General features: G+C 39.0%; 6 protein-coding genes and 1 long non-coding RNA gene across 18 annotated transcripts in view; 3 read left to right on the plus strand and 4 right to left on the minus strand.

Moving 5' to 3' along the window:
• Positions 1-10,983, minus strand: part of SLC40A1 (solute carrier family 40 member 1) — a 17,199-nt gene extending 6,216 nt beyond the window's left edge. Inside the window, exons 1-6 of one of the 3 annotated variants that reach the window (XM_030017519.1) lie at positions 10,707-10,983; positions 10,348-10,415; positions 5,731-5,890; positions 4,764-4,879; positions 4,313-4,439; positions 811-1,053 (exon numbers count right to left, since the gene is read on the minus strand). In XM_030017519.1, coding sequence (XP_029873379.1) covers positions 811-1,053; positions 4,313-4,439; positions 4,764-4,879; positions 5,731-5,890; positions 10,348-10,415; positions 10,707-10,752 — 760 coding nt within the window. In that variant the 5' untranslated portion in view covers positions 10,753-10,983. Of the gene's footprint in view, positions 1-810; positions 1,054-4,312; positions 4,440-4,763; positions 4,880-5,730; positions 5,891-6,994; positions 7,017-10,347; positions 10,416-10,638; positions 10,678-10,706 lie in introns of those variants that run through there. The other 2 variants (XM_030017520.1, XM_041124385.1) reach the window with 2 other exon arrangements.
• A 27,820-nt stretch (positions 10,984-38,803) lies between these two features.
• Positions 38,804-41,342, minus strand: LOC115343041. Of its 2 annotated transcripts, none has more exons than XR_003923989.2 (3): positions 41,002-41,342; positions 39,825-39,950; positions 38,804-39,105 (listed from the first exon to the last, which is right to left on the minus strand). It is a non-coding gene; the product is annotated as an uncharacterized LOC115343041 (long non-coding RNA). The 2 variants fall into 2 exon arrangements; XR_003923988.2 differs by having other exon boundaries at positions 40,659-41,342.
• A 162-nt stretch (positions 41,343-41,504) lies between these two features.
• ASDURF (ASNSD1 upstream open reading frame) lies at positions 41,505-44,962 on the plus strand. The gene is made up of 4 exons (XM_030019100.2): positions 41,505-41,620; positions 43,157-43,210; positions 43,756-43,831; positions 44,761-44,962. The coding sequence occupies exons 1-4, from the start codon at positions 41,546-41,548 to the stop codon at positions 44,829-44,831; spliced, it is 276 nt and encodes a 91-aa protein (XP_029874960.1). The 5' UTR covers positions 41,505-41,545; the 3' UTR covers positions 44,832-44,962.
• On the plus strand, positions 44,854-50,779 carry ASNSD1 (asparagine synthetase domain containing 1). Its single transcript, XM_041124027.1, has 3 exons — positions 44,854-46,335; positions 47,985-48,166; positions 50,450-50,779. Exons 1-3 carry the CDS (start codon positions 44,854-44,856, stop codon positions 50,709-50,711), a joined length of 1,926 nt encoding a protein of 641 aa, XP_040979961.1. The 3' UTR covers positions 50,712-50,779.
• Positions 50,780-58,572: 7,793 nt separating this feature from the next.
• OSGEPL1 (O-sialoglycoprotein endopeptidase like 1) lies at positions 58,573-63,806 on the minus strand. Of its 3 annotated transcripts, XM_030019093.2 has the most exons (8): positions 63,743-63,806; positions 62,913-63,162; positions 61,887-62,274; positions 61,135-61,339; positions 60,903-61,051; positions 60,261-60,391; positions 60,043-60,114; positions 58,573-58,912 (listed from the first exon to the last, which is right to left on the minus strand). In XM_030019093.2, the coding sequence occupies exons 2-8, from the start codon at positions 63,122-63,124 to the stop codon at positions 58,801-58,803; spliced, it is 1,269 nt and encodes a 422-aa protein (XP_029874953.1). In that variant the 5' UTR covers positions 63,125-63,162; positions 63,743-63,806; the 3' UTR covers positions 58,573-58,800. The 3 variants fall into 3 exon arrangements, with proteins under 3 accessions (XP_029874953.1, XP_029874952.1, XP_029874955.1); XM_030019092.1 differs by lacking the exon at positions 63,743-63,806 and having other exon boundaries at positions 62,913-63,607; XM_030019095.2 differs by lacking the exon at positions 63,743-63,806 and having other exon boundaries at positions 61,887-62,269; positions 62,913-63,606.
• A 518-nt stretch (positions 63,807-64,324) lies between these two features.
• ORMDL1 (ORMDL sphingolipid biosynthesis regulator 1) lies at positions 64,325-71,649 on the minus strand. Of its 4 annotated transcripts, none has more exons than XM_030019097.2 (5): positions 71,535-71,649; positions 70,275-70,427; positions 69,789-69,969; positions 67,232-67,383; positions 64,325-65,737 (listed from the first exon to the last, which is right to left on the minus strand). In XM_030019097.2, the coding sequence occupies exons 3-5, from the start codon at positions 69,960-69,962 to the stop codon at positions 65,602-65,604; spliced, it is 462 nt and encodes a 153-aa protein (XP_029874957.1). In that variant the 5' UTR covers positions 69,963-69,969; positions 70,275-70,427; positions 71,535-71,649; the 3' UTR covers positions 64,325-65,601. The 4 variants fall into 4 exon arrangements, with proteins under 4 accessions (XP_029874957.1, XP_029874956.1, XP_029874959.1 ...); XM_030019096.2 differs by having other exon boundaries at positions 69,789-69,982; XM_030019099.2 differs by having other exon boundaries at positions 70,275-70,430; positions 71,535-71,648.
• PMS1 (PMS1 homolog 1, mismatch repair system component) lies at positions 71,556-119,939 on the plus strand. Of its 4 annotated transcripts, none has more exons than XM_030019088.2 (13): positions 71,556-71,615; positions 74,855-75,008; positions 79,806-79,988; positions 82,060-82,162; positions 83,830-83,993; positions 94,016-94,132; positions 97,909-98,031; positions 100,096-100,239; positions 101,596-102,491; positions 107,690-108,145; positions 108,685-108,815; positions 116,639-116,799; positions 119,513-119,939. In XM_030019088.2, the coding sequence occupies exons 2-13, from the start codon at positions 74,877-74,879 to the stop codon at positions 119,702-119,704; spliced, it is 2,802 nt and encodes a 933-aa protein (XP_029874948.1). In that variant the 5' UTR covers positions 71,556-71,615; positions 74,855-74,876; the 3' UTR covers positions 119,705-119,939. The 4 variants fall into 4 exon arrangements, with proteins under 4 accessions (XP_029874948.1, XP_040979960.1, XP_029874949.1 ...); XM_030019089.2 differs by lacking the exon at positions 71,556-71,615 and adding an exon at positions 71,706-71,784; XM_041124026.1 differs by lacking the exons at positions 71,556-71,615; positions 108,685-108,815; positions 116,639-116,799; positions 119,513-119,939 and adding an exon at positions 71,704-71,784 and having other exon boundaries at positions 101,596-101,877; positions 107,690-107,953.
• Positions 119,940-121,896: the final 1,957 nt, after the last annotated feature.

The following is a 121,896-nucleotide window of genomic DNA, read 5'->3' on the forward strand; positions in this document are numbered from 1 at the left end:
ACAACATGTTGTAGTTGGGAGCCCATAGCTGAGCTTTCAGTAGTATTCACATACTGCTACCTTAAAAGTGGGAAAATGTTTGTTTTGTATTCCAGTATCTGACATTTCAAATACCTCATTACAAAAAGTCTGTTTCTGAACAATTTTAATTTCTGGTATTAAGACTACCTAAAGTAATGTTTTCAGTAAGTAGTAAAGTAATCAATTTTAAGGTTGCATATAGTCATAGCCATCTACACTGCAAATTCCAGTTCTTCAGCTTGGCCAAGGAAGCAGAGTAGAGGGTCAAAGTAGATTTTTTTTCTCCACTATTTCCTGCAGCATGTGGAACTCATTGAAGCATGCCAGACTAGAAATACTACCACCTATTTTACAACCTCCTGAAAGCCTGTTAGTACTATGAGTAAGTAGACATGAATTAGCAAGAAGGAGTCCTACACAGGCTGTTTTGCTTGTAGACACTACAGAGCAAAGGGCTTTGTCAGCTTATTAGCTATGGTATAGATGGACATGAGCATTCCTCTTGATCAGCCCTAATAACAGGGCAGACTTACTCTAAAGGATTAATTAAGAGGAGATAATTCATTCTTTGGCTGCATTTTATGGGATTCCTCAAATAGCTGCACAAAGTATTGTTACTTAGATTACAGTCTCTGGTATCTATATCCAAAACCTGAAACCTCCAAGCTATGAGTATAAAGCTATATAGCCTCAAAGCAGTGTCTGTAGAAGACAACAGTCAACACTTCAGTTTGACTGATACAGTGAATATACTGTGAATTTGAACAGTTACTTCTGTGTTTTCAGTACCTTTCTTTACATTCAGCTGTTTCAGTTCCGATTCCTCAACTTTTGCACATTTGAGAGCCAGAGTAGGGGTTTTCTGATAAACCTTCCAGAGCAGCAGATATTCCACACACATCGACATCAGGTTCCAGCCAGAAATGAATCCACAGCCAATCATCGGGGAGCCAAATGTCATTATCTGACCAACTGCCATTGGGGCCAAGATATTGGTCAACTGATCAATTCTTCTTATTGTGGCATTCATATCTGTCAGAAATTATTTGATAATATGAAATAATTGCTGAACACTTACAGTGAAATATTCACTAACATAATTGAGGATTGCACACGTATACACATCAAGCTAAGAAGTCTTGCTCCAACTGTAACTGGTTCCAGCAGGAGCAGGAGTTAGACTGCTAACCAGAGGCACCTTTAGAGTGTCCCAATGTTTAAGTCTACTGCAACGAACTAAAGCGTTTGTAAGCCAAATCCTACTCCTGCCAGTTTTCCCTGCACGAGGTCTTCTAGGTTTAGCATGCTGGGTTTACAGTGGAAGTGTACTCCTGCAGGTAAAACTGTTAGTCATGAGATCAGATTACCCTTACATCCTAGTGACATTATGGACTCCTAAGCATATCTCTGTAACATTCAAACCTAGCATGCACAACTCCAGACATTAATAGGAATCTCATATGGTAGAATTCTTTCCTGTAGAGGTAATTTTAGCATCTACTATCTCCCAATGCTGGACCAGGTATTTCTTGATCTCCTCCATTTACTTATAATAACTGGTGACCACAGTAGCCACTGCGATAGCAGCAGACATTTGAAATGGCTTTAAATTTCCTTATTGAGTCACACTGGTTGATGGCATTCTGAGAATGTAGGCATTCTCAGAACTTACCGAGCAAAGTCCTCACTCCTCTCTGTTCCACACTCTGATGTATATGGTGGAAACAAGCAGCCCATTCTTAGCATGAATGCATCTTCCATTTACTGGTAGGGGATGTCTCACCCTCCCCATCTTAACTGCTTTAGTGTCATTACACCCACTGGGCTCCTGTAAGTTTCCAATTAATGGTGCCATTATTCCACCCCTAAAAGCTGCTAGATGCTCAATGGTTTTGCACATCAGGGCTTCATGCTGCTTAGAAGTACATCCCAAACCCATTTCAGAGTCCTCTTATGAAATCAGAGCATTTGAAGGGCAAGTGAAACTGTATACCAGTATGAAGCTGCTTTTCTGAATCTGTAGAGAATTACTCCTTGCCATTCAAAGAAATGTTTAGGTTATTCTAATCAGAATTCAAAGTGAATTAAATGTTAATTATTTGACTGAGGGTTAACTGAGTAAGTTACATACTTGCATAATATTTGTCTTTGGAAATTCCCAGAACTAAGCTTTGGTTTTTGAGTTATTTGAGGAAGGCTAATATTTCCACTCAGGAAAGGTACAAAGTAAAAGTGAATGGAAAAATTAAACCAAGGACAATGAAGAAGGGGAAGCCAAGGCAATTTTTTACTTCCCTATTCCACTAACTTACTTAACTAAGGCTCCTCTCTGAGGAAAGGTAAGAGTGCAGAGATGGACAACAGTATTTGCTGCAAAGTCAGTGCTGGCATGTAGTTTTTTAAATTAAGGAATTTCAACAGTCTCCAAGATACATTATGATTAAACACATAGCAACCCTATTCAGCCTGAAAGAGATCCTTTAGACAGATCTGTTGAACTAAGGTGCTTAGTTCTGTGGGGTTTTTTGTTTTTAAATTAAGTTGCAAGAGAATTTAGAGTAACCTCTTCCCTGATTTTTCAGTACAGCATTATACAGAAGTGGTCATACAATTCTGTCTGAGATCATGAAGCAGTACAGAGGCAGGACTGCCTCCCATGCAGCAGTTCTCGGCAGGTGTGGTCTGTACCTTATCTCATGTGTAGTTAAGTAGTACAGGGATTGGGGAGATGATTTGCTGAATAAGATCTGCCGCAAGAAGAAAGGTTAACGAGAAACATTCAAACTTTAAGGCTTTTACGGATAGATGGTATTTTTCTCCTTGTGATTCACACGCAGAAAGAAAGTTAACCTGTACTGCTGCTCTACAAAAGGCATGACCTAAAAAGGCACTGCAAGGTCAAAATAAAAGACTATGGTGGAAAATGAAAATGGAAAATGAAAGCAAAACACTTTTCATCCCTGTAATTAAGAACTAGCCTCTGCTGGATGAGATGGGGAAGTAAGATTCCTTCACTGGAGATAATCATCAAGAATAAATCTGCAACACAGGATTCAAATCCCTACAAGCACTCCGACATGTAAACTGAACTTTATGGGCAATTTAGGCAGCTTCATATAAAATTAAGAGTCCAGAAGCTGAAATGCTGCTTAGGCCTGGAGGTATCTAAATTCCACAAGTGTCAGACTTAAAACTTTAGTCCCAGAGTTACTTTAGTGAGCTATAAATGTCTTGGCAATGTTAAGCTGCTCTGTGCCTTGTTTGCACTTCAGTATCAGTTCCTCTATCTGGGACGGCTTAAGTCTCCTTAGAGGGTTGATTCAGAGCCCATATAGCCTGCCCAAGTTCATCGCAAAAAATGCTGCTTGCCACACTGTCCGTTACAATCGGAGCAGCAGCATAGCCAAAGATCAATCATACGTCCCTTGGTGTGAATGGCCTTGTGGCTAGGAGTAGCCCCCAGCAAAGGAGAGTCAGGTTCAATGCATCCTTGGGGAGGATTCCAAACAATCTCCCACATCCAAGTAGTGTCATGACTACCAAGCTGCAGTAGAATTTGAATGGGAACTCATTCTCTCTCCTAATAACGCCATGCCACTGGGCAAGAAAGGGGGAAAAAGGAAAAATATTTACCAGGCAAAAAAGAAGGTTAAGTCTGTAGTCTAATATCAAAGGTACAAAATGTCAAAAGAATACAGAGTTTCCAGTTCCAACTCTAGAAAAGTGTTCACAGCTCTGAGTTAGACATCTAATGCTAGAAAAGTGCAACATTTCAAATGTATCTGCATGCACAGCATTTCCTATTGGCAATTTCCTGATCCACCTACTTTACTGTTCTGGACTTCATTCTCATGTACCTCTTTCTTTGATCCCTATGTGAGGAGCCCAGTTACGCAACAGTTTTCTGTTTCATTCCAGGGACCTAAAAATAAAGTATTGCAACACTTGGCCTGGAAGTTAAATAGCTTTTCTATTAAACACTGGTTATTTGATTTAAGAGTGTGGTGTATGTTTATTTTGTTCAGCAAGAATAAAGTTTTCCTGACAAAGCTGCAGTAGGACTAAAAGGAGGACAAAACAAGTTTAGGGATGCCTAACTGAATTGTAATTACACAATCTCAGTGAGTGTAGTCCAGAGCAGGGAAGAGGAATGTGAAGGTTACCCTTTTTACCTGCTGTTTTCTCATAATATCTGGAACTCAAAGACATGCTGACCTCTGTAAAACTCTAGTCTAAAAATCAAGCTTGGAAAGTAAGACATTTAAGGTATTAAAAAGGCAACATATTTCACCTGCCAGTTTGCTTCTGTCTTCCCCTGCAACCACAACAATCCAGTCCCTCTGAATTGTGATCGCTGTGGCAGTGCTGGCCAAATTGGCAATATTTGCTATAGTGATAACCAGGATATAGCACATCGTCTAGAGAAATGGGGGGAAAGAGTTAAAAGGTGAGAAAATTGATGAAGGGAGATCTCCACTCCTACCCTGTACAACAAGACACTTTTACATTTGAATCCATACATTTTAGTGTTATTGTTCAGACAAAACTAGACTAAGTCTACTTTACAATTCCTGACAGAAAACAATCACCTCTGTTTACCCAGCTAGCTCAAAGTTTCATTTGCCAGTTTTAGCTCCCAGGAATGTCTAAACAGACTAGAGAGAAAAATAAAAATTCAGTCTCCCATGCTCCCCAAAGTTTCTTTTTAAGTTAATTCCTTATTAACAAGTTCAAGCACTCACAAGAAGCCATCCATGATATAAGGTCAAAAGCTGTGTCTTAAACAAGAAGATAATCATCAGGATAATACCACACAGGATGACAGATGCATTCTGTACAACCAAGGATGTCTGGGCCACTGTTTCAAATCAAAACAGAGAGCAACAGTTAAGAACATAAGAGTGAGCTAAGTATAAGCTTAAGGAGGTTCTAATTAAGGAACACACACAGATTCTTTAAATATTTTTATTTTTCTATTCTGCCCCCAAAATATAAGTGGTAAAACTATACTTCATATTAGATTTTGAATCTTCCATTGTCTTAAAGAAACAAATTAATGTCTGATGTAACTTCACAGATATTAACAATTTAGAGTCCAAGTAGGTCTTTTCTCAATCAAAACCCAAACTGTACCTGTTTAAATGCTGACATTATTTTTAAAGCGGTAAAAACAAAATTTAGCTTGAGTCTCTAAAATTCACCTTCAGCATACCATGGAAGTGATGTTATTCTGTAAACTCTTGGAAAGTAAATCTGTGTACAAAGAACTTGATGCCATGTTATTTATAAACAGACTAGAGCATACATATTTAAAATATGTATAATGCAAACGCAGTGAGTGTTTACACTTAAGTGGAAGATGTTTGGATCCAGAGACAACACAATAAATAATGCAAGTGTATGTTAGTATTCGACTGTAAAGAACATGGTCTATAGTCCTTCAAGTTATGTGCTTTTTACCTTTTGCATTTCTGCACATCATACAGGTTTAGCCTGAGTAGTGGACATATTGTGACATAAAACTGTTTTCCTCCTGTCTTTGACACTATCTCTGTATAATCATTACCACTCTGAAACACTACCCTTTCTTAAAAAAAACTGAGCAAGCCCCATTCTTGTATTTGACTTGAGGAGTTAACTCTATCAGCTTTATCTTTTTACATTAATTTGATGCATCCTTAAGTAAATAACCTGCTCTAGGCATCTAACCTTTGAGCCTGGAGTTCTTGTCCACCCAGTCTCCAATAATGGCTCCCAGGAGAAGAACTGATCCCGCCACAACCAGTCCATACACTGCAGTCAGGAGTAAGCTGTTTCCATAAAGTTCAACCAGGAATACAGACACAGCAAAATGCCACATACGATCTCCCTTTAAGAGTAACAGAGAGTATATACACAACATTACTATTTGCACTTTGCAAGCACACAAGTTGACTATTTCACTAACGCCTCAACAAAAGACAGTATTAACATAAAAGTTTGTTACACATGCAGGGAGGGGGTGTGGGGTGTGTGTGTTTGGTTTTTTGTTGTGGCTTGGTTTGGGTTTTTTTAAATTTTGGGGTTGGTGTTTTTTGATGACTACATCCTGTCATCATCAATTTTCTCCCAGTATCACCAAGATCATCTGTCCAAATCAAGCACAGCATTACAGCTTGTAGTACGACATCAAAAATCCCAGATATTTTCTATTATAATATTACAGGACAAAGTCTGTTACCAGCCACATCCAACAAGCCTCAGAAAGCTTACACAGATTCTCCAGCACAGATCAAGTATTAGCAACAGATTTATTGACTACCGATACTATTTAAATAACTTTAAGACAGCAGTTTGCTCTTAGACAATCAAAGCTTAAATGCTGCTTTAAAACACAAGAGCCAGTCAAGCCAAAGCAAGTCATGATACAATTCAGGATAGACGGGTAGATGATGGGTAAATCAAGGAACCTGGTGTCCTGAATGTTAACTCAAGTTGCTGAAGTCAATGGACTTAAGCATTGGCATATTAGCAAGAGGTAGAATATCAGAGCTCGTTTAACCTATTGTGAACTCATTGCTAGTTCAACCTATTTAGCCAGTTGCTAGTTTAACCTAGTGCTTAGAATACAAAATTTTCATGTTCTGATACCACTTACTACAGGTAAAAAAAAGCCCAAAATGCTAAACATGTCCAAGTAAAGTAATTTTCATATTATTCAAAGCATTTTTAGGTTTGCTGCCAAACAGACCTGTGGCTTGCTAATGAATCCATCGAGGTTTTATGTTGTCATATGATGGGAGTTCACATTTCACTTTATTTCTAAACATATTGCAAAGAAATGCACTACAGAAAATGCTTTATGCAATCAATAACAAAGCAGATGAATAGAAATAACTCATACTACTATAGGGCATGCAGTTTGTTTAATAAGGGTCCCTAATATTAGTCTTTTATAAACCAAACATGAAACCATTTTCTTCTGCTGCCTTACCTTAAATAAGCAATTGTTATGTCATACACTGAATAGCACACACGTCTAAGGGCCTCAAATATTCTGAAGGGCTGGGGGAGGTATAACATAAAAGCACTTTTGAAAAGCAAAGTCTGCCAAATCTAACATACCATAACACAGCAATCAAGAGATACAAAAAAAGCATGCTATTTGGAGGGTCAAAATAATTGCAAAGTTTGATCAAAGTCTCCAATGTAGTATAGATGCACAAAAAAGAATTCGCCTTCTAATGTTATTGAAGTTCTCTGAAGGAGATTTCTTCAAACACTATAACGTTTAAACATTCATGTTTGTTTCCTTAACCATAGGCAGAAAAAAAAAAATTGCATCCCAATCATGTGGGAAGACAAATTTCACTTGTTCAAGGAAAAGCTCTGGGTATTTTCTATGTTTAACTAAAACCAATGAAAAAAAAATGCAAACACAAGCATGATCAGCTTAGACGTGCCCTCTCATATCTAATAAACCAGTTTTCACTCTCCAGAGACACCTAAAGTCTCCTGTAAAATATGTTCCACTTTCATTCCATGGTTAGTAGAAGTACATAGAAAGTATTCTAGAAATGAAAACACGGGGATATAATTTCCCAAGTCGAGCATTCACTTAAACTTAATATGACCTGAGTTACCTCTTTACTGCATTTCACTTAAAATGCATCCAGGTGGATTAACTGTGTTTTGATTATCCTGGGTAACTGTTTATTAAGCTAGAAAAATAATCAAAAGAGTACTTTCACATTAAAGCTTCATAACAGAGGTTTGTTGGTTTTTTTCCTTTATGCAGAGATGTTTCAGTTACTGAATCCTGACACGATGAAAAAGGCATTTTAAATAAAAAATGGAAGTATGTGAAAGTCTGTGCTAGCCACTACTGTCAGAGCAAAAAACCTGATCTCACTTGAAACTGACAGGAAGATTCCTTTGACTCCAGTGCGATCATCCATTTAAGGAGCCTGTGAACTCTGTTCAACCTTATCCAACACATTTACCCAGAGATTTTGATCAGGCCAAGCCACACAGATAATTTTGGGGGTAACTAAAGCTGTTCCAACCTGGAAGCATGAGTTTCTTTCAGGAATTAAAACCCATTATGAGCAAGCAAAGATAAATTAGTATCACAGAAGAACAGTATTAGTGAATTACAGAGGTTTGAAGCAGATATGTAATTTCAAGCTAAGATCTACTGAAATTTAAACAGTAAATATTGCCTTCAGAAACGGGCAAAGCCTTGATCGTAGATATTTAATCCCACTTTAAAACATCTCAAAGTGTGGATACTTCAACACTTTCAAGTAAATAACTACAGCCATTTAGCCTCACCATCTTTTTAAAGATGGTTCTTGCTCTTCTGTCATTATGATTAGCCTTATAACCATCTCAGACTGAATGCATACAATCCCATCTCAGAACTGAAGCCAGTAAGTCAAGCAGTAGCCAGGCTACTACCTACTGACAGGCGTCCTGAGGTCTGAGTGGCACAGATAAGGCTGGGAAGCTGCAACTGACCTCCTGGCAAGCATTAGGCCTGGCACCAACAAAGCAAACCCAGTTTCATTCTGCTCTTTCTTGACTGCCAAGCGATAGACAGCAATGAATTAAAAACATAAAGGCAATAGCATAAGGTCTGAGGCTCCAGTTCAGCAGTGCAGTCCTGCCTCTTAAGATCACTGAGGCCAAGCACACACTCACGACGTTTTACTGAACAAGAGCCTAAGACATAGTCTAGACTTTGTTCAAATCTGAACATTTGTGGAGATGTGACACATTTAATCATTTACAGCTTCTCTCTGTATTTGGGAATGGCTTAGTAGCACAGAGACCAAATTTGCGGTCTCAATTACAGCAAAACCACATTTCTATCAGGTTTTGTATTGCAGACATAGCCATTTTAGAACAAAGATGATTTATTACTTTGAGTTCTGAAGACTAAGGTGCTTGTTTATTGTTCCTGCTAGCAAAAAACATTTAGACTACAGGAACACTAAAGCTTAGGAGATATAAAAGGTGCAGTCCTGCACCCAGTTCTGTCAAAATAAGCTGTATTTCTGTTGCATCAGCAGGTTTGGTTGGGGTTTTTTTTGAGTCAAGATTTTCGGCACAAAAGAAAACACACTGGAACAAGGAGTATACTATTAATATTGCTAAACAGCTCAACAGACACCTTGCAGTCTAATGGTTGTTACGGTGTGCGACGTTGCTTTCAAACTCTGCTTTGTCACCTTTACTCACATACCCTGAGAGCAGTCCCACTGCTGAGTTTTGAAACACTCGTCAGAGAGGAGTAAGCAGGGTTTGCCAAATTGCCAGTTAGGCACTTTGTGGGTATTACTGACAAAAACTGTTGCAGGTAACAACCCTGGCCTCTGAAAAGCAGTGAACCAAATGGAAGCATCACCACTGAGCTCCTTCGATAATATCAATAATTGCTAAAATATTGCACTTGTTTAAACAAGCGTTTGGTACCACTCCAAGCCTTCTCCCATTAACAGAAACGTCAGTATGACCTCCCAGGTTAGTGAAAGCGAAGAGCTACCAAAGTTAGCATGTAACGTTGTAACTGTATATCGGCCACTTGTTCACTGCTATACAAAGCACACATTAAACCGGTCCAAAATCCAGGACTAAAGACAAAACAGGGAATATTAGGGAGGAAACTTTCCACTTCTTTTTGAATCAAACCAAATGGAAGGAGTCTTAAGACTGTATTATAAGTCACATATATTCTTGATTTTATTATATGGATTAGAACAAGATTGTCTATTTTTAGTGCATATTTTAAGATTTTTTTAGTATGCTTCAAGCGAGTAAAAACTGGTATAGTAAGTTATGTCAGTACAGAAGGAAAGCATTTCAGAAGGCAAACATTTTGACAGAAAACAAGACACCTCCTGACACTCAACAGGTTTGCTAATGAGTGGCAGTAAAGGGTCCATTCTAAACATTGAGTATATCCCATTAGTAAGTATACAAGTCCTTCAAATACGTGTTGCAACGGACCGTCTTCCATTCTATTATGGACTATGTTTCATTTCTTTTGCTCAGAACTTACTCTATAAGGAGCCTCACCGGTTCTGTAGTTACTTAAACAGGTACAGAACCAGGCCCTCAGGAAATTGAGTACTGCACTACTCCGCAGTACTGAAAACTGAACCTACTGCAACATACCACGTAAAGATTACGAAGACTCTTAGCAGCGAGGTGCTGTAACGAAACCTCTGTCTTCGTGGTGGCGTGCCATTTTGTGAAGATTTTGGGGGAAGTACCGACAACGCGCAGGCAAGTCGCAGCTAGGTTAACAAAATCCTACTTCTACCAGGCCAGTATCTTACTTACCCAAGTGGACAGCGCGTGTCCAAGATAAAGAAGAAACTTTGCCGACATAAAATAGGCAACCACAGATCCTAAACGAGAGATAAGAAACAAAAGCTAAAGGAGGCTCGGGCGCACCCACCGCGTTTCGGCACACGGCGGGTACTACCGGCTGCCCTGGAGGAACCCAACACCGCTTCCAGAGCGAAGCCGCCACCGGGACACGCCGCCTCCCGGGGCGGCGGCTACCGCGCCGGAGCCCGCCGGCCTCGGCGGGGCCTCTCTCGCGCGCCCCTCGCCCCCCGCCCCGCTCACCCGCGCCCGCTCCGCGCCCGGCAACCGAGCGAGAGGCGCCCCGGCCGCCTCCGCCGCCGCGCACTGACCGCAGCCCCGCCGCCGCTCGCCCGCCGGCTCCGCTCCCCGCGCCATGCCGGCCCGCTCAGCCGCCGCCAGAGCCCGGTGCCGAGAGGAGGCGGGGGGACGCGCGGCTTCGCTCCGTGTTGCCTTCCCCGACTTAGCTAGCACTGTAGCTGAAGTCGGAAAGCCTTAGCCTTATGCGGCCGCGGGCGGCCGGGGACGCTCCGCCGCGGAGGGGGGCCGAGCGCCCTGCGACGCCCGGCTCGCTCTGCGGGGCCGCTGCTGCCGGAGGCGCGGAGGCGTCGGGCTGGGGGCCGCGCCGCGCACCGCCCTTTGTAGGCGGCCGCGGGCACCGCCCGCCCGGCCCGGCCCGGCCCGCCCCCGGGGCGGCCCCCGGCCCGCCCCCGCCCGTGCCCGGCCGGCCGGGAGCAGGGGCCCGCGGGGCAGAGCCGCCGCGCAGCCCCGGGGGCGGCGGGGGGCCGGCCTGCCCGCGGTCGGGTGCTGGGCCCCCAGCAGCCGCGAGAGCCGCTGAAAAAGCGTCAGGACGCGCTTTCGGTGCTGCGGGCCACCAGTGTTCTTCCTTGGGTTTGGGTCTTCTTTGTCGCCCTTTTGTTTTCCGACGGTTTAAAAAATGCGAAGTTCCCGCATGTTCAAATGCATCCAGAAGCTGGGCTTGCGAGATAAGCACCGCAAGGCTGTGGCTGAAACGCCTGCAAATGACGGTGCTTCCGACTCATGGCTTTCAGAAAAAAACAAACCAAGGTACCAAATTTTGAGCTGTTCAGCTGAAAGAGCCTTCTGTTGTAATGGAGGCGGTGCAGAACTCAGCCATTTGATGCTGGCTCAGGCTGTCTGCTTCACATCAAGTATCCCAGTTCTGACCGTAAATACTTATTTTACACCCCGTGTGACCTACTTTTGGTGTTGACCACCAGCAAAACCTGCATTTTTACAGAACTTGAAAAACGATCAAAATGTACAATAGCGTCAGTTTTTTAAGGATCCTATGAAAATAATCAAGAAGTATCTGTCCTTGCGCTTCAGAAAACAAATTATTGCTCTCGGCTGCCAGAGCTGAGAGGGTTTTTTCATTGCGTAATACTGCAAAGTTCCCTCCTACATGTGTAAAATTGCTTTTGGTTTGGGTTCCCCCCCCCCCCCCCCAAGTATATAGGCCATCCCAGAAGTAAATGCCTGACGTAATAGACCAATAATCTGGTCTGGTTTTGCCACTCCTGTGATCTTGTTCAAAGTATTTCTTGTATTAATTAGATGACTTTCTATGCATGAATCACGGTTTATCCTTTCCATAAAGGGAACTATACTTTGGGAAAAAATAATACAGAAATAAAAATTCATATAAACATAGGAAGCCTAAAATTACTATTTTAATGGGATTGGTTATCCTAGGTGACTTCAGTGTTTCTTCTTACGGTATGTTCCTTAGAAAATGCACAAAATCTTCTCTCAGACTCGCAGCAAAAGTAGAGGAAATTTTCCTGATGGCTTATCTTATAAAGCCTTAATGCTTAAACTCTATTCTTTACTAACAGATAAAAGGAGAATTATTTTTCCTAAAATGTAACATTTTAATATTATTAGCCCATATTAAATATATAACCTACAGTGTATCAAAATCCACTGACACTTAGTTGGTTTTAAGTCTATTAACTGTCAGCACTTGCACCTTTACTGACATTTTCGGTGTATTCCGTGAGCAGATGCACTGAATGAACTCAGGTTTCTTCTGAAGTAAGGCCCTGACTGGTGGCTAAGTTACTCCTATCTTAGGCAGTAAGGCAACACACAATCTCGAGGAGCACTGTGAGAGGCCCGGAGTGGTCCATACAGGCCAACACATTTGACTTGCATCTCTTCCAGCCCTGTCCCTGGTGGCACTTCTGGCCACTGCTACAGTTTGGTTACTGGACTAGATGGATCTGGGGTCTGATCTAGTCTGTCAGGTACCATACCATAACACAGCAGCAGCAGAACTGGATCCTAAAGAGATTTACTCTCCCTATAGTAACACTAGGAACGCTTACCAGAAAAGCACAGCTGTTGAGACCTTTTTTTGTTACTAGAGAACAATTTGGATGAATTAGAATTTAAATAATCATTTGTGATTGAATGCTTGCTGTACTTTATACAAGTGCATTGGATTATACAGGTGAAATCCTCATTTTTGTTATTTTTTCCTACTGGGTAATGAATCTTTTTTGTGATATTTAAGGCATGAGAAAAGGCCAAGAGAACATACCTACCATCCTTTGAAATTTAAAAAGCAATGGTTCCTATATCTCTCTGGGATTTCTCATACGAAGGATGTCCATTATGTACACAGTGAATTCAATGTGTCTATGAAATACTGAATGTATTGGATGTCAGTGAAGGATTGTATCGTATACAACCTAGAGCTGATCTGCACACAATAAAGTCAGCCTGTCCGTAGTGCACAATGTATGATGCATAAAGCAAATAAACCACGCAGTTCATACACTGTAGGTCACGCATGTCCCAGACATACCAGAGTCACTGCACATGTGATACAGGGTACCTACTACCAATAAGTACAGTAGGTATCATCCAGAATTTGTTATATCTGAAGCAGTAACAGCACCTTTTCTACCAAGTTGCCTGCCAAATGTCCAGACGTCCTGGACATAGAGCTAAAAGGCCATAGCTGATTGATCAAGCATTTGTCTGCTTCCAAAAACAGTGGAGTTGGCAGCTAGGGGAAATCCATAGCTTTCCTCCTGAACTTGCCACCACTTTGCTGCATGATCTTGCCCCAGATGCTTATTAAAGTAAGTCTGTGCTCAAGGTTTCTTTCCCTCTCAAACAGGGAATAACAGAACATTCCTTACAAGACCAATGTTAAACCTATCACAGTAGCTTCAGCACTTTGATTTTTACATCTAAGATGCTGCTAAAAAAGTCCCAAATATTAATACTGCACTAAATCCAAATTTTATTAGATTGCTTAGTGAAGCCCTTGTGACTATTTTTAAAGATGCAGCCCTTGTTTCAGGTTGGCTGGCTCACCGGAGTCTTTTCACCACAATATTTACAGATTTCTGATGCATTTAGGGAGGTGTTTAATAGCTGGAAGCTGTATGAGAGGAGTTACCAGTTTTACTCGGTATGGACTCGACTCAGCAGTCTTACAGCAGTAATTTACATAATGGGACAGCATACCAGCTGTGGATTTGAGCCCAGGTCTGACTAATTGTCACTGGCAGAGTGGAAGTGGAGAAAAAAGGTGGGATTTTGGAGACACCAGATACTTCTTTTGTCTGAACACAGGTGCCAAAAGATGTCTTTAGATTCAGAAAATCTGCTTCCATATTGATGTTTAGGTTTGCAAATAACAGCTTCTGAGTTTTCAGAGGTAATAGTTTCAATAGGATTTGCATCTTCCTTTACAACAAGGGCAACCAGTATGTGCAGAAGCCCTGGATTATGTTAGCAAGTGTTGACCAAAACAGTAAGACAACCTTGCTATGCAGATAACCCTGGCTTTCCACCACTCTTTGGAATACACATGTTTGTGGGCAGCCCTATAGCCTCTTCTATCACGAGGCCAGCCTTAGCCTCCTACTTAATAACTTGACGTTTCCTGTTCTTACCTACATCTCTGCTTTTCCTATGGGAAGGCTTAATCATTTCTTTTATTACTACTTTTCCAGATTTATTAGATAGCACAATTTATCTTTGTTTTGTTTCTTTTTTCATGTGAGGAAAACCCTTTCAGAATTTATATTTACTGCTATTGTAGCTGTCACAAAGGCATTTTATTCTCAATGGAAATCTCTTTAATTCTTTACAGCCCATCACTGGAGATGCACAGGAATTAACAAGACATACATTTACATCATAGTCTTCCTAGCCAAAGTTTTTCAGTGGATAAATTCCTTATGCTTTATTAAAAATATATGACTAATGTCATCTCTCTAGTTACTATTTGAGTGAAGAAATGTAACTACTGGATTAATTTTTAGAATTTTTAAGTTTCAGATTAAAATATAAAAATAATTTCATTCAAAAGGCAGAAACATTCTTCAAAATGTTTCTAATGAGACAGCTGTCGAACTCAGAAAAGTTATAGTATATTTAACCTGTCTGGCAACAACAGCAACAATTCAACTACAAGATGTAAACAACTGAAAATGTTTTAATTATTGGTAAGTGCATAACTACGATGCCAAGAATACTCAAAGATACACTTCCAGGAAAGACATGTCTTGAAAAATAAGAGAGGATATATTTTGGCTTTAAACAACTGCCCACATCAGTGGCAGCTTCTTTAAGCACCATGCTTGTAATAGAGCTGCTGAATCTAAAGCAATAGCAATTTTACAAAATAATACCCGCAAATGTCATCATGGTTTAACCAAAGAGGCGTGAATAATAGTGACAGACGTCATGTAAGCTCAGATCTTACACTGAGCTGAGAGGTTTCATGAAGTTTAATTATCATGATGTTACCATTCTTCATTAAGACACCCCTCTTGGTGTGCGAAGTGTTTTTTACTCATTTAGCTTACACAAGGCCTAGCGAAACTAGAAATAATATATATATAATCTGTGTCTTTTGAAAGATGAAGCACAGAAGCCTTTACTGAACTGACCCCTGCTATGACTTAGGCATGGAAATCTGTGGCTCTGTTGCTCATAATCCTACACATTCAACTATCAGAACTACCGTCTCTGTATCAGCTGACACTCGGAGTTCAGAGTTTGCAATGCACTTGCACAGGGAAACAGGCAGAGATGGGGCAGAGAAAAGTCTCCCAGGTTTTTTAGCATTCCTGCTTCCTTTCAAAAGAGATGCTTTTTACTCCAAAACTGTTCATGTCACTTACATGTAAGTAATTTGAATATCTATACCTACTAATCCTCATTAAGTAAACATCTACTCCCTCCCACTTTCTCTAACATCCATAGTGTGACGCTCCTATTGGATTTGTTTCTCTCAGACTTCAAAGTGACAGCTCCTGTCTCAGGGCTAGATGACAGACTGCAGTCATTTTAACCTGAAACAATCATTTTCATGACCAGAACTAGACTCCTGTGATAAACTTGTGGGAAAACCATCCAGAAGCTCTAGCAAATTCAGAATTCAGAGGTTTATCTGGAGAGGCTAGAATTATCTAGCTTACACAAAACTCCAGCTCAGGGGGCTGAACCAGCTCTGTGCTTACATGACCAAACTAAGATGTCTGTAATTGAAAAGTAGTAGCCTAACTAGTGAGCAAAACAACTTGCTTAAAGTCCTACGTTATGTGTGACAACTTGTTTCAGTAAGAGACTCCTTTTGTCCAATCTTTCTCAGACATAAGAAAACCGAAAACATAAATAAGGAAAGCATCTTGTACCAAATGAGAAAAAAGTAATTAAAAGAAAGGAAAACACATCTACTAGGAACAACTGGATGTTTCACACCCAAATGTCAACAGTAGCATTTCTGCAGACTCCCTATATTATCCTGAACGTTCATTCTCAAGAGTGGGAATTAGGGACTTGAATTGGAACACTGTGTTGAGGAAGAGACTGAAATGAGTCTGGAGGGTAAGAAAACACCCTATCTGCAATTTAAGCTCATTTTGTTTGTTTTTTTCATTAGAACTTACTGCCGTTTGTCTCCTACAGAGTGTCATTGTTCTGTTATTAAACAATACAACAATGATGAATAAACAGTATTTTGTTTCCTGTCTGTATTTTAGTATGCAGTATGAAAACATTAGGATTTGTTATTTTTCCCACAGCCATCTAATACCTATGAATTTTGCCTTTATTTCTTAATTCAGTGTTCAGGAATTTTGATACATACAATAAAATCAAATGTGAAAGCAAGTCAGACAGTATTTGTATCCCTTAAAAAAGAAACCCTATTACATCCAGAAGGCACTCTTCTCTTGAACTACTCCTGTTGAAGATTATGGTTGACCTCTTTCAGACAGACAGATTTTGACATCCCTGTTTACCTTTCTGCAATATTTTATTCTATGCCAAGAAAATACTTAAAACCACATTTTTAACTTCAGGCACATGCTTAGTTTCCATTGATTTCAATTAAATTAAAAAAATAATTCCTAGACTTGAGACAATGTTGAAAGACTTCTTGGAATAGAAATGAACCAAGGAATAAAAGCTTCTTTTGACTTGCCATTAGTTTGAACTGAACAATCTGTAGTATCAGTGATCCCACAGCAGGAAAAGGGAAATCCCTTATAACAGCTTCAGTTGCACTATCAATTTCTGTTTCTGTTCTGTCTCCCAGAACAGTCTTTATAAAAATATGTTTGTCTTTGCGGACCAAAATTCACTTATGTTCAAATTAGCCACAACTTTAAAGTAACTTTTTGGAAGGCAAAGCATAAAGTACAAGAATGAAATAAGTATATGTCAGTGAATAAAATCATCAATTTGAACCATTCTGCAGTTACACAAATAACATCCACCTCAACAGCCATCAATTTTGTAGGCATCAATTTTGCAGGTGAATGAATATGCGTGGAACCCTTCACCCATATACAGCACTCTATGTATGTGAACAGGGCTCTGCATTGGGGCATGAGACTTAGCCAAATAAATCTTTAGCAAAACCTGCATAGATGATTCTGGCATGCATTTATAAGAAAAGCCTCGTACTACCATCTAACTGTACTTGATGTTAGACAGTGATTAACTAAGTTGCCATATCTTATTAAGAATTATTAAGCCAGTCTTTTCCCCTTTTGCAATATCATTAATATAATCCTTTGGTGTTAGCGCTGTATTGATTATTCATAATAACCCATCTAGTAATTAGCCATCATTCTGCAATTACTTAGCTTTCAATTCTCATAAATTCTAGCCTTAGCTTTGAAAGAGTAGTTTACCCATCAGACTCGACTTGATACCTTCTTGTCACTGATAGTATATGACTTCACTAACACTAGTAAACACCAACTAACTATTGTTTCAGTCAGGTAAAGCTGTTCCCATAGAACACTGTCCATTTCTTAAAAGGTGTTTAGCATTAATAAGCAACTGAAAAATTAAAAAGAAAACCTGAAAATGTAAGTTTGCTCTAAAATTTATTTTATAGTGGCTCTAGCAAGAACATTCATATTAATATTGTTATGTTAATTTTCTAATTTATCTGAAGTGAAAGTTAAGGTAATACCAAGGGAAGCACTCCCTCTCTGCTCCATTAATGACACCCGTGGCCTGAATCATATTACAGAGATACTGCCAGGGAGACCCCCCCCAATATCCAAAATGGTATGTGGAATCTCTTGGCACCAGTATATTTATGTAGCTGTGCTCAGGGTCAAGATACAAACCCCTCTGCCTCAGAATGTTTTTCAGAGATAGTCTTTGGCCACAACGGTGGTCTTAGCCCTCAGTTTCAGCTTTGTGCAAGCACTTCTCTATCAGAGCTGAAAATGTGGCTTACAGTATTTGCAGAGCTCTTTTTTTTCAATATCTTAAGCACAAATCTACTCATTAGCTTAAATCAAGCTAACAAGAAAATGCAAGTATGACCGATAGCTTGCTGTTATCTTGCTATAATACTTCTCCACCCTATTATTATGGCTAGCACTCCCAAATGGATGGAATGACCTGTTATCCTAACCCAGATAGCTGGCTAAAGTACAATTTTTCATGGAACAATTATGCTCAGTGGCCTAAATTGTGATACATTTAAATAATTAGGGAAATCAAGTCTCAATATAAGTGCCCATTGAAAATCTGAGAAACAAGTGTGGTCAACATTTCAACAAAAAGTTCATCAGAAGCAAATGGAAAGTCTTATATCTGGGATGGAATAACTCTATTCAACAGTACAGGCTGGGGGACAACTATATAAGAAGCGGCTTTGAAGAAATGGATCAGGGAGGCCTGGTGAACAACAAGTTGAACATGAATCAGTTGGACATGAAGCAGTGTGTCCTTGCAGCAAAGAAGGCCAACTGCATCCTGGGTTGTTTTAACAAGAGTGTAGTCAGAAGGCCCAGGGAATTGATTCTTTCCCCCATTTGGCACCTGTGAGACTGCATCTGGAGTACTGTGACCAGTTTTTGATTCTTCTGGACAAGAAAGACATTGACGTATTGGAGTCAGTTCAGCAAAGGGCCACCAAGATGGTCAGGGGCTGCAGCACACTGCATAAGAGGAGAGCCTGACAGAGAAGGCTCAGGGCACATCTTAATACTGTCAGGGGATACAGAGAAGATGGAGCCAGACTCTTCTTAGGTGCACAGTAATAGGACGAGAGGCAACAGACACAAGTTCGAACATAAGAAATTCCAATAGCTACAATAATTTTTTTTTTTTTTTTTTTACCACCACAGAGGTGGTCAAATACTACAATAGATTACCCAGAAAGGCTGGGAAATTCCCATCCTGGGGGTGTCCAATACACAACTGGACAAGTCCCTGAGTAACACGTTCTGGGACCTACTTTGAACAGGGTGTTGGACTAGACCTCCAGAGGTCACTTCCAACCTAAATGATTCTATGATCATGGAAACTTTATCACCGTCAGCACTCAATTTCACAAGCTGCAGGCTGTGGACCTCTCTTTTGGGGGCACTGTAAATAAACCCCATTACAGATCCACCAAGTAGAATCAGCGTATGTGAAGAAGAAATGGTCAAAAAGTGATCCTGTTTCTTTGAAAAGGCAATGTTGATTTGAATTTGGGGAAGGGTTGTACATAACTAGATATTACCAGAAGAACTGCTCTTGAAAAATAAGTCTGTATTCAATGCTCATGAGTAAATTCAATTTAAATTAAGGTTAAATTAATACAATAAACACAATCAGATCTTTAAGATTCTGCACATCAGGAGATCAAACATTAATAAATTAAGGGAACAGATATGGAAAGTTAGCAACATCATGGGGGTCCTGGTCATATGAAGCCTGGCATGTGAGTCAAATGTGAGTTAGCAAGAATCCTTTCCTGCCATATAAGTGTCAGGAAAAAGAGCAAATATTTTCAAACAACTTCAAACAACTCTGAGAAGAAAAGATTTAACAAAGTCTGTATATTACTGGTACTGCAAAGAACAGCTGTATATTAACTATATTCTTAAACTACACTGCATGGGTTTGTGCATGGAAAAAGTAAAACAATGGCAAGATGAATGGATTTCAAATTGTTTCTTAATACAGTATATTGATTTTTTTTTTTCTGACCTCAATTGGGGCTGAGGCAGGGCTCTTGCTTCACTGCAAGAGAGATTGACTTAAGTTGCTTTTCAAGGTAAATTTCAAGTAAGTCGTCTTTTAAATCTATGGGCTGCTCACTAATTATGTCTTCAGTCCTATAAAAACACATAATTGCCCATTACTGTATTCAGTAGAAATAGTCAAGTATTCATTATGCACGTGCTTCCAAGTGTTTTCAGCATGAGAGTCCATGCCAAAGTCAATTAAGTATAGGGCTCAAAAATGGTTGGGAAATTATATAGGATAAACAGGCAGAGGATGTTTCTTAAGTGAAGGTGTAATTCTGGATGTCAGACATGGTCAGAAGCATTGTTGTGATGTATTTAACCTTGCGAACAAACAGAAGAGTTGTTGTAACATATAATTATTAAAGAAAACATTGACACAATTAAACCTCTAACTAATGTCCATTTACACAATATTCACATCCATCCTGAGGAGCACAGGTTTTTCATTTGTGAATTCCTTTCTTCTGTAGTCTTTCTGTTTTGACCACATTCTTACTGTCAGCAATCGATTTCATACCTCCCGTTGCAAAACAAGTATTTTGTTTATGCTGTTGTGCATAACAACTTTCAAAATGGTGATTAATTTAGCTGAAAACTGCAGACTGACTACATGCTACATAGGGTCAAAATAAGCCACCTAAACAGAGCCATCTAGTTGGAGAGACCCCTGTATATCTGAAACACCCAAACAGCAAATACAACATAGGTCCCCTAAGAGACCTGTGCTCTTCTGGTGTACTAACTGGGTGGCAGACAGGATACTCTATGTCATCTCAGGTTATAATAGATGTCTAAATTTAGAAAAACAGATCAAACTTTTACTCTCTAAAAACCTTACTGAGTCTGCTGGAGACATGCTAAATCTTTAGGACAGTATGTGTTTATGTATGTAATCCTCAGAGTACTTCGCCAATATTTCTACACTGAGACTCAGCAGTACTTCTGTACTAGGTATTACAGCTACACTGTGGAAGAAATGAGGTCCAGGGAGATTGAGGGCCACATTCAGTTTTCCCAAATTCTACTTCAGTCCTTGTGTCCAGCATTTTCCACTAGAAAAGCCTACAGCCAACCAATCAAAACACTATCACTTAGTTGCAATTTGGATGGCGTGAGTTTGGCCTTACGTAACTTCCTCCAGGATGATTGCTGGGGGCCATGAGAACCCTTGGATAGAGTCTTAACGGGGAACTTATCCTGACTGATTTTTAGAAGGCAGTCTGAAAGGAGAAAATGAGGGCTCTACAATACATGAGCTTGTGCTGTTGTAGTGAATAGCAGGTTGTAGTAGTAACTGAAGGAGGTACTCTCTAGGAAGGTGAGAATCATTCCAAATCGTCTGGGGGAACATGCCTGTCTTCACAATTATTATTCCTTAGATAATTAAACACATGGAAATTGGCTGTGGGAATCACTGTTTGGAATAAAATGGTTCAGTTCTTTAACATTTTGTATAGGTGCCTAGACTTGGAGATTTAAAGGAAGCCATCAACAGAAGTATTTCATTAACTAATTCAAGACATGCGATTCATTCTTGTGATTCAGCTTTGTTAGGTACAGCCATTTAATTAGTAAAATTACATAATTATGCTCTGATTTATCAAATTAACAAATGCAAGATGCATTCAATTCAAGGTTTATCACTTTCTCTAAAATGCACAGGCCAAAGACAGGACATAAAGGGACAAGACAGCTGGACAAGTAGGAAAGGATGGGGGAAGAAAGAAAATTCAAGACTGTACCTGCCAGTGTGGACACAATCTGATCACCAGTGGGGCCGGTGGGAAGTAGAAGGCAAATGGGAAGAAAGCAAAGGAAACAAAAAAATGAGGCTTTGGCACACAGGAAGACAGGACTGAGATAGAGACTTAATCCAGCGACTGACCAACAGGCTGGGTGCCAGGCACTTCTGGATTCTGATCTTAGATTAATTGCTGACTCACCATGTGGCCGTGAACAAATGACTCCACCTTGTATGTTTCAGTTTCTCATAAGCAGGGTGATATTTATCTACTAGTCGCATGGAATGTTGTAAAGATAATTAATAAATGTTTGGAAAGTACTTTGAAGATGAAAGGCCAAATTCACAGTAATGGCTAGGAGGGCATCGAACTGACTTGCTCATTCCTTTTCAGCAAAACCAGTCTATACTTACAGAAACCATGCAAAAAAATATGCCAGCATGGATTTGTTACTGCTGTCTACTCTCTCCTCTACCTATTTTCACCTATGATTACACTCTATATTTAGCTAATGTTTGATCCAAGCAAATCATATGTGTACAACTATTTATCAGCTAAAGTTAATCACGTGCCCACCTGATTTGTCAGATTAGATTCCAAGACTAAATGGTGTGTAGAGGGCTATCTTTTATCATGTATCTACAGAAGCATCTGATAAACACTTTTTCAAATACAAATAATAATAGCTGCTAAGTTATAAAAAAGTGACAAATACATTTAGCATTGGTCATCAGCTTTCTTAAGTTGGGACCATTTTTAAGGTCTATTTTTGTTCCTTAGCATCAAAGTACACTGTTGATGGCGGGTGTTCATTAGAATTTTATATTATTAAAATATATTTTAAAAAATCACCACAAACTATAGGATACATTTATTATTTCATCTAATGTCAAAAGCCTACTACATCTTAGGCAGCTTTGTGTTTATTTGGTCACAATCACACCAGAAGCAGACTAGTATTCTGGGCTGGTAAAATTCTGGTTACTTACTTTCCCTAATGACTTCTCTACTGAAGGCTGAGCTCTTTCAGGAAGGCAAAACAGTCTTAGCTGTTAGGCCATTAGTGTCTCATGGGTGCCAAAATTCAACTGTAATTTCTATCCAACTTAATATGCCTGTCCTTTCCATAAGTCTATTTAAAGTTTTGCATGTCAGGCTTTATATATGCAACTATCTATGAAATCACAACTTAACCTAATTTGGTAATGTTGAGTAACAGAAGAAAGCTCAGTTGAGAAAGTTCACTAGCCATCCCTAAATGAAGTTTATTCGTAAACTATTCAAACAAATTATTTAACAAATATTTTTGAACTATATATTTAGTTTGCTGCCAATTAAAATTTGCTGTGTTTGGGTCAGATACTGCCACTGACTTAAATAAATTATGACCTAATACAGCAATAGAAAAGACTGCTATTCAGTGTGAATTAGTACATGAAATACCAGACATGCCATAATAATCAAGTGATTAGTCCACTTCTGCTTCTCCTGTACCTCATCAGTGAGTAAACCTTTTTTTCCATCTAAGGAGAACAAAAAATCCTGCTGAAAGACCGAAATATTGTTAAACGCTGAGACAAAATTTGCTTTTATGGCCTAATACATTTTTAGTTTTGGGCAACGAAGTGAAAAATAATTTATCGTCTCTGCAAGGTAGGAAGCACGAGTGTGTCCTTTATTTGTCAAACAAAAAGAAAACTGGGTTGTCCAGCCCATTTTCAAGTGGGAACACAATCAAACACACACATAGCTTTTGTAAAAAAAGACAGCAAGTTGTAATTATTTAGCAAGCAAAATAACAGCTAGTTTAAAAACAAACACAGGCTGTATCTCCAAACCATAGCACACGATCACTAGTTTTCAAGAACACCACGTATAACATCACTTGAGAAGTTGCAAAAAGTGACATTACATCTAAATATTCACATCTGAATATGAAAGAAAAACAACAATATTTTTGTGGCTTGAGTGGCTTAACTGAAAATTGGACAGAACCACTGATAATTCACTGGTTGCTTTCTCCCTACTGAAACCAAAATGAAATGATATAGCCACTTGCTAATCAGTAATCTTGGATTCATCCTGTTTCGGGCTTTGTCACTGATACAGGGTGCACCTATACTGCAGTCTCTAATACCAATCTAGTTATGGCAGCACTGAGTTGAGCAGAAGCTACACAGTCTGTCTAGGAAATGGGGCACGTGCTCAGTTAGTTAGTCCATGTCAAGCTTCATGCTGCATACCTACTGGTACTGATACTGAACTAATACCGCACACGCTATTAACTCCAGGAAAAACATACCAATAGTGTGTCATATTTTCCTTTATGCTTTATCAGCAGCTTGATAGCTGTAGAGTGACAATCCACTGGTCCAAGTCTATTTTTGGTTCTATCACAGGTCTTTTGTGTATTCCTAAACAAGTGCACATTTTCTTTCAGTTTCCTGTGCTATAGAGAGAGAGAGAGATTTTCTAAAGTCTTCTAAAATTTGTGGATGAATAGTGTCCTGCACAGTAAATTCAGAGTGCTGTCATATACAGTCATGTCTAGTTTTATATCTGTAGATGAGGATTATTTTATGTGTTATCATTAACGGGTCACTAAGAGGTTAAATTCATGAATGTCGGTCAAGATTTCTAGAAACCTGAAAACGGAGGCAGTATTCAAAGAATATTATTATTAGTTTCACCACATGCATATTACATAAAGCTTAACTCTACCGAGAGGCCAGGGAGCAGGAGACAGGGAACAGTGATGTTATTGTGCCCAGAGTGATATTAGAACAATGACCATTATAAGCTGATGATACTTTATCAACTGAACAGAACAATGGCCAAGGCTTAGCACCCAGTACTAAATTAGTCATGACATTATAAATCAGAGAGATCATAAAAATGAGGTCAGTTCTCTGGGCTAATTGTGTTTGGCTATTTGGTGAGCATTGTTTGCATAGAAAAAACATGTAGTTCAGTTCTCAGATCTACTGTACTAAAAAATGAGAAACTCAAAAGGCCTAAAACTCAGCTGAAGCTCCTCCCCCAGTGGTACCAGTCAGGTTGATTTGTGGCAGGATGCTAAGCACTTTTAAAAATCCCAGTGGAAAGTGTGCAGTTTGCAGGATTCACGTGTCATGATTTGTGCTTTGGGAGGAAAGTCACACTGTTAACACCTAAAATGTATGTTTACACACTGTCCACAGTACTGGGTGCTCCTCAGGAAACAAAGCAGTTGGACAAAGCTAAGTATTGGGGCTACCACTATGTTTTTCCTCACCTACTTGATTACTATATATATGTATATATTATACTAGATGTTTGGGTAATTCGACCACCATTTCATATATATATATATATAAATATAGCTAACAGCACTGGACTTGTCACACTGAAAACTATTGACCAGCTAATATCCAGTGTGCCTAACCTTACTATAGTTCTCCCAAGGAAAGAAGATCCTTACGTAGTCAGTGAAGAGGTGCTGAAGTTCAGATAGATATCACCTTCCTTGAAAGTCTTCAGAGCCCTCTCACCACTGCATGTCTTCCCAATGTGTTAACCATGTGCCTTCTGATGTGAAACAGGTTTTTGGTGACCAATCTGCACAAGAATTGTGGGATAAAGTACAGCTGTTACAGCTGTGACTGTGCAGCATAAAGCAAAGAATGTAGCTGCAGGAGCAAAGAATGCTTGTCTGTTGAACAGAGGGACACCAGGGGAAGCGGAATTAGTAGAAGTATAATCTGAAATGCAAGATGTGATTAATTTATTTTAGGTGTTAGAGAAAACATGTGAATTACAGAATGGCTGGAGCAAAAGGATGAAAGTGGCTTAACTGGCCAGGTCAAAAAGTTTATTCTATCGCAAACAGTGTAATAAAAGCATGAAAGGTAGGAAAACAGGTTAATTGATCACATACAGTACTATTATCAACATGAAAGAGGTAAGGAAATTAACTTCAGTAGTTGAGCACACTAAAGAAAATAAGACTTCCTGCAAATATAATAAATATGGTGCACACTGTCCTTGTCCTCTCCTCTCTCCAGTGTAACTTCATGGAAGTTAAACAGAAATTCCATTGCAGCCATGGGAACAACTGATCAGTAAAATCTTTGTACTGGAGTCTGGTGCAGATCAGTGTATATGGGAAATGGGTTTTAGGTAGCATTCTACACCAATGCAGGTCATTTAACAGAAGCAGAAGTGAGCAGCTTCACTGGAAAGAAGGGCAATCAATTAAAGGAAGATGTTGCAGGTAAATATCAAACCAGATTGTGGCAGGTTTTATGGGACTTGTGAGATGCTAGACACCTTCAAGCTTTTCTTGATCTCAAAGATTTGAATAATAGGACAATTCAGGTTGGAAAGGACCTCAGAAGGTCTCTTGTCTAATCTGCTCCAAGCAAGGTCAGCTATGAGATCAGGTTACTCAAAGCCTTATCCAATCCGGTCTTGAAAACCTCCAGGGTTGGAGACTGCAAAACTTCTCCGGACAACCTGTTCCACTGCTTCCCTGTCCTCATCTGCATCTTCTTTTATCTCATCTGAGAAATTAATTAATGCTTCCAGTTGCCAACTATCTCCTGTATCTGTTCCGGCTTCATCCGCATTGATATTGGCACGCTGGAATTGCTTTTATTCTGCTAAGGAGGTATAACTAGCTTAATTTTTTTTTTTCTACAGAGTTCATACAGTATGAGCTGTGGCAATGTGACGAGAATAAAATACATGGGAGATGATGCTGTGCTATAAACTTCAGAAAAACCACCTTTGTTCAGGGGATTGTAAAGCATTAGCAGATGGCACTGCCATGTAGAATCATAGAATCATTTAGGTTGGAAAAGACCTTTGAGATCATCGAGTCCAACCATCATCCATGCCCACTAAACCATGTTATGGAGTACCCCGTCTACTCGCTTTTTGAATACCTCCAGCGATGGTGACTCAACCACTTCCCTGGGCAGCCTGTTCCAATGTCTGACAACCCTCTCAGTAAAGAAATTTTTCCTAATATCCAATCTAAATCTCCCTTGCCGCAACTTGAGGCCATTTCCTCTCGTCCTATCTCCAGCCACCTGACAGAAGAGACCAGCACCCACCTCACTACAACCCCCCTTCAGGTAGTCGCAGAGACTGATAAAGTCTCCCTGCAGCCTCCTTTCCTCCAGGCTAAACAGCCTCAGCTCCCTCAGCCGCTCCTCATAAGACTTGTGCTCCAGGCCCCTCACCAACTTGGTTGCCCTTCTCTGGACACGCTCCAGCACCTCAATGTCTTTCCTGTAGCGAGGGGCCCAAAACTGAACACGGTACTCGAGGTGCGGCCTCACCAGTGCCAAATACAGGGGAACAACCACCTCCCTGCTCCTGCTGGCGACGCTATTTCTGATGCAGGCCAGGATGCCCTTGGCCTTCTTGGCCACACTGCCGGCTCATATTCAGCCGGCTGTCAACCAGCACCCCCAGGTCCTTCTCTGCCGGGCAGCTTTCCAGCCACTCTTCCCCAAGCCTGCAGCACTGCATGGGGTTGTTGTGACCCAAGTGCAGGACCCGGCACTTGGCCTTGTTGAACTTCACACAATTGGCCTCGGCCCATCGATCCAGGCTGTCCAGATCTCTCTGTAGAGCCTCCCTACCCTCAAGCAGATCGACCCTCCCTCCCAACTTGGTGTTGTCTGCAAACTTGCTGAGGGTGCGCTCAATCCCCTTGTCCAAATCATTGATAAAGATATTAAACAGAACCAGGCCCAACACCGAGCCCTGGGGAACACCACTAGTGACCCGTTGCCAAGTGGATTTAACCCCATTCACCACAGTTATGAACAGTCTCACGGTATATTTAAATTCTGTAGGCTAAAAGGCTCTAGTATAGTGATTTTAGGAGCTCCCATCCGACTTCAGTGCAAGCTGAAAACATTCTCACTGTCATCAGAACATGGACTTCAGTCCCTAGGGATGTTTTATGAAAGAAGTGAAGCAGCTGTGCAAGCATTCCTGCCAAAATAATCAGCAAACCAGTAACTAACAGTAACTAGAGTAAGTGGCTGTATATTTTGCACCCTGAGAACCGCAGGCAAAGTGAGAGCAACAGCTGCGGAAGAAGTAGTTGGGGAAATAGAAAAGGACAGCAAGATACTCCATGATACAGATTTTTATTTATTCTGAGGTATGCATGTGTGCCTTCTGAGACAGGGGCCAGGATGCTCACCACCTCAGAGAATTAGCACTCAGCAATGTTGTTCACGTCCCAGACAAAGCAATGATAAATGTTCTTCCCACACCTATGCACAGAGGTGTGGCACTCTGGTCTTTCATCAAATCTCTATTTGCAGGAAAACAGCTTGCTAGATAAAGCTACTGCATAGTAAGAGCCTTTCATAATGCACACTCTAAACCTGCCTAGGTTACCCAGGAAATTTCCTACAATTAATAATCCTTCGTGTTTGAAGATGGCTTTTTTGGATAAATCTGTAGAGACTGCAATGTGCTCAAGGGCAGAATATTGGCCCAATTACACCACACTCCCTCCTCAGACAAAATGCAAAATTTTCAGTCAGGATGTTGCAGCTGTTCCACCACTGTGCACAGTGATATCACGCAATAATTCAGGCCAGGAAACGGAAATTACTTCATAGTAATGCAGAGCTGGTGATGATTTTTAAAAATTCTCAGAGGTGAAGTTTTATTTCACAATAAAACGTCAAGAAAATAAATACATGAAGCAATGGCACCAAAGTCAAGCAGGAAGCCTGCTTAATAACTTTCAAATATGAAGGACTAAAAGTACAGTCTAACATAAAATTACAGTAACACATGGAACAAGTAAAAATATCCTCAGCCTACTTACCTCAACTGCTGAGTTTACAAAAAATATTTAGCCTGCTAGTGGATCATACAGAAGCTGCTCCATAGTCAGCAAGAACTACTTGATCCAAGCATGCACCACACTCTGATGAGAAATAAACTACTAAGAATTAAATAATGAAATGCTGCTAAATAATTTTTCTATGCATGAGGTCAGTACTATTTGAAAACAAGTGCCATCTATTCTGCTAATCAGAAATTGACAGACACATTTAAAACCTTGCAAAAAGACCTATTTACTATCTACAGCTATATTATAAAGTCTTACTTTTAAAGATGAACTAGTTACAAAATTATTAAAAATGAATCATATTAATGCCTAAGCAGAATTCCCTTTTGTTGTATCTCTCAGTAAAAACTGTAGCAAATGCTTCAGTGGACAAACAAAAAAACCATTCTAATGCTAAAGTGCAAATAACTTCAGTGAATCCAGTTATTTGTAATTAATTATGCTAATTAGCATAGTAAAAACCTCAAAATTGAAGATGATAACCAAAGGCTAGCATTGCCAACTGCCTATCTTCCCGTACAAGAAGACAACTCAGACTATACTGGCATTTGTGAAATTGTTTTATTACTTAACAGCTAGCAGCAGTTAGGTACAGCACAAGATACTGTGCCATTTTGTTGTTGTTGTTGACTTCTTAAAAGGAACATTTGATACTGGAGCATAAGATCTATTGCATTCATCTAAGTGTCTGACATTCCGGCCTTGCTCTGACCAACAGCCAGTACTACAGAGCAGATTTCAGTAGATGTGCAATTCACTGTTGCATTTGCACAAACTAGTGCAGAAGGATACTTAAGGGCTTAAACCAATTCCTTTCTGACACCCACTTATATACTGAAGCATGAGATTTGGTTCTCCTTGTTCTACTGTACCCTATGACAAAATATATCATCAATGGTTATAAAATTAGTCTATTAAAAAAAAACAAATCAGCATTTTAAACTAGGAATTTCTGTGGCATTACATTTCACCCACCAACTGGGTGCAACATGAATATTTTCAGTTCTAAATATATTACAATGCCACCACCCATCCTTGCTTTTCTGTTATAAAACTAAAGAGACAACAATCCCTACTATTTGGATGTCTCATTCAACCATTTTTCCAGTTCTAACCAATACAATTGTAAATAAATTCTCTCACATGTCAACCATATAGTACCTGTGAAGTGTTAGATCAGAAAGATAATTAACGTCAACACTGTTAGCAATCATCTTGCTAATCATCTAGCAAGTATTTCCTCATTGTTGTTCTGTGTAGGGCCAGACATGTAGGCAGAATAGATGGCGCAACCTGTCATTAGAAGCTCTGCTGGGAAGAGGCTGAATACTGCAAACCTTCTCCTCCCCCACTCCCCCAAATCACTTCCCTATCTACATGTTAGAACAGAAAATCTTTACCATCAATATCCTCAGCTTTGTCTTCAGCATCAGAATATGAGACACACTCACAACTTTGCAATGGCTAGAAACTGAATTGTCCAGTAACTAGAGTCAAATCTTCATCTGCCACGTGCATGAGGTAGCCATGTGTTCTGCCTTGTCAAACAAAAATACCTTCAGTTTTGAAAATCTAAAAGCAGCTTGAATAAGACTGAATATAGTATCAAGATAATAGATTGAGGTATATATTGAATACTGAGTATGTTTATCACGATAAATACTAAGACCTTCTGCATGGTTTTGGAATGGAGTAGTGCCTGAAAGAAAATAGCAAACTGCAGTGATCTTAGATGTATATTTAGGTCTGATTCATTACATGTGACATGGAAGCTGCCACCTTTGCTGTTCCATTTCCACTAGTGTTTTAATTCACCTGAGTTTAGGCTTTAATGACTTCTGTAAACTTGAAAAAAATATTAGTTGGGTTATTCATGATGATTTAAAAATCCTTTTCAAAACAGGATCTGGCAAACTCAGAGGTCATCAAGCCTAAGAGAAAATTTATCAGTAGGCAATGTAGATCAAAAGTGGAGTAAGAACAGCATCTATTAAGGTATAAAACTAATTAAAATTCTTCCTGTTCTCCTTAAGTGTTTTGGGGGTTTTTTTGTTTGTTTGGGGTTTTTTTAAGTGTTTAGTATCACCTAACTTCCTTCTTTAACTTCTAATTAATTGTTAAATATTTCAAACAATGTTGGTCCACTAAAAATCCAGAGTCTTTTCGTGAGTAACTTCTAGATTCTTCATCCTGGGAACAACTATTCTTGTCACTTAGGGCTTCATCCTGAAATGAGTTTATGCTCTAGGATAAGTCTGACCTTGTCACCTACACAGAGCACCAATTATTCCCATATATTCCACTACCTATACAATGTTTTCCAAATAGTTTACTGTAGTTTTGCTTTTTATACATAACATATCAACAGAATCTAATCAAGTCCAAACTTAATTCTGAAACTAGCATAGGTTTCAACACAAGAGCTTGCTGAAACCTGTGGGCACTTTTCTACAGATTCCTAGTGATTTATACCTGGACCTAACTGAAAAGTCACAAAAATCTAGAACTATTTAAGCAGGGAAGCTTTTATACAAACCAAATCAGCAGCTGCATTGCATCATCATCTCTGCTTTGCCACCTAAAGAGTCTCCTAATCTCTTCTTAGTGTATAATTTTAATACACAGTTCTCAACTTCCAAACTCTTTTCTCTAAGATGATTCAGCCCTTGCCAATTTTTTCACATTATTCTTGTTTGATTTTCACTAACAATTTCTTAAACTTTTCTGTCTACACTTCCAATATTTTATCTCTGCTTCACTCTTTCCTAGGAATGACACTAACTTGGAAATTATTTTTCTTTAGACTTTAACTACAAACTCCAACACCATACATATGTATGAAACAGAATTCTACAATATAAAGAAATGCTACTAACAATAATTAGAATATCTAGGATGATTATTATCTAATACAGTATACTTATGTGCATATATATAAACTTGTATTTCTGTACTCACACACAAACTTGCACACACTTAAATTTATACGAATGAGACATGAAGTTCCATTAAAGCTAACGGAAATCCTCCAGCAACAAGACTTCCAAGACTGTGTTGCTTATATTCCCTACAGAAAGAATGCAGTGACTCAAATAGTTCTTTACCAGCTAAGTGTTGCTCATCTGTCTTTGTAATCAACAGTCATTCGATTCAAATTACCTACAAGAGGAAGGCAGCAGAATTTGGCTTTGCGGACTACTATTCATTTAAACAAGTAAGATGCAGATTACATGTCCAAGTTATTATATAATAAGATGATCATGTCTTTTATTACAGTTAAAAATATCAAATACGATTGCAAACTAAAAAGAAATCCATTTTCCAATTATTACTCAGAACAACAAATGCTTTTTATTCCCCAATATCATGTATGAACAAAATTTTTCAATTTTTCAGTCATACAAATATGTATTTTGTTCTCCAAGGTGTTAGCTCTTTTATTAAAAAAATAAAGGTAGAGGAAGCATACAGTCTGCAGGAGTCTATTCTAGTGCATGACTGAAAATAAGCATGGCAAGTCTCCTGGCAACACTTTGTGTAAAGACACAGTAAACAAATAAGTGTAAGTTACATGCACAGTAACTGAATGCTAGAGCCTTCATTTCTTATAAAAAAATATTTTGAATGGTTCTATGTACTGTTAAGGAGCTGTTGCACCCATTTCAGTAGTAGACAATCCATGAGGACTTATTTAACAGAGGATTAAAAGTCAATTAAATACTTCAGATAAAAAGTAAAATGCAAAAAAAGAAAGAGTAATAATAATCTTCCTCTGATTTTTTAAAAATATCATTACCTCCTTCTACTTAATGTAATTTTTAATTAGATATCTTAATGTAATTTCTGCAGTAGCTGTTTAACTAATAGAGTAGATCTGATAGTTCCAAGGGCTAGCTACAAGGCCTTTTCAGCAGGTTATTTGCCAAACCTGTCCATTCTGCTTTAATTCTGCTGAATACTTAACAGTTGTGACAAACTTATCACTTAAACTCTGCTCACCAATAAGCCAGGCACAGCCTGTGACACTACTGTTCAGGGGCTTGGGTGTCTTTTTTCCCAACTGGGACAGATACCTCAAAAGTCCTTGCAGTCCAACTGTCAACATCTTAACCATACTCCTTATGCCTAAGGATTGCTTTAAACTTTGAATTGCCTTTTGAGTTTTGAACACTGTTCCTAAGAGGATTTTGACCACACTTACAGACTACAAAACATGAAGTCTGAACAATTCTTCAAGAGGAAGTAGCACAGTCTTGTGCATTCTACACAGCAATAAACGAAGGACTAAATCGTAATGCTGACATTGACATGAACAGTGAGAATGGGGCAGATCAATTTACCACACTCTCCTATTTAAACTATGTTATGCAGAAATTAAAATAGTCTCCAGCAGCCATTTTGGGGATAATTACTTACCACTTACTACTTTCTGCATACTATATAAACACGCATTATTACTGCAATATAACTTCGTTTGCAGATTGTTACTGAAAGAAAATGTGGCTTGCTTTTCCTTTATACCATGCACTTATGCTAGAAAACTGTAGTTCTCCTAGTGTAATAAGCTAAAAGAAGCAAAGAAACTTTTATTCCTTAAAAATTCCTCCCAAATCCTTAGCTGTCCACCTGTAACAACTGAGAAACAAGTTCCCAAGAGATTTTGTTACACACCGTGTTTGCTTTCTCTACTCTGAGAAAGTACACACCCAACTTCTCCTTGATCAGCAAACGGTAGGAGATAAATCCATCTCATCTTGTTAAAGGTGGCAGCATGATTTCAAAAGACAAAAGAACTTCTGCCACATAGATCACGTTTTTTAGTGCAATCAGCATTTGAAACAATTTCTTTTTTCTTGTTTATACTTCTTTGCATGTTCTTTCCTGGGTTTCATTTATCAAATAGAGATGGAGACAGCCTATAGAGCTAGATGGACCTTTGACCTGAGTCCCTGCAGCCACTTGTGTATTATCTTATGTTCTAACCTACTTTTCTTTTTGCCCACAGAGCGCCATGTATCAGAAGTAGCAGTATTTTCATCATACCAATTTGATCCTGTAATTCAGATGTAAGTATACTGACATACTTTTATGACTGAGGTAACTTTATTGACTATTTTTGGTTCATTACAAGGAAGAGCCATATCCATATAACATACACATAGTCCACACTAGAAAAATCTACCACATTCCTCAAATACCTATTTTCAGCTTCCATATCATGGCCTGAAATTCATTATCTCCCTGATAATAATTTTTCAACATTTCATTGAGGATGGAAACCAGCTGAGAAGGCTAAGATACAAATCAAGTGAAAAACAGTTTCCAGTTTTCCCTTCTTTTGATAGAACTTTCATCCTTTTGGACTGGAATAATTCTAGAAATTTATGTTCCTTCATCACAATTCATTGTCATGCCTCTTTTTTTGTTCTGGTCCGGAGAGAATCAAATGTAGTCACATCTTGTTCCCGTTGCTTGCAATTCTACCAAGCAAGGGTAGCTCCATAATTTAGTTTCATATGCTACTACTGCTAGGCCGCTCTAAATTTTCCTCCTTGTTGCCTATGTAAACTGATACTGACATTACTGTCACCTGCAACCTATTGAGACCGTAAGCAAAATTTGGCAAAGGTTACTTATGCTAAATGCAGTATTCTTATTTCTGACTTCCACTGCTATCCAAGGTCACTGCTTCTGAGTATGTCTGTTAAGTTACACTGATACCCTCATATTCTTTTTAAAAGGTTTTAAAAGTTTACTCCAACAGCATTAACTGAACTTACAATGTGTATAGGCTGAGATTTTAACTTACAGCGTTCTAATGTTAGTTTGGGGTGGTTTTTTTTTTCCAGACAGCTACCTTACTGTCTTGATTTCAGAAGTGCTAAATACCAGTATCTTTCATTAAAGAAATGTTGGAATATTTATAAAGATGATATGTTACTCAAACATTCAGTGTTGCAAAATTGTATTATTTATCTAGGCTACCTCACTCACATATGCTAATGTATGTCACTAGCAGGAAGACCTTTTTTAAGCTTTCTATTACCTAAGCTACTGTTAAATTCTGAGCCACGGTCAATGTTTTGCTAAATATCCACCAGTTAAAATACACGCCAGGAATTATGTAACAATGCCTCTCCCTCCCTTGTGGTTATTCCTGCTCCAAATGACGAACCATTGTATTAAAAAATCAGCACTGTGAAGACTAGGAACTCAGTCAACATTACTGCATTTCAAGTAACTGTATCAGCTACAGATAATACTATTAACATTCAAAGCCTACCAACATTTACATTGCTAGTTTCTTAGCTTCTAGTGGTTCTGCCTTGGAAGAGAAGGAAACCTTCTGAGGGCTATTATACTATCTAAAAGATGAGGTTCTTGCACATCACAGTAGTTATAGCCCTTTTGTACTACTATACATCCTTCTTCCTTAATTGTAACAGCTGTAATTACTCCAAAAATTGTGGTAAGAGTGGGAAAGAGTATAGGATCAGTGATGGTGTTTCACAGGAGGATAGTTGGGGAGAACAGTTAAATCTCAGTGATGTTTAGACTTTACTAAGATGACTGTCATAGTAATGCATAGGACACAGCAACTTGCAACTGGTGAATTTTGCCTTTCTTCAGGCTTTACGTCAACATGACAAATGGAAGATGCTTTTGTCCTGTGATACTCCAAAATAAATGTTTCATGAGATCTATTCTGTTAGCTTTTCTGTCACAGGTCACCTAGCTGTGGAATCCTTAGTCTGCTGCCCCATGAGAAACTGTTCAGAATATTTTCCTTCCAGCTACTGAGATGAAGTGTCTGGGCTGCCAAGCAAGCATGATGGTTTAAAACAGTCAACATAAAAACTGCGATAAATAGATACATATTCACCATTCAGTGCAGTGAATTTTTTTGTACTGAGTAATTTTCTGACTGTGACTTCACGAAGCAAAGCCAGCCTCATTTTAAATACGGAAATAGTAATTTAAACATGGAAATAGTAATGATCATAGGTGGAACATGTGAAGAAAAGCCAGGACCTCAAAGTTCTGTTCCTCACTCTGCCAACTCACACAACTTTGGCTTAGTTTTCCTCTCTGTATGTATCTATCTCAGTCAGTCATTTTGAGTTCTATGGACCCTTAAAGCATTCAGAGCACCAAGTATCATATTCATCATAAAATGATGGTGAACAAGTACAACCCTCAAGACTGAAAGCTCTAATAAGATTTCAGTTATTTGGGTCCCAGGTTGTTTTGCCATGTCCACAGGCTGATTTGTACCAAAGCTTCAAGTAGAGGGGGGGAAAAAAAAAAAAAAAAAGGCTAGAGAGGAATAAGGACAATGGGTAAATGGGAAGCCCTCAGCACAGCCTAAGACGCAAAGAATGAAGTAGAAAAATAAGTGAAGCCCAACAAACTGTCTGATAACATGGCCTCTGGCACATCAGAATTTGAAAACCTAAGAGTTTCCTTTCAATTAACTCCCCTCTCCAAACCTGGAAAAACTACATTTTCTCTCCGTGGTGTCCAAGTGGCTATATTTGCTCACTAGCAAGCACTAAGTCCAAATGTCTGTAGCAATGAGAACAAAGGGACAAAAAGCACTTGAGAGCAACACATTTAATAAATCAGTCTAGGTAAGATCCTAATCCAACTGGGCGTCTTAAAACAAACAGCCTTACCTTCACTCTTGCCTCAAAGAGCCTTGCAAAGGTATTAGGCATTTCCCCCTTTCCCCAGGCTACTCAGACTTGTTCTGGTCTGCCCAAACTCACACTTAGGCAGGTCCATTTTGTCTCTATGAGAACATGCTTTAGGGGACTGTAACCTATCTCAGCCAAAATGATCAAGCCCCTGATTCTAAGAGACCCGTATTAGAGTAACACAAGCAGGCTGCTACTTCTGTACCTTCAGCCCATCCTGCTCAGGCCTGCCTACTCCTTCAAAGCAATCTAATCAGTGTGTTTTATCTTCAAGAAAATATCAGTTGTACATAGTATTAAACACAGTACTTACTGTCAGGGAGGCACTCCCAACAGGAAATAGAAGTAAGCACATAATTATCCCTCTAGTCTTCTCCCGGCTTCCTAGCTCAGCTTGCAAAGAGCAGGCTTACTGGGCAGGCTGACTCTTCACTCAGAGTGTATTTGGTGCAGCTGTCTTTTCCTTTTCTCATTAGGCAGAAATACTAGCACTGATCTGATTTTGCATCAGGATGCCCCAATCCAGGGTAATGCAAATGAGGCATAGGTCCATCCAGTGTTCACAAGCAGTTCTAAGCCACTCATACGCCTGCTCCTTAGTGGCATCAATGGAAGGGCTTCCATCTTCCAGCCACCAGGCTTCCAGCTTCATACTGCAAACAAAATGTTTGTTGTTGTAAGACAGAGCACTTGATTTTTTTAAGATCCCTGAACATTCACTGCTCCAAATGTGTATCTGGAAATCTGATCCCATATTCAAACTAGACTGTTGCTATAGTAAACCTGTGTGTTGGTTATTCAAAGTATGTGAGGGACTGCAGTGCCAGGTTATGTTACTCTGTAACAAAAGAGAGTTAATAAACAAGAGACAAAACCAAATCTTTTAGTTCTACCCTTCTAAGTCAAACTACCACTCACATGAACTTCTCAACTTTCTTTTAAACTCTAGGCAAAGTGCACAACAAGGTGCTCTGCACTAAGGAAGGAAAGATTATGAGAATTAAAGGTCAAACTGTACTCTCAGCTACAGCAACGTAAGAGAGAGAGGCCCCTGTATTAATTAGAGTTACTTCAGTTTTACACTGAAGAACACAGAGTGGACTTGGGAGTAGTCTATTTTTAAATCTTCTTTTATTTAAATCATCAGACAAAAGAGTATGCTGGGAGTATTTTACAAACAAGCTGCTTGGTTCAGCACTTTTAGAAGCTTTAAGGAATGCAATCAGATTGTAAAAACTAATAATAGACTGAAGCTATGCAAGTTCTCAGCTATTTTCACAATAGCCTTAAAATCTTCCACATGAAAGTGATGAAATTCTGCTTTTAATTTGAAAATTAACAATTTTATGCATCTGACCTGTGCAGAAGTTTTGTGCAAAGGAGTTCCGAGATTGCTGTAAGAATGTATCAGAAGTAAAAACTTAAAAAACTGACCGTACTTCAAGCTCATAAAAGTGCTCAGGCTTCTTGTTTTGTTTGCAATAATAGGACTTTTAAGGTGGAACAATTGGAGAGTTTGCAAGGTTTCTTGTGCAATCGATAATCTAGATACTTAACCTAAGGAAACAAATCACAACTTTACATAGATTCCAGTACACAGATCCAGATCCCTGGTTGTATAAACTAACCTAACTCCCTTCAAATCCTAATGTCTCAATCAAATTAGCAGAAGGATTACCATAAAGAAAACCCAAATAATTTCAACAATTTGAATTTTCTTAGACTGGTATGAGTTAGAAAGTTATTAAAAGATAGGTTCAACGAAGAAGTTAATGTAGAGATCAATGTTACATCTCAGAATTTACTCACATGGATTCTAATGTTACAATGTCTAAATACAAAATAACCCAGGATCAGAATTGAAAATGTTCCAAAAAAGACAAAAAAACATAAATGCAAATACCCTCTGACCATGCTCTCCCCCTTCTAGAGACCTCATCCACCTGTCTTAATCCCAGGTCCATTTTTTCTTTGACTATCTCTGGATTCACCAAACAGCCAGCACAGTTTTGGCTTGCTCTCTTGTGGCCAACATAAGAGCTGCAATTGTCCTGGTACTGTTCACTTCCAAGGACCTTCGCAAGTGTTTTTTCTAAGGCATGACAAGTTTCCTCAGATTACAGTCACTTACAGCTGAACCTATTAAATGACTCAAGTTTGAACCTACAATCAAGTTATCATGGCTTAACATGTTACCAAGCATCAGCTTAAATACAGAACTGAGTACATGCAGATTACTAGCCCACAGCAAAGCATGGAAATGTGGCACTGCTAAGCCCCAAAGGCACTATCAGTGCTACCTTGTACCTCTCACATCTGTAAAATTATCTGACACAAGCATACTGCCAACATCTTCAAAAAAGGTCTTCAAGACTGATAGTGGTTTTCAGAAGGATGGCCTAATATTTTCAGCATGCTTTTAACAACAGTCTGTCAGAGCTTGAGCTTGGTTATTCGAGGGTACTGTTTTGGTCAGGTGTTCGCTAACACAGGATGGCAACTTCAAATATTTTCTGGCATCAGTAACCACTGCCTGTTTTGTAACTGTTTACATTGCTTGTTAGGTAGTATGTGTTATTTTGTACATTTTTAAAGATCCCAGATGCTGAAAAGGTGAGGACTTTAAAAGACTGTGAAACATTCCTTGATCTTTATTAACATTGTGTCAGGCATTATTAACCTCCCCAAAATAGTTTTATGGTATAAATAGTTCAGAGCACCAGAGTTGGCACGAGAGAAGTGCACAGACACAAGCAGGTTGACCAGAGATGTATCACCGAACTACATCGCCCGCTTAGTTGTCAGCCAGATCAGCTCCTCAGTCACCTCCCACCTCTCATGAAGAACAGCGCAAGCACATCGCAAACAACGGAACTACAGCAGCCCTGAAATAAGGTTGAATTAAGATGTCACAGCTCTGCACAGGGAGAAGAAAGGTGGCGACCTTTTCCTTTGTTAAGTTTTAAACACAGCTGCTCTTATTGTGGGTACAAATGTGTGTAATTTCAGGAGTAATGATGTCACAGGAATCCATTCATTTTAAAAAGGACTTATCAAAAGCGCATTCCATATCAGTAGAAGAATCAGCAATTCGTGGTAAGACCAGAAGTTGAAAACATTCCACATTCACTATTATGCCTCAAGACCATTATCATCACTCTTACAAACCAACTGATGAAACATGCTCAGGAACAGAGTGATGAATTTTTGATTAATAAACATTAACTGTATTTATTACTGAACATGAAAAGGATCATCAGTACAGAAATTATACTTTGACTACTGGGTTACTTGATCATCAACCTTTGTAACATATCAACAGCAAATAAAATACTCAGGCAGCAAAGGTTGGGAGGTAGTCAGATTAAACAAATTACTCCACAGAACAAGAGTCACAAACTACAAAGCACACTGAGCAATAGCACCAAAACTGTTGTATGTGACCCAGGCATTTGTATTCCTTCTAGAATTTGAAGGACAAGCCCCAGAACCTCTCCAACCCCTAGGGAACATTTCCCCAGCAGCTTCATTTAATCTGCTTTGGGACTGCCAGATTCACGTAATCACTGGTACACTGCAGAGAAAGCCGGATCAGCTGCCTCACCTGTCTCACCACACACTCAATCCCACAAGCGTGCTGATGCAAGGGTGGAGGCAGAAGTGTGTTGGTTGAAGGTGGAAGGAAGAGCAAGACGGCCCTTTTATGGAAGTGTAGTCTCAGTTTCTCTTTCTGTTAAAGGCAAATAAGCATAACATTTGCAAGTTACTGTAGTATTAAATATTCTTATAGCCAAATTGTCTTTTTTCGTGCTTCTATTTTAGGAGCCAAAATCCTTATTGTCCCTATACCACTGCCAAAAATTCCAATCAACATCACGGATATTCCAACCAAGTTTATGGATACCACCAAAACAAGGTGTAATCTTGCTCACAAGCTCCAAGTATTATCAAAATACGTAACACGTATGATTATGTGAGTCACAAATCACAAAGCAGCAAAAGTCAACACTTCTACCTCACCTATTAAAGTAGCAGATATGTCAAATAATTCATGAAGATTTGCACAATATTTGTAGTGCAGTCAGTAGCATAAGAACTGGTAGGATTTTATGAGATTTCTATCCCAACTGAGCTATCGGTAGTAGTCTCTAAGTTTGGAACGGCTCTTGAGTCTTTAGAATAATTACACAACAATATTTAAAAAGAGGGGAAGGGATAACACCAGACGAAAAAATAACTGTAATGTTCCTACGTCAATCACCTTGACAAAGTCTCACCCAAACTCCCCGCTGATATCCACTAATACTCATTAATAAATATATGATCTATTTTCCATGAAAATCAGCAGACTTCCAATTTCCTGCAATACGCAGTTCATTCACCAATCAACTCAGTGACCAGAGCATGTAATTCCTTTCATAAGTAAGTCAAACTCTACCTCAAATTAATTTTTTGTTCCTCATTGGTGCTACCAGAAGACATTTTCAAAACCTTCTTGTCACAGTAATTGGCTCCTTTTACCATTTCTCAGCCAATTTATTCATGATAGCAAATCACAGTAATATTATTTGTCCTTGCGCTATCATCATCCTGCCGCTTAAACAACTTAAACAACTTCTTCCCTGACGTATTTCTAAAGACGGGAAGACAGATGCATCACTGCCGTGTATCGATAGTACACTGGAAGAGACAGAGAAAGATTAAGACCATCCTACCAAAGAGGAAAACATATAATCTTAATATCTGTAAATATTCTAGAATTCCTATCTCCTCTGGAATACCTTTATTTAAAGGTATTTCGGAGCAAGCTGCCTGACTCGGGCCCAGGGTCACCACCCCACCAAACAGTTCCGAGGCAAAGCGCTTTCTCTTCTTTTTCATTTGTCTTCTTTTTTTCTTTTTTTTCCCTTCACGCTCTACACGGCCCCGTCGTCTCCAGCCCTCGCTTCACCTTGGCCCTGCCAATACTCTGACGGACGAGCAGGCGGCTCACCGCGAGCGCATGATTCCCGGGAACTCTTTCCTTGGGCCGGGATGTCGCCCGCTACCCGTGCGGACGGCAGGCCGCTACCGGGAGGACCGGACCCCCTCATCCCTCACCGCCAGCGGCAGCCGCCTCAGGGGCGACGGCGACGGCCCCGCCCCACCCGCTCGCGCCTGCCGGTCGGCGCGTGCTCAGTTCCGCCTGCCGACTGGCGCTCCGCGTTGGCCCCGCCGCACGCATGCGCGCACGCCGCCGCCGGGCCGCCCGCGTCGCAGGTCGCCGCTGCCGTTGCCGGGTTTGTGCGCGTGGTCCCCGGCGGGGCGCGCGCCGGGGGGAGGGGGATGTCGGGCCGCGCGCCGCGGCAGGAGGAGGGGGAGAGCGCGAAGCTGCGCCGCAAGGAGGAGCTGAGCCGGAGGGTGAGCTGGAGCGGCCTGCTGCCGGCAGGGAGGCAGGGGAGGGCCGCGGTGCGGCTAACGGCGGCGCCTGAGGCCGCGGCTCCGTGTCGTCGTCCCCGCCCCCGGTATCCCCGCGGCGCTCTCGGCTGCGTGGAGCGGGCTGAGGCACATCCAGGGCCGTGCTGCCGAGGCGTGGGGGGTCGGCGGCGGCCCCGCGGAGCCTGTAACCTCGGGTGTGATCAGCGTGAGGAGGCGGAGGGCGAGTCCCGTCGGGAAGCTGGGGCTCCTGTGGTACGGGGTTTGCGTCGTAGGGCTCGGAGGAGAGCCTCTGTCGTGTAGCCAGTCCTTGTCGGCGCCGCTGGTAGCTCTCTTGTCAGATTGGGTTTTTGGGGTTCTTATTGCTCCAAGTTGAGCTCGAAATGTCAAGTGAGTCGCAGTGAGTTTTTTCTCTGTAGTAATATCTGCTTCAGCTGTATCTACTCAAAAAGTCCCAAAGGATTTCAGTCACAGAGGCTCGCACTCCTCATAAATCTGCTCTGTTTTCCGTGGTGCCAATACCTTTGTTTAGTGTGAAATCTCTCAAGTCCTATGGAACTGCTTTCCCTCAAAAAATGGCATAAGGCCGTATTGTGTAAAGTCAGTGGTATCTTTGCCTGGGAAGCTGTAAAGCTAGGACGTAACAGTATTGCAGGTTGTAATTTCTGTTATGCTAAAGTGGCTGGTTTAGTCTGTAGCAAAAGATGACACTGCTGGAATTGTAAATATAAGACATTGATGGAGCTGCTGGAAAAGTTGTCTTTTCTGTAGGCCACGTTCAGTTTGGCTAACCTAGCTCTGTGGCGGCTTTCTGCTGTTGTACCAATTCTAGGAGACATAAAGGAAGAATGAAGAAAACCATATTGTTTATTTCTCACAAAAAGCATTAAGTGCCTGATGACCAGATTTTGTTCTATTTTTAGCTTTTATGATGGTCCTCCTGATTGTTCTTTGGCATTTGTAGCTGCTGTTGTAAAAGCAAATGGGAATACCTGCCACTTCTGCCAGTGCAGTTGACCAGAGTGGTAAATCCCACTAAGGAAGTTCGTGCAAAACTCCAGAGCAATAGAAAGGCCTCTGTTGCTCTTAATACAGTTTTAGGGGTCTCGGGGTTTTAGTGGTTTCATTTTGAAACTGGAGAATACCTGTAATATAAAGTATTGTAGATATTATGTTAAATTTTGTTTTCTAAAGTTATTTGATGTTTTATTAGTTGTGTGCCTGTTTTCTTTTCTTCTGGGGAAAAAATGTGGTCTCTGGTTATAAACAGCTAGAGGTACTCTGGCTTCCCAGTGGTGATTGCTTTTGAGGGTAGGAGAAAATATCAATCCATGCAAGATAACCTGTTTCTAGAGCGGTTAAGTGTTTCATTTTTATATCTACTTCCACTTTGTCTTTAACGGTCCATTCAGAGAACAGCAACTGTGTAGCTGTCTTAAAATATCAGTGTGTTCACCACCAGGATTATAATACAGTAGTTTATTTTTAATTATTAAATTAAGTGCATCTTTTGCCTTTCAGATTAAAGAGCAGAAGGTTGTAGTTGATGAGCTTTCTAATTTGAAGAAGAACCGGGTAAGTATTTACAAATTTGCTTTTGACTATGTCATTTTAGCATCAGAGAAATAAGCATAGAGACAAGAGGGGAAGCAAAATCAGAGCACGCTGTCTTTTAATTTAATACGGATTTTAATACAGACGTGGTCTGCTATTCTCAGAATAATTTGTCCTCCAAATGATTTGATTATGTACACTTGTGCAGTGTAATACAGTACCTTGTGGGTTTTTTTGTCTTTTTATGTTTTATCAGAGTTACTTCGTTAAGATGTTTGAGTTGATCAGAAGACTTTATGAAGTATTCTTACTTTCCATGTGTATGTGTTTTAAAATAGAATGTGATGCCTCATGTATGAGGAAAAGAGAAAAGCAGAATAGTCATTGGTTGACCATGAAATGTTTTTGGTGGTACAACATTAGAATGTTGGTGTTGTCAAGGCAGAACTTATCCTTCTGTCATAAAAGTGAAGGGGTATCTTGGTGGACCTACATCAGCTTTTGTTGCAGTGTGGTTGCCACACTTTGTTGCTTTGACTTAACGCAGCGTTGGTTTTGTTTTACAGAAAGTTTATAGGCAGCAACCCAATAGCAACATATTCTTCCTTGTAGACCGAACAGAAACGCTATCTCAATGCAAAAGTAAGTTTGCAGTGTAAAAGTTGATCAAGTAGTTAACTATTTAAAAGCTGTATTTGTAGCTGTTAATGATTTCAAAGGTATATTAAAATTAAAACCTGTCAACTGTGTATCAAATACAAAGTAGACTTCCAGATAGTGCTTGGTTTTCTGGATTGGATAAATGTAAAAGTGTTTCCACTTGATACATGGATGTGATAACAGAGTAAGTGCTGAAGGTGTAGGAAGAGGGAGAATGTCTGCCCAACAAAGGAGTCACTATTCTCAGTGCCCTTTGGGAAGCTGTATAGCACTTTGTCCCTTAAAAAAAACCCAAACAAAAAAAAGTCTAAAAACTGCATGGGATGAGTGGGAAGACAATAATGATAAGTTAAACTGGAGGTTAAGATAGAAATCTTTAGGTAGTTGAAAGAATGGATATGTGGGATTATGAAGATAGGAGAATGGATGATAAAGAGAGTTGATGATGGAACAAATGTTAGAAATGTATAAATTTAGAAGTATAAGTTTATTTTCTGCAATGAACAGTTGCTACTTTCATTTTCTTTCCTTTGATTTGAGTTAATAGTGTTGACCCTTTAATTGACAGTTCGCTCTTCTTATCATTACAAATGTGTAAATCGTACTGGTTATATAGGCAACAGTTGGCCATTCCCCTAATTCTTATACTTGTAGGGTGGCTTTCTTTGTGAGAAAAAAAAATCATAATCTTTGTATAATTAAAGAGGAATAAGCTACAGTGAGCTATAGTATTGATGTAACACAAACATAGCATTTTTGTTACTTAGCGTTTCATGTTTATCTCTTTAATTGAACAAGTGGCTGGAGTTGCTCATTTCTTACATATGCTCTTAAACTTACTTATTCATAAATTCACTCATAAACTTACCAGTTTATGAAACTGATTATTTGTGTATTTTTCTCTTACGCAGATACATTAGATGAATTAAAGAAGGCACATCAGGAGATGGAAAATTCAGAAAAGGCTAAAATCAAGAAATAGTCCATCTGAATTCAAAGTCACAATGTGTGGTATTTGTTGCGTTGTTACCTTGTGTAGCCAGCATGCTATTCATGATTTCTTTAACAAAGACATACTCTGCCGTCTTAGAAGAAGAGGACCAGACAGTAGCCAACAGTTGATAAAAACTGTGTCAGATCTCTCTTATGAGTGTCTGTTTTCTGGCCATGTACTTCACTTGAGAGGACTGGTGACTCCTCAACCTCTGGAAGATGCCAATAACAATATTTTTCTTTGGAATGGAGAAATTTTCAATGGCGTGCATGTAGGAGATCTAGAGAATGACACCGAAGTAGTGTTTCATCATCTTGCATTGTGTAGTAGTGAAGCGGACATTTTGTCACTCTTTTCATCACTTCGGGGTCCGTGGTCTTTTATTTATTATCAAGCTTCTAGACACAGTTTATGGTTTGGTAGAGATTATTTTGGTCGTCGTAGTTTGCTTTGGCAATTCAGTAATGAGGTTGACAGTGCTTTCTGTCTCACATCTGTAAGTGTTTATTCTGAATCAGGTAACCAATGGCAAGAAGTCCCAGCATCTGGAATTTTCAAAATAGATCTCAAAGCTTGTGCAACAACTAAATCTTTGTCTTTAACCTTGTTTCCTTGGAAGTACAGCTGCACAGAGAAAACAGCAGAAGAAATATTCCTTAATGTTCTGGACCAAGTTTCAAAAGACTTACCGAACCACATACATCTCGTGATGAATGAATCAAAACTATGTCTCAGAGCACCAGTTATCCCCTTAAATAAAATGATTTCTGAAGCTTTAGGTGAATGTCCAGGTACTAATACTAGTAACATTATCCATGCGATTTCTGTAGAAACCCTTCAAGGATTTCTTGCAGAGGAACCCAGGAAAAAATTAGTCTGTCAGTTTATTGATGTTTTAAATGAAGCGGTGAAGAGACGGGTTTTATCTCTCTTTAGAGATGAAGGTCAGAAAACAAGAGAAGTTCCAAGCATGTCTAATAGGAAAGCACATGTTGCGGTGCTCTTCTCTGGTGGTATTGATTCTATGGTTATTGCAGCCCTTGCTGATAAACATGTGCCTTTGGAGGAACCAATTGATCTTCTCAATGTAGCCTTCATGATAAAAGAACAAGCTAAGCAAAAGGGTACTGCTAAAAAACATACCAGCCAGGAAGTAAAGCTTGATTTGCTTTGTCCTCAAGAAAGTTGTCAAGATCTTGATGCTAAAACTGGTGCTCATTTATCTTGCTTTGATGTTCCTGACAGAATCACTGGTAGGGCAGGACTGAAAGAATTAGAAGCCATTAACCCTTCAAGAACCTGGAACTTTGTGGAAATTAATGTTACACTAGAGGAATTGAAAAAAATGAGACAACAATGCATTAATCACTTAATTTATCCACTGGATACAGTCTTGGATGACAGCATTGGCTGTGCACTTTGGTTTGCTTCCAGAGGGGAGGGGTTTATTAGTAACCAAGGAGAACTGAAACCATATAAAAGTCCTGCAAAGGTACTGATTTTATTGTTTTCTGCCTTATGCTTGACCTGTGAATGTAAAACCAGTTGTGTTTCAGAAATCAGCAGGGTTCTTTAATACTCACAAGGCTTCTGAAATTCAGTGGCAGAATGTAGAATATTCTGTAATTATAATCTTTGTTTAATTCTGGTGTTAAAAACTGCATTCAGTTCTTTTGTCATGTAATGTGTATGGCTTTTCATTGAGCTTGAATAAGCAACAATATGACTAGGAAAAAAATAATAACCATCATCTAGCATTTTTGGTGTTTGAACTCCAGTAGTGGGTAACAGCTATTCAGTCCAAACCGAATAGGTTAACAAATTTAGAGATAAATGTTAATGAATTATTAAGTAGTATTGTTTTGTGCCAGCATCCCATCCCTTGTAAAATTACTAGCTTCTTATTTAGGCAGGCTACTTATGTGACAAAATAGCAAATAATAATGGCAGAAAAGATGACTACTTGGAATTTTTTGTAATTAGAGTATGATTGAATGGCAGAACTAAAAAAAGTCATTCTTTCCTTTTTTGTAACTTATTTTGATGTATGTAGTATTAAGTAAAATCTTCTTACTAACTAGATGATTTTCTTGGGAATTTGATTCTTATTTCTCGCTTCCCAATTTCCTGATGGGTTGTGTAGGGAAGAATAAACTATTTTAGTTGCAGGAGTCTGCAGTCCACTGCTGCCTTTGCTTTTTGAGGCTCCTGTTACTTTTCTACTAATTGCTAGATCCTAAAAATACAAAAAACCAACAACAAAAAAACCTCCAACAAACGCAATAGTTTGCTTAAAAACTACTACTGTAGAACACAGTTGATTTAGTTGACTGATCTACTTAAGGATGTACATCTCAGATTTGTGAAACATACAAATTCATCTTAGGTCCAGAATATGTTGAAATGAGTCATTAGTTAATAAAGCATAAAGCAAAAGTGTCATTTTCCCATCTGTTACTTACCACTGTGCACAGGTAAAAAATTAGTTGATCACTAGCTGGTGTCAGATTAGTAAAACACTCTTGACTATTTATGTTAAGAGACTTCCACTTTTATAGTGAATTGCTGTTGAAGGCACAGTAATTGACCAGATATAGTAGTGTTTTTTTCTCTTCGTAACATTTTATGTACTTATTGAGTAGACAGAACAATATGAGATGTTTTTTCTTTGTGTAATGCAGTTGTTACTAAGCCAGTAGCTGGTAAAGGAATAGTAATCTGGGTGTACATTTAGATAACTATTTAGAACATACCACATGATCTTTGGCAACAATGTTTTTGATAAAGGCTGGTGTTTAACAAATGCTGTTTATTGTAACAGAAACTAACAAAGACATTCTTCAAAGATACTGGTGTATTTGTGATGCATACAACATTATTTTGGTGTTTTTTCCTTGCATCGGTAGAAATGTTTGTAATTTAGGTCTGATTGTGAACCTGTTTCAAGTTTCCAGAGACTTTATTTGGAACTGTTTCAGGCTCTGTAAATGTGTAAGGCATATCCCATCATGATAGGTAATGTATTTAGAATATGTGTATTAAAGTTATGCTCCTTAAAATGTAGTTAAATGTCTAAGATCTGTTACATATTATTAGCTTGTATAGATACTAAGAAAGATTTCTTTTATTCTGCTTTCTTAGGTTGTGCTTACAGGAATTGGAGCAGATGAACAGCTTGCTGGGTATTCTCGACATCGTGTTTGCTTCAAAAAATATGGCTTAGAAGGTCTGAATAAAGAACTTGAAGTGGACTTAGATCGCATTTCTTCTAGAAATCTTGGTAGAGATGACAGGATTATTGGTGATCATGGGAAAGAAGCCAGGTACTATTGTTTTAACATGAAGCAAAACTGGTTTTGCCGGTTAGATTCTGATTTTAACACTCTAACAGAAAGCTTAATTGAAACTTCTATGCATTTTACTGTCTCAAGTTCTGTTGCAGTTTCATTATGTGTACTGTGTTGTGGGGTTTTTTGGTTTTTAAAAAGTGGTCTGTAGTACTGTGGAAGAGTTACTTAAAGAAATTTAGCAACTTGAACATTGGATTTCTATCTAGAAGTTTTAAGAAGCAGCAACAGATGTTGAAATAGGCAAAATCAAGTTGGTTTTATGATTTTAAGTGGAACAGTCATCTGTGCAACTTTGAAGTGTTCTGGTGCGGTCATTTGGGGAGTGACTTTTGGCAAATGACAACATAACATAGAAGCCACGTATTCCTGTCCATGCAGTAAAGGCATGATCAATATCCACTGCATTTCCTGGTTGTTAAGTCAGAGTAGTTAAAGAATCATTTGATTTGTGTTTACTTCCTCCATGCTACCACCAACTTGCAAAAAATTCTTTAGGTGTAGCAGAGGCCACTCAAGTGCATGAAAGGTCTTTTCATGTGATCCTTGAGCCAGTGTTTTTCCAAACCTGTTCTTAGTTGCACATTTTCAGTTTAGCAATGTGATGGGTTGACCCTGGCTGGTTGCCAGGTGCCCACCAAAGCCGTTCTATCACTCCCCCTCCTCAGCTGGACAGGGGAGAGAAAATATAACAAAGAGCTTGTGGGTCGAGATAAGGACAGGAGAGATATCACTCATCACTTACCGTCACGGGCAAAACAGACTCAACTTGGGGAAATTAACTCACTTTATTACAAATCAACCAGAGTAGGGTAATGAGAAAAAAAACCGAATCTCAGAACACCTTCCCTCTACCCCTCCCTTCTTCCCGGGCACAACTTCACTCCCGGCTTCTCTACCAACCCCCCCCAGCGGCACAGGGGGAACGGGGATGGGGTTTGTGGTCAGTTCATCACACGTTGTTTTCTGCCGCTTCATCCTCCTCAGGGGGAGGACTCATCACACTCTTCCCTGCTCCAACGTGGGGTCCCACCCACGGGAGACAGTCCTCCACGAACTTCTCCAACATGGGCCCTTCCCACGGGCTGCAGTTCTTCACGAACTGCTCCAGCATGGGTCCTTTCCACGGTGTGCAGTCCTTCAGGAGCACACTGCTCCAGCGTGGGTCCCCCACGGGGTCACAAGTCCTGCCAGAAAACCTGCTCCGTGGGCTCCTCTCTCCACAGATCCGCAGGTCCTGCCAGGAACCTGCTCCAGCGCAGGGTTCCCACGGGGTCACAGCCTCCTTCGGGAAACCCACCTGCTCCGGCGTGGAGTCTTCCACGGGCTACAGGTGGATATCTGCTCCACCGTGGACCTCCATGGACTGCAGGGGCACAGCCTGCCTCACCATGGTCTTCACCACGGGCCGCAGGGGAATCTCTGCTCCGGCGCCTGGAGCATCTCCTCCCCCTCCTTCTTCACTGACCTTGGTGTCCGCAGAGTTGTTTCTCTTACATGTTCTCACTCCTCTCTCCGGCTGCCGAATCTGCCTGTCCCAACTTTTTTTTTTTCCTTCTTAAAAATGTTATCACAGAGGCGTTACCACTATCGCTGATTGGCTCGGCCTTGGCCGGCGGCGGGTCCGTCTCAGAGCTGGTATTGGCTTTCTCTTGAACACAGGGGAAGCTTCCAGCAGCTTCTTACAGAAGCCACCCCTGTAACCCCCCCTGCTACCAAAACCTTGCCAACAAAACCAATACAAGCAAAAAAACAGTTGCAGTGGTGGACAGACAATGCTGCTAATCATGCATGTGGTTAGATATGAACGCCTGGAATTCAGAATGTTGTCAGAATTTGTTGTGTAAATATTTTTGTTTCAAAATTACAGTGTAGCTTCATACAGTATTTTTAAATACTTAGAAGTTATCTTGAGAAGTGTTACTTTAAAATTTGTCTTGCTCTTCCATTGTATTTTCTGATTTTCTTAACTTTTGTATGAACTCAACATTTCTGATGCTTGTTCTTACTCTTCTCTTTACCTGACTTTTGAAAACTTTCAGACTTATGAGTTTAACAGGATATATTATGTTTCCTTTCTCCAAGACAGTATAACTGCTTTGGAGACTTGCCTCTGTACTGTGACACTAACATCTAAGGTACATCTATAGTTAGGAATTTATACAGACTTTTAAGTCTTTGCATATGGTAAAGGGGAAAACCAAGATTATTTGTATGAGGTTTTTAAAGGGTCTTTCCTCATGTATATCTTCCCTTCAGGTTTCCTTTTCTTGATGAAGATGTTGTTTCATTCCTCAATTCTCTGCCCATCTCAGAAAAAGCTGACTTGACTTTACCTCGAGGAATTGGTGAGAAGTTGATTCTGCGCCTTGCTGCTAAGGAGTTTGGCCTTACAGCCTCAACTATTTTGCCAAAAAGGGCTGTACAGTTTGGATCTCGGATTGCAAAACTAGAGAGCAACAGTGAAAAAGCATCTGACACATGCAGCAGACTGAAGTTATTTTCAGTAGATGAATTATAAAGCTACATATTGAGATGTTGCATTTATTTTATATGTAAATTCAGTAAATCTTTGGAGTTTTTTTAGAATATTTGGTCTGTTTTTTTACACATTATTATTATTAATCATCAAAGTAATACATGTAGGCTCACTCATCCTCGGTGGGGAAGGGAATACTGGGCTCTGGGGAAGAGAGAATAGCCAAAGGTTGGCTTTCCCACCCTTCCTAATCAATGTCAGTGTCACAAAAAGCGTATTGAATCTGTCCAATCTGTCACGCGTATTGAATTCAGTACAGTAGATTTTCCTCTGTTGTAGAACAGGGCTGGTCTTGCAGCTATGCTTTAGGAGAGGGTTCAGGTTATGGTTTTAGAAGGGAGGGTGCGGTGAGGAGCTGGTCTGGGTTGCCAGAGCCAAAAAGAGCTGAGGGTCTCTGGCCTTGTCACCTCTTGGAGATCTGCCCTCCAAGCATCATGCTTGCCCTTTCATTACTTGAGAAATGGACACCACACACACACCCTGGGTGCTTTGGGGCCATCCTGTGCAGCCTCCCAGCCCTTGGCCAGTTCTGCAGGGCTGGTTGGTTGGTGGTCCCCAGCCTCAGGCTCCCTCGGCTCCCAGAGAAACTGGGAAACTCCCTCCAGACAGTTCTTCATCCCTCATTGGCTCCCTAGCTTGCTGACTGTCCTTTAGCTTTAGCTCTGCTACTTTTGCTTCTAAAATTGCAAAGCATCCATTGTTTACTTCAAGGAAGATCTCTTTTGAATAAAAAAAAAAAAAAAGGTCTCCAAAAAAAAAAAAAAAGGCAGTCTGGGTGAGTATGTGGATACAATCATGGGGTTGAAATAAAAATATGAATGGGCTTCCTCTGAAGAGAAGCTTGTCTTTCTAATTGTGTATGGAAGGATTGCAAAGTTAATGTAAGAAAAACTGGATGCATGCTCCAGTGTTTTTGGTAAGGTCGGAGCTTAGTATTCAACATGCTACCTTACAGTTCTGGTTTTTACGTATGTCCAATTAAGTAGAGAAGGGAAAAATCCTACCAGAAAAAAGCATAATATAAAGCATAATATATCTATTCCTACAAAGTATCTCTAGGGGTGTAAGTAGATTTTCAAAGTAATTTGTCAAGTCTGTGAAGAAATGCTTATTAAAAAAACTTAAATTTCCGACTGCTTCAAAGCGCTGGCAGATTTCTTACTGGTGCTCTGAGGAAAACTGACTCCCTAGTACCTTACCCTGGGGCGTTTGCAAGAGTTCTTGCATCACGCTCCAAAGCAGGTGGAGACTGGACCAAGAGGAACATTAGGCTGATGAAATGTGACTATTGTTCATTGTTATCTCTGTAGTAGTGTTGGAGTGATTCTAGAAGTTATGTGTCACCTAGGACCCTAAGCAAAAAGTTGTGCTTTTTGTACCCAGGCAAATCATTTATTTGCCAAACTGAGGCCTCTGATATTTAGAGAAACATGAGAAATAATTTTGGAAGGCTTCTAAATAATTTTAGGTAATAGTTTTAAAAAGAAACCATATCATTTGGTGTTGGCAAACTTTTCCATTTATCCAGTTATTCTTGAGAAATTAATTTATCATTGTTATTTATAGTACACTTACTATTATTTATGGAGTTTCTTGACCAAATGCTTGGTTCCATAGGGGGGAGAAATTAAGACATTTTAAAGTACTTGATGTATTGAAATCACGTTCTATAACATTTTAGAGCAACCTACAGGAGTGTTACTGTCTTTTAATCTTGTCCTTAAGAAATTTATTGTTTTCTTGCAAATACTAGTACGGTTCTTGATTAAATAATATCCTCTCTCTTTATTTGTTAGCCTCTCTAAGTTTTGTGTTTTAGAAACTGGAGAATATTCTTGGAGAATGCTGAGCCCTGACAGGTGTTCTCCAGAGCTGAATAAGGTGATGAGGCAACCTGCTTGTCAAACTTGGTAGCACAGAAAAATGCTAGTGCCTTGTTTGTGAAGTCTGACAGAAGTAAGTAGCAAGAATTAATTACTACCGTGTCCTCTAGTTGGTTGGCTTCAAAAGATGACATATAGTGCTCAGTAGAGCTTCCCAGTGAGAGGCTGCTGGGCCAGCTAAAAAAAATCATGTACCCAGACAGCAACTTTGCTGGCACTGATGTATTCAGATATGCCCTTGTATTATTAAGAAGTCCATCAGATTTTGTGAGAATTAGCTGTTGGAATTTGCTGTTTAAACCTTTCATCAGTTCAGATGCAAATTACCGTCGCAGCACTTCTTGTCAGGTTCCTCCAGCTGATACAAAAATTGGACTAATTTTGATCAGTGTTGACTACACGGTAGAAGTTTGGGGCATGCATACTCAGGGAAATGTGTCTTAGAGTTTTGGTGCTTTGAAATAAACATTGATACAGATGGGAAAACTCAAACAGATGGAAATATTTTTTCAGTATTGTTCAGGAGGTAAGTACAAAAACATTCCTATTAAAAAAATACCTAATATTGCATGTAGTTGATACGTGGCATTCCTAAAAGCTGGGATCATTACTTGAAAAACTATAGATCATTGGCTGTCATGCAAAATTATAAGCTGATATGAATTACTGTAAATTAACACATTTCCAAAAGAGCTCAGCTTCCACCGTGATACTTAAGTGATTGGTCAGGTTTTCAGAAGTCTTCAGTTCTTGGAAGCTCTCTCTAAGAATAACAAGAGCTCCAGGCTTATGAATTCTTCAAAATACATCTCTAAAGATAGATGCTTCCCCCCCCCAACATTTTAAATAGTTTTATTTATATTATTTGTCATATCTGTGTAATTAAGATTTAAAATTAGTTGCCTTGCTGTATAATAAATAAGGTGGTATTAGAGACTAAAGAATCTTTTGACTTTCTAACTTACATAGAACTAATAATTCCCAACATATTAATAAAAGTACTGTCAGGTTAGAGATGCAACAGCAAAGTGCATCTGACAAATACATTTTTAAAAATGAATAATGTTTACATTTAGGTGGTACAAACCTATCTTTATGGCAGGCAACGACAGCGTTCTGAAGCATTTCATTTGATCTTGTAGATTTTTGTACTCGTTCCTATTTTGCAGGTCTAATTGATATTTCCACTAAACATGATTATAGGGAACCTATGGTGAAAATACGAATGAAGATCCAACTTACAACCCAAACAGTACAGGTGGAAAAAAAAAAAATCTTTATTCAATATGCTGGTAATATGCTATTTAAATTGACACTTGGCACTACACAAGTTGAGCTACATGAAAATATATTTAGGTTTGATGCAGTGAATAGGTTCACCAATGTGATAAGATCAACAGAGGCCTATTAAGATACAATAACATACCAGACTGCAGCAGAGGTTAGCTCTTCAGCAAAAGCTTCTGAAGAAACAATTGGAAAAAATCATAGCTATCTGCAGGAATATAGAGTACCTCAAGTTAATGACCTCTGATTCCATTTTTACTGGGGTTTAAAAAGAAGATGGAGATCCCAAATTTAGTAAACATCTTCAGCCATATTCGAGTAAGAAAACTGTAAATTTACTGATTTTTAAAATTCAAATTTGACATTGATATTTTTATATCATCCAGATATATTTTGTAGATTTTTTTATGTTTAAATGATAATTTATTTATATCTTTTATATATTAAGTACTAAAATAACTTTAGTGTTTTAAGCTATTGTTGTGTTGCTACTTCTAAAAAAGAAAAAAAAAAACCCGCATTTTTTTTTATCTTGGGGAGTTAAAACTGAAAGAGAACTACCTCTGTGTGGGTTTTTTTGGACCAAATTTCAAATGTCAGCATTTTCAAGATGCACAGAATGAGTATTTTTATGTCCATGGGGGAATTGAGTTTGATGTTGGTACTCTGTCAGTAAAGAATATTTCATTAGAGATCATGATTCTAGTTTGCTGTCTGTCTTGGAATGGATGCATCTGTATGTCTTTACAGCTAATAAACTATAAGAGAATATTGTACTTGGTTAAAATTAGCATCAGAGATAAGGAAAGAACATGCTTGCTCCAGGAGTTAATAAGTTTGTCTAGATTTACATTGTTGCTTGATTGTCTACGTAGTTCTTATAGACCAGGCCAATACAGAGTTCAGTACTTAATTCTCAAGTGACTATGCTGTAAGAATATTTGTTGCTAATACTGAACTGTACAAGCTGGCACAAGATACCTTAATTGTAAGGGCAGCATTGCCCTAAAAGCAGCATAGCCTTTAGGTGGCATTTCTGGATGGCACAATAGCAGTCTGAAGAATGATCAAAACAGATTCACCTGAGAAGGTTTAAACTATTCCCTGAGGGATGCTTCTCATTAGACATTGGTTTAATTTGCTGTGATGCGTGCAAATGGTCTGTATAAAGAGGCAAAGCACTATTAAACATGAAATCAAAATTGTACTTCAGCTTCCACGTTTGCCGATCATTGGTAAGGCTTCTGAAGCTGCAATTCTCTTGGTCATTTTACTCATGTAAGCAGTTAGGTGTTGATGTAAACAATCCTTATGGCTGATTTAGTAACTGTTTTCTCATAGATCGCCTGTTGTGCATCAGGCTATATAAAGCTCAGTTTTTTGACATGGATATGCCAGGTAGAGAACATTATCCCATTGCAGTGACGGAATTTGATGGTAAGAGGTAAGGGATGTGCACAGTAATACAGATACCATAGTATAGTCTTTAAAATAATACAGGTCCTTTCTGATTTCAGATTGGCATTTACTTAACTGAAATTGTTCAGTATACTGTGAAGGTTTGAAAATAATAAAGATTCTTGTAGCTTAAGAAAATGTATTTTGATTCCAGTTTGATTTTTTTTTTTTAAACAAATTAAATGACACTTACTATCAAATACTAGTTAAAGTTCTGTACATACAGTACTGTTGCTGGCAACATACAAGCTTCTTGCTGGCTACGTATTATGCAACCATTTATTTTGTATAATGCAGTTACTTTTTCTGCAAATAATGAAATGAAAGTTCTGTAGAAACAAATGAAAAACATCATTGTTCATCAAAACAAACACTTGGGGGTTTTGATGCTTTAAATTCAAGCATGAGAAAATATCCTTACAAAAGCATTATAAAACCAAAGTTTAAACTGTAAACAAGCAGAGACACTGGTGGGACGTTTTTTAATTCCCTTATTTGAGTGCTGTAAAACTTAAAATGTCCTATAGGAGGCAGCGGTTTTATTAGTTCATGTAAGAAAACTGCTCGTCTTGCTATAGATATGTTAAATTCCAAGTAAAAGTTTTCCATTGTACTAACTACTCTAAAACTTACTCAAATGTATTTCATGAAGACAGAATTTCAAGATTAAATTATTTTTAGGTTTAAAATCTTACCAGTTGTGTGACTGTTATGGTTACTGAATATACTTTAAAAAGAAAATGACTCCTGAAGTGATATAAAATTATTACATTCTATGGGTTTTACTAATATCCAGAAGGTTAACATGCAGTGAGGATAAGGTGTATATATTGTGTACATTATAGCAGTGTGGGGCTGCAAGGCATCTCCAGAAGTCATCTAGTTTATAGCCTTGTTGAGTGAAGAATGAAGTATTTGCAGAGCAGTCTAAGTTATTTTAATACGTAACATGCAGTGATTGAGGAACCTGTTTCAATAGGTAACATACTCTATTACTTCCCTTCCTTAAAATAGAAAGCTTTTCCTAATAGTTTTTTAAGCATTTTCTGCAAATTAAGGTAAATACTTTAATCCTTCCTGCAATGAAGAGCAACTGAACACTGGTTTTATGACACATTTTAATAGACTGAGAGTTCTTCAGTATTATCACCTTCATTGTTTTAGTTAGCCTGTGACTGCAGCAGAAAAACCCAGCCCTGTATTTTTCTCTTATGTGTTATTCCTATAATAAAGACCAAGTATAAATAAAGACTCTCTTAGCACTGTATTGTTGATTCATATTAGATTTGATTCCATTACAGTCCTACAAATCTATCTCATTATTCCTAGTTGGTGTACTGTATTTGTTTGTCTTTAAGTGTACTAGTCTACTGAATTTTATTTTATTTTTTTTTTAAACCAAAGATCCTTGTATTTTGAAGTAGGTGTTCATAAGTGTTAGCAGTTCCTTTCAAAACAGTATAAGCTGCAATTTCAGCACTTCTTTTTGTGCTTTCAATTTTCAACCAGTTTAAAAAAAATGTACAGAATGAGACATTGAAGCAAACCTTTCAAGACCTTGTGTGCTCCATAATCACAGTTCATCAAAAGGCCATTAGTAACTACTCACTGAGCACAGATTTTGAACCAACGGTATAATCTATTTGATTTACTGACATCGGCCAGGACATTGTCATGATAGCATTTCTAATCCCTTGTTACAAGACATCTCCATTTAAATATTTCAAAAAGTCTTTAATAGAATTACTTGGGGCATTGTTCCCATTTTCTTGTTTTGGAAGAGCTTTTAAGTATTTTTTTCAATTTAAAAAAAAAATCATTTTTGCTCTATAAACTCTCACTTAATTGAGATAAACATAATAGTGACCCATTAACTTGTGTGTAGTATCACACAAGAAAGTTTCTGTGGTGTTAGAATCAAGCTCTCTGGTCCAAACAACAGTAGTTTTGGGAGGCCTGGGATATACCAGAACCACTCTACCTCCAGTTCATAAGGCTGTATCCCTGAGGGGATATATGTATTGGATTTTATTAGCATTTACTCTATCATCTCAGAACACAGCTATATAGGGATTTCTTCCTCCTCTGTGTTCAGAAAGTTTGGAAGCAGGGAGACACTTCTGAGCAGCAAGACTGACTGGCTTGTTGGTCCCAAGGAAGGTAGGACCAGCACTAAAAACTGGGATAACAGACAGATCAGTTATGATACGGAGGGAAAAAGGTTTTGCTCGCTGTTATATTCACAAATTCCAGTCTTTCACCTATGTTGGAATCAGTCAGCCAGATGTATAAACATACTGCTGGATAGGGCCTATGAAATGTGATAGTTAAATTTATTAAATGATATATTACTTTACCAAGAAGATAAAACTACTTAATGATACAAATTACTTTACCAGAAGATAAATTACTTGTAGTTGAAATCCCTTGAAAATGAGACTCCAGAAATACTACGTAACAAAATGTAAATACTATGTACTCTTCCAATGCTTTCTGTTCAATGAGGGATCTTAAGGTTCTTCCAAAAATTTACTGGGAGAAAAAATAATGCATGTACCTTGTTAATTTGTTACATCTTGGCCTTGAGTTGAAAAAAATTTAAAAAGCAGGCAACTTACCTGTCTGCTTATAACTGTCCCACAAATCCCAATTACTTGTTTGTATTTAAATGGAGGCAATTTTAAACATATGCATTATGAACTAGAAAACTCCTATCAGAGGTACTTAATACTTGAAGTGTTTATTCCAGTAAATACCACTGCAATGAATAATAATGTCTAATTATCAAAAGGCAAGGTCAAATAACCCATTATTCACATAAAAACTCAGAATTTGCATCTTAATAGCACGCTTACACTGTGATTGACTTTATTGACCTGCTTATAAAAAAAAAGGAGAAAATTAAAAGGCACTAGCCCTATACCCCAAAATTTTAATTTTGTATAAGTAAGAATAGGCTTCTCACATGAGCAGCAGAAAACTAGGTACTGTTGAAATTCAGTTGTACTGGCACAGCTAACACATTGAGATCTTGAAAATCTGTGCTCTCTTGTGTTTACTTTCTGTAACTTTTCAAGCATGGAAGGTATGAATTTTTTCTAACATGTACTGTAAATTCTAAACCTTATATGATTTATATTGTTAAATTATAATATGGCATATATAACCGGGTTGCTATATTTATAATAAGTTATAAAGTGTAAACAATGGAGATATTTTCATTTGCATAAGTTTATATTTATTAGAAAGTGCACTTCTAATTTTTTTTTATTGTTCTAATACCTAGAACTCTTAAGACAGTTGTGGAACAGTAACTGGAATCATTTTGGTGGTACGACACAGCATTTATTTCTCTGAGGTGATTTTCAAAACTTGTAAACTAAGTACTGTCAGTAAATGTAACACCATTGAAACAGTTTTTATTGAACAATTTATAGTTGCATTTACTTTACTAAGTTACTTTTTAAGATGCTAACCATCATATCTTTTTTAAGTTTTGGCACCTTGATGGAATCTTCTTCAACTCTTTTTGAAATATCAATTCCAAGGGGAGCTCTAGAAAATAATAAAATTATTTATTTGTTAAAAATAAATAACATTATTGCTGTATCACACACATGTGCAAATTCACAGACCTTTTTTACAATGAGCATGGGAGTCACAGTATTTTTACAGATTCCCTGCACTGTTAGAATGTGTGACCATTAAAATGGTCCATCTGAAGCTGTACCTAGAAACACCTTTACAATGAGGAAATGGTTGCATTTGTAGCCATTCCAAACTCAGGAAACACAGCTCTGATTTTAAAGCCAGCTTTTGGGGATGTGATTTTATTTAGATTCTGATTTTAGTTGATAATTCATTTTACATCTCACTGATGAATGCAGGACACAATAGAGATTCACACATATCTCCTTCTGTGATAATCTTGAAGAATGTATAGTCTACAGCAAATAAAATTCAGTATTTTATTCACTGAGATTATATAAAGCAAGATATTTTTGCAGAAGAGTACTTTATAGTTTTTCATGTGAAAATTATAATTTTTTTTTTTTCGTCCTGAGACCTTCCAAGTCTGTTTTCCTGGAAATGGAAAGGGGAAAAACATGAAAAACATTTCAAGTTTAAGACCAGCTGGTACTTTTGAAATACTAGAATTTTGTTTGGCCTTAAGCCTAGGATCTACTTAAATCTGTAGAACAAGCCTTACCTAAGAAGTCATTAAAAAAAAAAAAAAAAAAAAAAAAAAATCAGTATTATCAGTAAAAAACCCTGTATGTATGTCAAATTCTTTTTTTACAGTGATTGCTCATTATGAACCCACAGTTTGACTTGGGAGCATTTTGACCTATGTCTACAGTTACTGACAAGCTAAAGGGAGTGTATTACAGCTTAACTTGCTCCAGTTTTCCCATACCACAATGGTAATAGGAAAATAAATAGAACTGTTATGATGTACAGTAATTTAAGTTTCTGAGCCAAAAACACCATAAGTGTCAGACACAATCATTTATATTTCAGAACTACATTGAAAAGGAAGTGCTGGTAACTTTTAAAGCTTATGTGCACTGCAAAGACACTCCTCATCAGCTTCTGCTACGCTTTTTAGTCTACACCTCCTTCCACTTTCATTGACCATAGTGAATGAGTGAAGGAATGGGCTGTGAATGAATCAAGTCACTTACTTTGGTTCATAGCGGATGCCATCAGTACTATGTAGAACACCAAGTCCTGCACGTAACCTTTCAACGCCATTCCTAAGGAAGAAAGCAATTATATAAAACATACGTCATAACTATCTGAATATGTGTATGTGGTTCAGTCACCATAAACAGAAGTTCTTGACTCCAGTGTCAGCTTTTAAAGAACATTATAGAAACACATGCAAAGAGACAACTCTTACCATGCAATCATAACACCATTATCAGTGCACAGTCTTGGTGGAGGACACAGAAAAGCAAAATCATTTGCATCTGCCAAAGTCTGTAGACCTTTTCGGATATACTGATTACTTGCAACTCCTCCTGATACAACCTGACAGCAGTTTCAAAAAGAAAAAAGCATTAACTCAAAAGTACTGACAAGTCACACTCAACTAACGTCTTACTTAAAAAAAGGTTATCAGATGAAGTTCTGAAGACCACAATAAAGCATTTTAAGATTAAAACATACTTTTAAGATGAAAACATACCAGAAAAGAATATGATAAGCGAACTTATTACGCTAAAAGAGATGCCTGAATAAAAGCATGTTATAATTACAACAGCTGTCAAGCATTGGGGAGCACTAGGTCAAATTATGTGGCCTGAATTGTTATGGAAGGTCAGATTAGACAGGAAGAAAATCTCTTCTAGCTTAAAACCAAACTATGAAAGACTTCATTGTAAATATTTACATGACTATTACTTTAACCCTGGTATTTTAACAATGTAATACATACTGACATCTTCCTCACCTGTTAAGGGAAAAAGTACAACAAGGCATCTGCATCTTCAAATGATGTTATACAGTCAAATACAAAAAGGAAAAAAAAATGTATACGCACCAAAGTTGCATTTTTTGATGATAATATGCTATTTTTTATGCAGAACAGCATGGCTCGATATGTCCGCTGGATAATATGAACAGCCACTGCATGCTGTACGGCAGCAGCAATATCCTTAACACAGGATAGGATCTCGCCTTCTTGAATACCTGTGAAAATGTATGATCAAATGGGTTTTCCTGAGTATAGGTCATCAAAAACATGGTTTGTATCTGACTTTGCTTAAAAATACCTTCTTCTTTTTCTTTTTGTATAATGGCTTTATTGGCAAGGTTCTGAAGTCCAGAAAAAGAAAAATCACAGTTACGATACTGTTGCATGGGAAGTCTGAACGTGTGTTGTTGCCAGTCTCCAGTTTGAGCCAAGTGCTCTATCGCCTTCCCCCCAGCCATGCTGTGGCATTCTGGGTGCTTTCTTAAAGAGAGTCTTCTTGCTACCTAAAGAGAAAATAAACAAGACTCAGAATAGAGACCTAAATTAATACCTCCTGTAACTGCATCACTGTATTGTACAAAACAGTAAGTGACCAATTTTACAGATTTTACTTGGTGACCCAGAAAACTTAGATTCTGAAAGCCAAACCAGACTTTTCTTACCACAAAAAACCTGGTAAGAAATGTTTTAACATGTATTGTTTTAAACCTGACAGTATCCTTTAAAATACCACTATCAATCTTCTCTAATTCATACAGCTCGTTTGTATAACAGGTGTCAATGAAACTTCCAATGTCAGTTTTGGTTATGTTGTCCGTTTGCTGAAAATATAATTAATTTATATATGTTACAGCTGATGCTATACATAGATTTTTAACAGCCTCTTGTGTCTTACATCTATGGTATTTCAAAATAGAAAAAAAAAAAGTTAAGTAAAGCTCATATTGCACTGTATTACTGTCCTCAGGCAGATGATACTACCACCATTATGTAGTATAACTGCAATAAAAAGAAGAAAAAACTAGATTCACTGATGTAAGGAAGTATTACCTTATCCAGCATGTCACCTGGTGCTATATCTATGGACTGTCCAAGCAGAAGGAAATCTGAAACTCCCTGTGCTACTGCCAAGATGCAGTGGCCTCCAGAGAGTAAAAGAACTAAGAAGGGAAATTCCACATGATGTGTTAGTCTGACGGTCAGTGCGTGAGCCTCCATGTGATGAATGGGTATGAACGGCTTCTGGTACTTGTTCACCAAGTTCAAGCTGTACTGCAGCCCCACTTCCAGGCTTAGTGCAAGTCCTGGTTTTACTGTAGTTGCAATAGCTGCAAGTTCATGTACAGAAACTCCACTGACACTAAGCGCTTCTTCTACTACTTGCTCGATGTTTTCTCTGTGAAGTTGCTGTGCCACCACAGGAATTATTCCACCTGCTCTAGCAAAAGCAAAGAATTATAATACATTTGTATTTCATAACAGATAGAATGGCATAAAAACAGATTTCAAACACCTCTTAACTTTGCTGTGTCCTGCCTGTTTCCTTAGTACATTCTCAAATGCCTTGCTTAGCATAAAGGGCATCTATGCACTGAAGAGAGCATAATTGTCACTGGGAGGTCAGAAAAGGATGTAACTTGCCCTTTTTTGGTACATGTACCTTTTAAATGTACCTCAACGCTGTTCCAAAACGGCATCTGTAACTTAATATCCACAAGCCCCCACTTGTCAGTTCACGTACTTAGCCACCGATGCCTATATTTGATTAAAATAAAATTGAGACATTTGGTGGTTTTAACAGTACTAATGATTTCATCTTTTAATTCAAGCTAGGTCAGTAATCTGTCTCTTTTTGAAAGAAAATAACTGGAGGAAACTTGTTAAATGCACAGCATTTCTTCCCCCACCCTTAGGAATATCTCAAGCAGAACGTGTTGTGGCCCAAGGGATAGGTTTTACGCCTACCCACTTCTTACCGAGTTTTCCAGAGAAGACTTTTATATGGATGATAGTACAAGTAAGAATAACAATAAAATCGTTATTAAGGTGAAAGCCCTGGGAGAAGTATATTCTTACTGTAAATGGACTTCCTTCTGACAGTGCAGCGCTTCTCCCAGAACATTGCCGGCATCGTCCACCACGGCAGCGCCGGTGTCGTCACAGCTCGTCTCTATTCCCAGAACTAGTTTCCGAAGATGCTGTTTTCCAGAGCGAGCAGAGCTGCTTCTCAGCCACGCTGCTCGGCCGTGTTTAACGGATTTCAAAAGGCTTTTGGCAACGCTGTTCATTGTTAAAAAGCTACCTGGTGGTTATGTCTGGAAAAGAACTGTGCGGTTTATTATTACAGGAGGGTTTTCAAACACGCGCTCTAGTCCGATTTTCTGAGGAGGCGGCGTTACTTTTAAAGTTACGAATGACCACAGCGGATAAATTTAAGACCCTAAGGAAAAAAAAGGTCATTTAAGAGTCGGGGGCGAACGTCTTTGCTTCACCTTGACGGTGCTTCAGGAGAGCTCTTCACCCCCGCCGCTGCTCGCCGCGTGCGGCCGGCGCTTCCCGCAGTCCCCAGGGAGCGACACAAACCACAAAGCAGACCCCTCACCCGCAGCGGAACCGCGGCGTGGGCTAGCCCCTCGCCGCCCCGCTCTTCGGGGCTTTGCCCGGCCGCGGCCTCTTTGCCGTTCCACGGCCGGAGGCTCGCCTCCCTCCCCTACCGGCCCGGCCGCGCGGGCGGCGGGCACAGCCGGAAGGCGCGCCCCGGCTGCGGCACTCGCCCTACCCTCCGGCCGCGATTTATCGCCACCTCACGCCCCCCGCGCCCCCCCCGCCTTTTGCCGGCGGACGCTGCCAGCCGGGGCTGGGCCTGGGGCTCGCCCGCCCGCCCGCCTGCCTGCCTGCCTTCCTACCCCGGGGCGGCGCCGGCCCGGCTCAGGCAGCGGCGCTCTCCCGCCCGCCGGCGGGTCACGGGGCGCGGCTCCCCCGGGGCCGGCGCAGGCGCGGAGCGGGGCGAGCGGCCCGGCCGTAAGGGAGGCCCTGCCGCCCTGGAAGGGCGAGAAGCAAAGGCGGCCGTCCGAGGGCGAGTGATTTCGGTTCCGCAGGTCGGGAGCTTCGCCCAGCCGCCCCAAGGCAGCCCTGCCCCGTCCGCCGGGGGCCCGGCGCTGCCCGAGGCGCCCCCCGCCCCGTGTCGCGACATTCCGACCGTGCCTTGAAGTCCTGGTCACCTGGACGCGGGACCGGGATTTTCAAAGGGCTAGCGCAGCCGCGTGGCCGTCGTGATGTGAAAATCAACCAGTTAACCACGTTCTGCACAAATAAAGAATTACTTCCCAGTGCTAAAAAAAGAAATCGTAACTCATTACCTTTTTTTCTTTTCAACAACATCTTTATCAAGAAAGCAAACAGCCAGAAAATTCTCTTAGCAAGAAAAGAAGTATGCCACTGTGGGCTTTTTTTTTTTTTTTTTTGCTTTGCCTTTTTATTTTTTTTTCCCAGCTCACTAGCTGTCGCTGCAACCAAAGTGTAAATCAAGTCTTAAATGGAGTCTTCTGTTAAATCTGAGCCGGTTTTGGCTGGCAGACTTCAAAATTAAACCTTTTTCCAAGACAGAGAAATAAGTGCTCAGAGCTCTAGATGTACCTCCCTCCCTCTAGTTCCAGACCCGGTAATATACAAGATCGCTCCGTACTACACAGTACACCTAAAACACAGTATTCCTCCACATTTCCAAGACATGCAAATTATCCACACCTTTTTCTGCAAAAGCATACAGTTAGTCCATGTGATTTGCCTATTCACCTACTTCTAGCCCAGCTTCTATTCTATAATTACGACCTATACAGACCTTCTCTTTTGTGTTCTGACACTTGCTCTGTAATGGAGCTGTTTCTCCTACAACAGCAGCAACCCTTTCCCCCATCATTACAGGCCTCTCAACTACTGAAAAATAACCCATCAGCCAAGTATCAGAGAAAACAGTAAAAAATCCACACCTTAAAAGAAATTTCAATTTTTCAGGTTGTCCCTTTTACACATAGAAAAGTCAGTATTCTGGTGAGCAAAATGAAATAAACACAACAGTGGCAACTTGTAAAAGCATACATAAACTGAGCTATCAAGTTGATGTAGAAATCCCCTGAGCTGACAGTTAAGGACTTTCTTCGGTCTTTGTGACAAAAAAAAAAATCACAAGAACAGATAAGGCATGAATTACACCATCAGTTTATGCTAGCTGTCACAGTATTTACTGTGAGACAAACTTTTACAATGCAATAACAAGCACAACCACCTACAATCCACACAGCAGAAACTAGCTACTTTCACTTAACCTAAGAATGCGGCCTCACCAGTCCTTGGCATCAAGGACCCTGGATTTATATGTAAAGTTACCATTTGCATTATGGTTGGCTGGGTATTTGTGAAACACTGCTCCCCGTTTCAGCTGTTACTCGCACCTTCTTTACAAGTCACTTGCATCAGCCAGGCATATATACAGTCTTAGCGGGGATTATGCTTTAGAGCTGGGCCTGCCCAGTTCTTCATGGAAATCTTTCTTATAGAGGTTTCCAATTCACATTTAAGTATTTCAAGACATCTTATAAATTCAACTTTCATCTCAGATGCTGCTGCAGGAAGTAGGAACTGTATCTCAGATGTAAAAGCATCCCTCATTGAATACGATTAGATACATGGCACAGTGGACTACTCATTTTCTTCACCTGGGGAGCAGCAGTAGCCATGTCGGGGTGGTCAGCATCAAACCTTCTGCTTAATATTTATTGATGCCAAAGATTCGAACGCCATGCAACTGTGGCAGCTTGGGGATAAGCACGGTCAGGAGAGAGGTGGTGTTGAGGATAAAGTGTGTTGGATCATACTTTGTGTAGAAACTCGCCAGGAAGTACCTGCGGGAGAAAAGGGAGCAAGCTTAGCTGATAACACCCTGGTCTAAAAAATAAACAAACAAAGCACAGTTGAAAAAAGTGCTTTAGTAATCAGTAATATTTTACTGGGTAACAACCGATCTATTCCTGTATTAAATCTCTCACCTGAGGTTCTAGAATATCTGCAGCAAAATCACGGACCAAGTCTTTTCTTCCCATACTTCTCAAGGTGCTAAAAAGCAACTCTCAGCTAGTATTTGCCTCCAACATTCTCCCTGCCCTTCAAGTTCTCTGACTTCTGCAGCTACAAGCCTGATTTATGATAGAGGTTTTAAATAGTGTAAGATCTGTTACCAAAACACTCGCAGTTCTGCTATGCTAGCAAGCTCAGTGACAAAGCATTTGACATTTTTCAGTGCAAAAATAATTTATGCTGAGCACATCTGTGATTGGTGTGATTTTAAAATGCTTCCCGTCTGGCAGATGTTTCCAGCACATTTTTCTTTTAAGCTAGTCCACAACCTGTTCAACTGCAACAATAAGGAAACGTGCCTCAGAAAATCCAATTCACTACCAACTTCTTTACGCTTTGAGCCAATAATTTCATCTTGTTCCTTGCAAAAACTAGTCACAGAAATGAGGCTATCAGATTGTTTGGTTTTTTCCCAGCAAAACGGAGACGTGTGCTCAACTACTTACGCATTACTAGTGCATGAAGAGAACCATACACAAGTGTTATGAATACAAAATTCCCACTGGAAAGTGGGAAGCAATCTTTGAAGAAAGAGGATTTTTTTTTGAGGAGTTATATATATATTTTCAGTTTCTATCCTTTGTGAACCAATGTTCTAAACCCAATGCCGGATCTTCCCTTCGCCCCCTGCCATGCAAGTGGACAACGTCCTTTAGGGAAAAACAGAAAGCCTTTTTAGAGTTTGGTATTAAATATGTATCTGATTTCCTTTAGTTACACAACCATACTTTGGTCAACAGAGACAGGCGGTGTAGAATTTCTAACCTATTTACGTAACTAGTGTAAACAGAAGACAATCCGTACAAAGCAAAACCAACACGCAAAATCCTGGACCCCACTCAGTGAGGACTGCCACACTCCTCCTAACTCACAAGTTGCAAAATGGTTAATAAATGCTGTCATGTGCTAAAGGCAAATAGTTTAGATTTTCAGTATTTATGACTTCACAATCTCTTAAAGAACTTCAAGAGTTAATAGTAAGTTTTCCTCACAACTTTTCTAATCTTTAAAACCTGCCCCATTAATAACTGTTTACAAACTTCGACTTCAGTATGTGAACTGGAGTGTCAAAAGCTGCAGGAAGAAAGATTGTTGATTATATGGCCTGTAAATACGTACTCCCTACCTCTGTGATGTAGAAACAAACAAGCAAAAAAAAGAAAGAAAATGCTTTTAGAATGTAAATTGCAACCCATTTTGTTGCAGCTTTTAAAGTCATGGGTTTGTGATTCAATTAAACCATAATACAGTTTTGAACTCACAGAATTATAGGAGAGATTGTGAAGAATTTTCTTGAAGATGTAAACTGTACTCCATAGTCCAGTTGTTCCCAGTGTGTTAGTAGCCTAGCTTTCCCCTGATCAGGTGTTTCAAAAGGAGTTCCCTTTACTGCATGCAAAAACACATACATTCCCTGGGGAAAATAAAAAGTGAATACAGTGGCACTTTTAGCTGTATTTTTTAACAACTGTTACATTGTTCAATGCACTGTAAAAAAAAGAGAGTAAATGAATCCTCACCCAGAAGAGCTGCTAGCTTGTAATGACAAATTATCGAAGACGAAGGAAGAGACAAGATTTTGATTTTGCCCAAGGTTGTGCAGTCAGTGGCACAGTCAGAATTAAAGCCAAAGTCTATGTGACATCCGATCCACTGCCTTCCACGTTAGATGGCAAAAATTGCATGAAGTCAACAGAATTTTAACAAGCACTATAACAAGTTTAGGGCTGCCGATTTATGTTACCACTTTCCTGACACAGTGTTAATTAAGTTATGAGGTAGAGTCTGCACAAAGCAAAAATCTATCTGTGAATACTGGCAATATCACAAGAACTTTTGAAAGCTTTCTCAGCCCCCCAGCAGCTTCAAATACTTAGAAGCTGACTATCAGCAATCTGTTGAACACCATCTGTCCATCTCTTTGCTGCTGTCCTTCACCACACTGGACTTTCTTTGTGATTGTTTCTGTTTGATGGGAGCATGCCATGTCTGGCCTGTTCTGAAAGATCAATTCAGGCCCGTTGATTTCAGATAGGACTGCCTGCCCTCTTCCAGTTGTAACACACATTTGCTTTCTATCAAAGAGAGCACAGAAACTCCAATCAAGAGTCTCTATCAGAAGATATCAAAGACTTCCTTTTCTTTCTTTCAGGTTCTTATGCACATACAGAAATTGTTATAGAAAGCTTTATGCAGAAAAATCACATTTCTTCCAAATTCTTATAAAGGAGGTGAAATTTGAGCAAGTCACTTCACGTCGTCTTATACTTTTTTTTGGAACAGCCCCCTGACCGGAGGCCTATTAACCTGAGAGAATTAATTTGCTTAATTAATTCTTCAATTCAAGATGTTTGCAGCGTCTCAGTTTTAATAACTTAACCAAAAAGGCACTTTTAGGACAGATCCAAATGCTTACTATATATTTTATTTCGCACTGGTATTTGCAGAAAGGACCACCAAAAATGCTTTCAAGGTCAGCTAAGAGTTTTCCATTAGTGGAAATCCAAGATTTTTTTGTTTGTCAAACCATTCAAGGATTTGTTTCCAAAAAAGTACCATTTAAATGCTGAAATATCCAAAACTGCAGTTTATACTCATCTTCTAGTGTTTCACTAGTAAACTACTTGCCAGCGCATGCTCTCATCCCTGTTGTCATTATAGCTATTTGCAATGAATTTGGTAAGGCATTTGGGAAATATTCAGTAATACTTGTCTCTGCCAACATCTTCCAAAGTCAGGCACGTCTGATGCTGTCCAAGATAACGTACAAAATGCTTTTATGATGCTTACAATCCCACTATTAGTTTTAAACCTATCTACAAAAATAAAAAGCTCGAATTAAAAAGATTTTTTTTTAACAGGATTAAAGAGGCTATTATCCAACCTCAGTCTTTAAAGTGAACTATCATTTTCCTAAATAAGGAAGAGGCTATCTTCTTCTCAAGACTATTTGCTGTTAATCTTAGAAAGCTGAGTTAGCAAACCTCAAGTATGATGTACATTGCTGGATTATGGCCCTCTTTTCTCTAAGCTTGGCAGGACCAGTACACATACTTGCATTACTTTAAACGATTACAACAAAAATCATAGCATCCTGGGGAGAGGAGGCAGAAAGATTGTTAAGGTCTTCAGTTTCCAAATCCTTCTGCATACAAAAGTCAACACGCAAATCACAACCCACTGAATAACAAATGGTTTCAGGGCATGGGTCAAGGTAGTCCAGTTTTTCCCACTGCTTTGAAGTAAGATTTTTCTTATGTCATGTGTAGTGACAAAGTTGTATGCTGAAGTCATTCTAAGCTAAAATTTATCTAGCTTGACCAGAAATCAAAGCAAGAAGAAAAAGAACACAAATGTTTCTGTCCACAGAAACAGGTAAAGTGCTGAAATTAAACATTTTGGGATACTAACAGATTTATGTAGAAACATTAGCAGATAATATCCAAGAATTAAAAATGTAATATATTTTTATGGATTCAGCACAGCTCTCTAGTAATATAAAAACCACTGTAAAAGTCAGTTGGCATGATGATTTTATGTTTGCAAGATTCTAGCTTAATTAAATGCCTTTTAAAAGAACACATGAACTATGTAAGGAGTATTTCAGGTCTTTTGTGCTTAAACCCAAAGTGATCACATATCACTCCTCCTCCCAAAAACAGCCAACTCATTTAATAGTGGATAAGCCAAGCAGAGGTGGTGTTTTGGCTAGCTGGATTTCATTATCCATACAGCCTAGCTATTTTTCTCTTCTCCTGCTACTGAAAATAAATACGTATGAACAAGTTTTAAAATTTTGTTACAAGAGAGGGTACTTACCAGGTTGTGAATCACATTTGTTAAAGTCCAGGCAACAGGGACACTAAAGAAAGGAATGCTGAGCAAGACAATGTGCAGCATGCCGACTCCGAGCGCATATGTCAGCCACATTCCACGACTGTTCATCACCCGCGTGTTTGGATTTACCTCACTGTGGGCAACTCCTACGTTCATTTTTCCCCTATAAAACAGATCTGTTTGAAGATTGAGACTACTGTTACAGAGAAGTACTTAACATATGCAATTTTCAAATTTGGGAAAAGGCTGTTTTAAATAAGCAGGTCTGCAAGGAACACAGTAAGCCAAGGTAAGCCAAGGTGTACCTCAAGATTTTCGAAGTATGGTTTATAGAGAAGTCAGTACAAAGGGGCTGTTAGGAACTGTTCGTTTAAAAAAAGCCCAAACAAAGAAAACCCACAGGCCTGCTACAGAAGGGATATTTAAAAAAAATAGTAAGCTGTGCTGTTAGAAGCTGAAGTTGCAAACCTGTAAGTAACCAAGCTTTGTAACTGTTGTCCTCTAAATTCTTTTCTCCATCCACGACAACATCTGCAGTTCTTTTCCACAATTTTCCTCTTGTTTCTTGTTCACGTAACGGCTAGCGAAGAATTCTGTGTATACCAATTGCCCAGCCACCTACTGCTAGAAAGAACGAACAGGGACTAATTTATGCCTGGGTTTTTTTGCAGCAGAGTGCAGATTTCAGATTTTCCTCCTCTCCCCATCTGTTAGTTTTCAGAAAGACATTTCAATCTTTCAAATCTGGCTGAAATTAGCCAACGGGTTCAAAAGTTTTCTAAGTGACAGACATACACAGAACAATTTCATAACACTGATTTCTTCAGGAGATTGACAGAAGTTACTGGAAGCGACACTCTAGTCCTGTTGTACTAAAATTTGTAATGATAATTAAAAAAACCCATTGTGTACTTTATACTCATGTGATCTGTGAGACTATTTATATTCATTTATGGGACTGGGATGGAGACTTTTTAACTTCCTTCTGAATCAGTCTACAAAAGCACGGTTTAACCGGCAAGAATAGCTTGCTTTCGGGAGGAATTTTGTTTCTTATACTTGCTTGGTGCTGTAGAGCACTGTAATACCCAACTATCTTGCGGTATTAACAGTAGGCTGTAGAATCAAAATAGGTGCGAAGAAGCTGAAACTGAACGGGAGCGATGCCGATTTTAACCAATACTTGTTGCAAAGTATTTCCAAACGTGTACGTGCAGGGAACACGTTTCCCGAAACGGCTGAAGCGAGACTCTTCCTCACTCCCCGGGATGCAGCACCGCCGGTGAGCCAGTCCCTAGACACGCATCTTGAGAGAAGCTACCCTCCCTTCCTATTTTTTTCCCCATGTTTCTCCTCTAATCCGATGGGGACCTTCTCCCAGCTCGCTGTACCCCTGCCTTCCCTCTCTCCTCGCCAGGAGCCCAGCCGCTCGAGAGCAGCGGGACGCCGTGCCCGCACACCCGGCGCGCAGGTCGCCCCCCTCACAGGAGCCGGGGCCTCCCCGCAGAGCCACCTCCCTTCCCGGCCGCGCACCGTGCGGGCTCCCCGGCGGACCGCCCTCCCGCCGCCCCGGCCCGCCGGGCCCCGCCGCTCGCCTCAGGGCCCGGCCCGGCCCGGCCCGCCAGCAGCCGCCGAGCGCCCCAGGGCCTGCTCGCAAGCACCGGCGCGCAGGCGGTAGCGGCGGCCCAGCCCGCCGTCCCGTCCTCCGCCTCCCGGGCGCAGCCCCACCTTTACGCAGACCCGCCGGCCCAAGAGCCACCGACCGCAGCCGCCGAGGAGCGGGAGCGGAGCGCGGGCCGCCGGCTGCAGGTAGAGCCCGCCGGCCGCCCCGTGGGCAGGGCTGCTGGCGAGGCGAGGCGAGGCGAGGGGAGGGGCCGGGCCGGGCCGGGCCGGGCCGGGCCGGGCCGCTCGCACCGCCCACGGGAGCGGGAGAGGCAGCGGTGGCGGCGGCGGCGGCGGCAGCGCCGCGGACGCGCAGGTAGCGCAGCCCCGGGGCCCTGCGGGGGGCGGGCGCCCGGGAAGGGCGGAGGGGCCAGGGGCGGCGCGGGGCAGCTGCCCGCCTGCCGCCCGCCTGCTGCGGGAAACGCCGCCGCCTCCCCCGAGGCCCCGGCCGGGGCGGGGACGCTGCTTCCCCCGGGCAGCTGGCGGCACCGCGGCGGGAACCGCAGCCGTCCCGGGCTGCGCGGTAGGCCTGGGCCTGGGCCCGGGCCCGGGCCTGGGCCTGGGCCTGGGCCTGGGCCTGGGCCCGGCGCGGCGTCCCCCTGTGCGGGGCCAGGTCCTGCTGAGGAGCGAGGCCCGCTGGCCGGGGCGGGAGCCGCGCGTCCCTCGCGGCGGCGGCTGCTGCTCTCCCCTCCCCTCGGCGAGTGGCGCGGCGACGCTGCTGTTGGCGCGGCACCCCGAGCTTTTCTTGACGAAAAGCTGAACCGGGGACTGGGGGCTGTTCGTGCGGTTTTAGGGAAGCTCGAGGGTGACCGTCCGCAGGTTCTATCTGCAGCTTCCCCCCCCCCCCCCCTTTTTTTGTTTTTCTTCTCGTAAACTGAAGAATTACCTGAGTACGTGTGCTGGTGGACTCCTGAAAAAGGTGGCTGTTGGAGTGGGGTTTGGGTGCTGCTCCAGAAGTCTGTGAGGCCGCAACTATGAAGTTTAAGGAGCTTTTGTTCGCAGTTTGCCTGATGGCGTGCAGTGTTACAGCTGTTCAGAGGGCCCCTGTTACTGGGGTGTCTGACTTCGTTCAGAGGGGTCAAAGGATTGCATCGGTGATGGTGCTCAAACACAGAAAATACTGGCCTTCCCACGGAGCATGGACTGTAATACATTTGGTCGGTGAGGAGTTATAGTAGCAACGTGGCTTGAGCTGAAATACCTATCTTTAGCTAAAAGTAATCAGGGGCTGGATGCATTTCCATAGGTAGCAAGTACCAGAGGTCCCTCCCTCCCAGCAGGTGCCCCAGAGATGTGGCCAGCGAGGCTGTATGGCCATGCGCGTCCTCCCTCCGCTATCCAGCGAGCAGCTGGCGGTCCTGCGTGGGCTGGTTTGGGTCCAGGGAAAGGGAGGGCACACCGGGAGCTAGTTCCTCTCCCAAACCGCCTGCATCAGTCACACCTTGTAGAAAATTTGTCTTTGGGTTCTGCAACGTTTCTGTTTTAAGACCCTCCCTTGTCTTGATTAGTGTCTTTTGATGAAGATACTCAGCTCTGATCTGGCACTTGTCACTAGTAAATCATGAAGCACTTGACATGGGAGTCCTGTATAACGCGTGAGGAAACCTGCCTTCCTGAATGCGTGTACATGATTAATATTGGTTTATCTTCAACAATACATGTCTTCCTGTGCTCCTCTTCTTTTCCAGTTTGTTTGGTGGAAAACTGATTTGTCAGATCTTTTTATCACATCTGAAAGGCAAACTCCCTTTGGGAGTAAATAACAAGTATAAAGAGAAAACCTCTGTTGCTGTTCTTAGAATTAATGCTGCTTTCTCTTCAAAACACTGTACCTTTTTTTTTTCCCCCCCAAGTAACCATGTTTTTGCTTTGTCTTTTATGTTTAAAGACTGGCAGTCTTTAGAAGGATATCATGGCAGAGAAGTGTCCTGTAATTGTTGTATCAACTGCATATACCCTGCAGGATAGTGTTGCCCTGGGGTGGTGGCCATAGTCCCTTGCTGTGTCCTGACTCTTGTCAGGAGGAAATCTGGGTTTGCTCCATTCCTCCACACGTGCTCATATCCTTGGGACAGATGCTGAGTGTGTGATCTGTGTTCTCCAGCAGATAGCTTGGACTGAATCAATGGGGAAGGCAGGACTGCCGGGATTGTTTGCCTTTCAATGTAAATAACATTACATAACGTAACCCAGTAAAGACTGCCACTGTGGAGAGAAGAAACCCAAGCCTTGGACCATTCTTGAGGTGCAAAGAGCTGTCTAGCAATGCTCTTTTTCCTTCCTTTCTCATATGCGTGAAAAACTGTTGTTGAGTTCTTTGCGTCTGGCTACAAGGATTGACAGATTTTTCCTGGAGATTGGTTAATTGTGTCTACAGTACTTGGGTACTTAAACAGAAAGGCATGCAAAAATTTACAGATCCACTTACAGTCTCTTCATGGTAGACTGTCTCTATAATGCAGCAGGAATTTTATAACCCTTTTAAAGTTTTTCAGTGATTAAAAAAAAAAAAATCTCCATTGGCTTATAGTATGAGGCATCTCCATATTCAAGTGGAAGATACAGAGACGCAGAAATAAACTGACCTGCCTGAGGGCACACAGTAAGTCAGATCAGGAAGACAAGGTTGTAATTCAGAATTTTTTGGTTTTGTTTTGTTTTTCATTACTGCCAGTAGATCACGTTGGCATTGAATATGACTTCTGCCTCAGCACCACTGTGCTTCCTCCCCACTTCTTTCCCAACTCCAAAACGGTTACCTTCAGGTTGTATTTCTTTGATGAATCATACACACAGCACAGCAGTGTTGAGCTCAGAAATTTTAAATGTAGGCAGGGAAAAATGATGTGAGGAGTTTGTTAAAAAAAAAAACAAACAAAAAACAAAAAACCACAAAAAGAACCCCAAAATGTTGGGTGTTTAGGGTTTTTTTTTTTGCATCAGTGCTGGAATTAGACTTGATGCTGGGTAAATATCCTAGCTGAAGACATTTCTGACTAGCACTCTGCATTACCATCTGGTCTGTCTACTCTGTTGTCATTGCAAGATCACAACCACATGTTATAGTAATTTAAAGGAGATGACGATATAAGTGTGAGATAATACACTGTTTTGCTCAGTATATCTCTGAATTCTTGAAGTTTTTTATTAGAAATTTAATCTACTTAAATTAGTGTTTTCTAGTCTAGACCTGTGTTCTGTTTCTTCCACAAGTCAAACTCCCACTGACTGCAGAGGAAGCGGGGTCCTTCTGTATCTTGAAATTTTACTCGTCAGCCGTAGTGTTATGTTTCGCCTACATTTAAAAGTTGCTATGAAACATTTACTTAGAAATGTGTATTTGTAATGTGTCTTTTACATTCTTCTTCTGTTATCTTTCTGTGCAGTTTCTCTGAATCTCATTGCACTATGAAACAGCTGTCGGCAGAGACTATTCGTCTCCTTTCAAGTTCTCAGGTGATTACATCAGTTGTCAGTGTGGTGAAGGAGCTGATAGAAAATTCCTTGGATGCCAGTGCCACAAATATTGATATTAAACTGGTAAGTTCTCTTTCTTTCTCTTAAAAAGAATTGGATGTAAAACAAGATGCAAGGAAAGTTGTTCCACTGCAAATGTATTTTTTAGGCTGTCATGGTTTGGGGAATGGAAGGGTATTAGTAGTATTTGTAGATATATATTTTAACCTCAAATAAAAATGGCCCAAAATCAGTTTCCATTAACGTTCTTGAGGCCCCACTGAAACAGTAGGGCATATTTGTGCTTCTCAGTTTATCTTGGGGAAAAACTGTCAACTTCTTTAATATTTCTTTTCCTACTTACAAATTACTTTTTCTGACTAATAGCTTGTTTTAAAAGGTGTTGGACTTCAATTTTACCGCTAGACTGGCATATTTAATGCTCATTACAAAATACTGTCGGGAAGGTGAAGATGGAAACAATGGAAAAGGTCAATGGCCATGCTAGATGTTTTTGTAATATAAATTACCATGTGGTCCCTAATTAGCATGGTGAGCTCTGGCTACTTCTAACATTTTATTTTTATAAGAAGTTAAAAAAAAGGTTGGCATATCACTCAAGGATACTTTCTGAAAATAGAAAATATTGCTTATAATAAAGAACCTGTGCTTTTTTTCCCCAAATTGGGTAAAATGGCTAACCGATCAGCTTCTCTTGCTGCCATGAGCATTTCTGGTTTTGCAGTATTTTGTCAACAGCTGCATAGTAGCAGTATCTCCTACTTAGTAAGAACGTGTGTTGTTATAGTCTGTATAAATGGATGTATCCAGAATTGCATCCAGTTTCCTTTCCTGAAAATAACAGTGAATGTATAAGCTATTCTTAGACAGTTGCTTTTAATTAGGTGGGCAATTCAATTCCTGCTTGTGTCTTTGTCCATGTCACTGCTACCTTCTGAATGAGTCTCAAGTGTTTTCCATCTGAGTATGGTTTCCTGCAGATGCCAGGGAACATGCTTATTTGTTGTTTGCCCTAAGTGAGCTGAAGATACTCTGTCTTCTCAATATTTAGACTGCATAGTATCTTGCTTCATGAGTAACTCCAAAGTGAGTAGTGTGTGCATAGTTCTGGGGGTAGGGGTATCAGAATCAGATCCTGTGAGCCGATCAAGAACTGCAAGAAATCAACAGAAGGTTTTGGAGCATTCAAAAATTGTTAGAACAAACCTTGTCTCTTTTACTGGAGTGCCAATGTATAGCCATGCAGATAGCCAGAGGAGAAAGCCCTCTAATCAGCGTGGGTTTCACAGTGGAATAACCAGCTGTTTCCATAGTGAGAGGTCCAAAATCAATTAAAAAGAGCATTTTCAACCATTTCCAGTGCATGAGTCATCTGCACTGCTGTTACATTCTTTGTCAGTTCAGCCCAGTCCAAATCACTGTATTTCTCAAACAAACAAACCAACCTGGCTTTAAACAGGTTGTCAGTGAGTAAATGAGATTTGCTGGTTGTTATTCTGTGGGTACTAGGGGAGAAGAGAAAACCTGCATTTTGTACAGTTGTACACAGTAATGCTGTAAAATAGTGGATTTTTTTCTGGGATTTTTTGTGATAAGACTATTTTTATATCAAAATACTATTTTCCATGCGTGACATTTAAATAAGGTCGACCACATAATAGAGCTCAACAACCACATTAACTCTGGATTAGTTCAAAAGCATAATAGAGAACGGAAACTTTGAAATTTCATTTTACAGTTTGATGGTTTTTGCCTGAAACTGGCAACATTTTCATTGTTATAATCTTTTTCAGATGGATTAGGAAGGCTAGCTGATTCATTCAGACTTGTTACCCAGCTTGCCTGAACAAAGACAGGAATGACTTTTTTGGAGACAGGAGTTAACCTGCTGGTGGAATGGTTCTCAGGTAGAAACCATGGCAGTGGTCAGTTGTAGTGGGAAGGTTTGACTAGTGTTTCACTCTTGTTAACTTCTTGGTTGACCAGACTCCAATAGGTGATGTTATTGAGCGTCTTTGCACTGTGTATCACCTAGCTTTTACACAGCACTGGGGAAAACATCAGCTTATATTGTAGTTTTAGATAATGTGATATTACTTTTAATTACAGTTAAAAGCAAGTAATTTGATTAGAAACTGAACTGTGGCCTTTCTATAAGGTGTCGAGTGGTATCTATTTATTAATTTGAACCTCAGCTTTATTGCTTTTAGAAATGTAAACATGCTAAAGCTTGCCTTGTTAACAGCAGGGTCAACTGCCTCTGTGGCATGGCTGTGCGTTAAGCATCTGTAGAATGATGGTTTTATTCTTGACATGATGTCCTGCCTTCAGGTTAAAAGAATACTAAAAACCATTGATGCAGCAATATAATTGCTTGTATATGGATAAAGAGACTCCATGGGCATCAGTCTGTCAGTTTCCCTGACTGATCTCTAACAACAGGAATCTATGAGAATAATCTGCACAGTCTGACTGAGACCTGCATATTTTAATTAACAGAGAAGATGAGCAACAGCCTGTGTTAGTAGTTGGAGCAAAGTTGGGGTTCAGGAAGGATGAATCTTAGCTACAGGTTTGCTACTATTATATGAAATGGCTCACTCGTTTCTATACCTTTTTTGCAATGCATGAAGTGGGAGCTTTAATCCTTAGAACCTTCTCATAGCAAGTTTAGCTCAAGGTGAGGTTCCGCTGTACACCTGCTCCATCTCATCTCCTGGAAAGCAAAGTCCTATATCATCTGCACGGCATTGTTAGACATTTCTACCTCTCATGATCTGTTCGTCTTGCTAATGCAAAAGAAAAGTAACCCGGCAATCAAAGTGGATTATTTGTGCCAGTTTAATAAGCTGAATTGACCTTAGAGTTCTTATGAGTAACAGAGCTGTAGCTGAAACAAAGGTGGGACCATGCAGTCATTAGAGAAAGAGGAGGGAGTCGAACCATATGGTTTGGCATCAGTGATCTGGTAGAGCAACTTAACTTCTCATGAGATGACGACCTCAGTAGTATTTAGGTCGTGTAGCATGGTGGAAGGTGTTACAGAATATAAAGTTTAAGCATTGTAATATTTTAAGTAAAACGTGTGCAAGTGAAAATGAATAATATTAGAAAAGAAATAGAGAATCATTCATGTAACATTTTGATGCAAGTTGAAGAAGATAAATCTCACTTTTCCTAAGCAGTTAAGTGGTCTGGAAGTAAAAATTAGAATAGAAAATAGGTGTTCATTGGAAAATGCTCAAACCCTTTGTTAGTGCATACGGCAGTGGGGTAGAAGGTTTCCCATTTATATCTCCTTATGTGTTTTTATGTTCAGTCGAAGTGTATTGCTTAGGTTCTGTTCTGCTTCCCAGTAGGAGATTGACTCAAATATTAGTGAAAACATTGTTTTTCACCCAAAGATAGCTTTAGCACCATTCACTAATATGGAAAGTGAAATGTACCCACGTTTCTATTGTGTATCGGTTAAATAAGTTCTGTGCCTACCTCAGAGGCTTTTGGTGTTTCCTAATGCAGATTATGTGTGAATACAGGTAATATCTTTAGATACGTTCCATTTGGTTTTAACTGCATAATTTTTTTACTTCAAGAAATAACCCTGGGAGTACATTATATTTTTTCGTAACTGTTTTCAGTATATGCCCAGATGGAACAATAAAATTAGTTCTGTTTAATCAGTCAGCTTTCTGTGAGCAACCATCACGTACTCTGTACAGCATCCATGGTGGTAGCCATTCATTCAAGATGTTCATTCTAAGCAAAAGCAGTTTTAAGGTTGCCTAGATGTATTACACACTATAGCACATTTTTCTGTATGTTACATCATAATCTTTTCAAAGAGCCAGGCATGCTTCTAAACTAAAAGAAGTTTAGTTAGTGATCCTGCAGCTCTAATTACTTTCTCCTCCTGGCTTGTGATTCTTTTGGGTGCAATTTACATGTGCAGGTTATAATGTAGCTGGAAGGAAGCATTTGTTTGCTGCACTTGTTTGAGATGTTATAGAACCTGAATTCCATCTTTCATTTAGCTCTCCTAATTATCTGGATTTTCAGAGTTTTACCCTATTTATACTGGTGCTTACTGAAATTACATATTTAAATTGGAATTCAGTAAAATTGTGTTGCATGTATGTAAAGGTAAATCACAAAGATTGAACTTTGCTTCCTTGAAAGCTGTTTTTAAAAGACCCTCTAGGAACCTTTACTTCTTTCTGTCAAGTATTGTACCTCTTTACAAGCTTTCTTATTTCTGTCTGCATTCATGCCTTGCCCCCATTAGAATTTCAGCATCTGTATATTGAGACACAATATAGAGACTGGAAAACTACTGAAGTAGTGAAATCACATAAATCAAGACTGAAATTGAAAACACTTCTAAGTGAGGGCCCACTGACTTTAATGGATGCAGGGCTGGATTTGTGGTGATTTCAAAAAAATTGATACCAAATAGGTAAGGGAGGTAAAAAGAGATAAAAAAGTCTTTAGCTTTCCAGCTATAGATCTCTTTCTGAGCTTAGGTTTTGCAAATTTCGTCATAGTTTAAAAAAAATTTACTTAATTCCTGTTTTAATTTTACTGCATTTATATTAACATGCTGTTTCCAAACCACAGGGTATGAATTACATTATTTAATTAGAGAAACCATCACTACTATCCTTACATGTTGTATTTTTCTTTTTTTTTCTTTTCTTTTTTTTTTTTTAAACAGAGACATTAAATGGTTGCTCAGTTTCTCCAAATAAGCAAAACTCCCACTTCTATCTGGATGGCTAGAAGCTGTAACCTTAGCTGCTTGAAACTTGAGTCTTAATTCATTTGGTTGTTTTAGCGCTACATTATGTTTTGTTCTTTTTTTAGGAGAATTATGGGTTTAACAAAATAGAAATAAGAGACAATGGCAATGGAATCAAAGTAGCTGATGTTCCAGTTATGGCAATTAAACACTACACCTCAAAAATAAGCTCCTCCGAGGACCTTGAAAGGTTGACAACATACGGTTTCCGCGGGGAAGCTTTGGGATCAATTTGCTGCATATCAGAGGTGAGCAGTTGCTGTAAGTGTGTCTAGTCTTTTGTGTTGTGATTTTTGTGTGTGTGTTTGTGAAAGTTTTATTAAAATATCAGTGCAAAGACTTCAGATTGTTCCAGCAGCCTGGCAGGGATATGTCTTCCAAATAGTTTGGCTTGTGTATGCTGCCTTTCCCCCTGCTCCCCAGAAGTCATGTCATGTGGTTAGGAAGCAGTATGGATTTGTTAGTGTCAGTCCTGCCTTTCTGTCATACTGGTCACAGCAGTGCTCTATTTATTTTCCTCAGTCAGAATAGGTCAGAGTTTGCTTAGTGTTTCCTTTTCTTTTGTATCAGGGTATAGATATGTGATTTCTTAGAACACTGGCTTATTCTCTTTAGTATTGTCAGCAAATATAATGTCAAAGAGTATGGCTGAGTTTGCTACTTGAATTAGGGTAAATCAAAATGAGGAACAGCAGGTGGTGGCCAGGAGAAGTAATTTCAGGGAACTGATGGCCCACATAGCTACCATTCCAGTAATGATTTCTGTCTTGATGTTATCTAGGTGATCAGCAATCATGGGTTCTTGCTGGGCTCCGTATTGCTCCTTGGCATGTATATGACTGCAATTGCACAAACTTTGTTGTCCATATGAGTAAACAGGAACCTGCTCCCTGGCCTATCCGAGTCCGATCCATATGTTTGTGTTAAGAGGACTGACAGCGTACTGATATTTAGGATTTAACTTGTTGACTGAAAGTAAGTTTGTTCAGAACCGTCTGAGAAGTGTTCAGGCTGTTAAGGAAAGGCACAGCATCTATCTGTTCCATTGTGCTCTGCCTTTCTGTATTCGTGCTGCGCCAAGGTCAAGTTTTGCATTCTTCTTTCTAAGTCTGCCAAGGATTAGATCCTGCGAGAAGGTGCTGATACCTGTGTCTGATTGGAACAGTCAACTGTCAAAGCCAGGAGAGATGTTAGAGTTTGACTCCTTGCTACCTTGGGCTACATTCACATTGCACTAAGCAGGAGTGGGTTGTATGTTTGGATGGAGATTTCCAAAGATGCTTTCAAAAGTGTTGGTGTTTAGACAGATGATGACAGACCTCAATCATTGGTTCCTTCTAATGAGTCGTCAGAGCAGGATGCCATCTGTTCTGAGCTTTTAATCAGCTCTGTGGTACGTTTCATAAGAGATGGGAGGTGGCCTGAGTGTATTAAGTACTTTAATAGGTATTAGTTTAATCCTTGAATCAGTAATTATGTTAATTAAACACTCCCGGCATTGATTGCATTCTGCCTACCCAAACTGCCCCCTGAAGTTTCAGTTAAGAGGTACTTCACTATTGGCCCTTAAGTATGTCTGTAATATTGTTGTTTCCAATTAATCAATTACTGTTTTTTCTCTCCAGAGGCATGGCTGAACTCTGAATGATTCATATGAGACACTAAAATAAACCAAAATATCCTGAAGCTCTGTATGTGTGATAACCTTTGTGTCTTTTAGGTGGTTAAAGTGCAGTGGCTCTATTGTTCAAAATGTTGATACCTGAACTTAAGGAACTGTAGTTTTATTGAACTTCTGGTTTATGACTGGTCTTGCTAAAGCTGATATGTGTATTACCATAATAGCTTACAAAACATGCTACTACTGATTGCTAGATATGTTTGGGTGTGGAAAGGTACTGTTTGTTTGACAGTAGTTATTATGTTTGTGGAATCTCACATGAATTTAAGAAGTTGTCATAGTATACCTTCTCTCATGAAGGATGAAAATGCAAAATTATCAATTGATTTAGTTGTTTGTTTAACCTGTGTTAGAATAGAAGAGAGGAGTGTGTGTTGTAGGTAGTAGGGATTGCTATGCTTTGTGTATTGGTGTGATAGAAATGCGTGGCTTTTAGTTAAATGGATGGAAAAATGAGTAATAATGCAGAGTGTTTCTGTTAGAAACACCTGTAGAAAAAAAATGTTATAAACTAATTAAACGTAACTGTGGTGATTAAAATAATGCAATGGTAAGAGTGGTAGCAAAGCTTATCTAAGCTCATTCTGAACTTTGTGAATCCTTGATTAACACAATTTTTTTTAAATCACTCTTTTCAGGTTTTGATCACAACAAAGACAGCTGATGATGATTTCAGCACTCAGTATGCTTTGGATAGCAATGGGCATATAACTTCTAAAAAGCCTTCCCATCTTGGGCAAGGTAGGATATCATTGTTCTGGTGTTGCGCTGTGACAGAAGTATTTTACGTTTCTCTGAGGGTCTATTTGATGTTGAAATACCTGTTCTGTACTTGAAGGCTGAGTATGAAATCTTTGCAGCTATAAACATTTCTTGCCTTATGTCTGTTAACTGAGAATGTGTTATTATCGTAAGAAATAATATGTCTTGGAAGTTGCTTTAGATAGTAATTATAAACTAGTTTCTCCTTCTCTGACTCACTTCTTCAAGCTGACAGTGGAAATAAAAGCTATAAAAATTCAGTGCCCCAGGTCCAGGCAGACTGACTATATAAGTATATGAAGGATTTGTTCAGGACCAAAATAATGTTTCTGTACACAGCAAAATCCTTGCTTAAAGGAGTAAGAGTTGCCCTGCTGCTATATGAAGGAGTTGTTGGAAGCAGCATGGCTATAGGACCAGGCAAAGTCACAGTTCTTTCTAACCTGCAGGAAGGGTGTGTTGCTAGAAATCCTTCTGCATGTTTGTGTGAAAGATTAAAGGTTGCCCTCATCTCAGAGGCGGCCTTGGTGGTTCAGATGTGGTGTAGGTTTGGGGTGGCATCTGCTCTACTTTGTGCTCTGCTCAGCTAATTGTTGCTCAGCAAGGAGGACCGTTAAGACCACACTGTGTCCTTGCATTCACACTCCAGCCAGTATCTATTCCCAGAAGAGGGGTGCTCCTTTCTTGTGACAACAGAGAGCTCCTGAGGAAGCAGTTGCAGCTTTTCCATAAAGCTCAGCTTTTCCCAGCTGAGCTGTAGTGGCTGCTTGTCAATATTGTGCCCATAAGCTGCCCCCCAGCTGGCTGCAGTGCTCGTACAGCAACGGGGAGCTGGCTGCTGACCCAGCTCCCGTCCTCCTCAGTGCTAACTGGCCGCAGGGAGCCATTAAGCCAAAAGAAGCTGCTGAGGGCTAGTCAGTGGGCAGATACTAAAGAAAGAGCTGAAGCTGAGAACTCTAATTTTAGCTAATTTTAACCAGGGACTCTTTTTAAGATTTAGACTGTAGTATTTTCTATAGCCAGAAAGCCTGTGGGTTGCGTTGTCTTGTCTTTTGTCAAAATTGTTGAATGATTGACTGAATTCTGTGACATATATTCAATATTTTGCAACATCCTTATGGGCTAGGAATTTATGTGATTGTGTTGGTTGGTGAATATTCCTCCTCTTACTATGTACTTTGCCTTGAACAGAGGTATCTGGCTCTTCAGATACTACCCTGAAGCAGATGCTTGTGAAGGGCCTTAATGGAGCACAGTGTTCCTTTGCCTCCAGATATGTCCGATTAGATTCTAGTCTGTTAATCATTTTATTAGTGAAAGTTAACTTAATATGCACTGAAAGAGTCTTCAGCTTTATTTAGTGCTGATTCTTGCTATTGTCAGTGTGTACCAAAGAAAGCTTAATGCTGCAATCATAACTCTAAAGGAGAGGAATTGCAGCTCTGTGGGTACTTTTTGGGGAAGGATGACTGCTAATTTGGTATATTTCTTCTCATGCTAATATCTAATTTAGTGTTACTATGGTTTATTTTGTATGTAGTAGCATACAGACAGGTGTCTTCAACTAAAAATGAAGTTTCCTCAGTATCCAGTCAGTGGTATGCTTTCAGTGTAATTTCTACTTATTTTTTGTCGCCTGCTTGCAGGTACTACAGTAACAGTCTTAAGGTTGTTTAAGAATCTTCCTGTAAGAAAGCAGTTTTACTCAACAAATAGAAAATGTAAGGAAGAACTGAAAAAAGTCCAAGATCTACTGACAGCATATGGTATCATAAAACCGGACCTGAGGATAACCTTAACACATAATAAGGTAACAGAGTTTTTCTCTGTCAGCTATCTTAAATTAATCAGAAACTGATCCTTATGCTGTTCATATAATACTTACAGAAAATCTTTCATTCCTAGGAATTTTCTTTCATCACAGGTTTGTTTTTCTTCTTTCTTCCCTTCATAGGTGTATATTTTATGATGGTTACATATTTTGATCCTAAACTTCTAAAACTCAGGCTTGGATCTTTTTGGTCTGCTGCAACAGATGCCTGGTTAGATATATGAAGTATAAAAATTATTTTACATGCTAGTGGTATAAGAATGAGTTTACGTGCTAGTGGTTAGTAAAGATGTTGGTGGTCTGCAGAACAGAGAAGTGAGACCTTACTAGACCATGGGGCTTGATCAAGTGTTAACCTAAGCCAACTGAAAAAAATTCTCAAAACTTACTTGATTAGGCTATTTATCTAGATAGACACTATAGCACTCACAGGTAGCTTGCTGTATGCGGAGTCCTAAGAGCTCAATACGTAATGATGGTTTTATTTAAAAAGGCAAAAAAAATTCAAAACAATTTGCTACATTCGTGTAAGAGTAACACTATAACAAGAGGCTGTAATTGAGCTAGTTGTTCTTTGTTTAGACTTGGGGGAACAAATTCAGAGGCTGCTTGGAGGCTACTTTGACTTCACAGCATACTGAACAGTAATTCTACAGCACAGATACAGAAATTACACACACAGCTACAGAAATGACACACTGAGCAGTTCTCCTTTACCTGACCCCAATTTAACATAGCTAATTTTATTGGCTGCTTTTGACATGTCTGAGAGGAAAGTTATGCTAATGAATTTCCAAGTTGCCACCAAGTAGAGAGTGACATCTCGTGGCCGGATCCCATAGCAATTCTTTTTCTGTTCTAAAATAATTTTGTGTGTTGATCTTGCTATTTGGCCAGTTCATTGAGCAATTTTTTGTCAGTTACTCTATCAACCAATCACTCACACTTCAGTTCCTTTTCAGTGGGAATGATGAATGATACCATGCTTTTCTTGAAGTGACAACAGACTGCCCATCACTTTCTGGAGTTGTATAATATGTTCTGATTATATTTATGTATGTATTTCTAAATATCAAAGTGTAGATACTGTGAAAAACAAAACCCAGCCTTGTGGCTACAGAATTAGTATTCCAAAGCTGAGAAAGTGTAGCTACTTTCAGTCTCACTTCATTGGGACTACAGAAAGTTTGAAACCAGAGATCTCAGGGGTGTGTACTTAGATTGTGTTAAGCTCCTTGACATATCTAGCAGAGTGGTTCACAGTATTGGTCTTAAATGTTGGTTAATAAAACTAATTTTGTCTCTTATTGGTGTTCGTTTTGCCCTCTCTCACAAGTTGCAAATGATTTTTTTATGGTATTTTGATTTCATCCCTTTTGATTAGACTATTACATTTCTTTATTGAATAGGCTGCCCAGGGAAGTGGTTGAGTCACCATCCCTGGAGGTATTCAAAAAGTGCGTAGATGGGGGTACTCCAGAACATGGTTTAGTGGGCATGGATGATGGTTGGACTCGATGATCTTGAAGGTCTTTTCCAACCTAAATGATTCTATGATTCTATTCTATGATTCTGTGATTCTTGTTTTTCTTTTTTTCCTCTGCTTATTTTAATATAATGGCAATAATGTGCAAGAAGTTGGTCACATGTTTTTTTCACAATACTTACTGCAAAAATGGTGTGGAGAGCAGCATGGTAGTAGCCATTGCACATTTTTTGACTACCTATCCTATTAGCTTCAGAGCTAAATTCTTTAATATACAATTTGAGTAGGTAAAATAAATCAGTACAATTGCTATCTGCAGGCAGTATTATTTGTTGTAATGACAGAGATGGTGCTGATTTTTTGGGCTCTTCATTTTGCACTGCCAGCCTTATGCTCATTTAATTTATTTAGGGAAAAAAAAAAAAGAAAACAAGAAAGAAACTGCTCAAATGTTTCAACACAAGAGGTCGCTCAGTAGCTATTGCTGAGCAGGGAAAATTAAGGGCTTAAGAAATCATACAGAAAGCGTAGTGAGTCTCTGGGCATGTGTAAATGCTTTAAAATAGTCAGAAAATATTAAAAAACTTTGAATGGAGATTCCTGTGTTTCTACTGCTGTTGTCATTCCTTGCAAAATAAAAAAATACCTATTGCGTCATACCTTTTAAGAAATTTGAAATTCTGAAATTCCAATGCGTAACAACTTTCAGCAGGTCTATGTGCATCCATTTTACCATATCACAGAACATTAATATTTAGTTCTTTTACCTTCAGATGTTAAGTATTGTTGTCATTAAAATTATTAATTCAGATCAGAAGGTGTTTTTCCTACAGTATATCTGTGCTAGAATAATACTTTCTACTGAATAGTATTGTCTGTGATATTTTTTTTTTTTTTTGCAGTGGCTGTTTTATTTCTGTTTGAAATGTACTAGGAGAAAGAAAGAATCAACTTCTTAGAATGGCTTTATTTTTCATGTAGCTCATAGATTATATATTAGTTTAAAAAATTGTATGTGCAGTTATTCAGAGGAGTTCCTAGAATCCCAAATTCTTGAGTCTGAGCCAATATTTTCTGTTGCAATGGAAGAAGATACACGTCAGGAGTAAGATCAGGTTCCAAGGCTTAAGAGAGCAAGAAGGTAGCAGAGATGAGGTATTACGGAAGGAGATGAGGAAAGACAGGTCGGAAGAATAGAAAGGGTAGTAAGTGAAAAAAGTGTAAATAAAAGTATATTTCAAAGAAATCTTCAAAATAAATGACAAAACCAGTATTTTTTAAAAAAAAAAAAACAAACCCAAACAGTCTTTAAAGTCTTGTATTTTATAAGAAATTAAAGGACAATGGAAGAAAGCATAACCCTAGCTTTACCGAGGAAGAATGTTATGAGGCTGAAACTTTCATAGAAGTGTCTGAGGTTAGGCATCAGAAAATGGTTGCCTAATCGATTCTAGCAGAAACTTGTTTTGGCAAGTCAGGCCTTTTATTGAGCTGTGAATGTATATGTGTTTTTAGGACACACAATACATTGCATGTTTTATTTCCACCATGTTTTTTTTAAAGGTGTGTTTCTTGTGCTTCTGAATGACATTTCAAGAATTTTGTCTTGTTGTGCCACATTTCATATGTGTTTTTGTTCAGAAAATATTACCATTCAGTGTCTGATTTCTTCTCTGTGAAGAACCATTATGCTCTTCCTGCCTTTGGGTTGTTTTTTAGTAAGAAAGAAAATAGATATCCTTTTATCAGTCATCCTAGGGTTCATTTATTGTGTACTCTCCATCAGTGGATTTCCAAGATAGGAAATACTCAATTGCTCTTTCTGCTCAGAATGTTTTGTTTGCATTAGCAATAAATAATGAATCACTTTGCAGATCAACCCTTGAAGTACTATTGCTATTTTGACAACTTGGATTAGCTAGTGCTCCTTCTTTTTATGAAGGTTTATCCTGCCAAGACATTCTTTGAATACTGATAATGTTGATCCTCTTGCCAGTATGGTTATGTTAGAAAGAGGTATTTTTCTTCTTTCATCACCATGTTCCTTGAAAGCATATTGAATAATGAGACAGCCAAATGGAAATAATTTACATGAGTATTCAGCAAGTTTATTTAAAGTTAACATTATCTGAAGGCATGCTAAGAACATTCCAAAGTCAGCTACCGCTTAAACCGTGTCAAACTCTTCAGGCTGAAATGCCATGTTCTAGCCACCTATGAGCCCTGGCTGTATTTTACCTGAGGTGGTGTAGGGCTCTTCCCTGGAACAACAGTTTTCACACTCTTCACTGTTTAACACCAGTAGCCCTCAACTTAGTCTTACAAGCCACTGATGTTCAAGAAATGCCTTTGTGTGTTGAAAAGCTGATGATACGTAATGCTTTAATTCTTTTCTAGTTGCCTTTCTTCCACAGACACCGAAATGAGAGAGGACACTCAGTAACTATACCTGTTTTAACAATTTCAGATATAATAAGGCTGAACAAATTATGGCAACAGGTGGTTTAGATGGTGCCTATCAGCAGCTCATACCGTACACAACTGGTCCTATGTCTTGTGCAAAGCACAGGTGGGCCATATGTAGACTCAATAAATTTTCAGTTCCTGTTGAGGAACAATCTGCATAAGGGAATATTTTTTCCCAGAGTTTTTCACGCATAATATTTTGAAGCCTTGGTCACACACAGTTCTGCCTAGAACTATGTCTTGTTTGTTTCTTGAGAGTCATGGGTCAGAACTTCTGGATGCAAGAGATCCATTTTGAAGCTATTATTATAACTGTGGATGGTATTTTTCCCCAAACCCCCATTGTGGTTGGTGTAGACTTAAAGGATGCCATCTTCATTTATTTTTTTTTCTTCACAGTAAGTCTCCTCTTACTTCCAAAGTTGGATAATCGCAACCTACAGTCTGTATCCAGTAGTCAAAAACCAGTTTGTTTTCTGTGTCTGAGTCCTCTGTAGTAAATGTGGGGGCTTTGAGACAGAGTAAGTACGTTGGGGTAAATTTACCATTTTTAACAATGGGATTATACTTTGCATTCATTCATTGTGCTTCCAAACTTTAGTGTAGCTGCATGTTGAAAAGAAGTTTGCATTGAGCAGAAACAGCAGCACATAAGCTTGCTCTTGATTTGGAAAGGCTACTCCGTTTAATGTAATGGTGATAAATTAAGTCCTTCCCTAATCTGTGTGTCTTGAAATATAAAGAGGAATTATGATTAAGAATCTGCAGTGCTCTGCAGCCAACATGCTTTCATGCTAACCTGGAATATAGCTCAGTCTCTTTACTTCCATTCGTTGTTCAGTGGCTTTGCTGAGAAAGCCAAACAGAGAGTTAATTATGGTGTTTTTTTGTGCTGAGGACACCTGTCCACTAGGAAATTCGCTGAGACCCTCAACTCAATTTACATCAGCCAGAGAACAGCTGCCAGATGGTAACTACTTTTGGTCACTACCAACCTGGTTGAATTTGAACTGGTGACCTAGAGGTGAAATGCTTTATATCCTATTACTAATTCCTTGAGGTTTCCAGTTTCTCATCCATCACTTTTTTCAAATGACAGCACAGTATATGTATGAAATCTCAAAACAATTACTGTTTCACATATGCAGTGTGTGTTGCAGAATCTGAGATGTGCCTTTAGCTCTTGCAAGGCTTTCACACTCACTTTGTACACTTAAAGTTTAACAGGAAAATGATGTTTCCAAAGCTGCCTGGGAGTTGTCCCTCTTCCTTACCAATGTACTTTGTCACAGTTAGGTATGCTATTTTTGTTAACCACTATTTTACAAAAGGCTTTTAAACCTCCCTGTATTTAAACGAAATTCGCTGTGATGACGTACATCTTCTGAGTGACAGTTTAGCATTAGGCACTGTGGTTTTTTTGACAGTAGTTTAATTGTTTGGGAGGTTTGGGTTTGTTTGGGTTTTTTTTTCCTTCTGCTATGGAGGTGGAATTTCTCTAAACACCTATAGCTGAACGTGTGTGATTAAAGCAGCCAAAAAACTTACAACTCTCTCTAGTCTTCGTAATTCTTGAAAGGCTCTGAAGACATGTGTTACCAGATGAAGGTTCTTGACTCCTTGTAGTATCTGTTACCTCCTTTCCTAACTTACCTCCCAGCTCCCAAATCCAAGCATTTCTCCACTGCATGATGCTCAAGAAAGCCTTTTTGTTGAGAGAATGCTTTCATATCACAAAAGGGAAATCTGAGCAGGAAATATGTTGGAATTTGTAGGATGAACAGTGCTGTGGAACATTACTGTCTTTAACAGATCCCCTTGATAGCTGTAATGTGTGATGCCCATGGTATAGACAGGTATGTCAGCTGCAGCTGATGAAGGGAAAAATGGTGCCTTGATATTCTCTATTGCATACCTCCGCTGGTAGTTGTCCCACCATCACTTATGAAAAGGATGGGACAACTGATTCCTCAGGGGCAAGTATGAAATATATGGGAAAAATAATTATGATTATGTAGATAGTTGCGTTCTTTCTCTTCAAGCTATATTGAAAAACTCCTGTGATTTCTGTTTTCAAGGGAAGATTATTCAAGAGCTCTTTTTTAGTAAGATAACTTCCCATTGGTTTTAAAACAAGACACCAGTTATGGCATGGAGCTGATAAACAACGTCAACACTTTTCAAGGCTGGGATTTTAAAGAATGTGGTTAAGACTTTATCTTGATCTCTTCTTGATCTTAGCTGATAGGCTTTCTTCCACTGCAGAGAGTGTCCCAGCCCTTGCAGCTAGGTGTCTGTGCATCACAAGCAAAAGAGGTTATAGTCGTTGTACAGGGTAATGTCTTTTTGTTTCCCTTGGGCTCAATTCAAACTTTGGATATTGCTGCCTGGATTTGTTCCTGGTTTTATACTCTCTTAACAGGTAGGCAGTGATGTTTTCCATTATGTTGGAGCCTAATAAACTATTAGGTTTTAAGTCAGGAAAGCTAAGGAACATGCTGGCCCAGAGAGTTAACTATCTGCAGTGAGATCTCTGGTGGCAGGGTGACAGGATTTTTGAAGCATCTAAAACAAAATTAGAGAGACTATAAAATACAGCTCTCTCTTATAGAGCTAACTCATGTTACATTACCAACCTACAGTTCATGTACAGTGCTTGCTGTATGAGACTTTTACACCCTCAACCTTTATTACAGGATAAATAACACAACAATTATCACAAAACAAAAAAAGAAAATAGGTGGTTTCTGGGTAGTAAAAGTCCACTTTGTAAGGTAATACCATTAGGCAATAAGGTGAACAGGATGGATCTGTTTAACTTGTGGCATCATAGTTGCACTGAAGTAGCCACAGTCAGCAACAGCATCCGGTCCCCAGCTCTAATTAAGATTTTTGTTTTGTCTGTGATTGCAAATCATTGTGGCTGCTGATAGATGGTCTAAAATATGAAGGATAGTTAGGGATGAGGAGTGGCTGCATTTTTTTCTCTGTCCTTCCTTGGTGTCTTTGAGGAGACAAATAATGAGCAGCTCTTATTCTCCTTAGTGCCATGTACTAGGGACCCCAGTGGGAAGAGGTTGCATGCTCTTTCTCCACTCTTCACACATTTTTCAAGGAATCCTTCTGGGCTATGAGTATGCATCCTTAAATAACAGAGATGCCTGCTCCATGTGTGCACGTATGTTGTCATCCTCCACAAAAGTATGCGTATGTCCTAGGGCTGGATAAGGGTGGAAAAATACATACACACAGAGACACACATACTTATCTTCTGTATATGTGCAATAGATTTTATATATGTTAAGACATTTTGTAAGGTCTAGATCATGTAATCCCCTTCAATGAAACAAGGAGGGAGGTGGGATATATTTGGCTAGCTCTAGCAAAACCTAAGATGGGCCATATGTAATAATATATCTTTGAGTAGGCTGTTTCTGCAGTGTCATCATACTGACTAGAGTCAGATTCTTCCTTGGCTCATCCTGGACACCCGCTTTATATGACCTAGAAAAAAATATGGGGGGTGTGTGTGTGTATTTTTAGCTAAACTAAAGGGTATAAGCAAGGTTAAAAAAATAGGATATTGCAGGAACCTAATGGAAACAGGCACTTTCTAAAATAAATGAAATGGAACAGGCATTGTTTCTTTGTGGATTTTTTTAATGCCTGTTGATACATCTGGAGAGTCTAGAAAAATAATTTTCTTTAAACTACCAGCTATTCCTATGTTGTTGCTTCATACTGTGCAGTCAAGGCTAAAAATGAATGCACAATCTATTCTGTGTTTATACAGTACAGAAATTTAGGAGTTGCCTGGCCTCTTTAGTATGTAGGCTTGAATTTAACCTACAGTGGTAACTAGTTCCTAAAATTTTGTCTGTAGTTCTCAGTATTAATACCTGATAAATACATGACTAGTTAAAAAATACCCCCTGAACTTATTAGCAGTATCTACTTTTAGCAAGTTTGCATTTAATAAGTTCTCATTTTCCACAGCTTGCTTAAAACCACCTTACTGACGTGATCTTTTCACAGTCCTGAGTATCAGCCATTCAGCAGGTCAAGCAGTGTAATAACCTTGCATTAATCAGCAGCTAAGATTTATATCTGTACCTGTGGCATCACACTAGTATAACCTAAAATAAACAGTATGATGTTTATGTTAGTCATGTAACAAGTGTCTTTCTCAGTTTGGTCACATGCATTTAATTTAAAATACATCCAGTAAAGAAAAAATTGTTTGGCACTTTGTGTTTCCATTTTAAGTAATCAATTTTAAAATAGAAGCAGTACAGGATATGTTTTATAAGAGGAGCTGTAAAGAAGAGGACAAATTCTTTCATCACTCCAAAATGTCTTTGAGGAGGTTTACAGCAGGTGTAGAGGAGAGAGGCTGAGAGGCAGCATGCTTTGGGCAGCCCGAGGCTGTCCTTTGCTGCTGCCTGCTGCCAAAGCACAGTGGGGACTCTCCCTGCCAGAGCTGTGGACACCCAGCCTGTGGCTCTGCTTGCTTGTTTCTCCTTCTCCCCTTTTTGTATTCACAGCCCTCCCTCACGTAAATTGTCCTTTATGTTTGAGGGGTTCACGCTCGCTGTAGGATGACTGAGCTGTGAGCCAGCATGTACAAAGGGCTGTCAGGCTGGTGTCTAGGAGGTGAGTTAGATTCAGGCAGGACTAAAAAGCCCCACTTCACAAATGCTGCAGAGTGTACGTGGAAATGGAAAATTAAAGATTTGGGGCATACTTTTAGGCTCAACAGTCTCAAAGTTTTACAATTCCACCTGTCCTGTAGGAAGGGAATATCATTTTACAGGAGCACCGTGTTCTTCCATGGAATTCATCCCTCAAGGCCAGCAAATATTCCACTGGACAGGTGGAATTTTAAGGCTATGTATTGCATTTCTTGAGATGGGTGCTTGTGTATTCTTTGCTTGCTCACCATGCTTTCTCATAACATCCTGTACCAGAATACTGTGAACTCATTTTGAATTTATTGGACATCTAGCACCTATTTAAAACATCAATTTTATCCAGCACTGTAACATCAAATTTAAAGTACAACTTGCTGTATTTTTTTTCCTTTTGTGTTTGAATGTTGCACATTGAAATACACTCAGTCAGCTAACGGTGACAGAAATAGATACGAAGTGGATCTGAATCTAGCTGTCTCAGTTGCCTAGAAGCAGAAAGCCAACTAAGCCAATTTTGTTGACACACAGCAATAAAAGTCAGCAGATTCAGAGTTAAATTTGTCACGGTTTAGTATAGGACTTCTCATTAGTGAGGGACAAAATTTCACTTCCCAAAGTAGCTAATACTTTCTGTATATGTAAGTGGACTTGACAGGTAACTTCTGATGCAAGTTGCAGTTCATACTGCCTTACTGTATTTATTAAATCTTTGCAATAGTATCGCAAGATATGTAGCTAATAGAGCAGATACCCTTTTATCCTTTTAACTTTTACGAAGTTTTCATTAGACAAACAACTGCTTTCCTTATAAATACTTCCTTAGAAATTGCTCTCCTTTCTAATCAGCAGGCTTGTCATAGACCTAGAGTATCCAGATGAGAGCTATGAATGGACATCTAATAGCCCGATTTTACCAAAATGGCCTATCTCTTAAGTACCATGAGCATTGCAGTGCCTACCTTCAAATGTTGACCGCTATGCCAGGACATGTCATAAACCCTCAATTTATATGCTCAGTGAAAACACAAAGCCTACTGCTATATAGTTAAGAGGAGAAGTAGTATTTTTATTGATTTGTTTCAGGTGCAGAAGTCCAGACTAGCCATGTAACATCCATAAATACAAGCTTTGCTTAATTTTCCAATCACTACGAGTCTAAATATGTAATATAATATGAGAAGTCATGCCAAAAAGTACCATATCGTGTGTGTTAATACCGAAAGTTGTGAATCTAAGAGCTTCAAAGTACAGAATGTTACATATACAGTATGTGTGCAGTCGCATATGCGTGTTCATAGACATGACTTGAGTTCAACAAATATAATGTCAAAAATTTGACTCTGTGCCATTTGTTTCAGGCAGTTATTTGGCAGAAGACCAGGGTGTCAGATCACAAAATGGCCTGTATGTCAGTTCTGGGAACAGCCGTTATGGGCAGTATGGTACCTTTTCAACACTGCTGTGAAGATCCTGAGGTGAGTTTAAACTTCCTTTTCCCAAATCCACTTAAAGCCTGTCAATGAAGAGAGCTAAATCAATATTCAAAAAGGAGACTTTGCAACAGAGGGTATTATCTCCAGATTGATATCCAATTAATGCACTTGATTCTATTACTGTCCTCTCTGTAAAATTAATTGGTTTGGTGATTGAAAATCCGCTCCAAGAATCATCTAGTCAGGACTCATGTGGCACTGATCAAATGGCAGTAAAAACAGTTGTGATGACAAATGCAGAATTGCTGATTGCTCAGAGCTGTCTAAGTTGGGATTCCTGGCCCACAGGCAGGTTGTGCTGTGATTAATATCTAAGCATTTGTATAGTTCTCATCCTCATGGCCTCTTAGCCTTATACTCTAAAGAATATCCCCTCAATTTCAGTGAGGGGCACCTGAGCAGCAAAAGAAACACATACTTAGAAGTCAAGTTATGCAAAATTTCCACTAAAGATATATTTCAAGGAAATACTAGTTAGTTTTCAAAAAAATTCAGTGCACTTGGCTTCCTTTGCCCTTGTTGAAATTGAGGGAGTTCCCTGTTATATTCTCCTTTGTCTAATATTTTCAAAAAAATTTTTAATCTGCTTCCATTTTTGTTGGAGACGTTCTTATAAAGGGGAGTCTTGCTACTGCTGATCCTTCAAAGTTGCATTTTCCTGTATCTTGTAGTAATAAATCTTGACCAGTCACATAGATGAGATGAATCACTGTCTGTAGACTCACAGTGGCTATTAAACACAACTTACCATGCTACATTCAGCGTGGTAAGTTATGTTTAATAGCATTATTCAGACTTTAATGAAGTCTGAATATATATATGTATTAAAGTTTAATAGCATTATTCAGACTTAAATCTTGAGTTTGACAGAATGCTTGTAGTATACATATGCAGGGAAATGAGGGGAAAAAAGCAAAGTTGCTTCTTGTAGTTTACAAAGTTTTAGTTGCTTATGTCTGAACAGAACATCCATTCTTAACCTGAATGCAGGTTGGATATGCCCCACAGGGCAAGTGCAGGGGGCTCCGAAGGGAAGACATGGGGGTATTTAGAAGGGACTAGCTTGAAGGAGGCACTCAGGTTCTCACATTACCTCTCTGCTATATCATGAGGTATCCATATTCCTTGAATAGAAGTTGGGGAACATTCTATCTCTCTCTCTGTCTCTAAATAGTGTGTAAAATACCACGTGCATCATTTCTAGGTGTATAAGTGATCTATGCATATTGCTCACGCACAAATCTACATTCAGAAATCATGGACATTTCTAAATTAAGCAGCCAAACACTATGAAATGACAGAATTAAGGTTGCCTGTGCAATCTTTTCTTTCTCCCTTGTGTGCAGGTATTGGGATAGGTATTTAATGACAAGGCATATGCTGCTTTTTTCCTTCCCATTAGGTCCATGCCTCATTCAATACTCAGACCAGAGGGTAGCTCTTTAATTCTTTTCCTTTCCTACTTGTTCGTTGTGTAGCTTCGTATTCCTTTGATGCAAAGCCTACTCTGAAGACAAAACTAATCTTGCTATAAACAACTTTCTGTAACCTGTACCTTACTAACTGCAGAGTTAAAACTTCTGTAACAAGTGATCCAGGGCCGCCTTCAAAACATCTGCATTATGAGCACCTGAATGAAACAAGAACACATTTCAAGCTGACTCCAAAGCATGCAAACTCATGCTACTTGTAAAATAAAAAGAAAACTAAGAAAATAAAGAATTGACACAACTTTTTACTTGTACAAAACAGCATCTATGCTTTTCACATCCCATCTTGTAAATGAATGGATCTATTGTGGCTGAAAACTTTCACACAGGAAATTTTCCTAGTCTCTTCTTTTTCTGTGGAGGTTAAGTTTAGCAGATACATATGCCACTGGGAAAAAGGTAAGTCCTTAAGAAAGACATTCTACTGTCCACTCCACACAGATATATTTTAATATGTATATAACTTGGTTTTTATTAAAATATTAATTTCGAAAACAGCTGATCTAATTTAAAAGCAAAAATTCTGTAATATTTTCCAGTCTGTAATTTTGTCTTTATATTTCATACACTTTCATATATGAAAAGTCTAATAATTAAGACTAGTTTAGAAATTGCTGCTAACTTTTAATGACCATACTGATATTCTACATGGCTTTAAATAGTAACAGCAGTCAGCCATTTCTAAATCTGGCAGCTTCTTAAATGAGTTATTTAGAGACTTTCAGTTTTGCTTTAATGTTGTCTGTATATAAAAATATTGTTTGAAGTGAAAGACACAAATATTTGGGAACTAGAAAAGGAGCTTGAAGCATAGAGGAGGAACATTCAGGGAGGATGTGCTAATGTTGCAGAATAAAATCTAGGAGTGCTGCTTGTTGTTTTCTGATAATCATCCAACAGATATTTGACACCTCTTTAACTTGACCAGTGGTGTTTGGTTATGTGCGATGCTGCTGACCAGAACGCTCCAGCTTTAGCACAGAATGCTTATTACAAGGTCAAGAGGGAATAAGGGAGCACATGAGCAAATAGCTGGCGTGACGTAGATGAATGGGAAGGATAGGCCAAATCCCAGGGATTTTAAATTCCATTTCAAATGCATGATAATTTGGATTTTAGTAAATACAAGTGGTTCTGCCAAGAGCAAAGCTAATGAGGTCTGATTTCTATGTTCAATGATCCACCCTGCTACCAGAACATTCTCAAAACTTTCCCATATCTCCAAAATCTCCATCCTCACGATGCCCCAGTGTTCCTTCACCTACTAGTTGGGGCAAGTGGCAGTGGGGCAATGTGTGGGGCAGTATGTGGGCTGGTCGGCTCGTCAGTTCTTACACGCTGATGGATCCTGGCTTTTGAAAAGTTACAATTGCCTTTTCCTCAGTAAGGTCATTATCATGAGGCTCTCCTCTCCAAACAGCTGTCAGTTATCACAGAAATTGTGGAAATATAATATCTTTTGGATTTCTGCTTCTTCATCAGATTGAATTGAAATCTGTCCAACAGTTTCCAAGTTGCTTGGTGGGGGAGAAGGGGAGGTGATGGGCCAGGGAGCACAAGTCATCAGCCTCATTTAGACCTAAAAAACACTAAGCTAAAGAATCTCAGCAGAAAAATCTTAAAACTTGGAGTTAATGTTAGGTACTCGAATCATGTGGTTTTCTGAGGCTCCTTGGCAGTGTTGTGTGCTCACAGGTTCTGCTACGATCTGTGAATCGTGGGTGCTCAGCACTCTTGAGAGTCAGATGATTTGGATACAGGTTGCGTAGGTAAATTTAGGTGCCCTGAATAAATGCCCTGTGACAGGCTATTTAAGGTGCCCTGAGTGTAGAACGGGAGGGATTGTGTGTTTTGGGCTTTCCCCGTAGGGGTAATTCACTGCTGCCTTCACCAGGTTGGGCAGCAGTGCATGCCTTTAGCTTGTACAGGGGTTAAGGTGGCAACCCTACAGTCAGCAAGCCTAAAGCTGGCTAGTGGTGTTCTCTGCAGCCCTCAGCTGCAGACAGCAACCTGGTGCATCTGGCAGTTCAAATGGAAAGTTTCTCAATAAATTGATCAAGGAAGATAGATGGGGATAGACCCATCCTTTTCAACCTTTTTTTTTTTAGTGCCTTTTTTTTTTTTTTTTATCATAACTTTCAAGAAGCACCGCATGCATTTGAATGACTTGAACTCCTGTACAATCCCATTTTAATCTCTTACCTCGTAAAAACCTTTTTGGGGTTCTTTTTTAAAGACTTTTGCACTTTATTTGTTCTATCATTGCAGATAAATCTTTCTGGATTTTTCCCAAAAGCTGAGTCAGACAGTTCTTTGACAAGCCTTTCAAGTTCAGAAAGGAGTTTCATTTTTATAAATAATCGTCCAGTTCATCAGAAAGAAATACTGAAGGTAACATGCTCTAGCTTTTTATTCAAGGAATAGAAATGTGACTTTTTTGAGGACAGAGACACCTATGCAATCTGCAACCTTTTTCCCGCATGGGATAACTGGAAGGTGAAGATACTAGTATTTACAACAGAAACCTCTTCCACAAGTCTGATGCTCCTGGTGCCTCAGTTCTGTTCCATTTGCTGCAGTCACTTATGACTACAGAGCCAGAGGTTATGTTTATGGCTGTTTAAAAAAAAAAAAAAAAGAAATTTCAGATACTCTATGTGAAAGATCAAAATAGTTGATTCTTTCTTCATATTAGCCTGCAGAAACACACCTGTGCATTTTTCCATGAGGGAACTTTACATGGTTTCTTGTAAGAGAATTCTTCTAAAAATAAACTTTTGATTTTTTCCATTTCTTGCTGTGGACTTATCAAGCAAATACACATACTTTCCCTTTAAATTTGTGCATGCATTGGATAAAAATGAAAGTGATAGTGCAGCAACATTGGCTACAGCTAGGCATTGTGTAGGCAGAATTTGATACTCTTGGGTTTCTCACTCTACTGAACCTTGCAGCACCTCACTTGGAGCAGCCTTGCTGTTCTAATCCTTGCCTTCCCCAGAAAAGACAATCATGTTCATGCCAAAGTGTACACGAATGTTTTAAAGTGGAAGCAACAAAGTAGTTTGCAATTGGCAAGCAAAGCTTTGTAGATGTAAACTCTGAACTTGTGTTGGTACATTAAGTGCCAAATAAGGGTAATCCATATCCATGCAGTATTTGATGTGCCTCGTTCTTCTGGGAGTTCAAAGCTCAGCTTGAATCCTATGACAGAGACAGCTTTTTAACCAGAGTGCAGAGGCCTAGATTCAAGGTGGGATTCAGAGTACTATCATACAAAGTAAAAATATGTTGCCCTTCGTTTAGGCCTGTTCTTGTAGTAGTGCAGGTGATGGTCTGACACTGCCTTTTTTTTTTTTTTTTTTTTTTTTCTTTTTTTTTGGTCCAGTGTTTTAATTGTTGGGTTTTTTTGGCCAGGTGAGGATAACAATACATCTGTAAGAATACATTTTGATGGGTTTGGAAACAAGCCATAGATCCCTTACTTTTATCTCCATGCTATGTATGGGGAAGAAGTGCTGGTGGACCTCTTATTACTACAGTTCAGTGCCAGCTAAGGACAGATTGTGGAAATATTAAGGTTAAAATAACTTGAAAAATATTTCATTAAGTTTAATGTTATTTAAACAATATTTAAGAATTAAAAATTAATTAAAAAATTGAAATTTAATCTGCAGCAACTCTTCATTTTTTTATGCTTTAAATTTTTTTTGTCTCATTAATGTATTCTTTTCTCCAGTATGCATGTCTGTTGAAGGATCCCTAATACTAGAGGGAAATGCAAGGATCTTTATTTAAGCCTTCTAGTTAATGAGACCAAAATTCTGAAACTACTCAATTATTTTGTAGTCTTTTGGAGGAGTTTTTGGGAGGATTATAGAGAAAATAGTAAGGGCAAGCAGAGTTTGAGAAAAGCTGTAGATTCATAATTGGATTAATAAAAGGAACAAATTGATCTTGTTCTGGGAAAAGGGCAGGTCTGTGGTGCAAGTGCTACTTTCTCAAACAGACTTCAGTTTGGCTGAAACAGAGTGCAGCATAGTTGCATGCTATGTAAGTAGATTTTCTTTAAAAAGCAAACAAATAATAGTATTTGTGTTGACTGAGGAAGTAAGTATTGGAGTTGCAGTCTTATTTGGGCATATATCTTTTCTTCCAAGTGTGATCAATACATTCTTTCAGAGGGTCAAAGTAGCTACTATTAGTGTCTTGGAATTGGTTCCCCTTTTTTTTTTTTTATTTAGCTATGGAGACATGGAAACCACCAATAACTGCCCTTTTGGTGATTATTCTGGCATACATGTATACCCACAAGGACCTTTTTAGCATTCCTTTAACTTCAGGAAAAAAAAAACAACAAACCAGTTATGCTTGTATAATGTCAAATTTTGTTTCTGTGCCTTTGTGTCTATTTTATTGCCTTTACTAACATCTCTTTATTAAATCATTCTGTAGTTAATTCGACAGTACTACAGTCTGGTGATGCACAAGGACTGTACTCGTTTATATCCTGTTTTCTTTTTGAATATTACTGTACCTGCCTCTGCTGTGGATGTGAATTTAACACCTGATAAAACTCAGGTTTTACTGCATTATAAGGTAACTAAGGTTTTAATGTGTTTTTGAGTTGCCAACCTTTTACTTATGTAAGCATATGAAGGGCTTCTGGGTTTGAAGGTAAACAGTGCCACTGATGTACTGATTTTTTTTTTTTTTTTTTTTTTTTTTTTTTGTTACATGATAGCTTGCCTTTATCACAGGACTGTTTTGTTTGAAAAGTATTGAACAGGCTAAGTGGAGGATTATTCAAAATTAATTTCCCAGTTGATTTCGAAGGTCATTTTTATGCTGTCAGATATATGTGTGTATTGCTTTGTTTTCAGATGGCTTGATAGTGGGAGAAGCTAAATGGAATTATGATGTGTGTCCCTACATAAATCTCATGCTTAACTTCATAATTACACTAAGAATCACTTTTTAAACACCACATATATTAAGGTGGGGGCTGGGGTGGGGGAGTTGATTTCTGAACAAAGCAATATTTTGCCATTATGTGTATAGATTATTGTTGACATCACTTAAGTTTCAGGATATCCTGTTTGTACTATCAGGACCTGAAATTTAGACCATATATGCCCATGTTTTAGAGGCTGTGTAGTGATAAATTTCCATAAAGTCACTCTCACTTATTAGTACTTCATACAAAAAACAGTGCCACAGAAATTAAGAAGGCAACATGGGTAAGGTGGTTATTCAAAGTGAATGTAGGTAGTCACACCAGTATGTTAATCCTCTTCTTCACTGAAAGTTTTTGGTTTGTATTTCTCTATGTTAATCTTGTAAACGTACTGCCTGTGAAGTGCCACTTGTATGAAAATTAACACAGCATTCTCACATTTGATCTAGTTTAAAATTTTCCTTTGGCATTAGAAAAAGGTTTGGTTTTTCTTTTTTCTTTTATTTTGTGGGGTTTTTTTCTTTTTCGCTTCCATCATTTGGTGCAAAGCTGTCTTGGAAGCATGCACCATAAAAGCACCTACACAAACATGCTTATATGAAATGGGATGTTGTTGGTGCATCTGTCTTGAGTATAAGCTTCTAATGCCATTTTAGATGGGAATAGCTTTACCTGATACTGGTTTAAGCAGTCAGTACCCTGTTATAAAGAAAGCAGTTAATCAGTTTTGTGATAACCAGTGAAACAGAATAACTATCACAAAATATTTGAGGCTAAGGGTGTGCAGTTGAGAGTCTTTTTGAGTATGTGTGAACAACAGAAATGCAATAATCTGTCCAGATTTGTCTGAAAAATATTCTGAATAAGATCACTTTGCTTATTGTTCTATATTCTCAATATCTATCAGTTACATTTTCAGGTGTGCTTGCGTGTGTGGCTTTTCTGTTGGTTTTTGTTGGTTTTGGTTTTTGGGTTTGTTTGTTTTTTTTTCCCCCCAGGAATCTGTCTTACTTGCTGTTGAAAATGTGTTGAAATCACTGTATGGGCCACTACCTGCTACCGTCCCTGGTGAAAGTAATAAACCAGATGTTACCTCAGAAGACATGTTTGTTCATAGAACAGAACCAACAGATGTGGTTGTTAATGAAATGGGGCCATCTGGAAGCGATGATCTACATGCTCATACTTCATTCCTTTCACTCAGCAGTGATGTGCAAAACTGTCAAGCAGGAAGAAACACAGAGATCTGCTTAAATCATCAGACATTTGGTGGTGATAATGTACGTAGTCACCTGGACAAAAAAGAGGTTTCTAAGAGTGATGCCTTTCTAGAGAGTTCCTTAAATTTAGTGTGTGAGGAGGAAAAGAATGGACAGAATATGACTGATATTCAAAGTAACAGTGTTCCTGTGGACCCCAAATCTAAAAAAGCCGATGAGCATCTTTTGAGTTCTGATAATATTGACGAAATACAAAAAAATGAGGAAGCCTTAGTCCCTAAAGACTTACCTGAAATCTCTGCTCATAATTGGAGTATGGGAGGTGGATTTAAAAACCATCTAGGAGACAACCTGGAACCTGTTAAGATTTTGATTCCTGAAGCTGGAGGAACAATTAATAAGCAAAATGAACATATTGGTGAACAAAGCAATGATCCACAAATCTCAAATCAAAGCATAAAGAAAAGAAATGTGATAAGTGATAAATTCGGACATGTGACAGCTTATGACTTAATTAGTAGTAGAATAATAAGGAAACCAAAGTCTGCAATTGGATTTTTCACTCAAGAATGTCGTCCAAAATTGATAACTGATAATCCAAAGACCAGCATGGAGGACATCCTGCTGAAAATTGAAGAGCAGTGGAAGAATTTGAATGAAGAGGAAAAAAAGAAGTAAGTTTTCAGGCTGTGACTTGCTTCTAAATCTGGTAGTTACCAATGAGTCACCTATAGTGAATTAAAAAAAAAATTTAGCTTCCCAGGTATTTATGAAAAAACAGAACAGAAAATTATTTTTGACTTTTCAAGATCAGCATCAATATTGTGAGTTGTCATCTTTTGCTGTGTGCAGACGTGCACTGCTGATTTGAGTTACTCATTTTGCCACTGTGCCACGCAGCAGTTAGGTAGGGACAGTTTTGCTGAACTGTTATTTAGAGAGAACAGGCAAGAAAATGTACTGTTTGAATGCTGCAAACTTCTGTTTTCTAAGGGCTTGCCTGTATGTTGTCAGTCCTGATGCACTGTCATTGAAAACCAGCATGGTGAGGGATGAGGCACTGTATAGTTCCTCCAGAGCTTTTCCAGAGAACAGTTCTTTTTTATTGCTACAAAGTGAGAATTCTTTTTCAGGATCTTTAGTACTTGAACATTTGGTAAACTCCTTTCCTCTAAATTTAGTATGTATCCCAAGCCAGGCTACCTCAGAATTGTATTTGTAAAACCCAATCAAATGACACGAGGAATTTCTTTTTCCCCTAAACAGCTATTCCAGTGCTGGTTTAGAGAGTATAGTACAGTTTCAATTTTAATCTGTTTCAATCAAAACCAAATCCTCTTTTTAGATGACAGTCTGAATGGCTAAATTTCTTATTTTTCTAAAACAAATTGTCGCTGAGTTTTTGAAATCCATCTGCAAGTAAGGGAAATATTTTAGCCTAGTTTGGGGCAGGGGAGGTAGTTAGTTAAAATATTATGTGTGTGTTGTCCTTTATGTGGAACTTAGATTATGGTAAAAGATGCATTAGAATAACAGAATTTGAGACTTTCTAAGACAGTTTAAAAAAAAAAAAGAAACACCAAACCTTCCACATCTTGTTTGTAATTTTATAGAATGTAAAACACTGTAGGGCATCACACAAATGAGGAAAATAGAAGTAGTTCTTCAGGAGTTTTACATGTAGTGATTTAAATTCATGTTGTGATTTGTAGCAAAAAGTTTGGGAAATTAAATTTTGGTTCTGAAGAACAAACTCATTGGCAGTGTTGTGAAAATGTGTTTTCTTCATGTTACGGAAGCAAGGAGAGGGATTTAAGACAGACCACTGAAAAGGAAATTATACTAGCCAAAACAGTGTAATTTTAACACTAATGAGAGATTCAGTTGGTAAGAAATGGTAAGAAAGAGAAGCTATACCTGTTGAGTTACTGTTAGTATATCTGTTTTTTCCTTGACTTCGTGACTTTGTTTGAAAACATCTGCATTGTTCTGAATACCAGCTATATCAGAGTTAAGTAAAACCTTTTTATCTAGCTTCTGATTTACCTAATTTAAAACTCACTAAGCAAGCAACATGCCATGATCACAAAACCATACATGTGAGAAAGTGCTTTGTCCATCTCTGCATTAGCAGAAATATTAATGTAATAGTAGAAATCTACTCCAATTATATTCATGCTTTTAATGAAATGAAACAAAAGGTTCTGCCAGCTGTTTCAGAAAATTTTAATTTGCTCTGCTTTAGCTTTTGAGATTTCATGGTCGCTTTCCTGGTACAACTGTTATGTTTAAGAGTGTGCCTACAGATTAATTTTGTATTAGTTCAGGAAGGAGACCTCTCTGGTAATGAAGTTTTCCTTATATGTAGGATTGAATGCAGTATATTATATATAGTATATATATTTTCCTTATATGTAGGATTGAATCCAGTGGATGTTGAAGTGAATGAAAAATTTACCACTAGTTGTATCTGCACATTTCAGCTTTGGTGTACCTCTATTCTGCGTTTAATCTTTTAAAATTGCCTCAGAAAATCACTAAAATAGGAAGAGATATGTAGACATCCTTCCCTCCAAGGCAACAATCCAGAAGAACTGTTGTATGTCTGGCAGAGAACATAAGCCTTGCCTACCAGATACTCTGGATAAATTGGGCCACCTAGAGGTAACAACAAACGTATATACAACAGGGCAGCCAAAGTGCCACAGTTCTACTGAGCACACTATACCTCCAACTTAATGCAACCTTGTTGGCAAGACACCACTTTTCCTGGGTTCTAGTCCTCCATCCTTCTGTGATGAAGTCACACGTTTGTTGCAATGGGTGTGCTTGGCTTTAGCATCTCTGTTTCTCTCTGTGGCTCCTCCAGCAGGTCTAAATGAGTTTAAATCCCTTTTGGGAGCAATACAACCAACAGATGTCTCATAGTGACATAGGATAGCCTTTTCAAAACAAGCCAGCATTTATTACTCAACCGGAATGTAAAATTTTATGGTCTTTAGGTTATAATAGAAGAGGAAACCTTCCATGCATGTCCATGTTGGCAGCATTGCATATCCCCCTGCTTTGCAAAGCCAGGATTTAATTTCTTGCGCTCGCTCTGCTCTTACTTAATACAGCTTACATACATTTCTGGCCTTAATATTTCTTGTCTGTCAGGCTCAGGTAGGAGTGGGAGAAGTCCCTCCAAGTGCCATGACAGTGGCTGCAGTAGTTATCCTGAAAGTGTAGGAAAGGTTCAGAGCTTCACACACATTATCATGGGACTAACAAATTACCTTGTCAGCACTCTACAGTGATTCTTCATGAGTATATTCGTACCTTGGGAGAAACATCATTTCAGGTAGCATGGCCTTTGCTGTCTGTTGACAGGTAAGAGCATGCACATAGACAGTCATTAGTGGCTAGTAGTAACTAGCTCATGTGTGGTAGCTTTTTATTGCCTGATAAACTTTCCATGCATCTCATGGCTTGTGTGTGTGTATTCATTATTTGCAACTCTTTCACATTGGGTAAATATGCTTGCTTAACAATTCCAGAAAAATTCTTTTTTACTGTATTTTAACCTTTTAGTGAACATGTTCTCTTTCATTTGGATGGAGGTCATTTGGTGGTACCATCTGGTCATTGGCCATCCGTCGTATCTCTAGCCAGCTCCATTCATATACTGCCAGATACTAATCATGAGTAATGGTATTAATAATTGGTATCAGTCCTTCCATACTGTTGCTTGTCCCCAGCATCTGTTCAGTCATAATAGTAGGTCCATATTGTCCACTCCTAGAAAACGGTGCTAGTCACCTGAAACCTATGCATTTCAGAAGCAAACTGAAAAGCCGATACAGGCAATTAAAAGGTTTTTTCATTTTCCTCCTCACAAAGCAGGGAAACACAGAAGTACTTGTGGTGATAGTTTGAGTTGATTTGGTTTCATTATGTGAGGAGGCTGATGCTGAAATGTGTTACATTCAGAATGGGATGCCTCTGTATTCTGGACACACGTGAATCTACACAAGTGGCCATTTCCAGTCAGAGTTTACTCCAAATAGTCAAATTCAGATTATTTGTCTCATAAGGTCTGAGAGACTTTATATTAAAAGGGTTTTGTTGTATGCTAAATATTTCATTTGGGTTTCAGATGCAAGGGGAAAATAATAAATCGTGAATCAATTTTTCTAGGTAAATAAAAGCTGCATTTGAAACTAGACTTTATTCTAGTCTTCCACTCCCTACTTACACCCAGTTTTGCAAATTTCCTTGGCTTTAGGTTTAGTAACTTCAGGAAAGGATCCTGAATTTACAGTCTTGATTCACAAAGCAGAGAAGAAACTGTTCTTATAGCACTTGTTGATTATACTTGCCTCTGTGGAAGGATTTTTGAAAAGCCTGGTGTTTTCTTTGATTTTGAGCATATCACTGATAGTGTTATATATGAATTTGCAAAGCCCTCACAATCAAAGCTTGTAAGGCTAGAATTTTTCTCATGGTGGCCTAAAATGACAGGCAAGTTGAACTTTCTTTGCAAGTGCTTTTGTTTTGGATTATCAGCGTCCAGTTCTCTTTAGTTAAATATTCTCCTGCATTACAATTGGGTCTATTCAAAACAAAGTATTTATTGATCTGGTCAAAGCTATAAATGTATTTGGGATAAAAAAATTACTGTTCAAGTGACTTCATTTTAAAAGGAGCAGATGTTTTTTATCTTAACGTTTACTCCATATTTTCTAGGACATGATTTATTGCAAGAAACTATTTAAGCTGACTTTTTTAGTTAACTAAATATTGATACCATATGTGAATGCTAGCACATCATAATTAATTGCAAATGGTGACCCTTTTGTTGACCTTAATTTTCCAGCATGCATACACATAATTGAATCAAACTGTTCCAGCAAGTAGCAATAAATAAATATGACCAGCTAAAATACTTATTTCCAATTCTTACATATGATAGTACTACTTTTTTTATTGAAGATTGGAGTGGTTTGAATTACCTGTTAGAATTCAGAATATCAACTAAGGGCAAAAAGAGGGAGTTCAGCAAATCACTCCTTTGGCCTTCAAAAAAGTAAGATTCATATGCAGTAAGCAAGCATAAACCTGGCATCAATAAAAGTTTACCTATCTTCCTGACATTTGTAAACTCATTAAGACTCCATTCAGGTTGTAGAGATTTAGTATGTAGTATGTTTTAACCGTTTAGACAGCATTTAGGAGTAGTTTGTTATCGAGTACTTTTTGAAAAATCTGTAAGTTTGTTAATTACAGAATTCTGTGTTAATCGTATCTATTCTGTGTTTTCATACTTTTTATTTATGTGGCTAATTTTAGGCCATTTGAAATCAAATGTACTTCTTTATATTAAGTAAAGCCTGAGGCTTATGAAGTTATTTAGGGTCCGAACTCTTACCTAACCGCATGGACTCCCCTTGAAGTCTGCAGACTCTAGAAGCTTAAATGGCTTTGTGAATTGGGCTGGATGTGCCTGTGACAAAACTCCTTCTGGAACTATATATCTGATTGCAAATTAGGGTTAAACACAGTCTTTGGGACTGAGGTCAAAAGCAACTTGCTGTAGCTCTTTGTATGATGCAGTCTACTCCTCCCCCTTCAGTAATTCAGGTTTTCCTGGCTGTCATGGTGAAGGAAAATTTCAAACACATCATCTTCAAAGGGTAATGTACAGGCACAGTGCCCGATGTCCTTCCATCTCCGTCATAGTGGAAAGCATATTGATGTGGCTACTTGAATGAACCATGGGAGTTGTTCTTGTCTGTTGAAATGGTTACCTTGCCTTTTGTTTTAGTATGTTAGGAGTTGAGGTTGGGGGTTTTTTATCTGATTATGCTACTGGTTTGTTTTCTCTTTTCAGTTACGAAATAAAAGCTGCTAAAGACCTGGAACGGTACAACAGAGAGGTCAAGAAAGCTATGGGACAGACAGCGCACCAACCGACAAAGGAGGCAGAAAAACAGAAACCCAAGCTGAAGATTTCCCCATCCGACCAGCAGAAGCTTGACAAGATATTTCATGCTCAAATTGAAAAGAAACAGAAACCTGAACAGCCTACGAAAATTGTGACAGTGCCTTTTTCTCTGAGTTCCTGTAGACATCAGCTTCAGAAACATGAGAAAAATGATTCAGAAGAACACGAGCTTTTCCTGATCCGTCGTCAGAGTTTTCCTGATGTCTGGATATTTGCTACTGAAAAAAAGCTAATGTTGCTGAATCCATATAGATTGGAAGAAGCCCTGCTACGTAAAAGATTACTGATGAATCATAAGCTTCCAGTAGAGAAACTTGACAATCCAATTGTGTTAACAGACAGGTATAGTACAGTTGAGCAAAAATTTGTTTGTTATTTCAAGTATCATTTGATAATTATTTACAGTAAACTGTGGTAAGGCCCTGTTTGCTAATTCTGTGATTATTTGTACATTCGTTTATCTGTAAGAACAGATTTTTATGTTTTGTATGCTTTTACCTTAATAGTAATGAGCAGGCCTGGTCATACTCCAGTTGAAATAAGAAAATTTTGACCAGTTTCATTGGTAATGCAGCAAAGACAAGTTTCTTCCCCCAGAGGAAAATTAAATGCTCCACATTTTCACGACTTCACTCTAGCTTACTTTCCCCTACGGATCAGGGAATTCATGATGTAATTATTATAATATAAACTTGGTCACTCTTTAAGATACGCAAATAGCTGCAATTTTCTTTCTTTAAACAAATTGGTTTTTGAGAATACTTTTAAAAATCTTGATCACTCCTCATCACTTACTACTTTTTTCTGTATTTTTCTCACAGTTTTAATTTTCACATTAAGGATTTTGATTTTTAACACTTTGGGAATATTTTGTTTTCCAGTCTTATTGGTGGATCTCAGTATATGGCTGCTCTTTATAAAATGCAGAAGGATTACCAGAGTTTCAGTGGATCAGGTTATTTGTCAGATCCAAGGCTTGTGGCAAATGGATTCCAGATAAAAGTAATCGAAGGTATGATGGGTTTAAAATCTTTTAGTCGTATTTGGGCTTGTTTCTTCTGATTTAATGTCTTAAATGATTATTAATGTAGATCATGTTATTCTACATCACCGTATCATTTAAAACATTAACATCCTGCTTTCCTTAACATTGAGATTTTATTACTTGGCAAAGGTACTCTTCTACCTAGAACATTGAGTAATGGAAACTGATAACTGAACAGAAAACTTTAATAGTATTTCAAAGAATGCTCTGAAATCCACATTTTATTTTTTCTTCTTTTCTCAAAATGCTGGATGTAGATATCCTTAATTGCCATTCTGACAGAATTTAGATTAAACTGATGAGAATTCCTTAGTCCTGGCAGCTTCTTCCAAGGTGATACTTGCAGAAGCTTCTGCAAGTATGTGCCTTAGCTGACTACTTCTCTGCTGTTGAGCAGCTGAGGAGGTCCAGTGAGGAGCTGGATCTGGTTATTGACTTACTTTCATATCAGAGTTGTAACACAGAGCCTAAAGGGACCAGTAAGGAGAGGGTGACATGATCACCATCACACCTTTCAACAGAGTTCGATCTGAACTTTTTTTTGAGACAGCCTACTTTTCAATGCCTCTATGTTGATCACAGAATAAATCTTTCATGTAAGATCCTTTTACCTTAGCAAGAGAGATCAAATGTTTATACATTTTTCTGAAGAACGATTTATAGGGATGCTGTTGGAAACCCAGGGGCAACCCACCCACGGTCGATTCTGCAGGTCAGGATTTCTCTAGCAGAATTCCAAGAAAAGCAGACATCTTTGGGGGTAGTACCTAGCTCAGAGTAAAGATTCACTATAAGAGCTGTTAGAAATGCTATAGCTTCATGTGCTATAGCTTCATGGGGATGTTACAGATCCCCACATATGTACAGTGATGACAGATCTACTGTAACATATGGGATCTTTTAAGGGTAGGTACAAAAAAGGGATGGAGAGCAACTCCTTCTCTCAGAGGCTGGCTCTTGGGAAGACCAGAGCCTAAGCTGTTTTCTTTAGTGAATCATGCACAGCAAAACCAATGAAACTTCTTTCTGACTGGCTAAATCCCTACATTAACAGCAAAAACTTTGTAGAAGAGGTGTTCATGGTAATAATCTTAGATTGAATGATTAGGGGAATAAAGCACATACTGTAAGAGGCAGCTCTTAAAAGGTTTATTCAGTCTAGCAAATCAAAAGCTGAGGTCGTCTGTGGTATGTCTGTGGACAAATATGGGAGAAAAGGATTGTTGCTTAGCCTTTTTGCTCACATACCCTTTTTTTTTTCTTTTTTTTCCACCTCCTGATATTGGAAGTTTGCTCAAAATCTAATTAATATAAACTGGATGTGAATAAATTGAATGTAAAAATTTGAAGACAGTTTCTAGGCAACAGTGGAGGAGAGTTGTTGACTGATCTTGTGGTACTAGAGATGGGAAACTAGTTTTAAGACAGCCTGATTAGTTTAAGAGCAGAATTGTACAATATAACAGCAAGGGACTCAACACAGTAACTGCGAGGTAGTAACAGTCTTCCAGTCCTGTGTTCCTAAGTATCTGAAATTAAGGAAATAAAATCTTCTGAGGAAACTGTTCTCATTTGGTTTAGAGTTAGTGAAAGTAAAAGTGCTTTATATGCACTACACAAGTTGATGAACCGTGGTCGTGGACCTGATCAGTACCATACAGCTAGCGCATATGAAGAATGGGAATCTAATTCAGTTTTTTGTCCCAGCTGTATATTTTAACTACTTGAATGAAACGTTAATAACATCTGAGGCTTGTCACTCATGTTTATAAGCTTCTGCTGATGACATTATAGCAGTTATAGGTTCTGTTATTAGAAGAGCATACCATTGCAGATGAAGGTAGAAATACCAGCAAACAAATGGAATTTCTCCCAGCTTTTTTTCCAGCCAACCCAAGCATTTTTACTTAATACTTCATCAGTCCCTCCTTTTCATCCCTGAAATATGCCATCTTCTACAAATATGCTACTATCTTCTACAAATCCTTATTAAAGCTGATTTTTAGAAACACAGGTATCAATTATTAACACTCCTTAGGTGTCCTTCTCTGGAAATTTCACTATGCAGTTTGAGGTTCTTTAGTTTATAGACTCTTGTAGTATAATCTTTCTGAAAGAGACCTGCAGACCAGGAGTGATTTGTCCCACTTACACTTGAGTATTCTACAGGTTTTCTCAACTTTGAGAGAACAAGTTTGTTTCATAAAACATTCTTCGCTGTCCTTATAGAAGCATTTTATTTGTTTGCTGTCTGAATTCAGTGTCTATTTTTGTGGTTTTTTGAAACTCAGACACAGCCTGGAAGGCGGGCATTCAGATGATGTTGAACTTGAAGTTGAATTAGAAGAAAAGTTATGTTTCTTCAGGATATATTGTTAATTTTTTGGGACAGGGGTTGCCACTTTGGATGGTGGATGATAAAGTCATGGCTTGCTGTGGAGAGGTATCCAGAATGCAAATATGCACTTAACCCACGGTAGCTGGAGGGTTTCACCTTAGCAGCAACCATAGAGGCACACTCGAACCCCATTCTTTGTGCACATACCTTTATAACTCTTTTTTTTTTCCAACTTTGGGGGTGAATTGGATCAGTCCTAGTATTAGCTGTTTCTCAGCTGAACTATCAACTCTTTCTTGCTGTCAAGGTCCACTGGAGTATATTTGAAGGTCTATGCTCTCCTTTGGGACATCAACCCTGACACGGTCATATTACATGTCCCTTTCTGACTGCCGGTTGATTTCTTATTAATAGCCACTAGTGCATGGCTTCCTTTTTCATCCTGGGTTAAGAGTTTTATTTTCTGTAGTAGCAAATTTCCTTTTTCTGAAACAGACATCCTCTTTTATGTCACAAGCAAAGGTTCAGTTTCTTTAGCTTTGAATTTGAACGTGAAAGTGATATTTCTGGTAGTTTCTTCTTGCAAAATAACAAACCTTTTTGTTGATCCATGCGGTTAAGTCTGTGATGCCATCAGAAGCTCTAAGATACCTTCCAAAACAAGAACAAAGGAAACTTAACTGCTCCAGTTCGATGTTTAGCAGTTTTGGCTGCAGAGGAAGAGGCTTTCCTTGACCCATGGTGATCTCTGAAGAGGATTGTCAGTCTAGTAGGTTGCATTGATTATTTGTTTAAATCTCCACATATAATCTGCCAAAGGAGAAGAGGAGGACCCTGGCTACTGCTGCCCATTATCATATATTAAGTCTACTCATGATACTCAGATATTAATTTGGAATGCAAGACCTCTTGCTTTGGTATTGAGCACTTTACTAGGACTGTTTCCTAGCTGAGTGTAATGACTTGAATATAGGACCATAGATTCATTCCTTATTTCCTCTTGGTGTGAGGCATGTTTTACAGGACTGACTATTTATTCAATAACAAGAAAATCTGAACAGCTGCCTTAATTTGGAAGGTGACTTTGGTAATTTCCTTGTTGCATTGGGCTTGCATCTCAACTGGTCTTCATTAAAGACACTTCTTTGCAGTTTAAATTCCTACCTTTTGGCAACTTACGGCACAGACGAACTTTTTATAAAGATTTTGGTTCTGATAATTTCTTAGTTGAAAAAAAAAAAAAAAAACCACCACGTAGCACTGTTTTTTCCTTATTTGGATGACTTGTCTGTAAGGGACAACTTCTCTCATAGTATTAAAAAAAAAAAAAAAATTAGTCTTGCACTAAATTTAGCAGGTCTTGGGATTAATACTCAGAAATTGAATCTTATTCCCTCACAGTCTTGGAATTTATATGAATACAACTATACTCTTTAATGGCCAAGACCTTTTAGCTAGTGGGGTGGTTCTGAACTTTAATAACCTACCAGGAGTCTTTCTCGCAGGCTTAGCATGACATGCCTTACTCTGAACCCCATGGCACCATGTGACACCAGATGCGCTACTTGTAGTAGGTTTTTGTAAGGTCTAATTAGGCCTTTTCTTCCTAACAAGGACTCAGTTCCACATGGAGGTTTTTTTCCTGTTCTGTCATTTTGGTAGGAAAACTGTTTGAACTTCTGGCAATGTTTTCCTTTTTCACAAATGCAGCCTTTGGGTAGTTATTTTTATAAACACACGCAAGTTTCAGGCCTGCCTTGCCTATTGTTTCATTTGAGGATAAGCCTGTCCTTTTGAGTGCTCTCTTGTTGTAAGACAGGAATGTAATTTACCTTTGCTCCATATTGTTCAAAGACTCTGTATGACTGCAGCCAAAGTTGTTCCAGGTATCCTAAATCTTGGATGTGCCCTATCTTCGTGTTTTCAGTAGGCTAAGGTCTTTTGTAATGTCTCTTTGTTTCTCTTTATATTGATTGCTCAGCAGTCTAAGGAGTTTTCAACTAGATTTTTCTCTGGATAGCTGATGGTGAAAAACATGTTGTGAAATAGCTCAGAAAAAGCTTCTTGCTGTAAGTATGTCAGTTAGGCAAAATCAATGGTTTCTTTGTGGAACGTGCCAGTTGTTGTGATTTGCAAAGCTGTGACGCTAAGCTCCAGTCTGTCTTCCACTGCCCTCCCGCCCCCTCATGTTCTGGCCTTACTGAGGCTTCAAGTGATGCTACCTTTGGGAGAGCAGTGTGTTTGCTTTTACTTAACTCAGTATTCTGGGATCTGCCAGGCCTTTGTTTGTTGGGTATAGCTTGCAATGACCCCTACATACAGAGAGGCATTTCAAGAAGTAAGATGGATTACTCTCCGTCCAGTTCTTCTTAAGCTGTGTTTGTTATATGTACCTTCACTGCACATCTGTCTGCCTTTGTGAAAGTCCTAGAGAGAGAGGTGAATTCTTGGCTGGAAAGAGACTGAGAGCAAGGAACACGTCTTACCTGGTTTTGTAACGACGGTGGGCCTTGGGCCATGCTCCAAGGCAGGCTTTTAGGGTACAATTGCCTGCTTGATAGAATATGTGTACCCAACGTACATATATACGAGGAATGTGCTTACAAGGCCTCAAAGAGCAGTAATAAGTAAATAACCCATCTTCCTTGGTAATATAAGCTGCCTCAGCTCTTGTAACCGACCAGTGGAAAATCGTGCTGCTACTTAAATTCAGTTTGATTTTGACCATAGACTGGAAGATAGATAGTCTTATACTATCACCTAATCTAGGTGGCATCTGGAAGAGAACAGTTTTTCCTGGCCATCAAGAAGGAATTATCCAAAGATGATTGTGAATGCTTTGTTTGGAAAGAGAAAGGGGAAATTTGTAGCAATGAGAAATCCACATTTTTAGTCAATTGAAAGCTAGTTTATTTGTTCATGGAAATGTTTTCCTTGGAAGTTGCAAAACATTTTGTAGAAACTACCATGGAAACTGCTTGAAGACTGCTGTTTGAATACTCAAAAACCTTAACGTATATTTTATCAAAAATTTCCAAGTACACTGAGGCTTGGACATCTGCTTATATCATCAAATGTTGCCAATATCGGAATTCCTGCAAAGACTTGCAGATAGATATGTGTTAATCAGCATGCAGTGGACATGTAATCAGCTTTGCAGTCTGAAGAATGTAGGCAGAAAAGGAGAATGACACACAAACAGAAATACCAAAGAAAATTTCTCTTAGCCAGGATTTGTATTGATTGTTCTTACATTAGACTCTTTAAAGCCCCTTTGACTTTCAAATTAATGAACAGTATGGTGAAGTCAAATCTGGCTGTCAAAATTTGCAGACAGGAAAATTGTATTGGTAAAACTGAAGAGTATTGAGCATTAGCAGTCTCGACAGCAAGCATGTATGATTGGTTGACTGGATTTGCAAAACACAAAACAAAAACACACCCCCCCAAAAAAAAAAAAAAAAAGTTTTGCAAATCCAGAACCTCACTGTCATGACATTTTAAGAGGAAACACTGGAAAAACAAGTTTTCAAACTGAAAATCTTAACACTGGAAACTTAACAAAATTTTGTGTCCCATCATTGGTAGCATATAGAGAGGTAATTATTGAAGGTGGTCAAATAGACTAAGTTCTCATTTTAGAGAGAAAGCAGTATAATCAAATGGGTCTGGAACAGTTACTCAAATCTAGTCTTTCATTAAAGCAGAATTGGGATAAAATTGAAGAGAGCTGAAGGAGATTAAAAACAGACTTTATCTTTTGCTCCTGTCTCTTACTGGCAGCCTTTCTCATGGGGAAATATTGGCATAGTACATCATTTTATCTCACCTTTAATAACTGGCTAACTTTCAGATAGTTAAAAATTTTGCTTTAAGCTGAATCTGATCACAGGCTTACAGCAGTACATAAAAAATATGTCTGTTTTTGCTGGCCACTATTAGGGAAAGACAGCTTGAAAAAGAGCAGGAAGACAGTGCTGGGTGAAAAAGGAAATAAAGTTTCAAATTTAAAGCAGTGTTAAATATGTAGCTGGAAGGAAGTTATGTGATTGGCGGGGGGGGCAGGGGGGACTGTTCCCCATATCAAAATTTGCACTCTGGTCAAAGTATCTCTAGCCATGAAGCTTAAAAGGGCCCAACAGCATTATTTACCTGGTGACACACCCATATTTAGAAAACTTTTCAACCTGCACTCTCCTCCTGTCCATCTATGCTCTTATTTAATGACTGTCAAATAAGCAGTGCCTGGTCGTAGATAACAGTCTTGTTCTACTAGCTAACGAAAGTACATTGTGGTAACTTACGTTGTATATATATTTTCTCTCATTTCTGAAATCTTTCACATTGTCATTTGGATTAAGAACATGAATGATCCCTTATCACAGTTTATTAGTTTAATCTACTTTGTAGCAATCTATTTGTCTCCATCTTTTTTGACTTCACAAAAACAGTTGTGACTCAGGTTGAATGTAATTTATTCTACCTAGGGCCATTACACTAGAGTGGATTTATTTTCATTATGAATTAAATTCTTCCATGCTCTCCTTGTGAAGCTCTTTCCTTCTTAGACTTGTAGTGGAGAAAAAGGGAAGGTAGCCATGCGGGTTGGGTTGAAATTTCTGTGCACCCAGCATGAATGAGTTGGAGGAGCTTAGAAGGACTGCATAAGAATATGTGAGCCTGACCCCTAGAGAACTTGCTTCTGACTGGGAGCGGAAGAACAGTTAGCTGTGCAGTAGCCACTTCATTCAAATTTTTTGCAAGTAGTGTGAATAAGAAGTGAAATCTCTTACACCTCAAAGATTGAATAGATATTTTGTTGAGAAGGTTGTTTAAATGTTTCATTCATCATTCCTATTCAGAGTGGTACCCACTGCAGCAGTGATGTCATGTGAATGATAGTATCAAGTCTGTCACAGAACCTTTAGTTATATGGGCTTGAGTTCTTTGTCTGCTATGGTAGGAGAAGAAAATGTTTTTTATTTCAGTAGAAGCTGAATTTGTTATGATAACATTTGAACTCTACAGATGTTTAAACCAATTACATAGGAAATAATGCCAACATTCTGTTTTAATTTTTTTTCAAACTAAATTGTCTTTTATTACTAGCTTCTACTTTAATTTCATGTATGTTTAATTAAAGCAATAGAAGCTTTAATTAAAGCTATGCTGAAGACTGGGAATGCTGCAAAATGTTTTAAGCATTTAAACAGTGCCAGCTAGGATTTGACTTCAAATAAGCTGAGACATTTGTGATGTGAATATGCACATATCATCATAATGAAAGTAAATGCTTTTCACTCCAAGGGAGGAGCAAAAAAATTTTCCTAATTGTATTGAATTTGTGAGACTAATTTAGTAAGTGATTTTTATCAGTTTCATTTTCTCTGAATTGCTCCAGAATAGAAATCAAAACAGTGTATAAATTATTGTTTTGTTTTTGTATTTTCAGGTGCTTCAGCTACAGAAAGTTATCTGGAAATAGAAGGGAAGGCGAATTGTCTGCCGTATTATGGTATTTCTGATTTGAAAGAAATTCTGAATGCAGTAGTTAATGGAAATGCAAAGGAAGTATATGAATGTAGGCCTCTCAAAGTGATAAATTACTTGGAGGTAAGGCAGAAGTTTGCTTTCAAGTATTGGCCAGCTAAGCTTATAGTAAATCCTTAAACAGCTTGAAAATCTTTCTTCAGCTTTCTGTTTTAATTAATGTAGTTCTGTTCTAAACAGAAGTTACTTTTGAAAAGGAGAATGTCATATCCTCTCTGAGGTGTATGGGTTCTGCATTGCTTACCAAAATACTTCCATGAGACATATCCAAAAACAGTTGTCCAATGTGATATAATACATGCTGAAAGCTGATGTTCACAAAGTGTTTCTGTATAGGCAGTTTTCAGACTAGAAATTTCTCCATGTTAGAATACAGAACTGCCATAAAATTGCTTTACAAAGTTTAGAAGGTAGTTGAATCCAGAATAATCATCAAGATTCAACTCCTTTATAAATAAATCTATGAAGAAGTTAGAAAATTATTTAAGGTAATAGTTTATGAAAAGTAGGCATTAATTGGAGCTTAATTCTCATGTAAACCTCAACAAGATGTACATCATGAAAATCAGAAGGTGCACCATTTCCACTTAAAGAAGAAAAATTGCTATGATTCATTTAAAGAAAGGGCAGAGATAGACAAATGGCAACTTTTTTTTGCCAGAAAAGCAAGCTGTCGCTGGAATTAAGACACTGAAGTAAAAAATGAAGGCTCACATACAGTGAACCCCATACGCCTCTGCAAATGCTTGTGTTTAGTTAACATCAATAACTTCTGCAGTTAAAGGAAGCACATGCTGACAACTACCATAGTCTTTGAAGTCCATTCTATTCAATGCAATAGTGACCAAGTTCTGCAGTGCACTGACAGAGAGGAAACCATGTGTTCTTCACAAGCAGCCAGCATTATTACTTGCCAGAAATACAGTACTTGAGTAAAAGAATCTTTAATCTGTTTTCTTACAGAAGCTATTATGCAACAGTTGGAACTGGAATGACTCTTGTTAATATTTGATATGCAAATAGATAAAATCGTCCATCCAGAGATGATAATGGGCATGAAGTTTCAGACACATCTAATATATGGGGTACTAGTTAAAGCTGGAGTAACTAACAAATAGTAGTTTTCTATCACTTCTTGTCTAGATGTTTCACTAATGCTATCTTTAATCCCAATTCTTAGGATCTCTGTTCAAAAAGGTTACCAAAATATATGTTAAGTCTCTTCTTACTTACCATTTACTAATAATCTTTCCTGAATCAGGCTACTTCAAAATGGGACCTAGGCATTTACACAGATTATGTGTTTTATCATTTAAACATTTATTATACAAATCTTTCCCTGTCTTTTTGGGGCAGTTAGTTTACAGCTGCCTTTGGAGCAAGTTATTCTGTTGTGTACTACTGAACCATTCTCATGCACTCATGAAAGAAGCTTAAAGAAGGGATGAGTTAAGTGTTGAGAAAGGAATGGTTTGTAACTTGGTTTGGAGGTGGAAGCTTTTCCTCTACTTAAAATACCCATCAGTCAGATTGAGTGGGATGGAGTTGGTTTACATAGAGAGAGATACACACACAAACATGTGTGTATATATCTATATACAGATATATATAGATATACAGACACATACATATAAAGGTATATATCAAGAGATTATCAAAGGAAGGCTTATTAAGAGCAAAGTTGATCCTGTGAGGAACTGTTAGAAAGAAGATACACGTGCAGCAGTAACAGTAGCTGGAAAATACATATTAACTAGGAAGTATATGGCTTGCCATCATGAAAAAAAACCTTATAAATAAAAGTAAGCACTGAGTTTTTTGACCATTTTGGGGAGTAAACAGTAGAAACACCATTCACTGTTGTGTTCAGAATTGCAACTTACGATAAAAGTTTTGTCTGCAGCACGTCTGCAACTTTTGCTGTCTTTTGGTAGACCCAGAAGAAAGAAGAGGGTAATGGTTAAAGCAGCAGCCTTCCTAGGTAGAGAATAGTCCACAGTGATCTTTTTTCCACTTGGAAGAGTGGGAGAAAATCCCAGACAAACAAAATGAGAGGATTCAGATTAAAATGTTATGAACGCTGCTTCAGGCTTGTACAATGTGAAGGGAGATTGTATGCCACATCAGTTTCTGTCTAGGCAACTTTAGTAAAGTACAGAAGAGAAGGCAATGGCAGGAAGGCCCATCTTGGAGGAAGGAAACAAAAAACCTGACAACTTGGTTTTGAAGTTGCTTGATTCTTTGAGGATGGGTGCTTCAGTAATTCTGTTTAGCAGTCACTTCTGCTTTCTAGTATTGTGAGATGACGATGCAATAGACAATTGTTAATACAACATTAATCTAAAATTTCACTATAGTATTTTTAAAAGTTTGTTTAGCTGACTGTTTGACTTCATTTATGTTAGTTCTAAAGTTTGTGGTGCAGAACGTGTCTTGTGAACTGGTAAATATCTTCAGCTGATACTGGTGCCAACGGGAAGTAAGATGTTCAGAAACACAAAGCATCTTGCAAAAGCGGACCCTAAAAGAAAAAGATAACATGACCAGCAGACTGACTGTGTGACTCCACTGTAAAAGTGTCATGAAATAACCAATAAGATATGTTTAGAGTTACATTTGGGTTTTGGGGATTCGGGATATTTTTCAGCAGAAAAGAGAAGAGTGACCTTTAAACAGTGAGTGCTTAATTCCTGCTTTCTGGTAGCCCCAGGTTAACGTGTTAAAAAGTGGTACTTTAAAACTATTGGGGTTTTGTTTTTGTTTTTCTTTTCCACAGGGAGAAGCAGTACGTTTAGCTCGGCAGCTGCCCTTACATTTGTCAAGAGAAGATGTACAAAACACAATTTACAGGATGAAGCAACAGCTTGGAAAGGAAAATAAAGGCTGTGTTCATGGTCGTCCTTTTTTTCATCACTTAACAGATATTCCAGAAGTTGACAAGCAGAATTCCACGGAAATTATTCAGTAAATGGAACATTTTGTTTGGGATCATATTTCTCTTGCTTAATTTTGATCATTACTCTGTAATTTCAGCATGTTTTGTGCAAAGCTTTTGTATAATGACTTTTCATTATTATGTGCTCGCCTCCTAGAGACTTTTTTTTAATTTAAATTCAAATGCTGCTTGAAAACTGGAAATAAATACTGTAGAGAAACAATTCATCACTATTTTTTTAAAGAATTTATTAAAGAAATGTTCTCAACTGGTTTGATGCTCTTCTTACTGCTGCAGGTTTAGAAAATATCAGTATGCCAAAATTTTTTAGATGTGAAGTGGTTAGAAGTTGCTTTCATCGGAGCCTGACAAACTTTATTGTACTGAGGACGAGATGTTAGTTTTCAAAGGAATGCCAGGTAGCTGTAGGTATTTAAATGTGGCATTGCCATATGCAGTTGTTATAGTTACACGTTTATGGTGATGTATTTCTATTTGGAAACGTTTAACTTGCGTAAATGAGTATTGAAGTCCTAGTGTCCAATCTCCAAAAAGCTTTTTTACACACTTGGAAAAGTGTGATTCTTAAATGTATAGTACACTCTTGAAACTTTAGATCAACAAAAACTGGCTAATGACTTAAAAGATGAAAGGATCAGTCACAGGAGCACAGGTTAGCACTGAAAGCAGATGCCAATACATGTGTGTTGGTGCAATGCTATACACAAACTGTTTGGGGGTGGGAAACATAAACTGTCCTCCCTCAAGGAGAATGTGGCATAACTAGGGCAAAGTCTGCCATATAGAGAGCTACTGATTCTGGTAAACTTGTTCATTCTCTTTCTACGAGAATGTTTACTCCTCTATCTCAAGTAGTAGCCTACTTCCGTAAAGCTACCCAATTATGCCTTCTTTGCATAGCAGATGCAATGTCTCTGGAAGAGTATGTTTTAAAAGTTTCAAGAAAGATCACCTGAAAATTCTGTCCATCCCCAGTTGTTCTGTTGTTTGCAAATCTTGGCACTATGAAAATGTGGTGGTAAGACCTAGCTTTGTAGTGTTTCTGTGGCTGCTAGGTAAATGGTTGAAGGTTGCTGAAAGAGCCGAGTGCAAGCTAGTTCGTGGACAGCAGTATCGGACTAGACAAGCAAATGTACAATCTGAAAATGTAAATTACTGATCTAGTGCTCTGTATCAAACAGTGCTGAACTGGTGAACTAAGTTAAGAAATCACATCACAGCAATACATGACAACATATAAATTCTAAACTGGAAGGCAGTGATTATGTTTTTATGCCATTAAAGTAAGTTTATCCTTTTCATAAAGAGCTGGGATGATCAGAGGGCACAAGCAGGATATCTTTCCAAACTTAACCAGTGAGCAAGGCACAAGATGAGAATGTCAGTGGAAAACTGGACACTTGTTGGCTGTAAATGTCACTCGGTGCAGAAGATGTGAATTTTTAGAATGGAAGTGAGAAGGTGGATGGAGACACAGGAAGGAGACGTGACTCTTGGCTCTGAGGGGGAAACAGGATCCCAGCCTTGCGGTGGATGCAGAAGGTTATAGTTTGTTTATTTTTATTCTTGTTTGGATACAAACTGTGAGAGTTTAGAGAGTAGCCATTACAGTGAGAAAAGCCAAAGGCAACCTGGAGAACTGAAATTTATCTGCAAACTAAGTTTGTCTGAACTTAAACGAATATGTACGCCAGTTTTAGTCAGTTGCGAATATAACGTGTAGTCTTTAATGAGATTAATAATTGCTAGTTCTTTTCCAAAAGGTAAAGTAGCTGTATCCTAATTATACTCGAGCAAGTGCTAGCATCTTTGGGAAGACTAGAGTCAACACCAAGTGCTTTCATATAACAGTACCATGGCAGAGGACAAGTTGTTTAATAGGTATTCAGGCCCTAGGTTGAGGATAAAAAACAATTGGTAAATTGGTACTCACAGGTGCCAAGCTGGGCTTAGTTGCTATGGAAGAAATTTAGTGTCAGGTATTGCTGTGGGTGCGGGTGCACCAGGTTAGGCAGTTGGGAGCTGGGGCTTCGCTCCTTCCCTACTCCCCTCCCTCCTTCTCTCCTGGCTAGGTTTGCTGTCCTTTACTTCAGAGGGCTGCAGTGGATTTCTTCTTTAGGTACACGTACGTACAGTTTGTTTTCTGTCTGTCTGGGATATTGGGGCTTGTGTGGCTGGGTGCCAGCAGCGAGTGCTGTAGCATG

Source organism: Aquila chrysaetos, chromosome 6, assembly GCF_900496995.4.
Source record: "Aquila chrysaetos chrysaetos chromosome 6, bAquChr1.4, whole genome shotgun sequence".
NCBI lineage: Eukaryota > Metazoa > Chordata > Aves > Accipitriformes > Accipitridae > Aquila > Aquila chrysaetos.

Excerpts from the sequence above, each read along its gene's own strand:
- ASNSD1 (XM_041124027.1), top strand. The coding sequence starts at position 44,854 with ATGTGTGGTATTTGTTGCGTTGTTACCTTGTGTAGCCAGCATGCTATT. Across the intron at positions 46,336-47,984 it reads CATATAAAAGTCCTGCAAAG|GTTGTGCTTACAGGAATTGG; the intron begins GTACTGATTTTA and ends CTGCTTTCTTAG. Across the intron at positions 48,167-50,449 it reads GATCATGGGAAAGAAGCCAG|GTTTCCTTTTCTTGATGAAG; the intron begins GTACTATTGTTT and ends TCTTCCCTTCAG.
- OSGEPL1 (XM_030019093.2), bottom strand. The coding sequence starts at position 63,124 with ATGAACAGCGTTGCCAAAAGCCTTTTGAAATCCGTTAAACACGGCCGA. Across the intron at positions 62,275-62,912 it reads CAGAAGGAAGTCCATTTACA|AGCAGGTGGAATAATTCCTG; the intron begins GTAAGAATATAC and ends TGCTTTTGCTAG. Across the intron at positions 60,392-60,902 it reads CATCAAAAAATGCAACTTTG|GTTGTATCAGGAGGAGTTGC; the intron begins GTGCGTATACAT and ends AACTGCTGTCAG.
- ORMDL1 (XM_030019097.2), bottom strand. The coding sequence starts at position 69,962 with ATGAACGTAGGAGTTGCCCACAGTGAGGTAAATCCAAACACGCGGGTG. Across the intron at positions 67,384-69,788 it reads CAAATGTGATTCACAACCTG|GGAATGTATGTGTTTTTGCA; the intron begins GTAAGTACCCTC and ends TATTTTCCCCAG. Across the intron at positions 65,738-67,231 it reads ACAATCTCTCCTATAATTCT|GTACTTCCTGGCGAGTTTCT; the intron begins GTGAGTTCAAAA and ends TTTCTCCCGCAG.
- ASDURF (XM_030019100.2), top strand. The coding sequence starts at position 41,546 with ATGTCGGGCCGCGCGCCGCGGCAGGAGGAGGGGGAGAGCGCGAAGCTG. Across the intron at positions 43,211-43,755 it reads CTAATTTGAAGAAGAACCGG|AAAGTTTATAGGCAGCAACC; the intron begins GTAAGTATTTAC and ends TTTGTTTTACAG. Across the intron at positions 43,832-44,760 it reads AACGCTATCTCAATGCAAAA|ATACATTAGATGAATTAAAG; the intron begins GTAAGTTTGCAG and ends TCTCTTACGCAG.
- PMS1 (XM_030019088.2), top strand. The coding sequence starts at position 74,877 with ATGAAACAGCTGTCGGCAGAGACTATTCGTCTCCTTTCAAGTTCTCAG. Across the intron at positions 75,009-79,805 it reads CAAATATTGATATTAAACTG|GAGAATTATGGGTTTAACAA; the intron begins GTAAGTTCTCTT and ends TTCTTTTTTTAG. Across the intron at positions 79,989-82,059 it reads CAATTTGCTGCATATCAGAG|GTTTTGATCACAACAAAGAC; the intron begins GTGAGCAGTTGC and ends CACTCTTTTCAG.